This window comes from Salvelinus namaycush, chromosome 40, assembly GCF_016432855.1.
Source record: "Salvelinus namaycush isolate Seneca chromosome 40, SaNama_1.0, whole genome shotgun sequence".
Lineage (NCBI taxonomy): Eukaryota > Metazoa > Chordata > Actinopteri > Salmoniformes > Salmonidae > Salvelinus > Salvelinus namaycush.
This window is the reverse complement of record NC_052346.1, coordinates 12181949-12326127: the sequence shown is the minus strand read 5'-3', so window position 1 is coordinate 12326127 and position 144179 is coordinate 12181949. Positions and strand designations below refer to the sequence as shown.

Genomic DNA, 144179 nt, shown 5'->3' with positions numbered 1-144179 from the left:
AAAATGTCTAAATCCTGTTTTCACTTTGTCATTATGGGGTGTTGTGTGTTGATTGAACATTTGTAATTGAATCCATTTTAGAATAAGGCTGTAATGTAACGAAAAGTGGAAAAATTCCAGGGGTCTGTATAATTTCAGAATGCACTGTATAAACTATAATTATAAGCTGACCTAGAAACAGTGCTGGGACATTGGGGAATCAACATGGGAATACACATAATCATCACGTCCTGATGGTATGATATTGCTCTGTTCTACAAGAGAAACGAGGTAATTCTCTCTGAAACTACCCATCAACCTTTTTCATTTTTTTTATTTCACCTTTATTTAACCAGGTAGGCCTGTTGACAACAAGCTCTCATTTACAACTGCGACCTGGCCAAGATTAAGTAAAGCAGTGCGACAAAAACAACACAGAGTTACACATGGGATAAACAAACGTACAGTCAATAACACAATAGAAAGTCTATATACAGTGTGTGCAAATGTAGTAAGATTAGGGAGGTAAGGCAATAAATAGGCCATTGTGGCGAAATAATTACAATTTAGCAATTAAACACTGGAGTGATAGATGTGCAGAAGATGAATGTCCAAGTAGAGATACTGGGGTGCAAAGGAGCAAAAAATAAATAACAATATGAGGATGATGTAGTTGGGTGGGATATTTACAGATGGGCTGTGTACAGGTGCAATGATCTGTAAGCTGCTCTGACAGCTGATGCTTAAAGTTAGGGAGGGAGATATAAGACTCCACCTTTGAGAAATTACAGCAATATAACCCATAGAGTTCACTCTTTAGGTCAGGGGTGTCAAACTCATTCCACGGAGGGCCGAGTGTCTAAAGGTTTTTGTTTTTCCCTTTCAATTAAGACCTAGACAACCAGGTGAGGGGAGTTCCTTACTAATTAGTGACCTTAATTCATCAATCAAGTACAAGGGTGGAGCGAAAACCCGCAGACACTCGGCCCTCCGTGGAATGAGTTTGACACGTTTATCAAGTATGGAAAAGGGCAATAAGACATTATTCTAGTTTTAGTCTGTTCTTTGTCATGACATGTTGTAACAGATAAGCTTCAGTGTAAGTGACAGAAAGGTATGTGTGATTGAGGTGCCATTTGGCTTTGAGTAATCTCTGACATCAAATCTTTGTTTTACAAAGGCTTCTAATATGGTCATATAGCAGCTGTCCAGGCACAGAACTTATTTCTCTTGTCCACACAGTGTCCAGCAATCCTCATTTAAAATGTCCTGGTGGCGCATAAAGATGTCAACTCTATTTATGATGTCACCGGAGTTGAAGTGACAGACGGTTAACTTCAGCGAGGGAAGACATGTAAATCAACCAGCTTGAATGTGATGGAAAGACGATGCTGACCTTGGGAACAAACAGGTGCTTTTACAAAGACGTATCTAAGGAACTAGGATGTGTAACATATCTTCCATGTCAATTATCAAATTATATGTATAAATTCACTGTGATTACCATTAAGCCTTAAAGCTCTACATGTCCCCATCCTCATCTGTTAAAATGACATTTTGTCTTGGGGTCGAATAATAATCCCATAATCCTATTCACAACCTTATTGACCTTGCTTACCAGGAAACATTTACTATCTGGGATCCTTGGAACGTATCTACCCTAAACCTTTACCTTTACCTTTACCATAATCATTACCCTTACCTAACCCTAATCTTAACCATTTTAAATTTCAACTTCAATGGGGGGTAGGGACATCCCAAGGATTCCGGATAGCACTGACCCTCAGACAAGGAATGTTGGGCCCTGTTGGCTGACCTATAGCATCTGAACATCCCTGCACTACTTTCCACCCTCTCTCTTCTCCACTCTCACCTCATCTCCTCTTCCCCTTCTTACCTCCAGCACAAGCTCAGTCATCTGAAGCTGCTTCTGCCTGCCTTTGTGAGCCGGCTGCGGTTCATGGTAGAGTAGGCATAGCATGTCAAACCTCTTCAGAGCCTTCTTGTAGTTGCGTTCGTTGATGTGCAGAACGCGGTCCTTTCCGTCAAAGCTGGGGAACTCCAGTCCCTGCTCTGCAGAGCACAGGGAGGCCAGGTACAGACAGGGCAATAGGGACAGCCAGAGGAGCTGCATGCTTCTTAGAGGGAAATGCCCACTAATGGACAATGAGTAGGAACTGGAAGAAGCAGGGGAAACTATACAGAACTAGAACCCTTGAGCCTTCAATGGGTAGTAGCCAGTACTAGCAATCAATTTGCACCAGTTAAAGAAACAGAAAAAGAAGGTTTTGAAAATAACAAGCAAGAGAAGAATTGTTGTTTGTCCCAAAGTCTCCAGCTCCGGTTGTATTCTTTCCTTCACTCTCTCTCTCTCTCTTCCTCACTCTCTCTAGTTCTCTTTCGGCCTCTCTCTCTCTCTCTTTCCCTTCCTCGTTCTCTCTCTTTCCTTCACTCACTCTCTCTCTCTCTCTCTAGTTCTCTTTCTGCCTCTCTCTCTCTCTTTCCCTTCCTCTTCTCTCTCTTTCCTTCTCTCTCTCTCTTTCTCTTTCTTGCCTGCCTCACACTGTGGTTGAAACAATAAGTCCCCAAAAGTGAATCCGGGGAGTTTTGGCAGAGTGGAAAGCTCACAATAAAATAGCAAGTGACCCCCTCTCTATCGCACTTTCGGGGCCTTTTTATGAGGCCAGTTGTTTCTGGGCTTAAAATAACTGTTGGTCTGCAGAAAAGAGGACAGATAGATAGATAGGAGAACCCCAGGGGGTTTCCACTGTCTCTCTATCAGCGCCTGACATGATGAAACATCTCTCTAGCTGTCGGGGGAATAGCCAAGGAGTTGGGATGTGGGGCGGAGGAGAGAAGTGGATCTGGAGTGAGAGGGTTCACCATTCTTTTTTGGAATGAGTGTGTTTTCAGTAATGTGAAGTGCTGTTACAGCATGCATGTTATCCTTATACAGTAGAGTGTTTAAAGAATAATAGGTCTAAAGCCTGATCTACAACGTGAAGGAAATGTAATCATTGCCCTCACACAAGCCACTGTTTGTGCTAAGGAAGCCACAGTGTGTTTAGCTAACATTCCAATCCTTGTACTCTGTGTCATATGCCAAATGGCAAAGAGTGGAATGATATCTTAACAGACTGGTACCCAGACTAACAGCGTGTTACCATGGTGCAGATGAGCGTACTGAATACAGATTTGTTCATTGTGTAATGTAGCTCCAAGGCCGGGTAGAGAGGGCCAAAATACCACTTACAATGCCATCGAAGACATGAGAGAAAAGTTTACAAATGTATTATGTTTGTGTCCTATATTTGTCAGGGGGACTAACAGCATTGAACGAGGGTGTGTACATAACTGTGATTGAATGCGTTTTGTGTTTGATCAAATTCAAATCTAATGAGCAGCAGATTGAGGCCTCTTTACATTGAAACAAAAAGAAGCAATGTACAGAACCAACCTGGACTCAAAGCTACATGTAACATAGTAAAAGGAAATCTGTCTCCCGCCATTTAGTATGATATGTTATGTTTCCTATGGTTTGTATTAATTTGTGGATGTCCATCATCCATTTCGTATGATATGTTCCGAATTGCAATTTGTACAATATGTTCCGAATCCCAATTTGTAAGCTAGGTGGCTAGGAGTTACGGTTAGGAATTAAGGATAGGGTTAGGAGTTAGGTTAAAGTTAGGGTTAGCTAACATGATAAATAGTTGCAAAGTAGCCAACATGCTAAAGTTATCTGTGATGAGATTAGGCAAACTATTATAATTTTAGCAACCAGGAAATGGAGGAGCAATTTCTGCATAGTGCTTCTTCAAAGATGCACTATGCAGAAATCGCTCTGCCATTTCCTGGTTGCTAAAATTATAATTGTTCGCCTAATTTCAGTTTATGTAACAAAACAAGCAGTCATTGTGTAGAGAATCATTGCACCATCCAAATCATTGTGAAATATATTTCCAAAACCAAAAATATTGTATTTTCCGCTGTTTGAAACTGGTGTATAAAACCGAAAGTAAGAGATGCAAAAACAAAACTTAAGAAACTTTAGAAATAAGGCATAGAACAGATCTACCGCGTACTATACTTGCATAACTCACGTTTCTAGGTGAATTTTGGTTTTATGGTTTTATGTAACTATACCAAACATAGCATATCATACTAATTTGGGTGTCTCGGATTTACGTTTTCTATGTTAAATCTAGTCTATGAGACCAGGGTGACAGAACACACACAAAATGCGCAAATGGTCCCAATATTACGGGAAGATACGTCAATACCTGTAATCACGGTAAGTGTTTTCAGACCTAACTAGAGGCTGACCAAGCATCAGTCATTGCTAACTGTCTGAGGGAAGAAAATGAAGCTGCCGTGGCTCTTGATCCCTCTTCTAACTTTACAGTTTTGTGGAGTTGATTTCAGCGTGGCCGAATCAGGTAACAATAAAGATATGGAATATGTAACGTTACATTTGTGTAGGGCTGTGCTGGACTGAAATTGCATGACCGAATTAATCTCAGGAGTTCCCATTCATCCCAGCTAGCTATCCCAGTTAACGTTAGCTAACAAACTAAGTTAGCTAACGTAGCAAGTAGAAACAACTGGTTGCATGCGAAATAATAAATAAAAAAATCTTCATTTTTAGCAGAAATCTTAATACAATATTGGACAGAGTTTTCACAGAGTTTTCCCAAGGCACCCCTTTTTTAAAGAATATTAATTTGATTAACTGTGTGTGTGGCTCAAATTTGTTACTTTAGCTAAGGTTAGTTAATGTAATGCAACAGGTCTGTCACTTTCCCCCCCCCCACCTTTATTTAACCAGGTAGGCTAGTTGAGAACAAGTTCTCATTTGCAACTGCGACCTGGCCAAGATAAAGCATAGCTGTTCGACACATACAACAACACAGAGTTACACATGGAGTAAACAAACATACCGTTAATAATACAGTAGAAAAATGAAAACAAAAAGTCTATATACAGTGTGCAAATGAGTGCAAATGAGGTAAGATAAGGGAGTTAAGGCAATAAATAGGCCATGGTGGCGAAGCAATTACAATATAGCAATTAAACACTGGAATGGTAGATGTGCAGAAGATTAATGTGCAAGTAGAGATACTGGGGTGCAAAGGAGCAAGATAAATAAATACAGTATGGGGATGAGGTAGTTGGATGGGCTGTTTACAGATTGGCCATGTACAGGTGCAGTAATCTGTGAGCTTAAAGCTAGTGAGGGAGATATGAGTCTCCAGCTTCAGTGATTTTTGCATTTCGTTCCAGTCATTGTCAGCAGAGGACTGGAAGGAAAGGCGGCCAAAGGATGAATTGGCTTTGGGGGTGACCAGTGAGATATACCTGCTGGGGTGGGTGCTGCTATGGTGACCAGTGAGCTAAGATAAGGTGGGGCTTTACCTAGCAGAGACTTGTAGATGACCTGGAGCCAGTGGGTTTGGCGACGAGAGTGAAGCGAGGGCCAGCCAACGAGCGCGTACAGGTCGCAGTGGTGGATAGTATATGGGGCTTTGGTGACAAAACGGATGGCACTGTGATAAACTGCATCCAAATTGTATGAGTAGAGTGTTTGAGGCTATTTTATAAATGACATCGTCGAGGATCGGTAGGATGGTCAGTTTTACGAGGGTATGTTTGGCAGCATGAGTGAAGGATGCTTTGTTGCGAAATAGGAAGCCGATTCTAGATTTAATTTAGGATTGGAGATGGGCCGGGATATGGGCCTAGCATGGGCTAGCTCCAGGGTAATTGGTGCTAGCTTCGTTACTTGTAATAACGTTACTTGTAGTAATGTTAGTTCGGATTATCTGATGTTTACCCTAACCTTTCCCAGCCTGGTCTCATAGACTAGATGTAACATAGTAAATGTAAATCCAACATACTAAATTAGTAAAATACAGTATTTTACGTTTGGTGTGGTTACATAAGACAGAAGGTTACTCAAGGTAAAAACGAAAGGTCGGGTGTGCATATGACGCAAACGTAGAGGAACCCAAAGGTTGCGTGTTCGAATCTCATCATGGACAATTTTAGCTAATTAGCAACTTTGCAACTACTAGCTAACCCTAAATCTTAACCTTAACCCGAACCGCTAGCTAAAGTTAACCACCTAGCAAATGTTAGCCACAACAAATTGGAATACGTAACATATCATATGAATTGCAATTTGTAACATATCATACGAAATGGAGTTTTTAGATTTATGTACAGAATAATACGAAATGCTCTGAGACCAGGTTGCCTTTCCTGACCTCAGTCTCTTCTAAATACTAGTGTGCAGCTTATCCCATATTTACAACCCAAGGCAGTGTAAGTAGCCTTTGCCACAGGCTTTCAGTGTGTAAGCAATCATGCATACTGATCTGTATTTCAGTAGTCCAGGAAGTGCATGCTCTTTGCCTAACAAGCTCTGTTTTATTAGGTAATGGTGGCAGGTGGCAGATATACCTTGAAAAGATCACCAAAGCCACACAACAATACAAGCCTTGCAGCCCATACAACTGCAGTTGCCATCTCAGGTAATGCATGCAGGAGAACAGATGTTGCTCCCCATGAAAACAATATTGCTAAACAAAAGGGTTTCAGCTTTTTAACTTAAAGCCATTGGTTACCTTGTTAGAGCAGATCCTTCATTCTCTCTCCATTGTCCTCAATCCATCCAGTGTCTTGAATGATGACCTACGACCCTTCAGAGAGGGAGTGTCTGAGGAGCTCATGGCGAACATGCTTCGTCGTGGTGTGGGCACGCATTACCAAATCATTAATGGTAAACTGTATCGGGAACAGAACTGTATGTTCCCAGCCAGGTGAGGAAACAAAACATTACAATTAGTCTGTGTACACATCTGAGTTTGTGTGTGCAAGTGTTTCTCATCAAGCTTAGAAATCAGACCCTGGTTTTGTATGATAAATGTGGTCCATTAATTAGTTGTCGATCATTTAGTAACATGTATTATCTTTAGGCCTATATCAGTAGCGAGCTAGTTAATATGATACAGTCCTCATGTCTCTCTGCTTGGTTTAGGTGTAGTGTCATGTCTCACCTGCCTGTCTCTCTGGTTGGTTTAGGGGTAGTGTCATGTCTCACCCGCCTGTCTCTCTGATTGGTGTAGTGTCATGTCTCACCCGCCTGTCTCTCTGATTGGTGTAGTGTCATGTCTCACCCGCCTGTCTCTCTGATTGGTGTAGTGTCATGTCTCACCCGCCTGTCTCTCTGGTTGGTTTAGGGGTAGTGTCATGTCTCACCCGCCTGTCTCTCTGGTTGGTTTAGGGGTAGTGTCATGTCTCACCCGCCTGTCTCTCTGATTGGTGTAGTGTCATGTCTCACCCGCCTGTCTCTCTGGTTGGTTTAGGTGTAGTGGGGTGGAGCACTTCATCCTGCAGGTGATTGACAAGTTGCCAGACGTGGAGATGGTGGTGAACGTGCGGGACTACCCTCAGGTGCCAGGCTGGGTGCAGCCTATCCTGCCTGTCCTGTCTTTCAGTAAGGTCAGCTCTGCGACCATGCATGTCCTCATCACACACACACACACAACAGTGTTGCTTGTTTATGTTATTTAGAAATATGTTTTTACTTTTGTAAATTAGATATATTTGTTGTAAGTAGCATTTGTTAGTGTAAAATGAAAGTGTGTTGTGTGTATTTAGACTGCTGACTACCAGGACATCATGTATCCTGCCTGGATGTTTTGGGAGGGGGGCCCGGCGGTATGGCCCATATATCCCACTAGACTAGGATGATGGGACCTCATGAGGGACGACCTTAAAAAGTAGGTTTGACCAACTTATGGTACAAGGAAACATTTGTACTTTATTTATACTACCAGATCATTTTCTCTGTTATTCACAAACACTCTGTCTTCGATCGGCAGAACAGTGGCACAGGAAGAGGAAGGAGTCCAGAGGATTCTTCAGAGGCTCCAGGACTAGAGGCTAGTCCGGAGAGGCTCCAGACCCGGTGGATGCTGAGTACACCACGAACCAGGCCTGGAAGTCTGAGAAGGTCCGTCTGGAACTACCAATGCAAATGTCTGTGTGACAGTGGCTTTTTTATTTAAAGAGGCAAGTCAGTTAAGAACAAATTCTTATTTACAATGACGGCCTAGGAATCAAATCAAATCAAGTTTATTTTATATAGCCCTTCGTACATCAGCTAATATCTCGAAGTGCTGTACAGAAACCCAGCCTAAAACCCCAAACAGCAAGCAATGCAGGTGTAGAAGCACGGTGGCTAGGAAAAACTCCCTAGAAAGGCCAAAACCTAGGAAGAAACCTAGAGAGGAACCAGGCTATGAGGGGTGGCCAGTCCTCTTCTGGCTGTGCCGGGTGGAGATTATAACAGAACATGGCCAAGATGTTCAAAATGTTCATAAGTGACAAGCATGGTCAAATAATAATCAGGAATAAATGTCAGTTGGCTTTTCATAGCCGATCATTAAGAGTTGAAAACAGCAGGTCTGGGACAGGTAGGGGTTCCATAACCGCAGGCAGAACAGTTGAAACTGGAATAGCAGCAAGGTCAGGTGGACTGGGGACAGCAAGGAGTCATCATGCCCGGTAGTCCTGACGTATGGTCCTAAGGCTCAGGTCCTCCGAGAGAGAGAAAGAAAGAGAGAAGGAGAGAATTAGAGAGTGCCAAGATTTTCAAAATGTTCATAAATGACAAGCATGGTCAAATAATAATCAGGAATAAATGTCAGTTGGCTTTTCATAGCCGATCATTAAGAGTTGAAAGCAGCAGGTCTGGGACAGGTAGGGGTTCCATAACCGCAGGCAGAACAGTTGAAACTGGAACAGCAGCAAGGCCAGGTGGACTGGGGACAGCAAGGAGTCATCATGCCCGGTAGTCCTGACGTATGGTCCTAGGGCTCAGGTTCTCCGAGAGAGAGAAAGAAAGAGAGAAGGAGAGAATTAGAGAGAGCATACTTAAATTCACACAGGACACTGGATAAGACGGGAGAAGTACTCCAGATATAACCAACTGACCCTAGCCCCCCGACACATAAACTACTGCAGCATAAATATTGGAGGCTGAGACAGGAGGGGTCAGGAGACACTGTGGCCCCATCCGATGATACCCCCGGACAGGGCCAAACAGGAAGGATATAACCCCACCCACTTTGCCAAAGCACAGCCCCCGCACCACTAGAGGGATATCTTCAACCACCAACTTACAATCCTGAGACAAGGCCGAGTATAGCCCACAAAGATCTCCACCACAGCACAAACCAAGGGGGGGCGCCAACCCAGACAGGAAGATCACGTCAGTAACTCAACCCACTCAAGTGACGCACCCCTCCTAGGGACGGCATGAAAGAGCACCAGTAAGCCAGTGACTCAGCCCCTGTAATAGGGTTAGAGGCAGAGAATCCCAGTGGAGAGAGGGGAACCGGCCAGGCAGAGACAGCAAGGGCGGTTCGTTGCTCCAGAGCCTTTCCGTTCACCTTCACACTCCTGGGCCAGACTACACTCAATCATATGTCCTACTGAAGAGATAAGTCTTCAGTAAAGACTTAAAGGTTGAGACCGAGTCTGCATCTCTCACATGGGTAGGCAGACCGTTCCATAAAAATGGAGATCTATAGGAGAAAGCCCTGCCTCCAGCTGTTTGCTTAGAAATTCTAGGGACAATTAGGAGGCCTGCGTCTTGTGACTGTAGCGTACGTGTAGGTATGTACGGCAGGACCAACTCGGAAAGATAGGTAGGAGCAAGCCCATGTAACGCTTTATAGGTTAACAGTAAAACCTTGAAATCAGCCCTTGCCTTAACAGGAAGCCAGTGTAGGGAAGCTAGCACTGGAGTAATATGATCAAATTTCTTGGTTCTAGTCAGGATTCTAGCAGCCGTATTTAGCACTAACTGAAGTTTATTTAGTGCTTTATCCGGGTAGCCGGAAAGTAGAGCATTGCAGTAGTCTAACCTAGAAGTAACAAATGCATGGATAAATTTTTCTGCATCATTTTTGGACAGAAAATTTCTGATTTTTGCAATGTTACGTAGATGGAAAAAAGCTGTCCTTGAAACAGTCTTGATATGTTCGTCAAAAGAGAGATCAGGGTCAAGAGTAACGCCGAGGTCCTTTACAGTTTTATTTGAGACGACTTTACAACCATCAAGATTAATTGTCAGATTTAACAGAAGATCTCTTTGTTTCTTGGGACCTAGAACAAGCATCTCTGTTTTGTCCGAGTTTAAAAGTAGAAAGTGTTCAGCCATCCACTTCCTTATGTCTGAAACACAGGCTTCTAGCGAGGGCAATTTTGGGGCTTCACCATGTTTCATTGAAATGTACAGCTGTGTGTCATCCGCATAGCAGTGAAAGTTAACATTATGTTTTCGAATAACATCCCCAAGAGGTAAAATATATAGTGAAAACAATAGTGGTCCTAAAACGGAACCTTGAGGAACACCGAAATGTACAGTTGATTTGTCAGAGGACAAACCATTCACAGAGACAAACTGATATCTTTCCGACAGATAAGATCTAAACCAGGCCAGAACTTGTCCGTGTAGACCAATTTGGGTTTCCAGTCTCTCCAAAAGAATGTGGTGATCGATGGTGTCAAAGGCAGCACTAAGGTCTAGTAGCACGAGGACAGATGCAGAGCCTCGGTCTGATGCCATTAAAAGGTCATTTACCACCTTCACAAGTGCAGTCTCAGTGCTATGATGGGGTCTAAAACCAGACTGAAGCATTTCGTATACATTGTTTGTCTTCAGGAAGGCAGTGAGTTGCTGCGCAACAGCTTTTTCTAAAATTTTTGAGAGGAATGGAAGATTCGATATAGGCCGATTAGTTATTTATATTTTCCGGGTCAAGGTTTGGCTTTTTCAAGAGAGGCTTTATTACTGCCACTTTTAGTGAGTTTGGTACACATCCGGTGGATAGAGAGCCGTTTATTATGTTCAACATAGGAGGGCCAAGCACAGGAAGCAGCTCTTTCAGTAGTTTAGTTGGAATAGGGTCCAGTATGCAGCTTGAAGGTTTAGAGGCCATGATTATTTTCATCATTGTGTCAAGAGATATAGTACTAAAACACTTAAGTGTCTCTCCCGATCCCAGGCCCTGGCAGAGCTGTGCAGATCCAGGACAGCTAAGCCCTGGAGGAATACGCAGATTTAAAGAGGAGTCCGTAATTTGCTTTCTAATGATCATGATCTTTTCCTCAAAGAAGTTCATGAATTTATTACTGCTGAAGTGAAAGCCATCCTCTCTTGGGGAATGCTGCTTTTTAGTTAGCTTTGCAACAGTATCAAAAAGAAATTTTGGATTGTTCTTATTTTCCTCAATTAAGTAGGAAAAGTAGGATGATCGAGCAGCAGTGAGGGCTCTTCGATACTGCACGGTACTGTCTTTCCAAGCTAGTCGGAAGACTTCCAGTTTGGTGTGGCGCCATTTCCGTTCCAATTTTCTGGAAGCTTGCTTCAGAGCTTGGGTATTTTCTGTATACCAGGGAGCTAGTTTCTTATGACAAATGGTTTTCGTTTTTAGGGGTGCAACTGCATCTAGGGTATTGCGCAAGGTTAAATTGAGTTCCTCAGTTAGGTGGTTAACTGATTTTTGTCCTCTGACGTCCTTGGGTAGGCAGAAGGAGTCTGGAAGGGCATCAAGGAATTTTTGTGTTGTCTGAGAATTTATAGCACGACTTTTGATGCTCCTTGGTTGGGGTCTGAGCAGATTATTTGTTGCGATTGCAAACGTAATAAAATGGTGGTCCGATAGTCCATGATTATGAGGAAAAACATTAAGATCTACAACATTTATTCCATGGGACAAAACTAGGTCCAGAGTATGACTGTGGCAGTGAGTAGGTCCAGAGACATGTTGGACAAACCCCACTGAGTCGATGATGGCTCTGAAAGCCTTTTGGAGTGGGTCTGTGGACTTCTCCATATGAATATTAAAATCACCAAAAAATTAGAATATGATCTGCTATGACTACAAGGTCCGATAGGAACTCAGAGAGGAACGCTGTATATGGCCCAGGAGGCCTGTAAACAGTAGCTATAAAAAGTGATTGAGTAGGCTGCATAGATTTCATGACTAAAAGCTCAAAAGACGAAAACGTCATTTTTTTTTTTGTAAATTGAAATTTGCTATCGTAAATGTTAGCAACACCTCCGCCTTTGCGGGATGCACGGGGGATATGGTCACTAGTGTAACCAGGAGGTGAGGCCTCATTTAACACAGTAAATTCATCAGGCTTAAGCCATGTTTCAGTCAGGCCAATCACATCAAGATTATGATCAGTGATTAGTTCATTGACTATAACTGCCTTTTGAAGTGAGGGATCTAACATTAAGTAACCCTATTTTGAGATGTGAGGTATCACGATCTCTTTCAATAATGGCAGGAATGGAGGAGGTCTTTATCCTAATGAGATTGCTAAGGCGAACACCGCCATGTTTAGTTTTGCCCAACCTAGGTCGAGGCAGAGACAGTCTCAATGGGGATGGCTGAGCTGACTACACTGACTATGCTAGTGGCAGACTCCACTAAGCTGGCAGGTTGGCTAACAGCCTGCTGCCTGGCCTGCACCCTATTTCATTGTGGAGCTAGAGGAGTTAGAGCCCTGTCTATGTTGGTAGATAAGATGAGAGCACCCCTCCAGCTAGGATGGAGTCCGTCACTCCTCAGCAGGTCAGGCTTGGTCCTGTTAGTCGGTGAGTCCCAGAAAGAGGGCCAATTATCTACAAATTCTATCTTTTGGGAGGGGCAGAAAACAGTTTTCAACCAGCGATTGAGTTGTGAGACTCTGCTGTAGAGCTCGTCACTCCCCCTAACTGGGAGGGGGCCAGAGACAATTACTCGATGCCGACACATCTTTCTAGCTGATTTACACGCTGAAGCTATGTTGCGCTTGGTGACCTCTGACTGTTTCATCCTAACATCGTTGGTGCCGACGTGGATAACAATATCTCTATACTCTCTACACTCGCCAGTTTTAGCTTTAGCCAGCACCATCTTCAGATTAGCCTTAACGTCGGTAGCCCTGCCCCCTGGTAAACAGTGTATGATCGCTGGGTGATTCGTTTTAAGTCTAATACTGCGGGTAATGGAGTCGCCAATGACTATGCGGGGGGATTTATACTAACGTTACTATCTGTACTTACTGGTGGCACAGACGCTGTTTCATCCTTTCCTACACTGAAATTACCCTTGCCTAACGATTGCGTCTGAAGCTGGGCTTGCAGCACAGCTATCCTCGCCATAAGGCGATCGTTCTCCTGTATATTATGAGTACAGCGACTGCAATTAGAAGACATCATGTTAATGTTACTACTTAGCTTCGGCTGTTGAAAGTGCTGACGAACCATGTCCAGATAAAGCGTCCGGAGTGAAAAAGTTGAACAGGAACAGTGGGTAAACTGCCTTGTTCAGGAGCAGGACAACATTTTTTTTTTTTTTTACCTTGTCAGCTCAGGGATTCGATCTAGTAACCTTTCGGTTACTGGCCCAACGCTCTAACCACTAGGCTACCTGCCGCTTGAATGCACTGAGAGCAGTGCTATGTTTTACAACCGCAATATCAACAACTGTTCAATATCCTCTTCTTTTTTTCTTAGGACACACTAGGTAGACCACCAGCTCAGGAGATTCCCCTGGTGGAGCACTGTCAATACAAGTAACAACAAGATATTATGGTGGAATTGTATTGCGCTTAGTTTTGTCTATACAATGTTTTACATCAAGTGCATAGATGTGGCTTCACTCTCTGACACTCACTGGCATTTTCCAGGTCAGCCTGGATAAAATTAGACTAATAAAAAAAAAAAATGTTTTTAGCTTCAGAGATTTTTAGATTGACTGAGAACATGGCCCTGGTTTTCATGACTTGAGAGGGAAACTTCCGTTACCTGTTTCAAAGGTCAGTTAATCAACCCTGGTTATTTATCTTAAACCTTCAGCTATGGTATGAAACACTACAGGTGTGCATCGTCAACTTCAGTTACATTTGCACGTCAGGCCAGGGCTCCAAATCATTAACTCACCGTTGTGGCTCCATCTGTTACAGACTACCAGTTACCAAGGACAGGGTTCACTTTTTCCTTACCCTGTACATGTTGTGATTTCCACCACAATTCCTACCTCATCATCTGACCTCTAACCCCTCAGGTACCTGTTCAACTTCCGGGGCGTGGCGGCCAGCTTCCGCCTCAAGCACCTGTTCCTGTGTGGCTCTCTGGTCTTCCATGTAGGTGAGGAGTGGCTGGAGTTCTTCTATCCCCAGCTGCTGCCCTGGGTACACTACATCCATGTCAAACAGGACCTCTCTGACCTCAGGTGACCTGTCTGGCTTGGCTGTGTGTCATAACTGTTCACCTGTTCAACTGTCAACCTGCTCCATGGGTAGTGTAGTGGAATATGTGGTTTGTCTAATATCTGAATGTTCTCTGTTATATCTATAGCGATGTCCCCCTTTTCTGTCTTTCCAGGGAACTGCTACAGTTTGTGAAAGAAAACGATGACCTTGCTCAAGAGATTGCCGTTAGGTAACAAGCTGGGTTGTGAACTAGAAAGAATGGCTTTAGTTAATGTAACCAGTCTGTCTGCTTTCTCACAGCTTGTACAGCAGCATGCTAAATAATCAGGCTATTGATATTGTTGACTTATGTTAGTTGACCAACCTCTGCCTCCAGGGGTCAACGGTTCACCCTGGACCACCTGAGGATGGAGGATGTGTTCTGTTACTGGGAGAGACTCCTCACTGAGTTTGGTGGGCTGCTCAAGTACAAGCTCCAGAGGAGGACTAACTACAATCAGATCATCCACAAGCATAGGAGGACAGAACTGTGACCGAGCCGGGGGGGGGGGGGGGGGGGGGGGTCACTCTGTATGGACTATATGGAGATCCAGTCAATAGATAGCGGCAGATTGATAATGCTGGTCTTAGAATGAGGAATTGCTGGTCTTCACATTTAGGCTGTGGTCTCCCCATAGATTCTCCATATGGTTAGATGTAATGGAGTACCTTTTTAAAAGTATTGTGTTATAGAAGATTTAGGAGTTGAAAAACACTATAAGAAGAAAGTGGCTATTTGGGATTGAAATTACCATTGGGATTAGCACACAGAAAGAGTAGGATACTGTATATGTTGGTTCTGTGTTCAACTACTGTTTAGGGTATTATAATTACTTTCAAATATATTTGGAAGTAATTACTTGGATAATTCTTATTTGAAAAGACAAGTAGTTGAATATTGGAATGTATGTGGAAATACACTCACATGCATTTAGCCCAGGCATTAGAGTTTTTGTTGTTGAAATTAGTATTTGAAAGGGGGATACCTAGTCCGTTGTACAACTGAAATCTGTCTTCCGCATTTAACCCAACCCCTCTGAAAATACAGTACTTTAAAATAGTAGGCTATTTATAGGAAATTATTTGAAAATAATTTCAAATAATTCCAATAGAAGTAGTTGATACGGACCACATTATTTGAAAATACTTATTTTCTCTGTATTTAAATAACAAATGATCAAATACACATGGATTTTAACCCAGGCCTGGGTTACAATCGGCGACTTTATGCCTTGAAAGGAATTTAGGATTTAGGAAGAGCTTGATAGCAGAAATCAGTTGATGGCAAACGCTATCTCACCCCCACGCTGAAATTGTGTGAAAAATCAATGAAATTTGTTGTTTCTGGGAAATTACACCTAAAAGGCCATTTTCAATCTGCTTTCCCTTACTGCCCTCTAGTGTGTGACCGAAGCCCTGTATGCTGCTCAGGAGTTGATATTTACGTCTTCCAGTTTATTGCCAGTGGTCCATTCAACTACAAACGCAACCAAAACACTCCTCACCTCAGTGTTGCCTCTGTTTAAGAAGAACAATGCAATACCATTGCCATATACTGTAGAGATACGATGAAGCTTGAAACACGACATATTAAGCCGTAAATAACTACACTCAACACCAAGTGCCAATATAACATTATTCATTAATGTAGGTGCCATGTTGTCAAACACACTGTCATTACACTACTTTACTTGGACCTGCCTTGGAAAATATGAGTATAAGCCACAATGGTACCGAAATGTTGAATATGTTCTAGTATTCGCATTGTAGAATGTATGTGTTAGTTCTCTGATTCTACAGCTGTGGCACACACGTATGTAAGGTACTTTGCGCTGTGTATTGTCTTGACCAAAGAGTAAGAGGTACAATGCCAAAAAACTATGCTCAGCTTGTGGTCAAAACATATGACGTGATCTTCATGGTTAGAGTATGTTATGAACAGAGATTGTACTATCATGAGCAGGTGATTCACCTGCAAAATCAGTGGAATAGTTTTGGTTTGTCTGTTGGCCTTTTAATTAATAGTAATTGATGCTATTTTTGGCATGAAACACAATGACAATGTTGTGATATGATGCAATAACATTTTATATCGAATGTATCATTTTTACCTCTAATAAACCATTCAAATCTCAAGTAAATTCAGAATGGTCTCCCAATAATGTATGTTTGGTCCACCTGAAGGGGGTGCTCTCCAACTAGATCTCTTCAATTTACCAGCTAGCAGTTCAGCGGTGTGCAGGTGGGAAGCAGGTAGGAAATACAAGGACATTTCAGATTAAATAGGTAAACAATTTAACCGTTCAAACGTAGTCTGTGATATAACTATGCTTAACTACGTTAGACAAATAATAGACTGTGCTTCATAAAGCTCGGAACTGCTGAACAAGTTAGCTTACACAGCTAGCATGATGAAGCCCCCTTATCTCGCTGCTTCTACGCATGGAACAATATGCTTTGAGAACGTGAAGTTATGGTAAAGACATGTACCGTCTTTGGTAACCGTGCCACCTCACCTGCTCAATTTGAATGCAAACGTAACATTGTATCGATTGTCGTTCAGTCTGCTTCATACGATAGCTACATAACGTAAGTGGTCACCTTTACTTCGGCTTGGATGTTGTTGACCCATATGTCATAACTTCCAACCAGTGTAGACATTATTTGTTAAAGTTCCATAACAATAAATACCAACCCTGGAAATGTACAGTAGGTATTCTATTTTAGAATATTGCACACTCTACTTCATACAGTACATAATATGCATATATCAACAATGACTATGCAATGTCAGATGCGGTATTAAAACAGCTGTTGCACTGTGTATGTATTTTGTCCATTTGCTCTCTCTTCATCTGCCCAAAAGGCATTTATTTAGCAGAAGAATTAGCTGTAACATCCTAGCTCCTGGCCATGTGTTCTCAGATCCAGCTCCCATTGCTGGTGAAGCGTTCATGATGTATCCTCCTGAACGGCCCTGGGCGTCCCCAGCACCATGTCAGCAGGCAGCCTCAGCCCCCCAGAGCACCCTCTGCACCGGACCACTGCGGGGTCTCCAGCTAGCCATGCCCTCCCTGGGGCGCCTCCTCCCCAGGGTCCATGCAGCTGACAGTGTGACGCCTGTCCCGGTACGGATCCTCTGCCCAGCCTCGTGGGCAAGCCAGAGTTCCCAGACACTGGATGGGACCGCATCAAGGATCTCTTCGACAGGGAGTAATTTATGACCGTGACGCCTCTCTCCTATTGTTTGTGGCTTAGTCAAGTAAACCCATCACGATCAGGGAGCGCTCCCCATTGCTTACCTGTGCAGCGGATGAGTTTTCTAGCCTGCACTTAGTTTAGAAGGTTCCAGTTAGTTTAGAAGGTTCCAGTTAGTTTAGAAGGTTCCAGACTTCTAGTGTAGCATAAGCATCCTTGCCTTACTGGGCCTCAAAAATTGTCTGTTTGATTTTTAAAAGTTTGTTTATACACCCCTTCCCTGTGTTCCCAGTGAAATGCACAAGTATCCAGAGGAGCTCTCCAGCGTGGTCCAGAGGAGCTCTCCAGCGTGGTCCAGAGGAGCTCTCCAGCGTGGTGCAGAGGAGCTCTCCAGCGTGGTGCAGAGGAGCTCTCCAGCGTGGTCCAGAGGAGCTCTCCAGCGTGGTCCAGAGGAGCTCTCCAGCGTGGTCCAGAGGAGCTCTCCAGCGTGGTCCAGAGGAGCTCTCCAGCGTGGTCCAGAGGAGCTCTCCAGCGTGGTCCAGAGGAGCTCTCCAGCGTGGTCCAGAGGAGCTCTCCAGCGTGGTCCAGAGGAGCTCTCCAGCGTGGTCCAGAGGAGCTCTCCAGCGTGGTCCAGAGGAGCTCTCCAGCGTGGTCCAGAGGAGCTCTCCAGCGTGGTCCAGAGGAGCTCTCCAGCGTGGTCCAGAGGAGCTCTCCAGCGTGGTCCAGAGGAGCTCTCCAGCGTGGTCCAGAGGAGCTCTCCAGCGTGGTCCAGAGGAGCTCTCCAGCGTGGTCCAGAGGAGCTCTCCAGCGTGGTCCAGAGGAGCTCTCCAGCGTGGTGCAGAGGAGCTCTCCAGCGTGGTCCAGAGGAGCTCTCCAGCGTGGTCCAGAGGAGCTCTCCAGCGTGGTCCAGAGGAGCTCTCCAGCGTGGTCCAGAGGAGCTCTCCAGCGTGGTCCAGAGGAGCTCTCCAGCGTGGTCCAGAGGAGCTCTCCAGCGTGGTGCAGAGGAGCTCTCCAGCGTGGTCCAGAGGAGCTCTCCAGCGTGGTGCAGAGGAGCTCTCCAGCGTGGTCCAGAGGAGCTCTCCAGCGTGGTCCAGAGGAGCTCTCCAGCGTGGTGCAGAGGAGCTCTCCAGCGTGGTGCAGAGGAGCTCTCCAGCGTGGTCCAGAGGAGCTCTCCAGCGTGGTGCAGAGTACCTTAGCTGCCGCCTTGGCTGGCATGATCTACGGAGGGCTGCCCGCCGCCCGGCACGCCAGGGAGAGGTTCATCCAGCTCCACCAGTCTGAGATATACCACAGCCGGGTGGAAGCTGTGGTGAGTGTCTGCGGTTGTGAATTAACAGCAGGCCACTACATACATAAATGCAATACGATGTCAATGCTTTTGTATACGTTTTCCCAAGTGCAGCGAAAGCACATTGTGTCTGTCTAATTTGTATTTTATGTTTGTCTTGTGTTGATGGAGGCTCTGTTGTCGTTGTTCTCCCCCAGCGTTCTGCCCATAATGCAGCCAACCGGGGCTTTGTGCGGTACGGCTGGAGGTGGAGCTGGAGAGTAGCAGCCTTCGTCACATTATTCAAGTAAACAATGACTACATGACTATGGGACTCTTTCCTATGTGGCCACTATATTAGTTTGTTCTCCTTTGCTGATTGACATTGGTTGATTCTCTCGCTCTCTCTGTGTGTGTGTTTTCTGTCAGCACTGTGAGCACAGGCCTGTCTGTGTGCAGAGACTAGTATACCATCAGCCACTACGCAGCAGCAGGAGGTGATTTACTTCAAATGGAGAGAATGCCTCAATGTATTATACACACCCACACTTTTTCAATTACTTTACAGTAATAATTCATAAGCCATAGAGTACCAGTCATAAGTTTGGACACACCTACTCATTCAAGGGTTTTTCTTTATTTTTACTATTTTCTACATTGTAGAATAATAGTGAAGACAGCAAAACTATTAAATAAGACATATGGAATCATATAGTAACCAAAAAAGTGTTAAACAAATCAAAATATATTTTATATTTTGATATTCTTCAAAGTAGCCACCCTTTGTCTTGATGAAAGCTTTGCACACTCTTGTCATTCTCTCAACCACCTTCATGAGGAATGCTCTTGAAGGAGTTCCCACATATGCCGAGCACTTGTTGGCTGCTTTTCCTTCACTCTGTGGTCCAACTCATCCCAAACCATCTCAATTGGTTAGAGGTTGGGTGATTGTGGAGGCCAGGTCTTGGTCAAATAGCCCTTACACAGCATGGAGGTGTGTTGGATCATTGTCCTTTTGAAAAACAAATGATAGCCCCACTAAGCGCTAACCAGATGGGATAGTGTATCGCTGCAGAATGCTGTGGTAGCCATGCTGGTTATGTGTGCCGTGAATTCTAAATAAATCACCTGACAGTGTCACCAGCAAAGCACACCATCACACCTCCTCCATGCTTCATGGTGGGAACTACAAATGCGGCAATCATTTGTTCACCTACTCTGCTTCTCACAAAGACACGGCATTTGGAACCAAAAATCTCACATTTTCCACCAGTCTAATGTCTATTGCTTGTGTTTCTTGGCCCAAGCAAATCTCTTCTTGTTATTAGTGTCCTTTAGTAGTGGTTTCTTTGCAGAAATTTGACAATGAAGGCCTGATTCACGCAGTCTCCTCTGAACAGTTGATGTTGAGATGTGTCTGTTACTTAAACTCAGTGAAGCATTTATTTGGGCTGCGATTTCTGAGACTGGTAACTCTAATGAACTTATCCCCTGCAGCAGAGGTAACTCTGGGTCATCCTTTCCTGTAACGGTCCTCATGAGAGCCAGTTTCATCATAGCGCTTGATGTTTTTTGTTACTGCACTTGAAGAAACTTTCAAAGTTCTTGAAATTCTCAGATTGACTGACTTTCATGTCTTAAAGTAATGATGGACTGTCGTTTCTCTTTGCTTATTTGAGCTGTTCTTGACATAATATGGACTTGGTCTTTTACCAAATAGGGCTATCTTCTGTATACCACCCCTACCTTGTCACAACACAACTGATTTGGCTCAAACACACTAAGAAGGAAAGAAATTCCACAAATTAACTTAACAAGGCACACCTGTTAATTGAAATGCATTCCAGGTGACTACCTCATGAAGCTGGTTGAGAGAATGCCAAGAGTGTGCAAAGCTGTCATCAAGGCAAAGGGTGGCTATATTTTAATCAAAATATATTTTGATTTGTTTAACACTTTTTTGGTTACTACATGATTCCATATGTGTTATTTCATAGTTTCGATGTCTTCACTATTATTCTACAATGTAAACAATAGTAAAAATAAAGAAAAACCCTTGAATGAGTAGGTGTCAACTTTTGACTGGTAGTGTATACATTGCCGTCGGAAAGTATTCAGACCCCTTCACTTTTTCCACATTTTGTTACCTTACAGCCTTATTCTAAAATTGATTAAATTGTTTTTTTCCCTCATCAATCTACACACAATAACCCATAATGACAAAGCAAAACCAGAAATATCACATTTACGTATTCAGACCCTTTACTGAGTACTTTGTTGAAGCAATTACAGCTTTGAGTCTTCTTGGGTATGATGCTACAAGCTTGGCACACCTGTATTTGGGGAGTTCTGTCAGGTTGAATGGGGAACGTTGCTGCACAGCTATTTTCAGGTCTCTGCAGAGATGTTAGATCAGGTTCAAGTCCGGGCTCTGGCTGGGACATTGAGACTTGTCCCGAAGCCACTCCTGCGTTGTCTTCAAATCAAATTTTATTCGTCACATGCGCCGAATACAACAGGGGTAGGTAGACCTTACAGTGAAATGCTTACTTACAAGCACCTAACCAACAATGCAGTTTAAAAAAAATATGGTTAAGATAAGAAATAAAAGTAACAAATAATTAAAGAGCAGCAGTAAAATAACAATAGCGAGACATTGACTCTGTACCGGGTACCGGTAATATGTACATGTAGGTAGAGTTGTAACTATGCATAGATGATAACAACAGAGAGTAGCAGCGGTGTAAAGGTGGGGTGGTGGGTGGTGGGGGGGGTGCAATGCAAATAGTCTGGGTAGCCATTTGATTCAATGTTCGGGAGTCTTATGGCTTGGGGGTAGAAGCTGTTTAGAAACTTCTTGGACCTAGACTTGGCGCTCCGGTAGCAGAGAAAACAGTCTATGACTAGGGTGGCTGGAGTCTTTGACAATTTTTAGGGCCTTCCTCTGACACCGCCTGGTATAGAGGTCCTGCATGGCAGGAAGCTTGGCCCCAGTGATGTACTGGGCCGTTCGCACTACACTCTGTAGTCCCTTGCGGTCGGAGGCCGAGCACATGCCATAACAGGCAGTGATGCAACCAGTCTTGGCTGTGTGCTTAGGGTTGTAGTCCTGTTGGAATGTGAAACTTTGCCCCAGTCTGAGGTCCTGAGCGCTCTGGAGCAGGTTTTCATCAAGGATCTCTCTGTACTTTTCTCCATTCATCTTTCCTTCAAACCTGACTAGTCTCCCAGTCCCTGCCGCTGAAAAACATCCCCACAGCATGATGCTGCCACCACCATGCTTCACCATAGGGAGGGTGTCAGGTTTCCTCCAGAAGTGACGCTTGGCATTCAGGCCAAAGAGTTGAATCTTGGTTTCACCAGACCAGAGAATCTTGTGCCCTTTAGGTGCCTCCAAGCGGGCTGCATTTTACACTTCCGTCTGGCCAATCTACCATAAAGGCCTGATTGGTGGAGTGCTAGAGAAATGGTTGTCCTTCTGAAAGGTTCTCCCATCTCCACAGAGGAACTGTAGAGCTCTGTCAGAGTGACCTTCCCTTGATCACTTCCCTGACCAAGGCCATGCTCCTCCTATTGCTCAGCTCTAGGAAGAGCTCTAGGAGCAATTTAAGAATGATGGAGGCCACTGTGTTTTTAGGGAGCTTCAATGCTGCAGAAATGTTTTGGTACCCTTCCCCAGATCTGTACCTCGACACAATCCTGTCTAAGAGCTCTACGGACAATTCCTTCGACCTCATGGCTTGGTCTTTGCTCTGACATGCACTGTCAACTGTGGGACATTATATTGGCTGGTGTGTGCCTTTCCAAATCATGTCCAATCAATTGAATTAACTGCCTTGTTCAGGGGCAGAACGACAGATTTTTTATCTTGTCAGCTCGGGGATTCGATCTTGCAACCTTTCGGTTACTAGTCCAATGCTCTAACCACTAGGCTACTTGCCACCCCAAGTCCAATCAAGTTGTAGAAACATCTCAAGGATGATCAATGGAAACAGGATGCACCTGAGCTAAATTTTGATTCTCATAGCAAAGGGTCTGAATACTTATGTAAATAAGGTATTTCAGTTTTTTATTTTTAATACATTTGCAAAAAAATATATATTTTTGCTTTGTCATTATGGGGTATTGTGTGTAGATTGCTGAGGATTTTTATTTATTTAATCCACTTTAGGATAAGGCTGTAATGTAACAAAATGTGAAAAAAGTCAAGGGGTCTGAATACTTTCCGAAGGCACTGTATATGAGTCTTGTGATTTAGGAAAATGTAATTCCGAAAGTGTTTTAGTATAAATGGGTCCTAGTGAAATAATTGTTGATATATACTGTTAATTATGATATAATTTATTAGATAAGAAAACGCTGATAATGAATATACTTTTCCTACAGTGTCTTCAGAAAGTATTCATACCCCTTGAATTATTCTACATTTTGTTGTTACAGCCTGAATTCAAAATGGATTAAATATATTTTTTGTCACCCATCTACACACAATACCCCATAAGTGAAAACATGTTTTAAGATATTTCAGCAAATTTGTTGAAAAATGAAAAACATATCTAATTTACATAAGTATTCACACCCATTTGCTATGTCATTCCAAATTGAGCTCCGGTGCATACAGTTTCCTTTGATCATCCTTGAGATGTCGCTACAACTTGATTGGAGTCCACCTGTGGTCAATTCAATTGTTTGGACATGATTTAGAAAGAAACACACTTGTCTTGATAAAGTCCCACAGTTGACAGTGCATACATAACAGTAAATATTCGAGAGAGAATTGTGAGGCATATATCTGGGAAAGGGTATAAAACCATTTCTAGTGTTGAAATTTTCCAAGAGCACAGTGGTATCCATCATTGGGAAATCTGGGATTTATGGGAGAGTGGCCAGACGGTAGCCACTCTTGAGAAAAAGGCACATGACAGCACGCCTGGAGTTTGCAAAAAGGCACGTGAAAGACTCAGAGCATAAGGCAAAAGATTCTGTGGTCTGATGATTTGATCTGAATGGAAAGCGCTATGTCTGGAGAAAACCAGGCACAGCTCATCACCCATCTAACACCATCCCTACCGTAAAGCATGGTAGTGGTAGCATCATGCTATGGGGATGCTTTTCAGTGGCATGGACTGGGAGACTGGTAAGGACAGAGGGGACAATTAATGGAGACAAATACAGGCAAATCATTAATGACAACCTGCTTCATTGCAAACAACCATAGACTGGGGCAAAGATTTACGTTCCAACGGGACAATGACCCCAAGCATACAGCCAATGCAACGCTGGAATGGCTTCAGAACAAGACTGAAAGTCCTTGAGTGGCCCAGACTTGAATCCCATTGAAAATCTGTGGAAATACACCACCGCTCCCCATCTAACTTAAGAGGTTGAAAAAATCTGCAAGGAAGAATGGGAGAAAATTCCCAAATCCAGTTATGCAAAGCTGATAGACATACCCAAGATGACTCAAAGCTGTATCCCCACCAAAGGTGCTTCTACAAAGTATTGACTTGAGTGTGAATACTTATGTAAATGAGACATTTCTGTATTTCATTTTCAATACATTTGCTAATTTCTAAAAACATATTTTCACTTGTATTTAGATGGGTGAACATTTTTTCTTTTGAATTCAGCCTGTAACACAACAATGTAGAATAAGTCAAGGGTATGAATACTTTCTGAAGGCACTTGGTAAGTGTGATTTTGTAAATGTGTGAGTATGACATTCCTGCCTGTGTGGGTTTGAGCAGCTGTGACAGGAGGCCTCTTCAGGCTGAACCTGGGTCTGGGAGGACTGGTGGCAGTCACGGCCATAGGAGCAACCATGGGGTGAGATATGATATAAGGGTTTTCAGTGGCAAAATAACGGGCTGGTTTTGAACAAGGTGGTTACCTGGACTAATAGTGTTTACAGTGGAGAAGAGGTTTGAGGAGCAGTTTGAGGGAGCCAGATACTGCAGGGCAAGCCCGGACTATGGTAAAATATGAACTATGAAGCCTGAAGAATGTGAGAAGCAAGTCTCTGGCTGCCAGCTGCGCCCCCTCCCTGCAACCCCTCTGCTACCCAGCTGCCCCCCTCCCTCCCCCTAACCATGCACTGGGTGCCAGAGGGACTCATGTGCGTTGCAGAGGGTTGTGTTTTGGGCAGAAGAGCAGGGAGGGAGGCCAAGGCAGCAGCTGCCCCTCTATTTTTACCACCCCATTGTTACGCCAGCGTTTCATCTCCATCCAGCTCCCGCTATCTCTGCTGCACTAGTCCCTTCTGTCCTCTCCTCTTCACCTGTCTTCTCCCTCTTTTTCCTCTCCTGCCTCTCTTCCCCCTTTTGATTTGTATGTATATCTAATGTGTCAGTGAAGGTTTTTAGAGTAGTAATGGACTGGGTGTATGTGATCCAACATCCATGTTGCTGTGTCTCCAGAGCGAAGCAGAGTGCTGTCCATGTCTGCCTCAGTGCCCAGCCACCTGGACTGTGTGTTTGATGTGTGCAAACAGTCCCGGGAGCACCCACAGCCTCAGCCAGGTGCAACGTGGGGCGTGGGGGGATGAAAGCAGGCAGCTAATCAGATAACACATCACGCTCCAAATGTCTGCCCCTACCTCCCTCATAGTCCTGACACATGGACGAGGTGATAGGGGCGGGGTGGGTTACTAAGTGAGTGACAGCCACCACAGCTCTTCATGCTAAACTGAGTTTAGGGGGGTTGGAATGAGAGCTGTAGTTGATATCGGGTGAAATGCTCAGAGAGGCAGCAACATGGCGTCCATCTCTGAAGTTGGCCAAACTCTCTGTATGGTATAACAGTCTGAGAGTAAGTGACAGCCACAGTGACAGAATTTAATGTGATGCAGAACATTGACATGTTGGAATGAAGGTGATGTCAGCTCGGCTCGTGTCATCTCGTCAGGGTGCCGGCAGGAGCTCTGATCATCGCCATGCAGGGATTGGCTGGAGCTCTGATCATCGCCATGCAGGGATTGGCAGGAGAAACGGTCTGGGAGAGGAGGAGGAGGGAGCGCAGAGAGCTGTATGAACTAAAACTGGCAGAATGGTACATTCCATGGGCATCAAAACACACACACACAACACTTTTACTCCTAGTATTCACTCACTTTTTCCTACGCCCTCAAGGAGTGCCCGTTTGTAGTTGACGGATGACCTGACTGCTGATTTGAGCAGCAGTGGGCGGACCCAGGATGTAGACAAGGACATACAGAAGATCCAGGAGCTGCTCAGTTTACCACGGAACGAGTCCTTGGCCCAGGACTGACAGCAGCTGAAATACTCAGATACCAATCATAGCCATCCTCACAGACAGACAATGGTGGGTGGGACTTTCCTCACCCCTGAGGATATACTGGTTTCTGTTGATGTTGACTACTCTATTCTTTTTACTTCTGTTGAATGGAAAAGGGGCCCTACTTATTCGCTCAACAAAATATGTATTGATGCTGTATTATGATTTATACTGTAAATGTGATTGCTTTGTCGAACTTTTAAATGATTTCCAACATATTTCATATAAATGGCAATAATGACACAGTATCTTCAGGTCTGAAATTCACTGCATTAGTCATAACATTGTGTGCAAAGTACATGAGGCTGAGAGCCAGTGGGTCTGAAGTTGTGTTCACATTATTCAGAAGAACTTTGAGGAAAAGCACTACATTTTAGTCATTTAGCTAGACGCTCTTATCCAGAGCAACTTAGGGTTGTGTCTTGCTCAAGCGCACATCAACAGATTTTTCACTTAGTCAGCTCGGGATTCAAACCAGCGACCTTTTGGTTACTGTCCCAACGCTCTTAACCACTAGGCTACCTGCTGCCCAGTGTGTAGGTTAAGACACAATCACATTGCCATTATGTTCAGATAAATGAACAAGCAACCGACCGCTAGGCAATTCCACGGTAATGATGCCGAGATTTTTCAATTTAAAATGTATGGCAAACAAAAACCGATGATTGCAAAGTTAAACAAACCATAAAACTCTATGCACAAGGACGACTTAACAATTTCCATTGAACATTTTACAAAAACATTGGAAGAACAGTGCAAATACGACGTTTGTTAACAGAAGAATGGTTTGTGCTGTCCTTCTGTTACCAAACTTTGCATCTGCACTGTTCAAGTAAATGCATTTTTGTAAACATTTTAAACATTTAGAATTGAAAAATCGGGGGGTCTCAGCATTCTGTTAGCATGGAATTAACCTGCTTTATTCGTTCTTAATCACAGTGGGGGTGTGTGTCTAGAAACATACAAATTTAATTACAATCTGTGTGTCTGTGTGTTTCCATGTCTGTGATGTTGGCCCCTAGGCTTGTCAGCAGCAACTAGGTCAACCATAGCCTATGCCCCTGCTGTAAACAAGATGTGGCACAGTAACAGCTGGGGCTCGGAACAGGACTCAGACTGACAACATATAGCCACAGCTAACATTCTAATTCTACTTTAAAGGTTTGGTCAGTGACGATCGGTTACAGCTGTTTGCTTTATTGTGTCATTAAGTTATGATTTTTTTTATTTATTTAACTAGGCAAGTCAGTTAAGAACAAATTCTTATTTTCAATGACGGCATAGGAACAGTGGGTTAACTGCCTTGTTCAGGGGCAGAACGACAGATTTTTACCTTGTCAGCTCGGGGATTCGATCTTGCAACCTTTCGGTCACAAGTCCAACACTAACCACTACCTGCCGCCCCATCATCTGAATTAATTACATTTCATGTCCTATCAGAGGTAATCTCCTCAGATCAACAAGTGATGTAAGCATTATTATGCAAATTCGTTTTTGTTGAAATGCAACGCAATAGTGTCTCCTTTTGTTCCAGGGAGCTATTACTAAAGAAATGCATTCCTCTTCACCTCCCAGCTGAAGGCTAGCCTACAGTCCAATTTAAATAATTGGATTGGAATGGCATTAGGAATGTATGGAATTTATTTTCAGGGCACTGGGCAGCATGTTTTAGACAAAATGACAGGCTTTTAAAACATATTTTACCAAAACAATTCATGCTGCTGTACATTGCATATATTGTATAACATCTCTACGCCTACAGTGTGTATGTAAAGCTGTCAAAGCTAATGGGATCTCCGTATAGGGCAGGCCCACTATAACCGAAATAACATTGGAACGGTAGGTGTCTATAGAAAAGCAACCTCAGAGGTAACGTGAGAAAATGCGAATGAAAACCGACCAATTTTGTGCAGTTGAAAACCTCACCACTGTCAGTTCCTTGTCTCACTGCATCAATATTGACATCGCCATGTGCCCGCTAACATAACGTTGGGTTACGGAAGTAGCCTTGGTTCTCTGAGTAGTCTGTCGCCAAGCGATTTATGGGAACTCAATCACGCGATGTGTTTGAAATGCTTAATATCAAATGTTTAAGTGATAATGCCAGCTTCTAGGGCATTATCACTTTTTTTTACAACGGGTTACCAACGTATTGAAATAATGATCGACATATTTTAATTAAAAAAGTAATTTTGATACATGTATTAGTACTATTTCATCCTTCCACAAGATATAGTCCCGACACAAATCTAGGGTTGCTAGAGACGCGACCCAGTCGTTCGTTTTTTTTGTTCTGTATCTGTGGACGCGACCCAGTCGTTCTTCTAAATGCCATACTGACTGGCAACGTTCTTATTTATCCCTTGCAGGACACTGTTCAGACAAAATAAAGACAATCCATGATATTCATTTGAGCTGATTTAAATAAATTAAACCATACATTCACGTTGTTATCCACCACAGCTGACTTAAGTGATAATGCCCGGATAAAGGCCGGTGTTTGTTGGATATATTGGCACCGGTGTCTCCCTTGGGTCCAGATTATTCTTTATGGCCTCGTTATATGCGAGAGTGGCGTATCTGAGAGAGAGGATGCATTGTTATTATATTGTTTTCCAGTAGCCTAATTACGGGTGCAACTTAGAAATTACACAAACAGGTTATGAACAACATACCTTAGGCCGTTGGGCTTTAGTTGTCTGTTCCCCACTTTTCCTCTTCGACCCAGATGTAACGAGGTCGAACCACACTTTCTGGACCAGACCCCTTGGTGTTGCGGGATTCAGAGCCTGGGAGTTTTGGAGCTGGGCCATGTCCTTATCGGTGAAGGGAGGGTGGCTGTTTGTGATATATTTTCCTTGCCTTCTTAGCTGTTCGATGTTTCCCTGAAATACATGATTCGATGTGGTAAATTCAGTGTCCTGCACCAGCTGCGACCGATGGGTGGGTCATTTAGAAACCGGTTGAGCCCACTCCGGAGTGCCAGGTAGCTACTTATGCTGTACTGCTCCCCCTTCCCATTTCGTACATTTCCATAAAACTGTCGGAGAAGGATGTTAAATTCTTCCTTAGTGACCGTTTTGAAGTCAACAACTGTTTTATTCTCTGCTAGCCAGCCCTCGAAGCAACGCACAGCTCAGTTTGTATCTTAACTGTGTTTTTTTCCGTTGCGGCTTTTCTCTAGGTCATTCAATGCGGTATCCTTCAAATCTGCATGCCTGGGTATTATTGGCATCTATTTTTCCCATTCATCCATAGTCATGCCGCCGAAAAGATCAAAATAAATGTTCCACTCATCCATTTTAGTTTTTGCAACAAAGTATCGATTTAGCCAGCCAACTGAAAAAGTTGTGCATGTTGCTATGACAGCCAGCTCAATTTGCTGTCAGTGTCGTTCTGATACATTCATTTTATATGGGACGGTGGAGATCGCAATTCAACATTGAAACAATATTGAAAAGGTCAGAGAGACAGACAGCAAGTTTTATACAAGTCTCTGCTGTTAAAAACCAAATGCTGGTCTATAAAAGAAATGGGAGATGCTTTTTATAGTGGAGATCAAGTTTATACATTGCCTGGCTGGGCTGATGAGACAGTGGATTGTGCAGTGAGATGGAACAGAGTAAATAGGCATTTCAACGTCATAGATTTAGCCGGTGGTAACTTGTGAAATAGACAGCGACTGGAATGCGGTTTTAACCAATCAGCATTCAGGATTAGAACCAACCGTTGTACAGTCACTCCACACCCTTACTGTACCCACGTGACCTGTCATTATAAAAGGTGGCATGGCGTTACATACTGTCTATTACTGTACATAACCCCATGGAGGTGGCGGAACGACATGAAAGCTTAGCGACCTGTTACTCTACTCTGAGAACCAAGGTTACATCCGTAATGTTCTCTTTCGTTTTCGTAACATGTCACCAAACAACCTAGGGGAGAGGCTGTACCAAAGAGTTCTTTCTGACAACAGAGTGGGATAACCCCCCATTTAACTTAGTCCAGATGAGTCCCAGGGACGTCCTTGTATCCACACAGGATGCAGCAAAATATAATTACCCAACAGGGTAACACAGAATTTCACCTGTGATATACAACCTTATACACAAGCAAGCTGAAAGCTAGAACTTAAAACATGAGGCTTCAACTGGGTGCAACAGCACCAAGAGTGGAACGCCACTGTTTAGAACGTCCATCTCACTGATGGTTGATAAGTATGTACAAGGTTCACGGTATCGGTCACTTTTCTGGGTTAGGCTAGTGTGCCGTGTCCAGATTCACACTCCCCACTGATGTTGTGGACATAACATTGAGTGTGTACTACCTCATGAAAGTCATGGGTGTTTCCCAACTTGCATCAGCACAGATAGAGTCCAGGGAGGCCCCTCTGAACAGGGCCCATGAAGTGACCATACCCCTGGTGGAGCGTATAATTTTGACAATGCATTGGTAATCCAATGTACCAGTCTCTGCTTCAAAACAGTGCAACCTTTGGTGTTCTCCACATAACACACAAAAAACTGTTCCGGTTGACAAACAGTGCTTGTTGCAGCAAGATAGGCAGTCAATTCCCTAACTGGGCAAAGGGTATGCAACTCATGACTCTCTTGTGAGGAGTGGGGAGGCAGGTGAAATGCTGCTATGATTAAGGGCTGGTTAGCATGTGATGATGAAAGCACCTTAGGTAAGAATGCTAGATTTGACAGAAGCACTGCCTTTTAGAGCCATTTTCTGCTGAAGTGAGGCTGGAAGGATGGGTAGAAAGAGCATGTAATTATCCAAAACGCTTGGCTGAAACAATAGCCAATTGACTGAGAGCTCACATACACTATATATACAAAATGATGTGGACACCCTTTCAAATGAGTGGTTTCGGCTATTTCAACCACACCCGTTACTGACAGGTGTATAAGATCGAGCACAAAGCCGTGCGATCTCCATAGACAAACATTGGCAGTAGAATGGTCTTACTGAAGAGCTCAGTGACTTTCAACGTGGCATCATCATAGGATGCCCCTTTCCAACAAGTCAGTTTGTCAAATTTCTACCCTGCTAGAGCTGCCCCTGTCAACTGTAAGTGCTGTTATTGTGAAGTGGAAATGTCTAGAAGCAACAACGGCTCAGCCGCAAAGTGGTAGGCCACACAAGCTGACAGAACGGGACCGCCGAGTGCTGAAGTAAAAATCTGTCCTCGGTTGCAACACACTACCGAGTTCCAAACTGCCTCTGGAAGCAACATCAGCACAATAACTGTTGGTTGGGAGCTTCATGAAATGGGTTTCCATGGCTGAGCAGCCGCACACAAGTCTAAGATCCCCATGCGCAATGCTAAGCTTCGGCTGGAGTGGTGTAAAGCTCGCCGCCATTGGACTCTGGAGTGATGAATCACGCTTCACCATCTGGCAGTCCGACAGACGCATCTAGGTTTGGCGGATGCCAGGAGAACGCTACCTGCCCCAATGCATAGTGCCAACTGTAAAGTTTGGTGTTGGAGGAATAATGTTCTGGGGCTATTTTTCATGGTTCGGGCTAGGCCCTTTAGTTCCATTGAAGGGAAATCCTAACGTTACAGCATACAATGACATTCTAGATGATCCTGTGCTCCCAACTTTGTGGCAACAGTTTGGGAAAGGCCCTTTCCTGTTTCCTGTTTCTGCTTGACAATGCCCCCATGCACAAAGCGAGTTCCATACAGAAATGGTTTGTCAAGATTGGTTTGGAAGAACTTGACTGTCCTGCACAGAACCCTGACCTCAACCCCATTGACCTTTGGGATCAATTGGAACGCCGACTGCGAGCCAGGCCTAATCGTCCAACATCAGTGCCCGGCCTCACTAATGCTCTTGTGGCTGAATGGAAGCAAGTCCCCGCAGTAATGTTCCAACATCTAGTGGAAAGCCTTCCCATAAGAGTGGAGGCTGTTGTAGCAGCAAAGGGGGGACCAACTCCATTTTAATGCCCATGATTTTGGAATGAGATATTCAACCAGCAGGTGGCCACATACTTTTGGTCATGTAGTGTAGCTCAAGTGAAGACAGAGGCTCTAATGGTGGGCTCATAAGTGATCATAGGACAACATCTAACGCCCATGAGGGTATTAAAGGAGCGTTGGAGGGCCGTAGCCTGTGGGCACCTTTAATGAATTGTAATTCTAGAATGCCCCTGATGATGCACCTGCAATCTGGCCATGACCCATAAAGATGGCTGCCATATACACTTTTAATGTATACTGAACAAAAATATAAACGCAACATGCAAAAATTTCAACGATTTTACTGATTTCATATAAGGAAATCAGTCAATTACAAAACATTAATTAGGCACTAATCTATGGATTTCACATGACTGAGCAGGGGCTTTATTACAGACAGAAATACTCCTCAGTGTCATCAACCGCCCGGGTGGCTTGTCTCAGATGATCTTACAGATGAAGAAGCTGGCTGTAGAGGTCCTGGCTGGCATGGTTACATGTGGTTGTAAGGCCGGTTCAACATACTGCCAAATTCTCTAAAACGACGTTGGAGGCTGTTTATGGTAGATACATGAACATTCAATTCTCTGGCAACAGCTCTGGTGGACATTCCTGCAGTCAACATGCCAGTTGCGTGCGCCCTCAAAACTTGAGACATCTGTGGCATTGTGTTGTGTGACAAAACTGCACATTTAAGAGTGGTATTTTATTGTCCCCAGTACAAGGTATACCTGTGTAATGATCATGCTGTTTAATCAGCTTCTTGATGTGTCACACCTGTCAGGTGGATGGATTATCTTGGCAAAGGAGAAATGCTCACTAACAGGGATGCAAAAGAATTTGTGCACAAAATGTGAGAGAAACAAAGCTTTTTGTGCGTATGGAACATCTCTGGGAACTTTTATTTCTGCTCATGAGACATGGGACCAACACTTCAGTATAGATGGGGACTTCCCTGCAGACATAAGCTACTGGAGAAAAGTCAAATTACAGAACAAATTCCACTTTCCAGCAAAGAGGATGCCCTCTCTGCCTGAACTGTATCAATTACCAAGGAGGGCAACCCTGCAGCTACAAGGCAGTCACGTTCAGGGGCCACATCCACAACTTCAGTATGCTGGGTTAGGGTGCCAAAGCGTGTCGTTCGCTTGTGACAGGAGGTCCTTTCGAAGAGGGGAATCCCATGATTGGGAGGTTGTCAGCTGTACAAGGTCTGAAAACCAGTGATGCTGTGGCCAATGTGGATCAACAAGTAGAACTGACGTGCTCTCGAGACTGATCTTCCTCAAGACCTTGACGGAGCAAGGGAATTGTTGGAAACTCTTCTAGCAGCCGACTGTATCCGCCAGGCTGAAGGATAAGGGCCTCCACTAGAGAGAATGTATGCTGCCTTCTCCACACCCGGCAGGTGTATTGCTCTGAGGGATGTAAGGTGTCTGTTTGCCCAAAGCAGTAGCTCCATTACTACCTGCTGCAGTGCTATAGACCTCAGTCCGCCCTAGTGGTTGATGTGTGCAACCACGTTGTCCTATAGTACTGGGAGGAAGTGACGCAGTGCAAGGTGAACTGCATTGAGCTCCAGTACGTTGATGTGAGGTGTTGTCCATGGTGCTGACCATACACCATAGACCCCTGACTAGTTCAAGGCTGTTCCTCATCCCTGTAGGGAGGTGGCTGTTGTCAAAGTCACCCGGTTGTAAACTGTGGCTAGGAGAACTCCACTGGGAGTTTGAAGTGCTAGGCACCACCATTGTATTGTTCTCCAGCAACTCATTGAAATTGTCAGCTTTTTGTGCTAGTCTCTTCTGGGACATCAGCACTGTATTGGCCACATGTGGAGCAAGCCCAACGGTACACCATGGACTGCAGCAGCTAGGAGGCCTAGGAGCCTCTGACTCTCTAGCACTGTTTTCTCAGTTTGAATGTTGAAAGGCAATTTGGCAACGACACCACTCTTTCTGGAGAGAGTGTTGCTCACATGATTTGAGTGTACAGTGTCAAGCCGAGGGGCGAGTGAAATAACTGAAAACACAATTTTTCGAAGGCAAATCTCAGGTATTTTCTGTGTTCAGGTAGAATGGGGATATGAAAGTATGCGTCTTTCAGGTCCACTGTGGTGAACCAATAACCTGGTTTTACTGACTGAAGGATGGTTTTGATTAGCAGCATTTTGAAGGGAAGTGCTGAATGATTATGATTAAGACAACTTAGGTCCAGGATCAGACCGAGGCCTCTGCCCTTTTTTGGCACCAGAAAATAGATTTCGCTCTCTCCCACAGAGGAGGGGGGGGGGGGGGGGGGGGGGGGGGCTGCTGGATGATCGACCTTCACACTCTGTCGTAAATTACCAGAGAGGGAGACTCTCTCTCTCTCTACCCTTTAGTATCAACCAAAGGAATGCCCAAAACTCTAACGTCCAAAAAGTGAACACTGGAACAATATTTCTAACATCCGATTGTGTGGAATGATGAGAGATGGTCTATGGAAAACTAATGTCTATTTTGTGATGTCATTAAAAATGGTATAAAAATGGCAATGTCTTAACAATCCTATGTTAGGAATAGGACTGTGATTTTAGTTTTCTAATGAGATAATTGTTTTTCCTATAAGCTATGCACGTAACTAGCCACGCCCGAGTGAGCTCAGAGATCGTATCAGCATGACGGAACGTCCCCTTGGCCAGAGTGCATAAAGAGCCTTGGTGACTAAATCAACCTTTAGACCAGGAAAGGTGAGGAGGAGAGAGCTACATGTTTTGAAATGGTTGACGCTTTGAACCTCAACACGAGGTGAAGATATTAACTCACCTTCCTTCAGAGAGACTAAGAGCTGCAGCTCATGTCCATCGTGGTCCAAATCCTGAATGCCAACACGAGGAGGAAGAGAGGAGAAGCTCACCTCAGACAAATCACTGGTACAGTTGATTAGCTGTCTTAAGTCAGGTATCGAGAAAAGCGAATTTAAGTGAGGCTATCTTACTACGCTCATCATCAATGGGAATCATTTAAACTACAGACAATTTAGAAGAGGTACATTGTGACCTCTTGTGGACAATCAGAGCCTTACACCAACAGGAAATCCCACCACAACAATTTTTCGAGAAGGCTTGGTTCCGACTGAGATTAACCATGAACGAAGGAATTTCACACGTAAATACATTCATTATTTCTTATTCCAAGCGGGCGGTGGTTTGGGTGCAAGGTATATGATTAATGTGAGAATAGTTATAGAATGTGTCTCTTTTTCTCTGTCTCTCTTTTTCTCCATCTCTGTGTAATAAGCCATTATATTTTGTCAGTCCACTAGGGACCCTTGTCTCATGTAAGTGTGTATGTGTATTCTGTGTTATTATTTAGTTAGCTAGTAAATAAATGATTAAACCAATTTGTGTAGTACTGAATAATGTTCAAGGCTGGGATTCTTGCAGATCCAAGAAGGTTACAAATGTTCAGAATGAGAATTGATAAGAGGTTATGATTAATATGTTGACTGTTTTATGGATGTTATAGGTAAAGACCTTATAGAGTTTAATTCGGGAGATGGTAACTCTAAACAACTTCTTCCGTCGTGCCCCAAATCCTAATGAGTTAATTGTTACACAATTAATTGAAATCGGGTAATATTAAACATAGCTAGTGGATTAAATAAATAATCAGATTAATGAAGGTAAAGTCACGACACTTACGATTGGCCAACAACAAGCTACACGCGCCACTCTCGTGAAAAGCAAGAGCAGTAGCATAAATTATACAATTTCTCTGTCTCTCTCCATACTGCAGCATCGCGTTTGGATCTGTACAGGTCCTTCCGGACAACTCAGTTATAATTACACATACCCGAGACCCGTGACAATCACATCAGATTCGACCCAGACCCGTGACAATATATATATATAGAATTCTGGATCCGAACCCGCTCAGGTCCAGGATCTAGTCTCGGGTATTCGGGCACAGGTGGATTCGTGAAGACCTCTAGTCTGAACTGTGACGGAGAGATCAGGCAGAATAAGCGAAGCAAATGATTTGTCCATATGGTGGAAATGGTCTAAACTCTTTGCATCTGCACTATGAACTGTAGCTAAGCTGTACATAGGCTTGGCATGGCTAGGGTTCTGTCATTTGGCATGGTCAAAGTGCATTGGAGCTCACGCACAAAGTATTTGAACAACGGGATGGATGTCTCAGTCTTTTAAGAACTGAATTCATCAAACTTGGATGAGGATGCCATGGCAGTAGGTGTATGCTACACACTGAGGTTCCTCCTTACACACTCTCAAAGATTTCAGACAAGGATATTTTCTGGTCGACTGTCACTGCCAAGCCGGCAGGCTGGGACTGGTCGATGCTAGAGCTGTGGTTCATAGCATCATCATTAGAGTGCACGTAGTCTCTGTCATAATAGTGGGAAAGTGTCACCCGATTCAATAACCACGCTCCGTACTGAGGTTGGGTTTGGTACCGGCGGGGGAAAGCTGGCCATGATGTGCACGAGGGCAGACTCAATGGTTGCAATACGACTGTCCAGTGACTTAATCTCCTTGGCATCTCAGTGCATCGAGATTTGTGCCCAGGATGAGCGATGGCGTTTATTGGTTGGTGGTTCACGAGAGGAGTGAGTCGAGATTTCAATGTTCTCGGTTTTAATTTCTGACAGTGACTGTAAACATTGACGGTATTTAGTGTCTCAATCACATTACAGGAAGGAGTTCCCATAGGTAATTTGGCGACCCGTTACAAAAACGAAAGAGAACTGCTTGTAAAAATTAAAAACCTCTTAGGGATCGGATCTCGCTAGTGGGATCAAATTTGACAACATCCTGTGAAATTGGAGCGCTCCAAATTCAAATTACAAAATCGTAATATTAAACATTCATGAACATACAAGTGTCTTAAATAATTTAAAATGTTAACTTCTTGTTAATCCAAACGCTTTGTCAGATTTCAGAAGGCTTTACGGCAAAAGCATACCATGCGATTATTTGAGGACATCGCCATTGATTTCAGTAATCCACTCCTTCAACATGCATACAAAGGAATCCAAACATCTACCGGTAAACTTTGTCCAAACAAGTCAAACAATGTTTCTAATCAATCCTCAGGTACCCTAATATGTAAATAAATTATAATATTTCAGACGGAAAGAACGGTGTTCAATAGAAAAGGATAATAATGAATAGCGCGCCCTCATTCACGCATGCCAAAAGCCTACCTTTCCTGATGAGAACACCTTGGATAAACTACAACTACTTGTTAATTTTTCAAGAAACAAGCCTGAAACCCTGCATAAAGACTTGACATCTAGTGGAAGCCATAGGAACTGCAAGCTGGGAGCTATTTTCTGTATATCCCATAGGCTTGCATTGAAAAGGCCTGTGAAAAAAATTCTGGATGGATTTTCCTCAGGTTTTCACCTGTCAAATCAGTTATGTTATTCTCACAGACATCATTTTAACAGTTTTAGAAACTTCAGCGTGTTTTCTACCCAATGCTACTAATTATATGCATATCCTAACTTCTGGGCCTGAGTAACAGACAGTTTACTTTGGGCACCTCAGTCAGCTGGAAATTTAGGATACTGCCCCCTAGCCTTAAGTTAATTTTAAGGAAGTAATTTAGCCATTCATTGTACTCATTGCAATCTGTAGAGTTGTTATTTTCTCAAGTTTTCTTGTGACATTCCTGGATTACTCATTATATTAATAAAGTTTGATTAATCAACAAATACGATAGTCAGTTGAAAAAAGATTAAGGGTACAAGTCTATGTACATACTGTACACTGCTGTTGGCAAAATCACAAAATATCCCATCAAGCCAAGTGGGTAAAGCTTCCCGTTGTCACAGTTCCAAGACCATTCAGAAACACCCAGCTAACCCTACGCTAATAGCGCCGCTGCATCTCAAAACTCAACTTGGATCCGCGTTAAGTAGCAATGATATCCTTCTCCACCGTCGTCTTACGACAGATATCTCGAACCAGTCATGACTTCAATAAAACAATACATCATTTAAGTTGCTTTCCAGCGAATTTCTTAGTTACGTGTTTATATAACTAACAAAAGAGTTTTGAAGTTGAGGGTGCAGTATTTATGAAGATTCGCAATGAGGACGAAAACAAGCATAGTTCAGTTAGCCAGCTAGTTTAGCCTAGTAGCGGTGCGTGAGTAAAATCCCTTGGGAAGCCAATCCAGGGAAAAAAAACATAATTGTGTTGTTTGCTCTATAACCTGTTAGTTCATATGCCTTGCTACTGTGACATATAGCGTGATATATAGGCCTAAGGCGGAGACAATAAGACAGTGGCAGAAATACATTTAACCACACCTTTGTTTCATCACAAAAATGAGAGCAACAAAGCATATTACATGGAACAAACAGTTACATCAGTGGAGGCCGCTGAGGGGAAGACGGCTCGTAATAATGGCTGGAACAGAGTGATGGAATGGCATCAAACCATATGTTTGATGTATTCGATACCTTTACCCTATTCCGCTCCAGCCATTACCACAAGCCCGTCTTCCCAAATTAAGGTGGCACCAACCTCCTGTGAGTTACATGACCTACAGCATGATCAAGGAAGTTAATGTTTCCGTCATTTTCGGATCACTAAACAACTATTGATTTAGAACCACAGAGTTACCGCAAGTCGCAAAGAAAACAGGAGCTGCCTCCACTATTCCAGCACCGTTTCAACTTCAACATTTCAACATCATCAAATCATATATGCTTTGTCTAATACAGTGACAACCAAAAGATACCAAAAACAATTTAGTCTAATCAACGTAAGCTAAATATGATGTGATATAGAACTGTGGGCACCTTTAATGAATGTCTATAGAACTGATTACTGTGTGTGTGTGTGTGTGTGCGTGCAAGTAGAAAAAACATGACTCACCCTACTTGTAGCGAAACGCCAATGACATCCTTCATGTTGATGAAACGGTCAATGACTCTGTCATACAGTAGGCCTAAACACTTAGTTGTTGTTGTCCTAGGCTACCTGGCTAAAATGTTTGCTCGCTAGCCTAACTTACTCTCAAGGGCAACGATGCGCCAGGCCAGCTAGATTACATTAACCTACTACATCTAGCTACATATTTAACTTCCATCCTCTCAGGCCAGGGGCACAATGTATGAATTTATGTTTGGATCAGAATCGTCATTGTAATCATTGGCCAGTACGGAGATTTAAGTAAAACCAGCACAAATCCCTATCTCCATCAATGGCTAATTTAGGAACGAGACGATTTTAGCTAGCTAGCCACTGGAGAACAACGACACTACACAATGCAACAATTCAAGTTTCTGTAAATGATGTTTTGCTTTTGATATGATTGGTGTGAAGCCAAATCCAAACAGGCTTTTTTTTGGTATGCCAGGACCATTCACAGTTGAGCTCAACGCTGATTGCCTATTATTTTATTTGGTATCAAGGGAGGCCAAATGCTCGCTGGCTTTCCTTACATTCAATGCTATGGGCAGCAACAATGTCATACCCTTTTTGGCCAGACAGCATCAGATGGGCTACACATACTGAGACAGAGGGGATATATTTTGCTCACTCGGATGCTTTCTCCATTGAGATACAAGGAAAATTATGAAACACAGAGACAAAATAAATTATTTATATGTTTTTTGGGGGGGAAGCCTGGTTTCCTTGGCATCTATGAATAGTGAAGGCCGCTGAGGGTAGAACGGCTCATAATAATGGCTGGAACGGAACTAATGGAATGGCATCAAACACATGGAAACCATTTGTTTGATGTATTTGATACCATTCCACCTATTATGCTCCAGTCATTAACATGAGCCCGTTCTCTCCAATTAAGGTGCCACCAACCTCATGTGATGAATACCTGCCACTGGTTTAGCCAGGGAAACCTGTTCTTATTATACCTCGGTAGGAAAACCGGGGAAAACTAGCTCAGGCCATGTGCGTGTGTGTATGCCATCCCACCCATTCCGCTTCAGTCATTAACATGAGCAGTTCTCCCCAATTAAGGTGCCACCAACCTCATGTGATGAATACCTGCCACTGGTTTAGCCAGGGAAACCCGTTCTTACTATACCTCAGTGGGAAAACCAGCTCGGGCCACAAGACTAATTCAGGAGAACTTTTGTTTTATGGCCTTATATCAGGAGCTGGTGACGAAAGGTTTGATTAAACAATTCAGACTGAAACAAATAAATCAGATTACTTATTTATATGTAAGTATAGCAAATCAATATACAATCCCGAAATCAGCTGTAATTGTCAATAGTAAAACAAAGCTTAAAATGATATTTGAGTGAACTCTGAACCCTAAACACAGAAAATGAATGGTGAATTCGACTGGACACAGTAGACTCCTCCTCGTATTTATTTACACATTTTGGCGTGGTGTCATTGCACAATGGAACAACTGAAGAAAGATGTGAAATTTAATCCATCAACAACAGCCAATTTCTTTTCACGGGTGTTTTTCTGGTAAGTACTTGTTTACAGTTAACACTAGCTCGATCTTTTGAAAGTAGCCAGTTAGTAAGGTGGCTGGCTATTAAGGGTGCGTTCGTAAATTCGCTCTGGCTATCTACTCCGATTTCAGAGCACTCTTGTCTGAGTGTGCCAGAGTTCAGAATAACAGGAATTTACGAACGCTCAACACCCGTTGACTATGGCAGGTGTCAGTAAACGTAGGCCAAAAAAGCGTGATTAAATTGTTGCCAGCAGCACAGTCACCAATGATATGGGTAACATAAAAACAGCCTAATCAGCTCTGCTAGGGCGAGTAAAATGGTCAGCGGTCTCTTCTCATTTGGGTCTGGAAGTAGCTGTATTTGGGTCTGGAAGTAGCTGTATTTGGGTCTGGAAGTAGCTGTATTTGGGTCTGGAAGTAGCTGTATTTGGGTCTGGAAGTAGCTGTAATGTAGTGAACATTATGCCACAATCCAGTCCGTGTATTCATTCTGTGGGGTTCCAGTTCCATGTTTTACAGTAGCCAGACAGTAGGAGTGATATGCCATGTGAACTATAACGCCGGCATACTTAGGAGTAAAGTTAAACTAAAGTATACGAACGCCCGGACATCAGTTCTTCTAAACATAAGACATCTAAACAACTGTGGATGTTACATTTGGCGACGAGTGAAACGCACAAGAGGCGAATGCAATTTACAAGACGAACTACGTGCCTATGTGAGTAAACGCAGATAGCAACAACAGCCTAGTTAACATTGTACATTACAATACCATGATGTGCACACAGGACCGAGTTCAATCGGCTCGAGGTCGAAAAAATGGATCAACAGATTCAACAATTTTCTAGTGGCATTAGACATCGCGGATAACACACAGAAAAGGGCATTACTGTTACACTATGCAGGGTCGGATGTGTACGATATATTTGACACACTGCAAGATACCGGAGCAGCTGATGGCTATGACACAGCTGTAGTCAAGCTCAATGCATATTTCTGTCCAAAAGTCAACACAGAATATGAAACCTACGTTCAGGCATACAAGACAAAATGAAAACGAAACCTTGGATGCTTACCACACAAGATTGGGGCAATTAGCATACACATGCGAGTTTGCAAACGTTGATAAAGAAATCAAGTCACAGATAATACTAAGCTGCAGTTCTGCGCGCCTCCGCCGGATGGCGCTAAAGGATGGTTCAATGGCTTTCCAACAGCTACTTGATACAGGCAGGGCAGATGTCGGATAAACAAGCTGCAGGCATTGAGAATGCTCAATCAAAATCACAAAAATAACTCAGTGCGTGCTGTACAAAAGAAAAAATATAACAAAAGCCAGGGATATGAAAGTGACAAACGTCAAAACAGAACATGTAATAACTGTGGAGGAAAATTCCCACATGATGGAGGACAAACAAACTGCCCTGCAGGGGGGAAAAGATGTGAAGGATGTGGAAAGTTGAATCACTTTCCAAGAATGTTGTAGATCAAACCACAGAGTCCACTCCTCCATGCTGAAAAACTAACCCAATGGCGTCCGAAACGTAACATAAAGTGCAGTCACATGATGACAAGACACTAAAACAAAACACCTCACCAAGCTTGGATGATTATGTGTGTACACTACAGAAACCGTCGCAACCACACATCCAAGTTACCATTATGAACACAACTGTGGATGTTAATAGTGATTTGGGAGCACGTGTTAACATTGTTGATGAAAAAACAGGCTAAGGCAAATATCTTTGCTTATGGCTCACCCGAACCATTTCCACTGAGAGAAATTCACTTCACCAATCCGCTCCAAGACTAAGACGGTGGATACCACTTTCTATGTAATCAAAGGTGACTCTGGCTCACTACTTAGCTGTCAGACAGCAAAAGACATTGGACTTCTGAAAATAATCAACCCACTATCCACCCCAGCTGAACCAACTGATGGTTCATTTATAAGCCAGCTTACCAATGAATACCAGGACCTCTTCCAAGGTATAGGAAAACTGACTTTCAAGTGAAGCTGCACATTGATGACACAGTGCAACCAGCAGTACAACCACACAGGAGGATTCCTTTTCACGTGAGCGAAAAAGTTCAACAAGAGCTTGACACACTTAAAAGCCAAGAAGTTGGAAAAAATCAGCGGGCCAACGCCATGTATATCCCCAATAATGGTCACACCAAAACCCAAGACGCCTGATAAAGTTTGTCTGTGTCGACATGCGCCTTCCGAACACAGCAATTCAACGTGAACGACACATCACACCAACGGTTGACGACCTCATCCATGATCTGAATGGAGCAGTGGTGTTCTCCAAGCTAGATCTTAATGCTGGATACCACCAGCTTGAGTTACATCCAGACTCAAGGTACATCACAACCTTCACTACACATACTGGCCTATTGAGATACACCAGACTGAACTCTGGCATAAATTCAGCTGCCGAGGTGTTTCAAAATGCAATACAGCAAGTGCTGCAAGGCATTCCCAACGTGAGAAACGTGAGCGACGACATCCTCGTCTACGGTAGATCTCAAGATGAACACAATGCGAGTCTTAAAGCTGTGTTTCAGAGAATGCGAAAGATCTCACGCTGAACAAAGAAATGTGAATACAGCAAAACAACGAGTGTTTACAACCATGTTTTCTCAGAGAAATGCATTTCGGAGGATCCAAAGAAAATCAAAGCCATACAGAATCTGCCAGCACCTCAAAATGCCTCGGAAGTCCGCAGTCTACTGGGCATGATACAATACTGCTCACAGTTCATACCAGATTTTGCAACAGCCACACAGCCTCTTCATGAGCTCAGAAGAAAAGATCACACCTGGTCATGGGGACCACAGCACCAGTCTGCGATGGAAAAATTAAGAACCTGTCTGATGCAGCACACGACGACAGCCCACTTTGACCCAGCCAAGAGGTCGACACTGTTAGTTGGTTTAGGTGCCATACTAAGTCGGCACAACCCTACAAGTGATAAAGACGCACGTATCATTGAATATACCTGCAGAGCGCTCTGAGGTTGAACAGCGCTACTCACAAACCGAGAGAGAAGTTCTGCCGATCATCTGGGCATGCGAACACTTTCACTTGTATCTCTATGGAGCTCACTTCACAGACCATAAACCACTAGAGCTTATCACCACCCACACCCCCAGCATGACTTGAGCGATGGAGACTGAGACGACAACCATACAACTACACTGAAGTACAAAGCCGGTAAAGACAACCCTGCCGACTACATGTCAAGACATCCCATCGCAGGGGAAACCCCACAAAGAACCTCTCGCATGGCAGAGGAATATGTGAACTTTATCATTGACAACACAGTTCCCAAAGCGATGACTCTAGAAGAGGTGCAAGAAGAAAGAAAGAGACTCAGCTCTACAGAAGGTGATGCGCCTATTGTCCACAGGAACCTGGCAAGATTCACCATGTGACACACAAGATGCTGATTTACAAACATTAAAAGCACTATTTCGCATGAGACATGAACTAACTAATCAACGCACAAGCAAACGTCATCCTGAGAGGAACACGGCTCGTTCTTCCAATCTCTCTCCAAAAAAAAGCAATCAATCTAGTTCACACAGGACATCCTAGGTATTGTGAAAACAAAACACCTACTGAGAGAGGTGTGGTTTCCAGGCATAGATGACATTGTGGTAAAAAGCAATTCAGCACTGCATTCCATGTCAATCTGCCACTGTAGAAAATCATATGAAACCACTGTCTGTCGAAACTACCCAAAGGTCCATGGCTAGAAGTATCAGTCGATTTCTGCGGGCCTTTCCCATCGCGTGACTACCTACTTGTAGTTGCTGACGAATACTCAAGGTATCCGGAAGTTAAAATTGAAGTCCACTTCTGTCCTTCCCAAGCTTGACAAAGTTTTCTCCTCCTTTGGAGTACCTGAGATTGACGGGAGGTCCATTGTAAAAACAGACAATGGACAATCCTTCACAGATTTCAGCCACTACCTTGGATTTAAACATAGAAAGATGACACCTTACTGGCCGAGAGCTAAATCCGAAGCAAAATGCTTCATGAGAACACAAGAAAACTGTCACAGCCACAAACTCTGAAGGAAAACCTTGGAAACAAAATCTCTACAGTTTTCAGGGGAAACTACCGCGCAAACCCTCACGGAACTACTCCACAAACCCCAGCAGAGCTGATGTTTGGAAGAAAACTCTGCACTACACTTCCCACAATGCCTCACTTTGCACTAAACACCAAGCTACGTGACACTGATCAACGTGCAAAGCAACGCATGAGACTGCTGACTACAAGAACCGAGCATGACCCTCCACACTCAAACCAGGAGACACGGTACTCTGCCGTCATCAAATCAAAGGAAAACTCATGACTCCCTACGATCCTAAACCTTAAGTTGTGAGAATCAAAGGTTCGGTGATTTACAGTGATGCGTTCTGGATGTCTGTAAACCAGAAACTCATCATTCTTCAAAAAGCTCCCACCGTTAATACCTGTTGACTTCGACCCCGAGCTGTCGGAAGAAGACGACCTGAACACTTGTCCACAGGACGCTGAACAACCAGATCAAGACCCAGTTCCAAACCCTCGATACCCTATGAGAACCAATAGAAGACCTCCAAGATATCTATTTGAAGAGAAGTAATTAATCAAGTTCAAAAACGGTGAAATAGTTAACCTTAATGTTGTATCCCAAGTGAATTTTATACCGACCAGTAGTGATAACCTAAGTTTCTTTATTTTGAAATAAGGGAGGGATGTAATGTAGTGAACATTATGCCACAATCCAGTCCGTGTATTCATACTGTGGGGTTCCAGTTCCATGTTTTACAGTAGCCAGACAGTAGGAGTGATATGCCATGTGAACTATAACGCCGGCATACTTAGGAGTAAAGTTAACCTAAAGTATACGAACGCCCAGACATCAGTCCTTATAAACATAAGACATCTAAACAACTGTGGATGTTACAGTAGCTAGCTAGCTAGCTAGCCAGTTAACTTGGGTGCTTGACTGCCGATGTGAGGTCAGAACGCTCAGATGAACCCTAGGCCTCGTTCAAAGCGTCCAGTCTGCGCTCTGAAGGCTCCGAAAGCTAAACACTCTGAATTTACGAGTGCACTCTGGCATTCCAGATTGAATTTACGAACACAACCTATGCGTTCTATGGAAAATAATTAACAATGTGGAAGGTGTGTATGGAGCCAGATACCTGCCAAAAGGTTGAACGTACACTACCGTTCAAAAGTTTGGGGTCACTTAGAAATGTTTTAAAATAACATCAAATTGATCAGAAATATAGTGTAGACATTGTTAATGTTGTAAATGACTATTGTAGCTGGAAACATCAGATTTGTTAAAAAAAATTATAATAATGGAGTATCTACATAGACGTACAGAGGCACATTATCAGCAACCATCACTCCTGTGTTCCAATGGCACGTTGTGTTAGCTAATTCAAGTTTATCATTTTAAAAGGTTAATTGATCATTAGAAAACCATTTTGCAATTATGTTAGCACATTAAACTGTTGTTCTGATTTAAAGAAGCAATAAAACTGTCCTTTTAAACTAGTGGAGCATCAGCATTTGTGGGTTCGATTCCAGGCTCAAAATGGCCAGAAACTAATAACTTTCTTCTGAAACTCGTCAGTCTATTCTTGTTCTGAGAAATTAAGGCTATTCCATGAGAGAAAATGCCAAGAAACTGAAGATCTCGTACCCGCAAACACCAGTCTCAACATCAACAGTGAAGAGACGACTCCGGGATGCTGGCCTTCTAGGCAGAGTTCCTCTGTCCAGTGTCTGTGTTCTTTTGCCCATCTTAATCTTTTCTTTTTATTGGCCAGTTTGAGATCTTTGCAACTCTGCCTAGAAGGCCAGCATCCCGGAGTCGCCTCTTCACTGCTGACGTTGAGACTGGTGTTTTGTGGGTACTATTTAATGACGCTGACGTACAATAATCCCTTTCAGAGTTTTGGTTTCATCTCAACAACAAAAATAACGTACACCAAATGGCATGTGAGGAGTGCTACCCGAACAAGCATAACACAGTGTATGCATGTATGTATATCTATTTATTTTAGCAAAGTCATGGAAACTGGAAAGAGGTGTCCGGCTCGTTTTTCAAGTTAAGTCGCCATTGTCTATTACTCCTCAGTTGAGTTGACTTCACATTTGATAGCAAATGTAATGGATTTGTTTGCCAGAGCAAGTCTAGACCGCACAAGCTGTATTATGCCGACAACGGTGCAGTTTCAGTCAGCCAGGTGTATCTCTACAGCATGGGCATACCTCTGGGTGAAGTGGACATCCCCATGCATGCACCTTATCAAAATATGACTAATTCAGTACCATCCCGTTCTCGATGCTTTGCCTGAAATCATAACCAGTAGTACACATACCCAGTAGTGCTCTCCACTAGTATTGGCACCCCTGGTAAAAAAAAAAAATTGTTTATGCTCATAGTCTTTCATTCAAAACATTCACAAAAATCTAACCTTTTTAATTAAAATAAAAAATGAATTATCATAAAACATATTGTTTAATTCTCTTGTTTAATTAGGAGTTTTGGCAAGGAGAATGTCTTTGTTCTCCATAGGCTCTCTCCCTCCATACTGAGAGTTTCCACCAGGAATTTATGACCGTTGTAAAACCTGATGTGAGAGAGGGAGGGAGCCACGATATACACCCAAAAGAGTCACATCGTGACACATTGTTTTAACAGTGTTTAATCATGATTTCTGCTGACAGACTTGATAGGCTACATATGTTTTATTATTAAGTTATTGACTGTTCTAAGTTCCCTAGTGGCCAATTTTTCAAAGCTGAAAAAAAAAAAACTTGAGGCGACCCTCAGATAAACATATTTTTTGTGCCCTCTCGGATAAGTGATCATACCTTCTGTAAAATTTAAGAGTTAATGCGTTGATATATGCACATTATAGTAATTAATACCCATGAAATATGCTATTTCTTACCAATTGATAAAATGGGTTTTTCATGCTAGCATTCGTGCCTGCATGTCACAGTCACACAGTAGCAACAACTTGCTGATCTACAACAAAATAATATGCATTTTGTCTTATTTTACTGTTAAATTAACCTTGTATTGTTATACAGTGCCTTGGGAAGGTATTCAAATCCCTTGACTTTTTCCATATTTTGCTACGTTACAGCCTTATTCTGAAATTGATCAAATAAAACATTCCACAGCAATCTACACACAATACCCCATAATGAGAAAGTGAAAACAAGTTGAGTAATTTTGACTAATTTCTTAAAAATAAGACATCAATACCTTATTTACGTACAGTCGGAAGTTTACATACACCTTAGCCAAATACATTTAACCTTGGTTTTTCAGTTTTTTAAACTCAGTTTTTATTTTAGGTCAGTTAGGGTCACCACTTTTATTTTAAGAATGTGAAATGTCAAAATAATAGTTGCGAGTGATTTATTTCAGCTTTTATTTCTTTCATCACATTCCCAGTGGGTCAGAAGTTTACATGCACTCAATTAGTATTTGGTAGCATTGCTTTTAAATTGTTTAACTTCGGTCAAACGTTTTGGGTAGCCTTCCACAAGCTTCCCACAATAAGTTGGGTGAATTTTGGCCCATTCCTCCTGACAGAGCTGGTGTAACTGAGTCGGATTTGTAGGCCTCCTTGCTCGCACACGCTTTTTCAGTTCTGCCCACAAATGTTCTATAGGATTGCGGTCAGGGCTTTGTGATGGCCACTCCAATACTTTGACTTTGTTGTCCTTAAGCCATTTAGTCACAACTTTGGAAGTATGCTTGGGGTCATTGTCCATTTGGAAGACCCATTGGCGACCAAGCTTTAACTTCCTGACTGATGTCTTCAGATGTTGCGTCAATATATCCACATCATTTGCCTTCCTCATGAGGCCATCTATTTTGTGAAGTGCACCAGTCCCTCCTGCAGCAAAGCACCCCCACAACATGATGCTGCCACACCCGTGCTTCACGGTTGGGATGGTGTTCTTCGGCTTGCAAGCATCCGCCTTGCTACTCCAAACATAACGATGGTCATTATGGCCAAACAGTTCTATTTTTGTTTCATCAGACCAGAGGACATTTCTCCAAAAAGTACGATCTTTGTCCCCATGTGCAGTTGCAAACCGTAGTCTGGCTTTTTTATGGCGGTTTTGGAGCAGTGGCTTCTTCCTTGCTGAGCGGCCTTTCAGGTTATGTCGATATAGGACTCGTTTTACTGTGGATATAGATACCTTTGTACCCGTTTCCTCCAGTATCTTCACAGGGTCCTTTGCTTTTGTTCTGGGATTGATTTGCACTTTGCGCACCAAAGTACGTTCATCTCTAGGAGATACTACGCGTCTACTTCCTGAGCGGTATGAGAGCTGCGTGGTCCCATGGTGTTTATGCTTGCGTACTATTGTTTGTACAGATGAATGTGGTACCTTTAGGTGTTTTGGAAATTGCTCCAAAGGATGAAACAGACTTGTGGAGGTCTACAATTCTTTGAGTCTTGGCTGATTTCTTTTGATTTTCCCATGATGTCAAGCAAAGAGGCACTGAGTTTGAAGGTAGGCCTTGAAATACATCCACAGGTACACCTCCGATAGGCTAATTGACATCATTTGAGTCAATCAGAAGCTTCTAAAGCCATGACATCATTTTCTGGAGTTTTCCAAGCTGTTTAAAGGCACAGTCAACTTAGTGTAACTTCTGACCCACTGGAATTGTGATACAGTGACTTATAAGTGAAATAATCTGTCTGTAAATAATTGTTGGAAAAATGACTTGTCATGCACAAAGATTTCCTAACCGACTTGCCAAACCTATAGTTTGTTAACAAGAAATTTGTGGAGTGGTTGAAAAACAAGTGTTAATGACTCCAACCTAAGTGTAGGTAAACTTCCCACTTCAACTGTAAGTATTCAGACCCTTTGCAATGAGACTCGAAATTAACCTCCGGTGCATCCTGTTTCCATTGATCATCCTAGAGATGTTTCTACAACTTGGAGTCCACCTGTGGTAAATTCAATTGATTGGACATGATTTGGAAAGGAACAGACCTGTCTATATAAGGTCCCACAGTTGACCGTGCATGTCAGAGCAAAAACCAAGCCATGAGGTCGAAGCAATTGTCCGCAGAGCTCCGAGACAGAATTGTGTCGAGGCACAGATCTGGGAAAGGGTACCAAAACATTTCTGCAGCATTGAAGGTCCCCAAGAACACAGTGGCCTTCATCATTCTTAAATGGAAGAAGTTTAGAACCAACAAGACTCTTCCTAGAGCTGGCCGCCCGGCCAAAATGAGAAATCTGGGGAGAAGGGCCTTGGTCAGGGAGGTGACCAAGAACTCGAAGGTCACGCACCTAAAAACGCTCAGACCATGAGAAACGAGATTCTCTGGTCTGATGAAACCAAGATTGAACTCTTCGGCCTGATTGCCAAGCGTCACTTCTGGAGGCAACCTGGCACCATACCTATGGTGAAGCATTGTGGTGGCAGCATCATGCTGTGTGGTGTTTTTCAGCGGCAGGGATTGGGAGACTAGTCAGGATCCTTGATGAAAACCTTCTCAGGACCTCAGACTGGGGCCAACGTTCACCTTCCAACAGGAAAATTACCTTAAGTACACAGCCAAGACAACGCAGAAGTGGCTTTGGGACAAGTCTCTGAATGTCCTTGAGTGGCCTAGCCAGAGCCCGGACTTGAACTCGATTGAACATCTCTGGAGAGATCTGAAAATAGCTGTGCAGCAATGCTCCCCATCCAACCTGACAGAGCTTGAGAGGATCTGCAGAGAAGAATGGGAGAAACTCCCCAAATACAGGTGTGCCAAGCTTGTACCGTCATACCCAAGAAGGCTCAAGGCTGTAATTGCTGCCAAAGTGCCTAGAGCAAGTACTGCGTACAGGGTCTGAATACTTATGTAAATGTGATCCTTTTTAAATTTATTTTTATATATACATTAAAAAAACTTTTTGCTTTGTCATTATGGGTGCGTGTGTTTTGTAGATTTGGGGGGGGGTGTAATCAATTTTAGAATAATGCTGTAACAAAATGTGGGAAAAGTAAAGTGGTCTGAATACTTTCCAAAGGGGATACATTTTAAATTTGACGTTTTTACAAGTTTGGCTTGAAGGGTAGCATAGCACAAAAGCACTCCCTCTATGCAGAATGTAAATGGCTATAAATACATATGGTTCAACTGGCTTTAGATAGACAAGTTCAACTAACAAGAATAGCAGTACAGCAAATGTGAATCAGCTTTCAGATAATGAATTGAAAGTGGTGTGTGTTAGTCTTTGTGCATGGCTTCTTATTCACAGAGGGCCAGTGTGGGTACAGGGTTGTGTTCTAACCAAACAAAATCACACCTGATTCAACTAATCAGGTCTTGAGTTAAGTCTTTGATTAGTTGAATCAGGTGTGTGTACTGATTGGCAAGAACAAAAGCCTAAGTGTACATTCATATCTGTGGATACAATTGGACACCCCCCTGTTACGAGTGCTACTTTCATCATGATGAATAGTAATGATTAGTTTATTTGAATAACTTTAGGGGACATTTTATTTAAATGTCCGTTTGTAAGTTTTAGACATTTGGAAATGAATTATATAAGAGGTGGGCTTATTTGGAACACACATGGGCTGAAAGCGTACATTCAGTACCCATTAAGCTCAGTCTGGACTTTTCACATATTTTATCAAATATTTGTATCTCTTGTTAAAAAATGTTGTAAGTAAAGTCATAACTTGATCAGAGATTCATCTTACATTTTATCTCCACTTAATTTTTTTATTTGATTTCCCCCCCCCCCCCCCAAGAATGAGGGCAGTGTGTATTAGAAATTTCTAAACTTAGATTTTGGTGGGCTTATTAGGTACACTTACCATATCAACAATAGATTAATAAAACAAATACTAAAATATAGTTTTGGGGTGGAATTTTCCTTTAAGTGTCAGTGGTCTTTTTAAAGAGAATCTGGATATTCTCTGCTGTTACATGCCCATTTCAGGTATTAAAACCCCAAATATGGTTGTACTTGTATTACTCTTGTTTATATTTTTGTTGTCTTTTGAGTCTTGTAAACAATCAATGTAAAGCATCTATTACATTTGAGAGCAGTTACATTTCTCCAGCCACATCGTTCAGTTGAAGTGGCGGGGCTGGCCACAGACAATGCTGCCTGATTATCCATTCAATGCTGCCTGATTATCCATTCAATGCTGCCTGATTATCCATCCAGCGTTTTCCAGGGTTAGGAAACACCACAAAATCAGTAGAGCAAAGCAAGCAAACTGATCACAGGTCAGTCAAAGTTAAGCATCTATCCCATGTGTCATAAAGCACCACTAGAGTTCAGAGAGAATGTTGCACAGTGTTGATGCACAGTGTGATGAACTGCTTGTTTTGAGCAAGATAATGAACAAGGTAACAGTAGCTAGGTTTCCATTCAATTAGCGACAGATTTCCATGCAAATATTTAAAAAATCTGCAATAAACAAGTTGCACGTTTTAGACCAGAGATGTTTCCATCAAACTGACTTTTTGCGGATAAAAGGCTGTGCATGATTACGCATTGCACATCAAAATAACTTTTGCCATTTAAATTCCCATGTACTAAATGGGAGTTCAGTACATGGGTGCACGTTTTGGTTTTTGCCCTACCACTATACAGCAGATAAAAATAATTCAAGCTTGATGAGTTGGTTATTTCAATCAGCTGTGTAGTGGCAGGGCAAAAAACTAAACGTGTACCCAGGGAGGGCCCCAGGACCGAGTTTGGGAAACCCTGCTTTAACCAACAGCTCGCAGATGCAGTGTGGGTAGGCTACCTACATTATGAAATTATTATGGATAACAGCGATTTATTATTTGTCAAACGGCAGCCAAGCATCGATCATGTCGCCAGAATAAGACCCTCGATATTTATTGGAAAGGAGCATCAAACTCCTCATCTTGCAAATTCAGCACCCTGTGAAGTTCATCATAATTGATTTAATCTGTATCTTAAACTGCATGCTTTCCCAAGTCGTAGTGGGAGGACCACACAACATATCTCATGACTCCAAATGTACTACGATATTATGGTTATCTTATCAATATTTGCGCATAGAGGGTTTCCACTGCCATTTCTCGCATAATTCATTTTACCGACACAATAAGATCCCACCATGTCGAACAAACAAATTCTATTTTAAATTGTACCGGTGTGGTTTGTGGTACTGAGAAAGGGAAAAAGTACACAGTGTTCCTTGCATTTAGATGTAAAAACATTGTTCTTGCATGCATATTGATCATGCAACAGTTGCCACCTGTATCATACTAATTCCTTTATCAGTGACACTGCTGAGGGAGAGTGCCTGAGGTCATGTAAAGTTGGCTGACACAACTAAAACAAATGAGCTATTAGTTAACACTTGAACCCTGAATCAGTAATTCGTAATTAAGAAGCTTTATCTTTCAAGGTACATTTTAATTTGTTACTCTTCAACCAAGTTGTCGTAGGGCAGTGCAAACAAACCAGGCCCTCCTCCTACATGTATATCCTAATAAAATAAAAAATATAAAGCAGAACATTTAGTACAGTGCATTTTGACATTGGGGTTCATGGATTAAATGTTGCTCATACACATCCACTTCCTATTTTGTGTTCTCTTTCCTCAATGTGCATTGGTTAATTATTGCATTAGTTAATTGGTTATTGCACTGGCTAATTATTGCATTGGTTATTGCATTGGTTAATTAATACATTGGTTAATTAACCTGCTCTCTCTCTCCTTTTTCTTTATAAGTTGGGTAACCCCTTTATTCAGTATTGGAAATAAGCGGAGGCTAGAGGAAGATGACATGTACCATGTGCTTCCTGATGATGCTTCTCAGGTCCTGGGAGAGGAACTACAGAGGTATGACATACTGTGGCCCAGCTCTATTTTGCTCCCTAGGGCCTAGCCCTATCCCCTAGCCTAGCCCTAGCCCTGTCCCTAGGACATTGTCCTATCCCCTAGCCTAGCCCTTTCCCTAGGACATTGTCCTATCCCCTAGCCCTATCCCCTAGCCTAGCCCTGTCCCTAGGACATTGTCCTAGCCCTATCCCCTGGCCTAGCCCTTTCCCTAGGACATTGTCCTATCCCCTAGGACATTGCCCTATCCCCTAGCCCTTTCCTTAGGAAATTGCCCTATCCTCTAGCCTAGCCCTATCCCCTAGCCTAGCCCTATCCCCTAGCCTAGCCCTGTCCCTAGGACATTGCCCTATCCCCTAGCCTAGCCCTATCCCCTAGCCTAGCCCTGTCCCTAGGACATTGCCCTATCCCCTAGCCTAGCCCTATCCCCTAGCCTAGCCCTATCCCCTAGCCTAGCCCTATCCCCTAGCCTAGCCCTGTCCCTAGGACATTGCCCTATCCCCTAGCCTAGCCCTATCCCCTAGCCTAGCCCTGTCCCTAGGACATTGCCCTATCCCCTAGCCTAGCCCTTTCCTTAGGAAATTGCCCTATCCTCTAGCCTAGCCTAATTCCCTAGCCTAGCCCTTTCCCTAGGACATTGCCCTGGCCTAGCCCTATCCCCTAGCCCCTTCCCTAGGACATTGCCCTATCCCCTAGCCTAGCCCTATCCCCTAGCCTAGCCCTTTCCCTAGGACATTGCCCTGGCCTAGCCCTGTCCCCTAGCCTAGCCCTTTCCCTAGGACATTGCCCTTTCCCCTAGCCTAGCCCTATCCCCTAGCCTAGCCCTTTCCCTCTTCATTGTTTACATCCCTTATTGTATTTTTTGTTTTCAGAGCATTGAGAGAGAACTTTCCCTGGCTCTATTTGGAGTTTCATGCTAAACACTGAACTTAGCAGCATTGTGTATTTAGGTTCTGTTTTCTGATCATAGTCTAACAATGTGCTAATCTCTCCAGGCATTGGGATAAGGAGGTTCGAATGGCTGCCAAGGAGCTGCGGATGCCCAAACTCACCAAAGCCATTGTGAAGTGCTATGGGAAACCCTACGCAGTGCTGGGGATCTTTAGTTTCACTGTAGTATGTAGAAATATACGTTTTCCGGTTCTTGAACATAACATTTGACCTATGTACCTATAGTACATAGTAAGTGGGTTTTCTATTCATATATGTCAGCTTTTACAGTGTAAATAAGTGGATTTGAGTTCAGGTTGAAATCTCTCTACCTCTTCTCTTGTTCCTCCAATAGGAGGTGATTAAGGTGATCCAGCCAGTGTTCTTGGGAAAGCTGATCCAGTACTTTGAGAAGTACGATCCTGATGATATGAACGCGCTGTATGAGGCCTCAGCCTACGCTGCTGGTATCTCTCTGTCCACTGTCGCGCTGACCGTCCTCCAAATTCATTATTACTACCACGTCCTGAGGACCGGCATGAAGATACGAGTGGCCATGTGTCACATGATCTACAAGAAGGTCATTATACGCTACATACCTGCATACAGCATTATACAAACTAAAATCTTTAAGAACAATTTACTAGTAAATGTAATTTCCCCCATAGGCCCTGTGTCTCAGCAGTGCAGCGATGGGAAAAACAACCACAGGCCAAATAGTGAACCTGCTATCCAACGATGTCAACAAGTTTGATGAGGTAAAAGCAGGAAGTAAATGCGGTTACTTTGGATGAAATGGTTGAGCACATCATCTCCCTCAGTTCATTCCGTAGGTTTCTGAAGAGTATGGCTGTAGCTTATATGACAGAGGCCCCATATAACAATTGACCCTTTGTCAAATGTACAGGAATGGAATGCACCAATATCCGCAATGCCTTTGAGCCGTCTGTCATCCTGTCCTTGCAACTAAAGTACATAAGTTAAATCCACAGAGAGAACAAAGTCATGGATGAATGGAAAATGCAGATTGCTGCGTAGCACAAATGTTTACAATTATCCGATGCTAAACTCAAACCAGACTGAAGGTATATAACATGGGGAGCCCATGCAGCTTATGAAGACAAGCGTGGCCTGTTGGCCGCTGTAGTAGGTCATGAATCCAGCTCGAAGGCTCATTATCTGTGTTATGCTAAATGCAACTACATAGAAACATGTTACAGCTAAGTGAACCAAGGATCACTGGTCTTTGCAGGTGACCACCAATCTGCACTACCTCTGGATAGCACCTCTGCAGGCTGTGGTGGTTATCATACTCCTGTGGTATGAGATTGGCCCGTCGTGCCTGGCAGGCGTGGCTGTCCTTGTGTTCCTCCTGCCACTACAGACCATGTTTGGAAAGCTCTTCGGCTCCCTCAGGTGAATTACATGACATGGCTTGTACTTAGTGGGGTCTTCTTGAGAAAAGTTGACCTCGTCCTTATCTATAGGGGGCAATGTTTTTCAGTGAGTGGCTCCTATGCTTCATTGACTATGTCAGAGCTACCTTGTTCAATGGTAACCCATAGGTCAACCTATATGTTAAAATGATGTCCTTGTCTTAAACCCCTTTTCTGTTTTGACTAATGATTTACCTCTTAGAACATTCCAAGCACATGTGAAGAAAAGTTAGCTTCATATGTTGGCTGGCAATTGAACCGTGAGCTCTTGCTTGGGCAGTTGTTCACACAATCAACAAAACAAGTGCTGGAAGTAATAGCTTTGATTAGGCGTTATGAAACCCTAAAGCAATGCAGACTTCTCTGATTCTACGAAAGAGTTCTTAGTTGAATGCAATTGAAACATTGCCATCGACTCGTTAAACTCAGGAAACGTCAGTAGTTTCTGTTCACAAAGAGATATGACTGAAGTGACTGAGTGACCTCGTTTTCTTGCAGGAGTAAAACAGCTGCCTTGACTGACAATAGGATACGCACCATGAATGAAGTGGTGTCTGGAATCAGGATCATCAAAATGTATGCCTGGGAGAAGCCCTTCTCAGCACTGGTCAATGATGTCAGAAGGTAAAAACTAAGAAACGTCCTCTCACTGTCAACTGCGTTTATTTTCAGAAACCTTAACATGAGTAAATATTTGTATAAACATAACAAGATTCAACAACTGAGACATAAACTGAACAAGTTCCACAGACATGTGACTAACAGAAATTGAATAATGTCCCTGAACAAAGGGGGGGTCAAAATCAAAAGTAACAGTCAGTATCTGGTGTGGCCACCAGCTGCATTTAGTACTGCAGTGCATCTCCTCCTCATGGACTGCACCAGATTTGCCAGTTCTTGCTGTGAGATGTTACCCCACTCTTCTACCAAGGCACCTGCAAGTTCCTCGACATTTCTGGGGGGAATGGTCCTAGCCCTCACCCTCGGATCCAACAGGTCCCAGACGTGCTCAATGGGATTGAGATCCGGGCTCTTCGCTGGCCATGGCAGAACACTGACATTCCTGTCTTGCAGGAAATCACGCACAGAACAAGCAGTATGGCTGGTGGCATTGTCATGCTGGAGGGTCATGTCAGGATGAGCCTGCAGGAAGGGTACCACATGAGGGAGGAGGATGTCTTCCCTGTAACGCACAGCATTAAGATTGCCTGCAATGACAACAAGCTCAGTCCGATAATGCTGTGACACACCGCCCCAGACCATGACGGACCCTCCACCACCAAATCGATCCCGCGCCAGAGTACAGGCCTCGGTGTAATGCTCATTCCTTGGACGATAAACACCAATCCGACCATCACCCCAAAGTGAGAACCGTGACTTGTCAGTGAAGAGCACTTTTTGCCAGTCCTGTCTGGTCCAGCGACGGTGGGTTTGTACCCATAGGCGACGTTGTTGCCGGTGATGTCTGGTGAGGACCTGCCTTACAACAGGCCTACAAGCCCTCAGTCCAGCCTCTCTCAGCCTATTGCGGACAGTCTGAGCACTGATGGAGGGATTGTGTGTTCCTGGTGTAACTCGGGCAGTTGTTGTTGCCGTCCTGTACCTGTCCCGCAGGTGTGATGTTTGGATGTACCGATCCTGTTCAGGTGTTTCACGTGGTCTGCCACTGCGAGGACGATCAGCTGTCCGTCCGGTCTCCCTGTAGCGCTGTCTTAGGCGTCTCACAGCACAAACATTGCAATTTATTGCCCTGGCCACATCTGCAGTCATCACGCAGATGAGCAGGGACCCTGTTCATCTTTCTTTTGGTGTTTTTCAGAATCAGTTAAAAGGCCTCTTTAGTGTCCTAAGTTTTCATAACCGGGACCTTAATTGCCTACTGTCTGTAAGCTGTTAGTGTCTTAACGACCGTTCCACAGTTGCATGTTCATTAATTGTTTATGGTTCATTGAACAAGCATGGGAAACAGTGTTTAAACCCATTACAATGAAGATCTGTGAAGTTATGTAGCTTTTTACGAATGATCTTTTAAAGGCAGGGTCCTGAAAAAGGGACGTTCGTTTTTTTGCTGAGTTTACAATAGTAACATAAATTGTATATGTTTATTTCTATTATGGGGCGGCAGCGTAGCCTAGTGGTTAGAGCTTTGGGCTAGTAACTGAAAGGTTGCAAGTTCAAATCCCCGAGCTGGCATGGTACAAATCTGTTGTTCTGCCCCTGAACAAGGCAGTGTTCCTAGGCCGTCATTGAAAATAAGAATTTGTTCTTAACTGACTTGCCTAGTTAAATAAGGGTAAAACAAATAAAATATTAGCTGGATACACAAACGGTATGATAAACTAACGACCCTCAGCTAGATGGGATCAATCTCTTTAACGTTCTCATTCCTTGTACTGTCTCAGTCTATTTTGTCCTGATGGTGGTGCTGTGGAGCGATGGTGCATGAACCCTGCCATGGCTGCTTGCAGCTATATTTTTTATAATATCCCTTCTGGGTCAATTAAGATGTATTGATTTAAATTGAAAATAACTTTTGCAAGCTTGCAACTGTTGTTTTCAAAGGGGAATATCAAAAACCTGAAAATAAAAAGGTCATTCCACCAAATTAATACCTTTTGTGTAGTGTAACTTAGGCATTTTTGTGCACATGTTCAACTTAAAGGAGAAATCCATCAAAAACCACTCATTCCTTACATTTATAGTGTTAAATAACACTGTGAGAACAATATTTTTTGTGAACAAATGTTTCATTTTGGTGTTATAATAAGGTTGGTAGCAACATGGAAATCGGTTCCAGCTCAAGTCGACTACAAAATCCGCAATGCTCTCTCTCTATGGGCTGGCTAGCTACCTAGCTTTGTAGCCAAGTTAGCTACACACAATAATACCAAAGACAATATCAGCATGTAAAGTAGCTACTGTAGTTAGCTTTAAAATTGCCTAAACAAACTGCACTCTCAATTTAGGAGTCTACAATCTCACCATGTTCAAACTGCAGATCGATGTGCCTCACAGATTGGTCTAACATTCGCAATGACAGATATACTTTTGAGGAGATAGGAAACCTTACCCATGCACGTCACTGGGCCGCGCGGTGCATTCTGGGCGATTCTGGGACAAGGAGCGCTCTCCTTCAAGGACTGAATGAACTATACTATGATGGTCTCCACCTTGTTATGGTACTGGCTCCACTACTAGCTCCACTACTATACTATGATGGTCTCCACCTTGTTATTGTCCTAGCTCCACTACTAGTACCACTACTATACTATGATTGTCTCCACACCTGGTTATTGTACTGGCTCCACTACTAGCTCCACTACTATACTATGATGGTCTCCACCTTGTTATGGTACTGGCTCCACTACTAGCTCCACTACTATACTATGATGGTCTCCACCTTGTTATGGTACTGGCTCCACTACTAGCTCCACTACTATACTATGATGGTCTCCACCTTGTTATTGTCCTAGCTCCACTACTAGTACCACTACTATACTATGATGGTCTCCACACCTAGTTATTGTACTAGCTCCTCCAGGATGGCACATCAATGCGAGCTGTGGCAAGAAGGTTTGCTGTGTCTGTCAGCGTAGTGTCCAGAGCATGGAGGCGCTACCAGGAGACAGGCCTGGTAAATAATAAATAATAATCTTCAGAAATGACTTTGTCAAAGCAACAAAATAACTAGGGCCTTATAATGATGGTGAAAACTTGGAGAAATTTTTCGGGATTAACCAGTTAAATGTAATCTATATAATCCCCAAAAGTAATTATTTATCATGAGGGTCATAAACAATAACTAGTAATGTGTACTCAAAGAAAGGCTAAAATCATACCTTTCTGGTAAAAATAGTTATACATTGCTTAGGTGTAGACACTTGAGGACACAAGCTCAAGTACAGTGACATTTTTTAATTTTATTTCCTGTTTATTTCCTGTGTAACAAAACTGTATGAATATGGTTTGAAATGACTTACTTTCTAAATATAGCATAATAAAATGATAAAACGACTAATATTTCACGTTCCTTATGACTGTAAAATACTTTTCTGTATGTTTATTGTTGGAGAAAATGTTCATATTTTCTAAAGTTCGCTCTTGATCAAAACGTCTGCCCCCATCGCTGTGAACGTCTGAGCTCTAGCTTGGCTTCCTGAACTCATTAGGAACTCTCCTTTCATCTCATATTAATCTTGTCCATCTATGACAAAAACTTTTTTTTTAATTGATCTATTATTTCCCCATGATGAAACCACTCTCTCCTGCTGCGCTACGATGTAAGGTTTGCAGGCATGTGCTTTGTCCGTGATGTACAGTTGAAGTCGGAAGTTTACATACACCTTAGCCAAATACATTTGAAATACGTTTTTCACAATTCCTGACATTTAATCCTAGTAAAAATTCCCTATACTAGGTCAGGATCACCACTTTATTGTAAGAATGTGAAATGTCAGAATAATAGTAGAGAATTATTTTTTTCAGCTTTTATTTCTTTCATCACATTCCCATTGGGTCAGAAGTTTACATAGGCTCAAGTAGTATTTGGTAGCATTGCCTTTAAATTGTTTAACTTGGGTCAAACGTTTCAGGTAGCCTTCCACAAGCTTCCCACAATAAGTTGGGTGAATTTTGGCCCATTCCTCCTGACAGAGCAGGTGTAACTGAGTCAGGTTTTTAGGCCTCCTTGCTCACCTACGCTTTTTCAGTTCTGCCCACAAATTTTCTATAGGATTGAGGTCAGGGCGTTGTGATGGCCACTCCAATACCTTGACTTTGTTGTCCTTAAGCCATTTTGCCACAACTTTGGAAGTATGCGTGGGGTCATTGTCCATTTGGAAGACCCATTTGCGACCAAGCTTTAACTTCCTGACTGATTTCTTGAGATGTTGCTTCAATATATCCACATAATTTCCTCTCCTCATGATGCCATCTATTTTGTGAAGAGCACCAGTCCCTCCTGCAGCAAAGCACCCCCACAACATGATGCTGCCAGCCCTGTGCTTCACGGTTGGGATGGTGTTCTTCGGCTTGCAAGCCTCCCCCTTGTTCCTCCAAAAATAACAATGGTCATTATGGCCAAACAGTTCTATTTTTGTTTCATCAGACCAGAGGACATTACTCCAAAAAGTATGATCTTTGTCCCCATGTGCAGTTGCAAACCGTAGTCTGGCTTTTTTATAGCGGTTTTGGAGCAGTGGCTTCTTCCTTGCTGAGCGGCCTTTCAGGTCATGTCAATATAGGACTCGTTTCAATGTGGATATGGATACTTTTGTACCTGTTTTCTCCAGTACCTTCACAAGGTCCTTTGCTTTTGTTCTGGGATTGATTTGCACTTCTCGCACCAAAGTACGTTCATCTCTAGGAGACAGAACGCGTCTCCTTCCTGAGCGGTATGACGGCTGCGTGGTCCCATGGTCTTTATACTTGCATACTATTGTTTGTACAGATGAACGTGGTACCTTCAGGCGTTTGGAAATTGCTAACAAGGATGAACCAGACTTGTGGAGGTCTACAATTGCATTGGCTGTTTTCTTTTGATTGTCCCATGATGTCAAGCAAAGAGGCACTGAGCTAGAAATACATCCACAGGTACACCTCCAATTGACTCAGGCTAATTGACATTATTTATCAGAAGCTTCTAAAGCCATGACATCATTTTCTGGAGTTTTACAAGCTGTTTAAAGGCATAGTCAACTTAGTGTATGTAATAATAAATAAATAATTAAATGTGATACAGTGAAATAATCTGTCTGTAAACAATTATTGGACAAATTACTTGTCATGCACAAAGTAGATGTCCTAACCGACTTGCCAAATCTATAGTTTGTTAACTTCTCTAGGATAGGGGGCAGAATTTTCACGTTTGGATGAAAAGCATACCCAAATTCAACTGCCAGCTACTCATCCCCAGAAGATAAGATATGCATATTATTAGTAGATTTGGATAGAAAACTGTTTGAATCATGTCTGAGTATAACAGAACTTATTTAGCAGGCAAAACCCAGAGGACAGAATTTTTTTTGTTTTTGAAGTCACACTTTTCAATGAATTTTCATTGGGAATCCAGATTTCTAAGGGACCTTCTTGCAGTTCCTACCGCTTCCACTGGATGTCAACAGTCTTTAGAAGTTGGTTGAGGTTTTTCCTTTGTGTAATGAAAAAGTACGGCCATCTTGAACAAGGGTAACTTGAAGTGTACTGTTGGATAGAGGCGTGTGACCAGAAAGCTAGCTACAGTTTGTTTTCCTCCTGTATTGAACACAGATCATCCCGACTTCAATTTTATCGATTATTTACGTAAAAAAATACCTAAAGTTGTATTACAAAAGTAGTTTGAAATGTTTTGGCAAAGTTTACAGGTAACTTTTGAGATATTTTGTAGTCACATTGAGCAAGTTGGAACCAGTGTTTTTCTGGATCAAACGCGCCAAATAAATGGACATTTTGGATATATATAAGCGAAAATGTCAGTCGGAACCGGTACAATAACCACATCCTAAGAGGTTTTAAGTGGGTTAAATTCTTCCTAGAAGTCAGTGGGTGCACAGAGGGAGATGTCAAAATGCAGAATTCTGGCACGTCTTTCTTCTTATAATTTTTGGGGGATTAATTGAACTTTCCATGTGGTCTATACCGTCCGGCAAACAGACCAATAGGCTTCAAGACAGCTTCTACCTCCAAGCCATAAGAGTGCTAAATAGCCAGACTTGACTCAAAGGTGTGAATACTTATAGATATTTTTGTATTTTATTTTCAAAACATTTGTAAAAAAAAATCTAAAAATATGTTTTGACTTTGTCATTATGGGTTATTGTGTGTAGATGGGTGAGAAATAAAATCAATATAATCCATTTTGTATTCAGGCACAACAAACCAAATGTGGATTAAGTCAAGGTGTATGAATATAGTGTGTGCATGTCTGCATGTGCGATTTATTATGTTTGGCTGAGTGCCAGGCACCCCTAGCAGGGACTCGCAGAGGGAGCAAAGCCACATGCACTTCACCAGCTGCCAACAAACAGCTATCAGTTACATCACAGGTCTAGTCCCCTGATCCCTCTGAGACCTGGCTGTAGTCTTTCTGCTTCTCTTTGTTCTTTAACGGAATGGAAAGGTTTAACAGATGTGTAACAGAATGTTTTGTTTTATTGCATTGTTATTATTGAAAGACTTCTTTCATTCTTCCCTCAGGGAAGAGATCTCCAAGATCATGTCAAGCTCCTACCTGCGAGGTCTCAACATGGTCTCCTTCTTTGCGGCCAGTAAGATCATAGTCTTCATCACCTTCGCCGTCTACGTCCTCCTGGGGAACACCATCTCAGCCAGCCGGGTGTTTGTGGCAGTGTCTCTGTATGGTGCCATCAAGATCACAGTGACCCTCTTCTTCCCACAGGCCATCGAGAAAGTGTTCGAGACCATCATCAGTATCCGCAGGATCAAGGTACTCTATAGATCATCTGGCACAAAATGGCTGATGTGCCTCACCTAGGTGCAATGAGTTATTGTGGTTTAGTAAGGTTTGTTTGGCTGCATCATCTCTCTGTTGACCCACAGAATTTCCTTCTGTTGGATGAGATGGAGAGACCCAACATGAGATTTACCCTGGAGGAAAAGAAAGACGCCTCTGTTGAGATCAAGGACTTAATTTGCTACTGGGACAAGGTGAATATTCTGGTCAAATGTTGATATACAAAACAAGAATACGCCTGTCCTGTGTGGTAGTTTCATGTATTGCTATGAAATGTCATTTCTCTCTCTCTCTCTCCACAGAGTCAGGACGCTCCATCTCTCCAGAACCTGTCACTCACAGTGAAGTCGGAGCAGCTCGTTGCTGTCATTGGACCTGTGGGGTCTGGAAAGGTCAGAGGTCATACATAGTACACATACTTTTGTATATATAGTGAACACCCCTTCAAATTAGTTGATTTGGCTATTTTAGCCACACCCTTTGCTGATAGGTGTATAAGATCCAGCACACAGCCATGTAATCTCCATAGACAAACATTGGCAGTAGAATGGTCTTACTGAAGAGCTCTGTGGCACCGTCATAGGATGCCACCATTCCAACAAGTCAGTTCGTCAAATTTCTGCCCTGCTAGAGCTGCCCCTGGCAACTGTAAGTGCTGTTATTGTGTTTTGGAAACGTCTAGGAGCAACAATGGCTCAGCTGCGAAGTGGTTGGCCACACAAGCTCACAGAACGGGATAGGCGAGTGCTGAAGCGAGACGTGTAAAAAAAAAAAAAAAAAAAAAAGTCTGTCTTGGGTTGCAACACTCACTACCAAGTTCCAAACTGCCTCTGGAAGCAACGTCATCACAATAACTGTTCATCGGGAGCTTCATGAAATGGGTTTCCATGGCTGAGCAGCTGCACACAAGCCTAAAATCACCATGCGCAATGCCAAGTGTTGGCTGGAGTGGTGTAGTAAAGCTCGCCGCCATTGGACTCTGGAGCAGTGGAAACACACTTCCCCATCTGGCAGTCCGACAGACGAATCTGGGTTTGACGGATGCCAGGAGAACGCTACCTGTCCCAATGCATAACACTGCCCACGTGCACAAAGCGAGGTCCGTACAGAAATTGTTTGTCAAGATCGGTGTGGAAGAACTTGTCAAGCCTGTACAGAGCCCTGACCTCAACCCCATCGAACACCTTTGGGAGGAATTGGAACACCACTGTGAGCCAGGCCTAATCGCACAACATCACTAATGCTCTTGAGGCTGAATGGAAGCAAGTCCCCAACATCTAGTGGAAAGCCTTCACAGAAGAGTGGAGGCTGTTATAGCAGCAAAGGGGGGGACCAACTCCATATTAATACCCATGAATTTGGAATGAGGTGTTTGATGAGCAGGTGTCCGAATACTTTTGGTCATGTAGTGTGTGTGTGTGTGTGTATATATGGTAAAATATGTAGTAAGCCATATCAGCCAGCTCACATGTTTACCAGCCCATCTCCCACAGTCCTCTCTGCTCAGCGCCATCCTGGGGGAGCTGCCTCACGACAAAGGGGTGTTGAGGGTCAAAGGTCAGCTGACCTACGCCTCCCAGCAGCCCTGGGTGTTCCCTGGAACCATCCGCAGCAACATCCTGTTTGGCAAAGAGCTCCATCCTCAGAAGTATGAGAAGGTCCTGAGAGCCTGCGCCCTCAAGAGGGTAAGACACACTGAATGGAGTTCTCATGGTATTTAACGCTGGGAGCTTTGCAGTGGTTGTAATGCCTTTGTGTTCTGACTGTTAGCCCCTGTCGTCTCTGTTGTCCCTTCTGTGTTCAGGACATGGAGCTGCTGCCAGACGGCGACCTGACATTGATAGGGGACAGAGGAGCCACCCTCAGTGGGGGACAGAAAGCTAGAGTGAACCTGGCCCGGTAAGACCACAGCTCCACTTCAAACCAGAGTAGAAATGGTACATTCTATAGATGAATATCCTCCAGTCTCTATCTGAAAGCCTTGTTGTGTCTCAGGGCTGTGTACCAGGATGCTGATATCTACCTGCTGGACGACCCTCTAAGTGCTGTGGATGCTGAGGTCGGGAGACACCTGTTTGAACAGTGAGTGAACCACAGTTTCAGCTAAACAGGCTGTATTTTTTTAAACCTTTATTTTACCGGACTCGTCCCATTGAGATAAATAATTACTTTACAAGAGAGACAAAATAGCAGCTCAAAGTTTGACCCATTTAGAACATAAAACACAACGCACTACAGTTTAAAAATATGCATTTACACATTGAGCAGCAAGATGATTTGAGGAGGTGTGGTGCAACTATGAAATGATGACCTCTTCCTAAATATTTGGTGACATGATTCATTTTGCATATGGTTTCCTAGAAACAAAGGGTGGCTCAACTAACCCTTTGGCTCAACTTACCCCACTACCCTCTAGTACAACTGAACTACATTCTTCCCAGACTCCGATTAGATCTACTTACTGGCTGCTGCTTTAGGGCAGGAATGGGTTTTTGTATAGCATTTACAAGTTAATGGATGTTCAGGGTCATGTGGATTCTCTGACGTTAGAACAGGCCTTCACTAGCAGTGTGAAACTGCACTTAAACTGTCTGTCTCCATGTGTCTGTGTGTCCAGGTGTATCTGTGGTATTTTGAAGAACAAGCCCCGCATCCTGGTCACCCACCAGTTGCAGTACCTCCAAGCAGCCGACCAGATCCTCATCCTCAAGGAGGTGTGTTTCTGGCAGAATTTAACATTCTACACATACTTTGTAACCTACGTATGACCACAGGTGCATTTCTGCTTACCTTTTTACTTTGCTGAGCACATAACATGTCTGCTGTCAATCTTTATGAAAGGAATAGTTCACCCAAAGGCATATGCATTTACATATGAATACAGACTCCAGAAGTTGGGCAGGGTGTGACGTGTGTGTGTGTGTGTGTGTGTGTCAGGGTCACATGGTGGCGAGGGGGACATACTCCGAGCTGCAGCACTCTGGGGTTGATTTCACCTCCCTGCTGAAGAGGGACGAGGAGGAGGAGCCACAAACCAACAACAATCCCTCAGTGGTCAAACACGCCTTTTCCCAGAGCTCAATTTCCTCCTGGAATTCAGTGGTCTCCCACACCTCCTCCATGCACTCTGTTAAAGATGGAGCTGAACAGCTTCCGGTGGGTCCAAACCCCACCCACTTCCTTTCAAGCTCTTAGACACAGTCACAAGGAGGATTTTCATTCTGAAGTATCCCAGATTGCCCCTCCTTTAGTTAACAGGGTATTATGTCCATGTCTCCTCCCTGTCCAGACAGTAGCAGAGGAGAGCCGATCGGAAGGCAACATCGGCGCCACCCTCTACTTCAAGTACTTAAACGCAGGAGCCAGCATCCTGGTTATGCTGGGCACAGTCCTCCTCAGTCTCATCGCGGAGGTATTAACACATCCAAAATGTCAGGCAGTGAATAACCATATGTCACTATTCTACCGCCTAGCATCTACAGTAAATACAAGCATTTTGACTTCTGATAGATGCGTGCAAAATCAAACTCTGACCAGATTAAGGCATTGGAACCAATGACATTGCAATGATCTAACCAACTATAATATAATTTGTCACCCACAGGTAGCATACGTTCTTCAGGACTGGTGGCTGGCCTATTGGTAAGAAGCATCTATTGTTACAGTAGTACATTATTTGTTTCACAGTTCAGTTGGACCATAGCAATGTGAATGTTCAAATAACAACGCTGACTGTTTGATTGACAGGGCTGGAGAGCAGGAGAAACTCAATATTAACGGCACTGTGATTGTCCAAAATGGCCTCAACATCACTCAAGAATTGGACCTCAGTTTCTACATGGGTATTTATGCAGGTATACAGAAGAGCATTACTAAATATACTGTATATTTACTTCTCCCTTCAAAGAATGGGAATATTTTCCAAGTAAGTATGAGGTTGTCCCCTTACCTGGGAGGAAGCTTGGGAAAATCGTGTAATGACTGACAAGTCACCTTCTCTGTGTTCAGGTTTGACTCTGGCCTCGGTCATCTTTGGCTTTGCCAGGAGTCTGGTGATGTTCAATGTGCTGGTGAAAGCTGCTCAGTCTCTGCACAACCGCATGTTCAACTCTATCCTCCGGACACCTGTACGCTTCTTTGACATTAACCCAATTGGTGAGAAACCCCTCGCATCCAATAGAATCTGTTTGTGTTGTTTTTTCTTGTTGAGTACAATACAATTTCTTGTAATTGAGTCCTGACCTCAAAATGCTTTGAAACTGGTTGGGTGAGAGAACAGATGTCATTTCCACATCTATTTTTGATTTACATTTGGTTGGGTTGTCAACTAATGTGAATTCAACAAAAATAAATAAATGTCACTCCTTGTATTTAGGTTAAAAGTTGGGTGGAGAAAAAAAAACTAAATTCCCTTAAATTTGTTAGGAATTGAAAACTTGTCAAGTTGTGGAGAAATGCTAGATGCAAAATATAAGGCAAACAACTTCTATATTTAAAAGGTTTAATAGACAAACGTTCCTCTAAGAGGTTCGCTGCAAATCTCCCCTCCAGAGGAGAGGGCGGAACTAAATACTTGTGCCTTACCTGTTCGCTGTTTCACCCTTCCGTGTCTCGTGCCAAAGCATTAAATCAAGGCTGAGACCTTGGGGTTGAATAGATTATACATTTGAAATGTCTTAATTGCTTAGGACACCCATGGTCGATTTTTATGCCTCAGAGGGCCAGATACCAGTAACTAAGACCTGATTTACGGTGCCCTCTGGCCTTAGTGTACCTACAGTCGTGGCCAAAAGTTTTGAGAATGAGACAAATATAAATTTTCACAGTCTGCTGCCTCAGTGTCTTTTAGATATTTTTGTCAGATGTTACTATGTAATACTGAAGTATAATTACAAGCATTTCATAAGTGTCAAAGGCTTTTATTGACAATTACATGAAGTTGATGCAAAGAGTCAATATTTGCAGTGTTGACCCTTCTTTTTCAAAATCTCTGCAATCTGCCCTGGCATGCTGTCAATTAACTTCTGGACCACATCCTGACTGATGGCAGCCCATTCTTGCATAATCAATGCTTGGAGTTTGTCAGAATGTGGGTTTTTGTTTGTCCACAAGTTCTAATTGGAATAAGGTCTGGGGAATTTCCTGGCCATGGACCCAAAATATCAATGTTTTGTTCCCCGAGCCACTTAGTTATCACTTTTGCCTTATGGCAAGGTGCTCCATCATGCTGGAAAAGGCATTGTTCGTCACCAAACTGTTCCTGGATGGTTGGGAGAAGTTGTTCTCGGAGGATGTGTTGGTACCATTCGTTTATTCATGGCTGTGTTCTCAGGCAAAATTGTGAGTGAGCCCACTCCCTTGGCTGAGAAGCAACCCCACACATGAATGGTCTCAGGATGCTTTACTGTTGGCATGACACAGGACTGATGGTAGTGCTCACCTTGTCTTCTCCGGACAAGCTTTTTTCCGGATGCCCCAAACAATCGGAAAGGGGATTCATCAGAGAAAATGACTTTACCCCAGTCCTCAGCAGGCCAATCCCTATACTTTTTGCAGAATATCAGTCTGTCCCTGATGTTTTTCCTGGAGAGAAGTGGCTTCTTTGCTGCCCTTCTTGACACCAGGCCATCCTCCAAAAGTCTTCGCCTCACTGTGCGTGCAGATGCACTCACACCTGCCTGCTGCCATTCCTGAGCAAGCTCTGTACTGGTGGTGCCCCAATCCCGCAGCTGAATCAACTTTAGGAGACGGTCCTGGCGCTTGCTGGACTTTCTTGGGTGCCCTGAAGCCTTCTTCACAACAATTGAACCACTCTCCTTGAAGTTCTTGATGATCCGATAAATGGTTGATTTAGGTGCAATCTTACTGGCAGCAATATCCTTGCCTGTGAAGCCCTTTTTGTGCAAAGCAATGATGACGGCACGTGTTTCCTTGCAGATAACCATGGATGACAGAGGAAGAACAATGATTCCAAGCACCACCCTCCTTTTGAAGCTTCCGGTCTGTTATTCGAACTCAATCAGCATAACAGAGTGATCTCAAGCCTTGTCCTCGTCAACACTCACACCTGTGCTAACGACAGAATCACTGACATGTCAGCTGGTCCTTTTGTGGCAGGGCTGAAATGCAGTGGAAATGTTTTTTGGGGATTCAGTTCATTTGCATAGCAAAAACTAACTTTGCAATTCATCTGATCACTCTTCATAACATTCTGGAGTATATGCAAATTGCCATCATACAAACTGAGGCAGCAGACTGAATTTGTCATTCTCAACTTTTGGCCACGACTGTAGAGGCCAAATTCCAATAGGGAATAGTCATCCAAAAATAGCATTCTTAGCAGGTGATGACTTTTTAAAAATCCAATAATTTTCCCACATTGAGTAAATGTCATCACATTGAATTTTTTTTGTTGAAATGACGTGGCAAACAATGTTGATTTAACCAGTTTTTGCCCAGTGGATTACTTTCTCCTGTTCTGTCACAGGAAGAATTCTCAACAGGTTCTCCAAGGACATCAGCCAGCTGGATTCCATGTTACCTAATACCTTTGTTGACTTCAGTCAGGTAAGTGACTTTATTGCCCTAGAGGGGAACATCTATGTATTTTGTCAGGAGGATATAGATTTCTCAATCCATTATCTTTATTACATAAATCTTTTCTTCTCTTCATGTCTCCTGGGCGTATCCGATCTTGCCACAGTCGATCCTGCAGAATATCGGCGTAGTTGTGGTGGCAGCCTCCGTTATGCCCTGGATCCTCATTCCTGTGGTTCCTCTTCTCATTATATTCCTGTTCCTGAGACGCTACTTCCTGCAGACGTCACGGGACGTCAAACGCCTGGAGTCCACCAGTGAGTGACAGGACTGACTGGGACAGGGGAGGCAAGGGACAAATGATAATTGTACATTTTCTCTTAATGTGTACAATTTCCTTTTGTGTCTGCAGGCGTGTGTGAGTTGATGCATTTCCTGTGTTCTGCAGCTCGGAGTCCTGTCTTCTCCCACCTGTCCTCGTCCCTCCAAGGTCTGTGGACGATCCGAGCTTTCAGAGCCGAGGAGAGATTCCAAAACACCTTTGACGCTCATCAGGATCTGCACTCAGAGTCCTGGTTCCTGTTCCTGGTCACCTCTCGATGGTTCGCTCTCCGACTGGATGGAATCTGCGCAGCCTTTGTCACTGTCACTGCCTTCGGCTGCCTCTTCCTCAGAGATGGTAAGAGGATAAATTATTATGGCTTCATTACACAAGCTGTTACACAATGGTAGAAATCAATGTTGGTTGCATATGACATAAAACAAATTGAATGAGGTTGGATAATCTTTCTGATCAAAGTCTTTGGCTCATTGCCTGTTCCCTAGCAACAACTTGTATTACACTTGGGGCCAAACAGTTATCCAAGCTACACTACCAGTCAGAAGTTTTAGAACACCTACTCATTCAAGGGTTTTTCTTTATTTTTACTATTATCTACTTTGTAGAATAATAGTGAAGACATCAAATAACATATGGAATCATGTAGTAAGCAAAAAAGCGTTAAACAAATCAAAATATTTTATTTGAGATTCTTCAAATAGCCACCCTTTGCCTTGATGACAGCTTTGCACACTCTTGGCATTCTCTCAACCGGCTTCATGAGGTATTCACCTGGAATGCATTTCAATTAACAGGTGTGCATTCTTAGGTTAATTTGTGTAATTTCTTTCCTTAATGCGTTTTAGCCAATCAGTTGTGTTGTGACAAGGTAGGGGTGGTATACAGAAGATAGCCCTATTTGGTAAAAGACCAAGTCCATATTATGTCAAGAACTGCTCCAAAAAAGCAAAGAGAAACGACAGTCCATCATGACTTTAAGACATGATGGTCAGTCAATATGGAAAATTAAGAACTTTGAAAGTTTTTTCAAGTGCCGTCGCAAAATCCATCAAGTGCTAGGATGAAACTGACTCTCATGCGGACCGCCACAGAAAAGGAAGACCCAAAGTTACCTCTGCTGTAGAGGATAAGTTCAGTTGAGTTACCAGCCTCAAATTGCAGCCCAAATAAATGCTTCAGAATTCAAGTAACACAGATCTCAACATCAACTGTTCAGTGTGAATCAGGACGTCATGGTCGAATTGCTGCAAAGAAACCACTATTAAAAGGACACCAATAATAAGAAGAGACTTGCTTGGGCCAAGAAACACGAGTAATGGACATTAGACCGGTGGAAATTTGTCCTTTGATCTGTAGTCCAAATTGGATATTTTTGGTTCCAACCGCCGTGTCTTTGTGGAATGCGGTGTGGGTGAACGGATGATCTCTGCATGTGTATTTCCCACCGTAGCATGGAGGAGGAGGTATGATGGTGTTGGGGTGCTTTGCTGGTGACACTTATTTATTTAGAATTCAAGGCAACTTAACCAGCATGGCTACCACAGCATTCTGCAGCGATCCGCCATCCCATCTGGTTTGGGCTTAATGGGACTATCATTTGTTTTCAACAAGACAATGACCCAACACCTCTAGGCTGTGTAAGGGCTATTTGACCAAGAAGGAGAGGGATGGAGTGCTGCATCAGATGAACTGGCCTCCACAATCCCCCGATCGCAACCAAATTGAGATGGTTTGGATAAGTCGGGACGCAGAGTGAAGGAAAAGCAGCCAACAAGTGTTCAGCATATGTTGGGAAAACATTCCAGGTGAAGCTGGTTGAGAGAATATCAAGAGTGTGCAAAGCTGTCATCAAGGCAAAGGGTGGCTATTTGAAGAATCTCAAATATAAAATATATTTTGATTTGTGTAACACTTTTTTTGGTTACTACATGATTCCATGTGTTATTTCATAGTTTGTCTTCACCTTCATTCCAAAGAAAAAACCCTTGAATGAGTAGGTGTCCTAAAACTTTTGGCCGCTAGTGTGTCAAGAAACATAATAAGAATGTTCAATAAAATCTAATCAAAATCACATTTTATTTGTCACATGCTTCATATAAAAACAGGTGTAGACTAACAGTGAAATGCTTACTTACAGGCCCTTCCCAACAATGCAGAAAAAGAAAATAGAGAAATAATAGAAAAGTAATAATAAATAACTTGGTCTATGTGCAGGGGTATGAGGTAGATATGTACATATACAGTGCATTCGGAAAATATTCAGACACGTTCACTTTACGTTACAGCCTTATTCTAAAATGGATGAAATATTTTTTTAAATACATTTTTGCAAATGTATTAAATTTAAAACATACCTTACATAAGTATTCAGACCCTTTGCTATTAGACTCGAATTGACCTCCGGTGCATCCTGTTTTCATTGATCATCCTTGATGTTTCTACAACTTGATTGGAGTCCACCTGTGGTAAATTCAATTGATTGGACATGATTTGGAAAGGCACACACCTGTTTATACGTCGGAAGTTTACATTAAATACACCTTAGCCAAATACATTTAAAACTCAGTTTTTCACAAATCCTGACATTTAATCCTAGTAAAGATTCCCTGTCTTAGGTCAGTTAGGATCACCACTTTATTTTAAGAATGTGAAATGTCAGAATAATAGGAGTGATTTATTTCAGATTTTTATTTCTTTCATCACATTCCCAGTGGATCAGAAGTTCACATATACTCAATTAGTATTTGGTAGCATTGCCTTTAAATTGCTTAAATTGGGTCAAATGTTTTGGGTAGCCTTCCACAAGCTTCCCACAATAAGTTAGGTGAATTTTGGCCCATTACTCCTGACAGAGCTGGTGTAACTGAGTCAGGTTTGTAGTCATCCTCGCTCGCACATGCTTTTCCAGTTCTGCCCACAGATTTTCTATGGGATTGAGGTCAGGGATTTGTGATGACCACTCCAATACCTTGACTTTGTTGTCCTTAAGCCATTTTGCCACAACTTTGGAAGTATGCTTGGGGTCATCGTCCATTTGGAAGACCCATTTGCGACCAAGCTTTAACTTCCTGACAGATGTCTTGAGATGTTGCTTCAATATATCAACATAAGCCTCATGACGCCATCTATTTTGTGAAGTGCACAAGTCCCTCCTGCAGCAAAGCACCCCCACAACATGATGCCACAACATGATGCTGCCACCCCCGTGCTTCACAGTTGGGAGGGTGTTCTTCGGCTTGCAAGCCTCCCCCTTTTTCCTCCAAACATAACGATGGTCATTATGGCCAAACAGTTCTATTTTTGTTTCATCAGACCAGAGGACATTTCTCCAAAAAGTACGATCTTATTCCCCATGTGCAGTTGCAAACTGTAGTCTGGCTTTTTTATGGCGGTTTTGGAGCAGTGACTTCTTCCTTGCTAAGCAGCCTTTCAGGTTATGTCGATATAGGACTTGTTTTACTGTGGATATAGATACTTTTACCTGTTTCCTCCAGCATCTTCACAAGGTCCTTTGCTGTTGCTCTGGGATTGATTTGCACTTTTCGCACCAAAGTACGTTCATCTCTAGGAGACAGAACACGTCTCCTTTCTGAGCGGTATGACGGCTGCGTGGTCCCATGGTGTTTATACTTGCGTACTATTGTTTGTACAGATGAACGTGGTACCTTCAGGTGTTTGGAAATTGCTCCCAAGGATGAACCAGACTTGTGGAGGTTTACAAATTTTTTTCTGAGGTCTTGGTTGATTTCTTTTGATTTTCCCATGATGTCAAGCAAAGAGTCACTGAGTGTGAAGGTAGGCCTTGAAATAGGTACACCTCCAATTGACTCAAATTATGTCAATTAGGCTATCAGAAGCTTCTAAAGCCATGACATCATTTTCTGGAATTTTCCAAGCTGTTTAAAGGCACATAAATAGTGTATTTAAACCTCTGGCACACTGGAATTGTGATACAGTGCATTTATAAATGAAATAATCTGTCCGTAAACAATTGTTGGAAAAATGACTCAGACCATGATAAAACCAAGATTGAACTGTTGGACTTAAGGAAACTAGGCACCGCTCATCACTTGGCCAATACCATTGCTACGGTGAAGCATGATGGTGGCAGCATCATGCTGTGGAGATGTTTTTCAGCGGCAGGGACTGGAAGACTAGTCAGGATCGAGGGAAAGATAAATGGAGCAAAGTACAGAGATCCTTGATGAAAACCTGCTCCAGAGCGCTCAGGAAAGTCCTTGAGTGGCCCAGCCAAAGCCTGGACTTGAACCCGATCAAACGACCTGAAAATAGCTGTGCAGCCACGCTTCCCATCCAACATGACAGAGTTTGAGAGGATCTGCAGAGAATGGGAGAAACTCCCTAAATACAGGTGTGCCACGCTTCTAGCGTCATACCCAATAAGATTTGAGGCTGTAATCGCTGCCAAAGATACTTCAACAAAGTACTGGGTAAATGGTCTGAATACTTATGTAAATGTCATATTTCAGTTTTTTCATTAACAAATATTTCTAAACTGTTTTTGCTTTGTCATTATGGGGTATTGTGTTGAGGATTTAAAAAAAAATCTATTTTAGAATAAGGCTGGTATGTAATTGGTACATTTTTTTTTTAAGTGAAGGGATCTGAATACTTTCCAAAAGGCACTGTAACTAGGAATAAAGTTTACAGTGCATTCAGCATATGAGTGTGCAAAGGATAGATAATACATACAATGCTGCTACTGTTTGAGTCAAAAGAGTTATTGCAAAAAGGTTCAATGCAGATAGTCCGGGTAGCTATTTAACTAAATACTTAGCACTCTAATGGCTTTGGGTGGAAGCTGTTCAGGGGCCTGTTGGTTCCAGACTTGGTGCATCAGTAGTGCTTGTCGTGCGATAGAGAGAAGTCTTTGACACGGGTTGCTGGAGTCTTTGACAATTTTTAGGCCCTTCCTCTGATACTGCCTGGCATAGAGGTTCTGGGTGGCAGGGAGCTCGGCACTGGGCCTTACGCACTACACTCTGTAGCGCCTTGCAGTCGGATGCCAAGTAGCTGCCAGACCAAGTGGTGATGCAGTCAGTGAAGATGCTCTCAAATGGTACAGTTGTAGAACTTTTTAGCCTCCTGAGGACGACCAGGCGTTTTCATGCCCTCTTCACGACTGTGTTGGTGTGTGTGGATCATGATAGATCCTTAATGATGTGGACACAGAGGAACTTCAAGCTCTCGACCCGCTCCACTACAGCCCTGTCGATGGGGGCGTGCTCAGCCCTCCGTTTCCTGTAGTCTATGATCAGGTCCTTTTGTCTTGCTGATGTTGAGGGAGAGGAGGTTGTTCTGGCACCACACTGCCAGGTCTCTGACCTCCTCCCAATAGGCTGTCTCATCGTTGTCGGTGATCAGGCTTAGCGCCATCGTGTTGTCAACTTAATGATGGTGCTGGAGTCGTGTGCGGCCACACAGTCATGTGTGAACGGAGTACAGGAGGGGACTAAGCACGCACCCCTGAGGGGCCCCTGTGTTGGATGTGTTGTTGCCTACCCTCACCACCTGGGGGCGGCCTGTCAAGAAGTCCAGGTTCCAGTTAGAGGGAGGTGTTCAGTACCAGGGTCCTTAACTTATTGATGAGCTTGGAGGGGATGATGGTGTTGATCGCTGAGCTGTAGTCAATGAACAGCATTCTCACATAGGTGTTCCTCTTGTCCAGGTGGGAAAGGGCAGTGCGGAGTGCAATAGAGATTGAGTCATCTGTGGCTCTGTTGGAATGGTATGCAAATGAGTTGGGTCTGGGATGATGGTGTTGATGTGAGCCATGAGCAGCCTTTTAAAGCATTTAAGGCTACAGATGCGAGTGCTACGGGCCATAGTCATTTAGACAGGGTACCTTGGTGTTCTTGGGCACAGGGATTATGGTGGTCTGCTTGAAATGTAGGTATTACAAACTAGATCAGTTGTAGTTGAAAATATCAGTGAAGACACTTGCCAGCTCGTCAGCGCATGCTCAGAGTACATGTCCTGGTAATCCGTCTGGCCCTGCGGCCTTGTGAATATTAACCTGTTTCAAGTTCTTACTCGCATCGGCTACGGAGAGCGTGATCAGTCTGGAACAGCTGGTGCTCTCGTGCATGATTCAGTGTTGCTTGCCTTGAAGGCATTTAGATCGTCTGGTAGGCTTGCGTCACCGGGCAGCTCGCAGCTGGGTTTCCCTTTGTAATCAGTGATCGTTTGCAAGCCCTGCCACATCCGACCAGTGCCAGAGGATTCGATCTTAGTGCTGCATTGACGGCTCGACGGAGGTTGTTGCGGGATTTCTTATAAGTGTACGGCTTAGTGTCCGGCTCCATGAAGGGACAGCTCTAGCCTTTAGCTCAATGCAGATGTTGCCTGTAATCCATGGCTTCTGGTTGTTGACATGCTGTGTAGCCAATGAATTGAGTAAATGTTCTAATCAGGGCTGGAGGCGGGAGCTGTGGGTTTGGTGTTGTCCTACGCCGTCACCCTTCTTGGGAACTTCCAATGGACCATTCGTCAGAGTGCGGAGATGGAGAACATGGTAAGATCACATCAAAGTCCTAACTCTGGTATTGTCACTCCCCCAGCACCACAGGCCCTTTTACAGTATCTGAAAGATTTTACCTGGGAATGAATTTCCACAGGGAAAATAATCAAACACAGAGATCTGCGCCAGTGACCTGTAGAAATAAGATTCATTAGAATCAAAAGGGTTTTAGTTGCATCCTGTCATTCAGGAATCTTCAGCTGAAAAGGCTCACTTAAGAATGTAGCGTGTGGATTATTGAAGTTCTGTAAAGTTTTATAATTTAGTGCTGAGAAGCCATACTAGCATTAGACCAAGGTTAACCACGTTCCCGGTCTCAGAGTAGGCTGGTAAATCAGCTTAGAACCAGGTTTGTTTGATTGACATGGTTATTTATTTACCGTCCTCAGATGACGTCAGTGGAGAGGGTGGTGGAGTACACAGAGCTGGAGAGTGAAGCACCCTGGGAAACCCAGAAGCGTCCTCCTCCTGAGTGGCCGAGCCAAGGCCTCATCACCTTTGACCGGGTCAGCTTCTCCTACAGCTCAGACGGACCTGTGGTCCTGAAGGACATGAAGGCCATGTTCAGGCCCAAAGAGAAGGTTGGCATCGTGGGCAGGACAGGTGCGGGGAAAAGCTCCCTGGTATCGGCGCTCTTCCGCCTGGCAGAGCCAGAGGGCAGGATCTACATTGACGGAGTTCTGACCTCCGAGATCGGCCTTCATGACCTGCGCCAGAAGATGTCCATCATACCTCAGGTAGCTACTGTTGGTGGGTCTTCTGTGGCTGCTCTGTCCCTTAGTCCTTCTGAATGTAGTAAAGGAAAGGCTCCTAGTTCAGATATGGCTCTGTTAGAGCTTATTACATTTTTCTGTTTCTGCAGGACCCGGTACTTTTCACCGGCACCATGAGGAAGAACCTGGACCATTTTAGCCAGCACACAGACGAAGACCTGTGGAACGCTCTCCAAGAGGTACTGCTCCTCAGACTCCTATTGATACAGTAACGGGACATACTCTCACATATTGACATACAGGTTAATGTGTGTTTTTGGTGGCATTGAGCAGGGTCTTACTCCAGTAACTGTTTCCTCTCCAGGTCCAGCTGAAGTCTGTGGTGGAGGAGCTGCCCAATAAGATGGAGACGGTTCTGGCCGAGTCGGGCTCCAACTTCAGTGTGGGTCAGAGGCAGCTGGTCTGTCTGGCCCGAGCCGTCCTGAGGAAGAACCGCATCCTCATCATCGACGAGGCCACGGCCAACGTGGACCCCAGGTACAGAGCTGCCTCTCACACACACAGTCTGTCCTTTAGAGCTGATGTGCTTTGAGTGGGAGGCCTCTAGTAGTCAATGAAAGCGTGATTGTTTCTTTATCTTGGTTGAGTCTTTCCTGAACTGTTTGTCTGTCTGTGTCCGTAGAACAGACGAACTGATCCAGAAGACGATACGAGACAAGTTCAGGGAGTGCACCGTGCTCACCATCGCCCACCGCCTCAACACCATCATAGACAGCGACCGCATTCTGGTGAGAGCTCTTCCCATCAAATAGATGTATATCTGTCACACGCGCACACACCTCATCAGTCATGTATATATGAGATAAAAAACGAGACTGAGCAGGGTGAGATGCACTTTTATTCACTTTAAATTTCAGGTTGATCTGAGATCGTATCCTATGTTTGTTTAGTGAAATGAGTTTACCCTGTTTACACTTCTCTGAAGGTGCTGAGTAATTCAGCCAGTGCAGAGTGAAGTAGGGTTACTCTATTGTAAACAGCGCTAGATCAGTGGTTCCCAAACTATGGGGAGCGCCCGAGGGGTAGGTAGGGGGGTCCCCCCATCCCAAAAAATTGTTAAGGAACGGTCTGAATTTAAACTTAATCCTGGAAGTTGTAATAGTAAAATGCACAAGGTGCAATTTCGAAATTGAGTAGTGCATCAGCAGTTGTCCTCATCGAGACAGTCATTGCAGACCTTAGAGCTATTTATAACTTGTCATAAATGTCCAGATCATCTAGGCCATGTCAGCTAAAGTTTTTTAGCCTATTGAGTCCCATGGCAAAATGTATAGAATTGCAGTAAATACGCTAAATAAGAGGGTATGAACAGGGCACTTTCCCATAGAAAGACGGAGGGCACGGGATGTTCCACAATGCTGGAAGGGGGGCCTGAGTGAAAGTTTGGGAACCCCATAATTTCACTACAGACCAGTTTAGCCAGGTTGACTTACTGGCTTTTGACCCTGCCTTCAGGTGCTAGGTGCTGGTATGATCCAGGAGTTTGACGAGCCGTACGTCCTTCTTCAGAACCAGGAGAGTGCCCTCTACAGGATAGTCCAGCAGACGGGCAAGGCTGAGGCAGCTGCCCTGCTTGAATCAGCCAAACAGGTGAGCACTGACACTGCATCCCAACCCAGCACACACGTCCTCTCAACCTAACTTGATTTCTTTACCAATTCACAATATTTTCATTCAGGCGTATATGAACAACGGCAACAGCCATGGTCCAAAAATGGCCAACGGAGTGGTGGTGGTCTTTGAGACGGTTGTGTGACGGTGCAGAAAGAGATCTGCCCAATCACACAAGATATTTTCCAGAGCTGATGGGTCAAAAGACCAATTAGTGAAAAGGAAAAAAAACGAAATGCTATTTTTATGGTAAGATGTTTGCATGCAAAATCAGGAAAGATTTATGGAACTGACTTAAATTATTTTTTATTTAAATAAGGAAGCAAAAATGTATTTCCTTATTGACACTTTGCTGATGTGTGTTGCAACAATGGAAGTAGCATTGCATTTTCATACTTTGTGCCTCAATCTTTCACTATTTGAACTGCTGCTACTCCTATTGATTTATCTTACTGCACAGGGCACTATCCTGACATGCTGCACTGTCTCTGCAATCACTTTACTGGGCAATGGAACTAATTGGCGTGTGTATTCATATACTATACGTGCAACGGAAAATTACACTTCACCATTGTACGCACATGAAAAGACATGCTGTCATTAAGCTATAAGGGATTTATGAGAATTTCTTGACCAAAGTGAGTAACCCATGTATGTCTCACGCTGTTTGCATGAGTGATGGTTATAAGGACAGTCTAGATCATTTAAAAGCAGAAATACCTACCCATCAATGTGAAAATGTATTGAACTACAAACGTATCCCCTAATGAGGCAGTATGGAGAGACCTTAGATTTAAAAAAATTACATTTTGATTCCATTGGTTTTTAAATGTTTTTGTAGTGTATGTAATTGTTTTCCCAAAGGCATTCTTATTTTTATGTACCTATAGCAACAGTACCTCATTTTTACAAGTTTCAGATATTGATTTTCCTTACATAGAAGTTTGTACTAATTAAATTTCACAATATTATTGTACAAACTTAAGTCTTGTCTCTTATGTTACATCTTCAATGCAAACATGTAGTTGCTTTTCTTTGAGTTTGTTAATACTATCAGCATTGACTAAAGAAAAAGGGACAAATGATAGCTCCTCAATTTGACACCATCTTTTCCTAGGATGGTTTTGTAAGCCTCTTTCCACAATTTCACTTTACCCTCTTCAAACACACTTACAGTATTTCATTATCCACATTTCCAGATAAACACAGGTTTATGAAGAATTTAAATGCACAATTGTGACTTTTGCAGTGAAAAGACTCATAACTCATGATTATCTAAAGGAGAACCTTGCGAGATGTGGGTAGGATGCATTATATAAAGGCCAAGTAGGCTGCGTTTAGACAGGCAGCCTAATTCTGATATTTTTCCCACTAATTGGTCTTTTGAACAAACAGATATTCTTCAGACCTGAAAAAAATATCCAAATTGGGCTGCCTTTGTAAACGCAGCAGTTTTCCTTATCCAATCTTGTTCTGAGGACAAATGTGAATGGTTGGTTGGATGAAAGCTCAATGGGCAGAGATTGCAAGAGGTGAGAGCCAAATAAAGAACAGCCTTTTAGGGAGGCAGGTTGGAGGTGGATGGAGGGCGTTAAACACGGGTTGTGACAGGCTAGGTTGCCAGTTCGAATCTGGACTGTGCCTTTCAACCTTACCCAACATTCCTCACATTTCTAATCTACGTGACTATGGGACTGAACAGCTTTAAATATGTGAAACAACCAGTGTGGTGGCCTCCCCCTGATGGCACTGTGAAATACAGTAGAAGTTGGAAGTTTGCATACACTTAGGTTGGAGTCATTAACTCGTTTTTCAACCACTCCACAAATGTCTTGTTAACAAACTATAGTTTTGGCAAGTCGGTTAGGACATTACTTTGTGCAAGACAAGTAATTTTTCCAACAATTGCTTACAGACAGATTATTTAACTTATAAATGCACTGTATCACAATTCCAGTGTGCCAGAGGTTTACATACATACATTGACTGTGCCTTTAAACAGCTTGGAAAATTCCAGAAAATGATGTCATAGCTTTAGAAGCTTCTGATAGGCTAATTGACATCATTTAAGTCAATTGGAGGTGTACCTGTGGATGTATTTCAAGGCCTACCTTCAAACTCAGTGCCTCTTTGCTTGACATCATGGGAAAAATCTAAAGAAATCAGCCAAGACCTCAAAAAAAAAAATTGTAGACCTCCACAAGTCTGGTTCATCCTTGGGAGCAATTTCCAAACGCCTGACGGTACCAGGTTCATCTGTACAAACAATAGTACGCAAGTATAAAGACCATGGGACCACGCAGCCGTCATACCGCTCAGGAAGGAGACGTGTTCTGTCTCCTAGAGATGAACGTACTTTGGTGTGAGAAGTGCAAATCAATCCCAGAACAAAAGCAAAGGACCTTGTGAAGATGCTGGAGGAAACGGGTACACAAGTATCTATATCCACAGTAAAACGAGTCCTATATTGACATAACCTGAAAGGCTGCTCAGCAAGGAAGAAGCCACTGCTCCAAAACTGCCATAAAAAAACTGCACATTGGGACAAAGATCGTACTTTTTGGAGAAATGTCATCTGGTCTGATGAAACAAAAATAGAACCGTTTGGGCATAATGACCATCGTTACATTTGGAGGAAAAAGGGAGAGCCTTGCAAGCCGAAGAACACCATCCAAACCATGAAGCACGGGTGTGGCAGCATCATGTTGTGGGGGTGCTTTGCTGCTGGAGGGACTGGTGCACTTCACAAAATAGATGGCATCATAATTATGTTGATATATTGAAGCAACATCTCAAGAAATCAGTCAGGAAGTTAAAGCTTGGTCGCAAATGGGTCTTCCAAATGGACGATGACCCCAAGCATACTTCCAAAGTTGTGGCAAAATGGCTTAAGGACAACAAAGTCAATGTATTGGAGTGGCCATCACAAAGCCCTGACCTCAATCCTATAGAAAATCTGTGGGCAGAACTGAAGAAGCGTGTGCGAGCAAGGAGGCCTACAAATCCGACTCAGTTACACCAGCTCTGTCAGGAGGAATGGGCCAAAATTCACCCAACTTATTGTGGGAAGCTTGTGGAAGGCTACACGAAATGTTTGGCCCAAGTGAAACAATTAAGGCAATGTTACCAAATACTAATTGAATGTATGTAAACTTCTGACCCACTGGGAATGTGATGAAAGAAATAAAAGCTGAAAGAAATAATTCTCTACTATTACTCTGACATTTCACATTCTTAAAATAAAATGGTGATCCTAACTGACCTAAGACAGGGAATTGTTACTAGGATTAAATGTCAGGAATTGTGGAAAAACTGAGTTTAAATGTGTTTGGCTAAGGTGTATGTAAACTTCTGACTTCAACTGTAGGTACAGGGATAGGTACCAGAAGGTCACAGGTTCTAATCTTGTTGATGCCAGAGGTTTGAATCTGTGTGGTTTGTTTTCTAACCTTACCCCAACCACTATTCCTGAACTTAAACAATCACCTTTGTTTCTGCCCTCGACAGAACATCTAATAAGGAAAACCACATGTATAAATCCTGTGACTTTCACCACGTCAACGAGATGATTTTACAAATGTTGATTAGGGGCTTTATTCCATCTGTATGGCGGAAGTTCCACGCTATAGCGCAAATGAAATGCAATATTCGCGTAGACTGTATTCAAGGTAAACGCCACGGCAGCTTAATCAGAAATAACCTTTGCATTTCAATCAAGCTATAATGGGGGATCTTCTGCACTACAGATTGAATCAATTAGAAATGTGAGTTATATTCATTTGAAGTAAACTCATCCGACAAGACCTGAGGATCAATGCTGAATATAAACAGGCACAGTCAATTCTATCGATTACAAGTGAGAAAAGCTCCTGTATACGCCATTTCAAGTCCCAGTGCAGTCAAACGTGACTTTCCTAGGTTAGGTTGCCAGTTCGAATCTGGCGTGCGACTTGTTTTTCAATATTCCTCACTAATCACATTTCTAATCTACATGACTAACCATTTCTTAACCCAGTGCAGTCATGTGATTTTCCTGTTTTATAAAACGTTTCCACACTGAGGTTGGAGTAATACTGAAATTATGAAGCCCTTGTAGTGTAAGAGCTGTTTGAAAACGCAGGCTGAAATTTCAGACAATTTTGGCCTTCCATGGTGACGTCACCATGCGGTAAATTAGTTCGACCAATAAGAGTGTTCCAAACCTATCTGCCAATAAGCCAATTGTCAGTTTCCCCCCTCACTCAGGCCACTCCCAGACAGTATCAGCACAATGTTTGCCTGAGAAATTGCCCTTTGACAAAATATTTAGTGGGATTCATATTCAAACTACCTGAGTATTGAGTTTCAGAAGACATTCGCAAGCCCTATTTGATGCAGTGACTACAGTAAATACTGCATTTGGAGCAGCTGGTGCAAATAAGTTGTAAATGAATAGACATCACTGGTGTACAAAGTGTCACATTTTACATGATTGATTTGGTATGGCTAAATAACTTATGTTTTTACATTGACTACACATTACTACATTTTTAATAAATATGAATTATACAAAGATGATTAATCTAAAACTGCTGCTAAAAAATGAAGGCACTAAACTACAAGACGTAGTTTATACTTTCAACCAGACAATAGGCCATGTAAATGAATCTAAGGAAAGAGACCTCTAATTTTGGCCCTTGTAAATTGTGTACACAAGTCTGGCAAAAATATTTATCAGTCAAGTCACGATTATACAATCAATTGTCATGTGTCTCGATGGTTATTCCTTTAAAATCGATTGGTTACTGCATGTTTGTTTGATAAATAAAAAAGCGACGTTTAACATTTAGTGTTTCCCCACCACGTACCCCATCCCAACTTTCTTAGCTTTAGGAAAAATCCCTACAACTGCATAAGTGGATTTGACTCAACTCAGCCTATGACACACTGGACCAAACCGTTCCACCTCTTTGCAGCTTCCTGTCCAAATGGAGTTTCCGACATGGAGTTTTTGCAGGGTGATAAGGCACTGTTGATCTCTGTAGACTGGAGAATACCATGGGACTGCAGTACCAGCCAACTCAGAGGAGCAATACTCCATGCTTTAAAACAATAGTCAAAGTCTCCTCCAGGCTGTTACAGGGCCGTCTCAAAGATGACCAAGTTGCCGTCCGCTCCGACCCCTCCATTGGTCGTACTGGGACGACTCCGGCTGTTGTATGCCTGAATCAAGACGAGACAACCGGTGTTAGTGTATGCCAACCCTAAAAAAGCCAGAGGTATGTGGTGGACGCACAAGAACACAACTCCCACACATCTGTGTGGTAGCATGTCACTTTGAACAGAGTGGGAGAGTAAAGTGGACATGCTCTGTTGAGTCAGTGTGTACTTACCTGTTTAGCTGACTGCAGGAGGGCAACGGCCTCTTGCCTGCCTGTCTGCTGGACCATCTTGAAGAAGATACCGTCGTGGTTCTGAAGTAGGGTGTAGGGCTCGTCGTATGCATGGATCTGACCCGCGTCTAGAACCTGGGAACAGAATGAAGTTATAGTAAGTAATTTATGGTCTATCATTAGGGATACAAAAAGGACCTGACAAGCCCTTGGACACACGTTCAAAAGTTTGGGGTCACTTAGAGATGTTCTTGAAAGAAAAGCAAAAAAATGTTGGTCCATTTTAAAATACCAAATTGATCAGAAATACAGTGTAGACATTGTTAATGACTATTGTAGCTGGAAACTGCAGATTTTTAATGGAATATCTACATAGGTGTACAGAGGCCCATTATCAGCAAACATCACTCCTGTGTCGTGTTAGCTAATCCAAGTTTATCATTTCAAAAGGCTTGTTTATCATTAGAAAACCCTTTTGCAATTATGTTAACACATCTGAAAACTGTTGTGCTGATTTTAAAGAAGCAATAACTGGCCTTTAGACCAGTTGAGTATCTGGATCATCAGCATTTGTGGGTTCGATTCGGCTTAAAATAGCCAGAAACAAAGTACTTTCTTCTGAAACTTGTCAGTCTATTCTTGTTCTGAGAAATGAAGGCTATTCCATGCGAGAAATTGCCAAGAAACTGAAGATCTCAGCGCAAACTGGGTCTAACCAGAATAGAAAGAGTGGGAGGCCCCGATGAACAATTGAGCAAGAGGATAAGTACATTAGAGTATCTAGTTTGAGAAACATCTTAATCTTTTCTTTTTATTGGCCAGTCTGAGAGAGGGCTTTTTCTTTGCATCTCTGCCTAGAAGGCCAGCATCCCGGAGTCGCCTCTTCACGTTGAGACTGGTGTTTTGCGGGTACTATTTAATGAAGCTGCCAGTTGAGGACTTGTGACGCGTCTGTTTCTCAAACTAGACACTAATGTACTTGTCCTCTTGCTCAGTTGTGCACCGGGGCCTCCCACTATTCGGGTTAGAGCCAGTTTGCGCTATTCTGTGAAGGGAGTAGTACACAGCTTTGTATGAGATCTTCAGTTTCTTGGCAATTTCTCGCATGGAATAACCTATCAACTTTCTCAGAACAAGAATAGACTGACGAGTTTCAGAAGAAAGTACTTTTGTTTCTGACCATTTTGAGCCTGTAATCAAATGCTGATGCTCCAGATACTCAACTAGTCTAAAGAAGGCCAGTTTTATTGCTTCTTTAAATCAGGACAACAGTTTTCAGCTGTCCTAACAATTGCAAAAGGGTTTTCTAATGATCAATTAACCGTTTAAAATTATAAACTTGGATTAGCTAACACAACGTGCCATTGGAACACAGGAGTGATGGTTGATCATTGTGTAACTGGAGAGCTCTCACCAGAATGCGGTCGCTGTCTATGATGGTGTTGAGGCGGTGGGCGATGGTGAGCACGGTGCACTCCCTGAATTTGTCTCGTATCGTCTTCTGGATCAACTCATCTGTTCTACAGAGCCAGGACACAGACAACACACTCAGCTGGGAGGAAGAGAAACACACACACTTTCCTCTACTACTAGATACCTCCCAGTCTTATGTTGCATTCATAACCAAGTGGGAAGGTGGTAATTACCAGTTGGATGCTTTCAACTAATTGAGAAAAGACGAGTGGCTAATTGACAACAGGCTGCATCAAACTAAAATTACAGCTATCATGCCTGTGAACAAGTGTTCGAAAACCATATTAGTAAATTGCTTTATTTTTTTTTTTAAGTATGATTTTACTGTTTCATTTACCTGTCAAAAATGTTATCGAATTTCCTTAGTAGGTGAGGTCAGCATGTGAGAAAAGTCAGAACTCAGGGATGATAGACGAGTTTCCCCACTAGTAATTACTAGTTGGAGGGGCCTTCAAGTGGATTTTCCCAGTCATAAGTGGTAAATACCCCCTTCCCACTTGGTTATGAATGGAGCATATTAGCTGCCTCTGCTGCTCAGCTCTAAAGGACAGACAGGAGGTCCTCCATGGCAACACGTGTGTATGAGAGAGGCAGCTCTGTACCTGGGGTCCACGTTGGCCGTGGCCTCGTCGATGATGAGGATGCGGTTCTTCCTCAGGATGGCTCGGGCCAGACAGACCAGCTGCCTCTGACCCACACTGAAGTTGGAGCCCGACTCGGCCAGAACCGTCTCCATCTTATTGGGCAGCTCCTCCACCACAGACTTCAGCTGGACCTGGAGAGGAAACAGTTACTGGAGTAAGACCCTGATCAATGCCACCAAAAACACACATTAACCTGTATGTCAATATGTGAGAGTATGTCCCGTTACTGTATCAATAGGAGTCTGAGGAGCAGTACCTCTTGGAGAGCGTTCCACAGGTCTTCGTCTGTGTGCTGGCTAAAAGGGTCCAGGTTCTTCCTCATGGTGCCGGTGAAAAGTACCGGGTCCTGCAGAAACAGAAAAATGTAATAAGCTCTAACAGAGCCATATCTGAACTAGGAGCCTTTCCTTTACTACATTCAGAAGGACTAAGGGACAGAGCAGCCACAGAAGACCCACCAACAGTAGCTACCTGAGGTATGATGGACATCTTCTGGCGCAGGTCATGAAGGCCGATCTCGGAGGTCAGAACTCCGTCAATGTAGATCCTGCCCTCTGGCTCTGCCAGGCGGAAGAGCGCCGATACCAGGGAGCTTTTCCCCGCACCTGTCCTGCCCACGATGCCAACCTTCTCTTTGGGCCTGAACATGGCCTTCATGTCCTTCAGGACCACAGGTCCGTCTGAGCTGTAGGAGAAGCTGACCCGGTCAAAGGTGATGAGGCCTTGGCTCGGCCACTCAGGAGGAGGACGCTTCTGGGTTTCCCAGGGTGCTTCACTCTCCAGCTCTGTGTACTCCACCACCCTCTCCACTGATGTCATCTGAGGACGGTGAATTAACCATGTCAGTCAAACAAACCTGGCTTTTGTACTAGCATGGCGTCTCTAAGCAGCCCAGTACGAGCTCACTACCATCCAGGAAGGCAGGCCCAGATTCCAGCAACCCAAGCCATAGACTGTCCTCTCTGCTTCCGCACAGTAAGTGGTACCAGTGCATCAAGTCTGACACCAACAGGTTCCTGAACAGCTTCTATCCCCAAGCCACAAGACTGCTAAATAGCTAACAAAATGGCTACACGAATTATCAGAGTTGACCCTTGTATTTAATTTTGTCTCTATGCTCACTCACAGGACTCTACACACTGACTCATTTCATTAGCACACACACACACACACACATCATATTAGCTGCTGCTCCTCTGTTTATCATACATCCTGATGCATAGTTACCCCACCCCTATCACTCCAGTATCCCTGCACATTGTAAATATGGTACTGGAACTGACTGACCCCAAATATAGCTTACTCACTTCACATGCTCTTCTTATTTCTATTTCTCATGTGATTTTGTTCTGTTATTTTTAGTGCTGCATTGTTGGGTTTAGAGCTGGCAAGAAAAGGCATTTCACTGTACTTGTGCAGTACATTTAAACTTGAAACTAAAAGCATTATAGAGAGCTGCATTAAGAAGCTTCAGAAAACCCTCAGGCTGGATTCCTGAAAGATGTTATGGACGAACATTCCATCCTGGCATTAAAACCAGCATGAGCAAGATGAAAGGCCAAATAGACCAGGAGGCAGTTTCAGAGTGACCACTAATAGTTCTGAGAACTGGGTTACACATCTCAATCAACATACTTCCAGATGAAGTTGTCTGGTGGGTTTGTAAAGCATGTAGCATCTCTGAAGAAGGGGTTGATTGTAATTACAGGTGTTCCTCTACATATCTGGTTGTCTCACCATGTTCTCCACCTCAGCACTCTGCCGTACCCCCCACTGGAACATCCCCATGAGAGTCACAGCGTAGGACAACGCCAGGCCTACAGATCCAGCCTCCACCTCTAACAAGGCCAGAGGAGAAACAAACAGGACACTGGTTAGACCCAATGCTCAATCAATCATTGCTATTCTAGGTCTGGTCTGGCAACAAGCTGGAGTTTTCATAACCTCCTTCAGCCCAAGTGTACAGTCTTGACCAAAAGTTTTGAAAATGACATATACATTTTCACAAAGTCTTCTGCCTCAGTTTGCGTGATGGCAATTTGCATATACTCCAGAATGTTATGAAGAGTGATCAGATGAATTGCAAAGTCCCTCTTTGCCATGCAAATTAACTGAATCCCTCCCCAAAATTCCACTGCATTTCAGCCCTGCCACAAAAGGACCAGCTGACATGTCAGTGATTCTCTCATTAACACAGGTGTGAGTGTTGACGAGGACAAGGCTTGAGATCACCCTGTCATGCTGATTTGAGTTCGAATAACAGACGGGAAGCTTCAAAAGGAGGGTGGTGCTTGGAATCATTGTTCTTCCTCTGTCAACCATGGTTACCTGCAAGGAAACACGTGCCGTCATCATTGCTTTGCACAAAAAGGGCTTCACAGGCAAGGATATTGCTGCAAGTAAGATTGCACCTAAATCAACCATTTATCAGATCATCAAGATCTTCAAGGAGAGCGGTTCAATTGTTGTGCAGAAGGCTTCAGGGCACCCAAGAAAGTCCAGCTGGTGCCAGGACCGCCTCCTAAAGTTGATTCAGCTGTGGGATCGGGGCACCACCAGTACAGAGCTTGCTCAGGAATGGCAGCAGGCAGGTGAGAGTGCATCTGCACGCACAGTGAGGCAAAGACTTTTGGAGGATGGCCTGGTGTCAAGAAGGGCAGCAAAGAAGCCACTTCTCTCCAGGAAAAACATCAGGGACAGACTGATATTCTGCAAAAGGTACAGGGATTGGACTGCTGAGGACTGGGGTAGTCATTTTCTCTGATGAATCCCCTTTCCGATTGTTTGGGGCATCCGGAAAAAAGCTTTCCGGAGAAGACAAGGTGAGCGCTACCATCAGTCCTGTGTCATGCCAACAGTAAAGCATCCTGAGACCATTCATGTGTGGGGTTGCTTCTCAGCCAAGGGAGTGGGCTCACTCACAATTTTGCCTGAACACAGCCGTGAATAAAGAATGGTACCAACACATCCTCCGTGAGCAACTTCTCCCAACCATCCAGGAACAGTTTGGTGATGAACAATGCCGTTTACAGCATGATGGAGCACCTTGCCATAAGGCAAAAGTGATAACTAAGTGACTCGGGGAACAAAATATCGATATTTTGGGTCCATGGCCAGGAAACCCCCCAGACCTTAATCCCATTTAGAACTTGTGGTCAATCCTCAAGAGGCAGGTGGACAAACAAAAACCCACAAATTCTGACAAACTCCAAGCATTGATTATGCAAGAATGGGCTGCCATCAGTCAGGATGTGGTCCAGAAGTTAATGGACAGCATGCCAGGGCGGATTGCAGAGGTCTTGAAAAAGAAGGGTCAACACTGCAAATATTGACTCTTTGCATCAACTTCATGTAATTGTCAATAAAAGCCTTTAACACTTAAGTATTCCATAGTAACATCTGACAAAAATATCTAAAGACACTGAAGCAGCAAACTTTGTGGAAACTAATATGTGTCATTCTCAAAACTTATGGCCACGACTGTACTCTGTAATTGTGTTGGCTCTGTGTGCCGTTGTCCCTTACGGTCTCGGAGCAGAAGGCAGCCGAAGGCGGTGATGGTGACGAAGACGGCACACATGCCATCCAGGCGGATGGCGAACCAGCGAGAGGTGACCAGGAACAGGAACCAGGATTCTGAGAGACACTGATTCAGTTATATTCCTATAGAACGGACCGCACAGAGTGGAGACTGGGTAGAATGTACACATGTTATTAAATATCATTCTCCATCAATGTACTTAGACCCATTGGAGACAAACAAAGCGGAAGTAAGGCAGCATTGAAAGGACAATCACCTGAGTGCAGATCCTGATAAGCGTCAAAGGTATTTTGGAATCGCTCCTCGGCTCTGAAGGCTCGAATCGTCCACAGACCTTGGAGGGACGAGGACAGGTGGGAAAAGACTGGACTCCGAGCTGCAGAGAGACACATGGTTACTGATTACTGTCCATGTGCACGCACACTATTAAGCAAAAAAGGCCACTGGCACTCACTGGTGGATTCCAGGCGCTTGACATCTCGTGACGTCTGCAGGAAGTAGCGTCTCAGGAACAGGAAGACGATGATAAGAGGAGCCAATGGGATGAGGATCCAGGGGATGACGGAGGCCGCTACAGCAACCACACCGATGATCTGCAGGAATATCTACTCAGGAAAACAGGCCCAAAGGGAACAGGTTAACTGGTGATCGAATAGTAAATACCTTGTGAAGATGACCGGCCAAAATGTGTCGTGGCTCACCTGAATGAAGTCCACAAAGGTCCAAGGTAAGGCCGCGTCCAGTTGGCCAATGTCCTTAGAGAAGCGGTTGAGGACTCTTCCTGGGACACAGAAGACAAGACCAGGAATTTAAAGACTTTTTGTTGTCGACAGATATTAATGTTTGACCTTAAGCAAACAATGTAGCGTCTCTCAACACAGAAAATCGTTCCAGTTTGCGCATTGGCTTATGGCTCACCAATTGGGTTAATGTCAAAGAAGCGTACAGGTGTCCGGAGGATAGAGTTGAACATGCGGTTGTGCAGAGACTGAGCAGCTTTCACCAGCACATTGAACATCACCAGACTCCTGGCAAAGCCAAAGATGAGAGTTGCTCCAGTCAAACCTGAAAACACAGATTTTCCATTTTAGGACGTTACATTTTGAAGCACACATTTTGTAAACAGACAGACACACAAACGTTATGGAGGAAGAAAGAGCCTGCATGACACTATTCTAGGAGTAGCAAAACAACTCCCCGAGTAGGGTTTCCACGGTGTCTCACCTGCGTAAATGCCGAGGTAGAAATCCAGGTTCAGCTGTTCCGTGACGTTGACACCATGTTGGACGGTCACAGTGCCGTTAACGTTGAGCTTCTCCTGCTCTCCTGCCCTGTCAATCACAGAGGAGACAGAGCTAAAGCAGAGAGCCAGTCCCAACACAGCATGTTAAAAGGGTAACATGACAGTTGCATGACTGGAAATGAACAGTAAAATTAAAACGTCTTACCAATAGGCCAACCACCAGTCCTGCAGAATATATGCTGCCTGCACACAAAAACATATGTTAGTAGACCTATATCATTTAATGAAGTCATCAGATTGAGTTTCTTCCACACTACTAGCGCTGCGTTTGACCATGTAGTTGTACTGGGGTTATGATGTCATTACCTGAGCTAGGAACTGGAGTAATACAACTCCTATCAACACCAGGATGTTGGCTCCTGCCTTCAGGTACTTGACATAGAGGCCGACGCCGATGCTCCCCTCTGAGCGGCTCTCCTCGACTACTGTCTGGACAGGCTCTGCCTGCATTACACACAAACACCATATGATTTATTGGGGGTTATTCATTAAAGGCACTGCAAATAAAATAACATTACGTTGCACAGATATCATGTTAAGTGAGTCATTCTGTACACTCTGTGTAGGAGAAACTCTGTAGAGGTTCAAGCACGAGGGAAGTTGAGAACTTACACAACCCCTGTGTTAAGGAATCTGAGCATGTCAACAAGATACAAATTCACTTGTTTTTTTTTTTAAAGGAAAGTACAACATGTACTTTGCTGTGGCTTGCATAGCTTCTACTAAAATTACAAGGCAACAGTAAACACTGTCCCCCACGAATGATGCAGTGCCCCCCCCCCCCATCTTGGGCCAAATAAGTGTAATTGTGTAAATGCCGGATTTCTATGGCAAGACATCATTCACCTAAGTCTCAAAATCGGGTCAGTGCTGTCTGAGATATGACGTGTGACGGACTTTGCTGTCTGGCAAACTTCTACTAAAGTTTGTACGCACTGCCTTGTGGACAAAAAGAGCAAGCACAGGTAACTTTTTCTTCACTCACTGCTTTGCTACAAAATATCAGGGGCAGAGTGAAAATGCTCCTAGTGACTATCTAAGGACTGGACCGGAAGTGGGCGGGACCCACCAAAAGCTGTTCAGTTCCATCTTTAACAGAGCGTATGGAGGAGGTGTGGGAGACCTCTGCATTCTGCGAGAGGGTGCGTCTGCATGGCGAGCGGCTTTCAGTCTCCGACCCTGGGGCTTGTGGCCCCTCCTCTTCCCTCTTCAGGAGGGAGGTGAAGTCGACCCCAGAGCGCTGGAGTTCGCTGTACGTCCCCCTTGCCACCATGTGACCCTGAAACAGACACACGAAAGTCACACCCCACAACATCTGGAGTTTGTATGTAATGTATAAGTCTGTCTGCATTTATATAGGTGTTCCTACGTGTGTTTACACCAACTTTGTTTACAGTGTAACCCATGGTAACACGTAACCACCCCCGCTTGCAGTGCAGGTCCTGCATTAACTTAAGCACAAGGTAGTGCATATGTGCTCCTATGTAGTCTTAAAGTGTGTGTGGAATGTTGAACACACCTCCTTGAGGACGAGGATCTGGTTGGCTGCTTGGAGGTACTGCAACTGGTGGGTGACCAGGATGCGGGGCTTATTCTTCAGAATACCACAGATACACCTGGACACACATGGAAATAAACACCGAGACAGACCCATGGAGACAGAGGATCAGTCTGAGATGACAGCAAACCTGCCAACTCTGTCCAACTTTTTAGAGTACCAGATGCGCGCCGGCAAATTGGAGATTGGCCCTGTTTGAGAGGTGACAATCACTAGGGCCAGCTCACAAGTATTGGCTTTTTAGACATGGCTCCTAAACAATAAAAGCTAAATCATTTTGAAAAAATGTAAAATATGATCGCATCGACACAGATCAAACTGGCTACACAAAGCTTCAGTAGGCTACCACAAAGGGAACCTGAACGCTGTTCTCTAGAAGAGTCCGCTGTTTCAGCCGAGGTAAAGGTGCCTATTGGATTCCTTGGCAGCGCATACATCATTTCAGATTTTCAAAATTGATAAAATCTCAAATCTAGTGCAAAGCATTTTAGAAGCATTTCCTCTATAGCTAATACCAGACACTCACTCATTCTTCATCGCACAGTCTTCTAAACTCCCGACTCCATTTAATGCCAAGATGTTTATCTTGATTTTTGATCATTACAGTCTATCAGGTTGTGTGATCCTCGTAATGTTACGTGGAAAATACAACTAATGAGACGCAGTATTAAATGTATATCACACTCGCCCGACCAGTTATTTTTCGTATTTGCATTTCATTTCTTTCACTAGCAAATGCGAGTGAACTGCTGACACTTTAGAGCCCACTGAATGTCCAGCTTATGTTTGCTAACGTCAACTTGAAAAAATGCGTTTACCTTTCCACAACACACGGAGTCAAAGGGATTTGTCCATGTGTACGTACAGCTGACAGTCGGCAAACTCAGCATCACATCAAACAGGAGGGGCAGACGCGGGGCAGCTACGTCCAATAATGATGTATTAAATTGCCATATCTGTTAACTCCACACATGTCTGTGTGTTGCAGCTCGAGAATCGGGATGATTTACTCAGTGGATGTATTTATTAAAATCAATTCAGGCCCTATTCATTTCTGCATACTTTTAACTCAATCTCGTACATGGACAGAATTGCATAGTTGGTAGGTAAAATGTGTGCATGTTGGCAGGTCTGTGACAGCATCCACACCAAAAACACAGATTTACACTTACAATGCTATTGAAACCTATTATAGCTTTTTGTGCAGCCCACCCCTCATCACTGCCCTGCTGGTTCCATTATGAACACTTTCCAGGGGACCATGTCATGTGACAGGAAGAGGTAGAGTACGGCTCTGTTGCCATTGTGTGCTTGACAGTGGCAGCAGCACCACTCCTTTTCCTGCCTTCCTACCCTCACTGGTCCCCACCGGGCCCCTCTGCTGTGATCAGAGGCTTGGGCTGCTTTGATGGAGACCTCAGGGAGGTTGGAATAGAACGCTCCAGACTTTCTGCTACCCTGCCAGATAAATAACCAGCCACCAACAAAGGACTGGGGGACAGGAGCAGGAACAGAATCCTTCATAACGCCCCAGAACAATAGTGTTAGTACCGTACATATTCCAGTTTATGCTTCAGTAAGTCAGTAGTTCTTCCACTGTATTACATACTTCAGTAAGAGAGGAACACATTGCTGTATGCTTTGCTCATGATGTTTGAGCTAATGTCCTTGCTTAGCCAATGTTACCGTAGCACATCTTGTTTAGACTTGGTGAGCTACCCTGTGGCAATCCCCGTGACCCCTTATAAAGGACAAGGAGAGTGAGGATTACGGTGCTGCAAAATGAAGTCAATTCTACATCTATTCCACATTGGTTCAACATCATTTCATTGAAATGACGTGGACACAACTTGGATTCAACCAGTGTGTGCCCAGTCGGTTCGTGTGTTCTATCGTTTTGCTCTTTTACAGTCATGTTGAGACGGTGTACTGAGAGCAAAGTTCTAGCAGTGTATTATTGTATTGCGTCACTATTCAGTTGTGTATAAAAAAATAAAAACTGTTTAGCTGAAACTGTGGTTCACTCACTGTTCAAACAGGTGTCTCCCGACCTCAGCATCCACAGCACTTAGAGGGTCGTCCAGCAGGTAGATATCAGCATCCTGGTACACAGCCCTGAGACACAACAAGGCTTTCAGATAGAGACTGGAGGATATTCATCTATAGAATTTCTCATTTCTACTCTGGTTTGAAGTGGAGCTGTGGGTTTACCGGGCCAGGTTCACTCTAGCTTTCTGTCCCCCACTGAGGGTGGCTCCTCTGTCCCCTATCAATGTCAGGTCGCCGTCTGGCAGCAGCTCCATGTCCTGAACACAGAAGGGACAACAAAGACGACAGGAGTTAATAGGACCCACAATCCCTCAAACAGGAGGACCATAATGACTATGTGCAGGACATGATCTTCCACACACAGAGGGAATGCAGTTTGTACACAGTGAAAGAGGACAGTGTTAGTGTTACAGAGTGCACGGCTGGGGAAGTGACATTCACTACAGATCACTGTGTCTTTGAAGTGTTCTCCATGGCAAGTGAATGTGTGGCTGAAAGTCCAGTCCTCTGATCAAAGAGGAAGTGTGTTTGTAGAGCAGATGTCCGTTTCATGGGATGTGGTTGTGAGCGTGAATCTAGTCTCACATTGTGTTCAATAGGGCAGAGGGGACAGAGCATGAATCTAGTCTCACATTGTGTTCAATAGGGCAGAGGGGACAGAGAGTGTGTATGTGTTCATGAACGAGTGTTGACAGCTCTGATGGAAGGCGTACCACCTAGAGCCCAAGGTGTTGGTTCTCTTTGCAGTCAAAGTTCAAGAGATCCAACGGTCTCAATGGAGCTTCAATCCTTGCATTTAGCAATCTCCCAGCGTTAAATACCATGAGAACTCCATCCAGTGTGTCTTACCCTCTTGAGGGCGCAGGCTCTCAGGACCTTCTCATACTTCTGAGGATGGAGCTCTTTGCCAAACAGGATGTTGCTGCGGATGGTTCCAGGGAACACCCAGGGCTGCTGGGAGGCATAGGTCAGCTGACCTTTGACCTTCAACACCCCTTTGTCGTGAGGCAACTCCCCCAGGATGGCGCTGAGCAGAGAGGACTGTGGGAAATTTGAAGGGGGAACAGGTGAGCTTGATAAGAACATACACTGAGTGTACAAAACACTAGGAACACCTTCCCAATATTGAGTTGCGCACCCCCCCCTTTTGCCCTCAGAATAGCCTCAAAATCGTCAGGGCATGGACTCTACATGGTGTCGAAAGCGTTACACAGAGATGCAGGTCCATGTGGACTCCAATGCTTCCCACATTTGTGTCAAGTTGGCTGGATGTTCTTTGGGTGGTGGATCCTTCTTGATACACACAGGAAAACTGTTGAACGTGAAAAACCCTACAGCATTGCAGTTCTTGACACACTCAAACCAGTCGCCTGGCACCTACTACCATACCCCATTCAAAGGCACTTAAATCTTTTGTCTTGCCCATTCACCCTCAATGGCACCATGTCTCAAGGTTTAAAAATCCTTATTTAACCTGTCCCCTCACCTTCGTCTACACTGATTAACTTCTTGTCAATAGGGGGGCGCTGCTTTCACTTTGGGAAAAATCGTGCCCAATTTAAACGGCCTCGTACTCTGTTCTAGATCATACAATATGCATATTATTATTACTATTGGATAGAAAACACTCTGAAGTTTCTAAAACTGTTTGAATTATATCTGTGAGTAAAACAACTCATTTGGCAGCAAACTTCCATACAGGAAGTGAAAAATCTGAAAACGAGGCTCTGTTTCAGGGCCTGCCTATTCAACTGGCTTTTATTTATCGATATGTATGTACTTCATACGCCTTCCACTAGATGTCAACAGGCAGTGGAAGGTGGAATGGGGTGTCTAGCTTGATCTGAGGCCGAATAAGAGCTTTTGGAGTGACAGGTCCGGTATTTTCTTTGTCTTCGACGGCGCGCGGGGGAGCTCGACATTGTCTTCTGAAAAGCATTCGGTTTACACAGCGAATATCTCCGGCTCTGATTTTATTTGATACATATGAGAAAAACATCAAAGTAGGTTTTTTCAACCGAGTTTTATCAGTTTATTCAACGTTTAATGGGACTTTTGGAATTTTCCGTTCTTTGTGCCAAGAGAGGATGGGAATGTTCGCGCCACAATGCTAGCCAAGGTTGCTAATTCGACCGAAGAAACGGACATTCTAAAACCAAACAACGATTTATTCTGGAAATAGGACTCCTTGTACAACATTCTGATGGAAGCTCAGCAAAAGTAAGAAAACATTTGATGTTATTTCGTATTTCTGTGTAATATGTTGATGCCTATTCTCCGCCGTGTTGGTGAGCACTGTCTCACAATAACCCAAGCTGTATGTTGTGATAAAGTTATTTTAAAAAATTAACACAGCGGTTGCATTAAGAACCAGTGTATCTTTCATTTGCCATATAACAAGTATTTTTATGTAAAGTTTATGATGAGTTCTTTGGTCAAATTAGGTGTGTCCAAAATATCTCCGGACATTCTGGGGAAATGTTGCTACGTATTCAGAAAGTATAACCACGATTTGCAGCTCTAAATATGCAAATTTTCGAACAAAACATAAATGTATTGTATAACATGATGTTATAAGACTGTCATCTGATGAAGTTGTCCAAAGGTTAGTGATTAATCTATTAATCTATCTATTGCTGGTTTTTGCGAAAGCTACCTTTGCGGTGAATAAATGCTTTTGTGTGTTTGGCTATTGTGGTAAGCTAATATAATTCTATATTGTGTTTTTGCTGTAAAACACTTTTTTAAAAATCGGAAATATTGGCTGGATTCACCTTTCATTTGCTGTACACCATGTATTTTTCATAAATGTTTTATGATGAGTATTTATGTATTTCACGTTGCTCTCTGTAATTATTCTGGCTGCTTTGGTGCTATTTTTGATGGTGGCTGCAATGTAAAATGATTTATACCTCATATGCACATTTTCGAACAAAACATAAATGTATTGTATAACATGTTATAAGACTGTCATCTGATGAAGTTGTGTCTTGGTTAGTGGCTAATTTTATCTCTATTTTGTCGGTTTTGTGAAAGCTACCTATGCGGTGGATGTTAACTCGAAATGACACAACGACAAGGTTCCAGTTTAACAAAGTTTACTCTACTATATGAACACACTACAAGGTAGCCATTACACTCAAGGCTAGGTCCAACAACGACTAGACTTCCTGCGCATGCGCACTCTTGACTGAGTGATAGCCCCGTAATAACAGAAATATAGGGATACTTAAAACATGAACTTAACAGTGGAAACATGGTGAAAATATGCGGTTGTGTGTTTGGCTATTGTGGTTAGCTAATAGAAATACATAGTGTTTTCGCTGTAAAACATTTAAAAAAAATCGGAAATGATGGCTGGATTCACAAGATGTTAATCTTTCATTTGCTGTATTGGACTTGTGTGCTGTATTGGACTTGTGATTTCATGAAAATTATATGATATCCCTGTCCCGCTAGGCTATGCTAGTCAGCTTTTTTGATGAGGAGGATCCCGGGTCCGGGAGGGTGATGAAGTAGAGGTTAAATTGGATTTAACAAGTGACATCAGTAAGGTATCATAGCATTGACCTGGTCAGTCTCATGGAAAGAGCAGGTATTCATAATGTTTTGTACACTCAGTGTACACAAAGAAAGGCACTATGTCACAGTCAGAGGAGAAAACCTCAATGTTTACAAATCCTGCAATACCCGTTTCTGATTCACACGGTAGAAAAATAAATATTCCAGTTGCCTTGCTGTCCTCATACAGTGATGTAATAGGCTGGCACACCAAGAAACATGACCTCTGACCTTTCCAGCCCCCACAGGTCCAATGACAGCGACAAGCTGCTCTGACTTTACTGTGAGTGACAGGTTCTGAAGAGACGGGGCGTCCTGACTCTGTAAAGAGTGAGAGAGGGGACATTTCAGGTTAGACTTTATTATAAGAGTTGTAATACAGTGAGAGGTTAGCATGTCTTGGGGGTATGATAACTTTCTCACTCATCATTATTCACAAATCATTCAGGACTATCCATAATCATGGTAGCAGCCACATTAATGTAGAAGTGTTTAGAAACATTATAGTCTTATTTACAATAAGCGACATTTAACATTTAATTTCTATTGGGCACAAAATAATCTGAAACAACCAAAACAAACAGCAAATGCATCCAACACGTTTTTAGTCACAAGCTTGATGTAATCAGTGTGTGCTAGGAATATGGGACCAAATACTAAACTGTTGACTACTTTAATACACAAGTGAATTTGTCCTAATACTTTTGGTCCCCTAAAATGGGAGGACATTGTACAAAAAGGTGCTGCAATTTCTAAACGGTTCACCCTATATGGATGAAAATACAGTCAAATTAAAGCTGAGTCTGCACCTTAACCTCCATAGTAATATTTCAAATCTGGAGTGTGTATACAGTGAGCTCAAAGTGTTGGAGTAGAGACAAAACAACAAAATTGCCTCTGTCCCAATACTTTGAGCTCACTGTATACACACACACACAACAAGTAGCATCAAGCTGTAATAAAGGTGTGTGAGATAGCAGTAAACAGCACTGAAGCTGTATTTAGGAGTCTGGATGGCAGCGGTTGAACATTCACCATGTCCCAGTAGCAAATCAGGTCCTGGATCTCCACATTGGGCTCTTGCTTCTCCTCCTGGAGGAATCCATGTTCGCTTTTCACAATCTCATCCAACAGGAGAAAAGTCTGAGAGTGGAAACAAGAGAGAACCAGTGATATACAGCCATGTCTCATCATGTTAACAAAACCACCGCGTCGAGACGGATCCCAGGCTTTGTTTACAATCGTGTTGGATCGAGATGACACATTTAACAACTTGAAGATCTTGATAGCAATGATGCCTGTTACGTCCCTGGCTTTGAACAATCAGATGACGTACAGTAATGAAAAGCCTGGCTGTGGCTCAGATAAGTCCCATGATGATTTTACAGTCACTGATCATAAAGATGATAATGTGACAGGATTACATAATGAGTCTTGGGAGTTCAGCCAGAGCTGGGACTTGTGTTTCACATTGGCATCCAGGCAACTGTCAGGACAGCACATCTAAAATTAACTAAAAAGGAACCCAGCGCAGAGACGACACCTGCACTGTCAGAAGCCAACACGTGCAGAAGACGAGCCTTGCACAACCTCAGGAGAGTTCTGGTATTGTATGGTTCACACAGAGATAATACTTACATATGTCAGAGATAATGCATACAGTAATGCACAATAACCAGAACAACTTGCTGGATTAAAACCACCCAAGAAAGAATGTGATTCACATCAGCGCTTAGCTGCTTTACGTCTTCATTTCACATGGTTTCTTTTTAACGAGGGACAATGCGTCATAGCATCTCTACCTTGGATTAACTACAGATGCTGTGTGCTTCCCAGTAACTTTACCATATGATACCACAAATAAATACTGAAACTCCTTAAAATGGTTGCAGTCTCAGAAGCTCACATGTATTTTGTACCTTGATCCTGCGGACGCTGATGCGCGTCTCAGACAGTTTCTCTATGGCCGAGGGGAAGAAGAGGGTGACGGTGAGGCGGACGGCACTGTACAAAGACACGGCCACAAACACCCGGCTGGCTGAGATGGTGTTCCCCAGGAGGACATAGACGGTGAAGGTGATGAAGACGATGATCTTACTGGCCGCAAAGAAGGAGGCCATGTTGAGGCCTCGCAGGTAGGAGCTCGACATGATCTTGGAGATCTCTTTCCTGGGGGAAGAATGGAAGAGAAGCGTTCCGTAACAAAAACAAACCCAGGAAGCATTTCAATAAATATAAGACCACAGAGAAACAAGTCTGCATATAAATATGCCTGAGGATGCTACATGATTGACATGAAAACCAGGAAGACGACACACTGATAACATGGCTTTGATGACTGTTGGTTTATCTGGCCACTTTTCTTAGCCCTGCGAGTATGTGTTAATATTCAACTGGGGAGGAGCAGGGGTTGTCCTGTTGCATGGGGAGAGGTTGTTGCTATCCAGAATTCAAACAGTGCCGATGTGCACCACAGATTCACTCAGTGACATTATGAACCACTGCACGAGGAATCCTTATGTAGCCCTTTATAAAATTGCTCAGATTGACTATTTTTATCACTGGGATGAACCATGGGCACCTTGTTCTCCTTATACTAACAGCCAGGTAACAGATTTAGACAGCCTTATGACTGGATAGTAGCAGCAGGTCCATGTCACAGCTCTGAGGTGGAGAAGCTGTGATAGAGCTTGTCGACACCTGTTAACATGCCAGTGGCTTTGTGTCAGCTCTGTGATCCGTTGTCCATTTTAGGACATCATCGTAGTATCCACGGAGTGTACAAAACATGAAGGTCACCTTAGTATTGCGTTGCACCCCACTTTTGCCCTCAGAGGAGCCTCAATTCGTTAGGTGGTGGACCATTCTTGACACACACAGGAAACTGTTCAGTGTGAAACTCAGCAGCGTTGCAGTTCTTGACACAAACCGGTGTGCATAGCACCTACTAGCTGTACGATATTTAGCTTCATTTAACTTCAAGCGTAACTTGATCACCTCTCTTGCACTGGACAACAGTCGTCACGAAAGCTTCCGTTAACTCTGTGTGCTCTTTGTAAACAAACATACCATGATTGGCTCAATCAGCTGCTTTGGGGAAGGGCTTCATAATGAGAAAAACAAACAGGCGAAATGAAGAACACCATCTGCTTTATCTATTAACCTAGTGCACAAGATAACTGCAGGTATTTATTTATAAAACATATACATACACTCAGTGTCCAGTTTATTAGGTACACCACCCCAACAGTAATTCACATGGCTGTGGCTTGCTATATAAAGCAGGCAGACAGGCATGCAGTTACTGTTCGATTGAACGTTAGAATGGGCAAAGCGAGTGACCTAAGAGACTAAGCATGGTATGATCGTCGGTGCCAAGCGGGCCGCTTCCAGTATCTCAGCAACGGCAGTGACTAAGATTACACAGAATGGTGCGACAAACAAAAAACATCCAGTCAGCGGTAGTCCTGTATGCTAAAAAAGCTAATGGATGAGCTCGAAGGAGAATGGCAAGAATCAGGCAGCCACAAACAGGCAAAGAACGGCGCAGTACAACACTGGTGTGCAGAACGGCAACTCGGAACACACAACTCCTCAGTCCTTGCAACAGATGACCACACCGGGGTTCCACTCCTATCAGCTAAAAACAAGAAGATGCGGCTCCAATGGGCACGCCATCACCAACGCTGGATAATTGAGGAGTGGAAAAACATTGCCTGGTCCAACGGTAGAGTCAGGATTTGGCGTAAGCAGCATTAGTCCATGGCCCCATCCTGCCTGGTGTCAATAGTACAGGCTGGTGGCGGTGTTGTAATGGTGTGGGGGAATGTTTTCCTGGCTCACGCTAGGTCCATTGATACTAATTGAGCAAAGTTTCTAATCTCTGAAAAATTCAGACCGTTCTGGAGGAAAAGGTGGGTCCAACCCGGTACTAGATGGGTGTACCTAATAAATTGGCCACTGACTATATATTGACAGTATTGAAAATCATACCGTGGGTATTTCAAAATACCCCAGTATACCACCCATGCCTAATGAAAAGGGTTAATCACTAGGATTTCAGTCGATTTGACTGACAACTGTATGTTTGTATAACTTATACATTTGTGTCAGTGTTACTTTGGCACAAAGTACTAGATACGCTTATCTAGACAATGCATTGAGTCTATCTAAAATGTCTGGACAAACCCTCAGGAGACAGACATGAATGTAGTTAGTGTGTTTGACAATTTCCTTAAACATCGTTACAACATCACAAGAAGCGATTGTTGGTGTCGATTCCTCATCACAGAAAAATAAGAGGAAGGTATTTGGTTAAAACACATCATGGGACCGTCACTCGCGTCAGCAATCCTAACAGGATAACCAGCTGAATTGAATCATGGGTGATGGCAGAATTCTTGAAATAACATATTTCACAATCTGTAATGGGCTTTGGACAATAGCGCTTGTTAAGTAAGCATTATTACAGTAACACTATCTACAAATCTAACACTATCTCAATATTGAGTTTGTTCTGTGCAGTGGGATCAGTTCAAAATCTTCAATGTTATACTTTTTTTTACCTTCTGACATCATTGACCAGTGCTGAGAAGGGCTTCTCCCAGGCATACATTTTGATGATCCTGATTCCAGACACCACTTCATTCATGGTGCGTATCCTATTGTCAGTCAAGGCAGCTGTTTTACTCCTGCAAGAAAACGAGGTCACTCAGTCACTTCAGTCATATCTCTTTGTGAATAGAAACTACTGATGTTTCCTGAGTTTAGTTCTGAGCAATTTTTAAGACTGTAAAAACACCAGCTCCAAGTGATTTTATTTTTGGAAATCTGTTCCAAAGTATTCCCACGCATAATAAGAGCTACATTTGTATACAATCATATGTAAGTAAGGTTTGAAATTACTATGATTTAGTCAAATGTTATATCTGTTTGGGCTTATTGCGGTCAATTTGCAGTCTACAAATTATTTGTAATCGTGTTCAAGCCCCCTGACCATCTGCTCAATAAAAAGATCTCACAGCTAAATCTAGTTGACAATCCCTGCATTAGGTTCAAAAAATAAAAGACCACTATATATTTCTTAGACAAACCTGATTTATTGACAAGACAGCCAATACGGTCCGCGCGAGGGTTACCTTCTCATGCGGTCCGCGCGAGGGTTACCGTCTCATGCGGTCCGCGCGAGGGTTACCGTCTCATGCGGTCCGCGCGAGGGTTACCGTCTCATGCGGTCCGCGCTAGAAGCAGGCCAAAGATCAGTTTACAAAGCCATTGGTATGTTCATTGGGTTTGGTATTGGGCGAGAAAAGGAGGAAGGCACTCACTGAACTCCCTGCTTGTTCTGAAAAATCTTAAGCTCAAACTCCTATCTACATTGTGTGTTACCTGAACTTGGAGAAGAGCCTTCCGAACATGGTCTGCGTTGGCATGAGGATGACGAGGACAGCCATGCCTGCGAGGCATGATGGGCCAATCTCCACCCACAGCAGCCCCAGGACGGCCGCTGCCTGGAGAGGCCCCACCCACAGGAAGTGCAGAAAAATAGTCACCTGTAACCAAGGAGGAGGGGGGGGGGGGGGGGAGGGGGGGGGGGGGGGGGGGGGGAAATCATGTGTTGGAACTCATAGGGTGATAGTATTTCTAAACGACAACAGGATTTTGGGAGATTATTGTACATCAGTTGTCTCAAATTCCCACCAGTGACTTACGGGCCTGATGTGGCCCACAAGCCATGAGTTCTAGACCTCTGTGTTACATCTACAACATGGCTGCTTCATCTACACTGTAGTTTGATGCTACAGTCACTGAATCGGACTGTGTACGTTCCGTTCAGCCATGTTCTAAACAGTCATCTGTAGCAGCATCTTTCCTTGACTTTGAATCATTGACCACAACATGCATCAGAACAGTAGGGCAATGTTTCCCCAACCGTGGTCCTTGAGTACCCCTAACAGTACACGCTTTCATTGTAGCCCTTGACAAACGCACCTCATTCAACTCATTGAGGGCTTGATTAGTTGACCAGTTGAATCAGGTGTGCTTGTCCATGGTTACAATAACAATGTGTACACTGGAGTAACAACTCAAATGTTAATTTGTCTGCCAGGTGCCCGGAGAAGCCTGTGACTGACCTTTATCAGAATGCACAGTACTGTACTTCAGTCTGTCACCAAGAAACAGATCCCTTTAGATGCCAAAATAGGTTAAGTTTTCACCCCAGGTGTCAGCACACTGATCAAAATTAAACTCGGGTGTTAACCTACATGGTGCCAGTCAAAGTAACAACTCAGTCAGCCTTGTGCGACTTATGCAACCTTCCAGGGTTGAAGTAACAGAGCTGATATTGGATTAGGTCTGTCTACACAGTAGATCAAAAGTACAGGTTCATTTTCAACTGCTTTTTTCTGCTGTTGCTATTAGACCAAGTCAGCAATATACAAAGTGATGAAAAAATATATATATTACCCTTATGTATTACAGGGTTCATACCTCATCAAACTTGTTGACATCGTTGGATAGCAGGTTTACTATTTGGCCTGTGGTTGTTTTTCCCATCGCTGCACTGCTGAGACACAGGGCCTGGGGTGACACAGACATTACCAAGTTAATTATTGCAAACTCAATAAATAACACCAGTGATTTGTCACTGTCACAATACAAAGAAAATACCTACACGTCAGTTTGGAAAGGCTGTCATACCCTAGAGCAGTGTTTCCCAGCCCTCTCCTCAGAGACCACTAGTCGCTTCACATTTTTGTTGTAGACCTAAACTGGCACACCTGATTAAATTACTCTATCAATCATCAACCCCTTGACTAATTGAATCAGGTGTGCAAGTTTAGGACGACAACAAAAATGTGAAACGTATGTTGGTCCCTGAGGAGAGGGTTGGGAAATACTGCCCTAGAGCAGGGGTGTCAAACTCATTCCAAGGATGGCCAAGTATCTGCGGGTTTGCGAGTATCTGCGAGCGAGAACCCGCAGATACTCTGCCCTCTGTGGAATGAGGGCCCCCACTCGGCTGACTAAAGGATGAGCCTCTCTCTCTCTCTCTCTCTCTTCCCCCAAGAGAGAGAGAGAGAGAGAGGCTCATCCTTTAGTCAGCCGAGTTCAAGTTCAGAAACGACCTTGAAAAAAAAACGGGTGTAGGCATGTGTCTCTTATAAAGACCTTCTTGTAGATCATGTGACACATGGCTACTCGCATCTTCATGCCGGTCCTCTGGACGTGGTAGAAGTAGAGGTGATGCGTGACGGCCAGGATCAGGGTGGACAGACAGACACCAGCAGCGTAGCCAAAGGCCTCATACAGTGCGTCCATATTATCAGGATCGTACTTCTCAAAGTACTGGATCAGCTTTCCCAAGAACACTGGCTGGATCACCTTAATCACCTCCTATTGGAGGAACAAGAGAAGAGGTAGAGAATACAACAGAGGATATGAGGTGAATCTACAGCTTGATATATAAACATATATCATTGAAATTCCCTAGCAGGGCTGAGTACCGATAAGTCTTCAACAAGTTGTGGTTTTTTTCTACATACCTCAATAAGAGTAAAGATCCCCAGCACTGCGTAGGGTTTCCAATAGCACTTGATGAGGACTTTGGTGAGTTTGGGAGGCCTGAGATCTTTAGCAGCCTTCTGCACCTCATGGTCCCAGTGCCTGAGGAAAGACGGCTTTCCGTTTACTATGGGAGAATCGCAATTGAAATGACTTGATTTCTCACGTCCTCTCCAATGAGTTTTGAGAAGGAGGCGAGGACTGACAACGCAAGAAGTCCCTATAGGTACCTGGATGTTCAATTCTGCATTGCATCATGTGGTGATACAATTGCACTTAAAAATGGACAATCTAGGATTGGTACAGCCATTTATTTACATTTAAATTAGTGACATAGATCACACATGGAACACCTTTAAATAGTTCTGAAGTAACTATTAAAATATATCGAGGTCATTTTCCCTGCAAAAACAAGGAGTTTTTATTATTCAAACCACCTGTGGGTCAGATTGGACCCCCTCCAATGTTTGACACCCATGTTTCGATAAAGACAACAGATTGGTCAGCCTAACCACATTTAACAGACGTAGGATATTTTAGTTAAATTTGTGTACCTCCATTTAGTATGATATGCTACGTTGCGAATGGAATAATGGTCCGGTTACTTAAGACAGAAACAAAAGTTGGGTGGTTGGCCAGGGAGAATGGGTCCGTCCAGCAACTCAAAGGTTGCATGTTTTAGTCGCGTCGGGGACAACTGTAGCATTTTAGCTAACCGTTCCCCTAACCTCTACTTTGCAGGTATGGAGAATTTAAGTTAATACTCCTAACCTGCTGCTTTAGCCGCTAACGTTAGCCACAAATGCTAATGACGCAACAAGAAGCCTGGCCTCAGAGCAAGACGTATAATACTATACATCCTCCAAGATGCTTGATACATTCAGTCATCCAATTTGTATGATGTGGTACGACCGTTATTCCATTTGTAAGGTAACATATCATACTAAATGGAGGGATACAAATGTACATTCCAAATCTACAAATTGCCCTGAGTCCAGGTTGGATAGGTGAATCTAGACAACTTTATTTTCTAATATTTCTCATTTTTTCATTTACATGCTTCCTTTGATTGAGCTATTTCATAATCGTCCTTGAAAGCAGGCAGGACAGGCAGCCTGTAAAATATTAACAATGACATGTTAAATGCAGCAACTCCTTTCCATCTATTTATCAAAGGGTAAACAGCCAACAGAATATGGCTGTCATGATATGCTTGGGGTATAGTAGTGGGAGGATAAACATCCTCAGGTGGGCGATAAGCAACTGGTTCGAAGACCATTCTGCTATTAACGTTCTATTTGGCCTTAATTAACCACAATTCAACAGGCCACTTCTGACTTAGTTCAGATATATATGTTTGCCATACCTCTGTAGTTCCTCTCCCAGACTCTCAGATCCATCCTCCGGAAGCACTTTGTACATGTCATCTTCCTCTAGCCTCCGTTTGTATCCAATGCGGAACAAAGGATTTAGCCAGCTAATGAAAAAGGGAATAGAAGAGGTAGAGATGAAGAGAAGAGTTCAATACATGTAGTGTTACATTGAGGATGAGCAGGGCAATGCATGCACTAGACCAGGGGTTCACAAACTCGGTCCTGGCCCCCGGGTGCACGCCCCCCCCCCCCCCCCCCCAGCACTACACATCTGATTCAAATAATAAAATCTTGATGATGAGTTAGTTATTTGAATCACTGTGTAGTGCTAGTGAAAATAAAAAAAATAAAAAAATAACTTGCACTCAGGGAGGCCCCCGGACCAAGTTTGGGAAACCTTGCAGTAGACCAGTGCTTCCTAACCTTTTTCACCCATGCCCCCCTTTCATCTAGGGCTAGGAATTACCAGTATCCTCACGATATTATCCCAATACTTAAGTGCCGATATTATATGTATTGTGATTCTATACTGTGATTTTATTGCGACTCGATGTTCCAAACATATTGCTCACCATATGTCTGCTGCAGAGGGACAAGAGAGCTATGAGAAAACGAGTTTTGATCCGTCATAGAAATAAAAGTGCTGAAATGAATTGGCTCCCTACTTAGAAAGATGGAGAACAAGCTATGAAGGAAAAATACTGGAGATTTGGTACAGCAAACTAGCAAAACAATATTGGTATAGTCAAAACAATACATCATCAAAAATAATATCCCAATATGTAGCTATCAATTTTTTCCCCGATGACTATTTTCATAATTGGTGAACATCACCTGGACATTTCTGACAAGTTATAAATAGCTCTAAGGTCTGCAAAGACAAGAGGACAACTGCTGATTCACTACCCAATTTCGAAATTTCACCTTGTGCATTCTACTATTACAACTTTCAAGAGTAAGTTGAACGCCTGACTGAGTTTATAAAAATAAAAGTTTATTCTTCATCTCCCACTACCTCTCCAAGCCCTCAGCAGTAGACAATCTACTCTATTTGTGACATAAGCCTACTGGTAGCATGTCTTTGTAAAAAGCATTTATTGCAAATGCTTGAGTAGCCAACTGTGTGCACTGTGCATGTAAAATGTACTAATTGTCAGCAAATGCCTTAGCAAAAAAACGATTTTGCTCAAAACATGTGTTTTACCCATTTGTACATTACTGTATTTATACGTGGGGCTGGGGTATTGTTTTTCAACAGGAAATGTCAAAAAATTGCTGGAGTCCGTCTTTAATGTAGATATAAAGCACAGCTTGTCTCATTCAAGTCAAAACGAGGCATCCATCCTTTCCCTTCTCGCAGAGGTTGACATCGGAGTGTATCCGAGACAAATGAGATGGCGATTAATAGCCTAGTTTGCGCAAACAATATTCTTGATATACTTAATCCAAGAATCAACCGGAAATTGCGATTTCACCGTGGGGAAAACCATCGAATTACATGGGTAAAACGAACTTTGTGTTAAACCATACTAATGATTTGAGTTATAAGTGTTTATTATGACGTTATACCTAATTTAATTAAACAGCTAATCGTTTAACCCCTCAAACTAAAATTAACCGAATACGTTTCGAATAGCCTAACGATACCACTTTCAGTAAACACTATAACGACTAGCTCAACTTTATTTCAATAACCCGGCGGCGAAGGTTGTTGACTTACCAGAAGAACACCTGGGAGAAAAGATTAGCTGTTGCCGATGGATTTGTCTTCGCATCTTTTTTTACCGGTTCCATATTTCCCTGCTGGCATTATTCAAAGGCTTGGCCAACTTCCTCGCGTGCAGTGCGACAAAGTCTGCTACCTCCACTCTTCAAAACGGTTACTTTATTTCCTGTGGTGTAACTTGGTTGCACGCACATGGTACTGGGTTAGGTTACAAGACAGACAGCCAAGAGAATTATGTCAAGCCAATCACTGATCTCGAGTCGGAATTGTGCTGTGGCACGCTACGCGCTAGCTAGCGCCAAACTGGGTCGTCACTAGTTACCAGTCATAATCCCCGCCTTTTTCTAAAATGTATCTTCTTAAAATGTGTTTTTAACCTAACCCTAATATTAACCCCACTGCTAACCTAACCTTAAATTAACACCAAAAAGCAAATTTTGGTTTTCATGAATTTTTACGAAAGTTCATTTTGACTTTGTGGCTGTGGTAACTAGTGGAAACCAGAGAGAGCGGTGGAAATATAGTAATTGGTGGCAATCAATAGCATCGGTCTCATTCGGTAATGTCCAAAATGTAAATACATAGTACTGCATGCTACATCCTTTCTAGGAGTAGAGCCAAGTTGACTCTAAGGGCAACTTCTACCTGGAGCTAACTTCGAGTTCATGAACCACCTGGTACACTTGAAGAATGTTCATGTTCGTTGAGAACAGGTTCAATATTTGGCACTTAAGTGCCTATTTTGTGCCAAATAAAATAACACGGTTGACCTTAACGGGGGTTGACGATTTATTTTTAAGTCAGCCATAAATCCCTTTGTGACAGGGGAAATGGAAGGTCATTGTGTGAAACGGAGTGGCAATTGAATGCAAGCTTCACAAATTTGTGTTCATTGCATCGACCTGCTCAGTTTTCTACCACAAAAACAGTAGAACCAGCTCACCTGCTTTTACTCTACGATTTGACAATTAGATGTTCAATGTTTCATTTGAATAAAAAAAGTAATAGTTTCACCATATTAAAACGAGAGTTCAGTTCCAGTAACAGGGTTGACCTTAAAGTGACAGGCAGACGTCAATCACTAATCACATGAAATAAATAGTAATCTTCAGAAATGACTTTGTCAAAGCAACAAAATAACTAGGGCTTTATAATGATGGTGAAAACTTGGAGACATTTTGGGATTATGTGGGTTAAAATCTTCCTAGAAGTGACAAAGGGTTGACATAGGCTGAATATTGGCACTTCAGCAAGCCTGTATTCATATAAAAAAAATCTGGTTTATTGAATTCTTCATGTGTTCTATATTAAATGGCAGTTCATTTAATATAACATTCTTTTAAAATTCAATATTGGTGCCTAATTTCTACTTATAATATCAAAGAAAAGGCACTCTTTTTGTGGAACAACCCTCTAACAAATTTAAATGAGAGCTACAGTCTTGATAGTTTGAGCACATCAACATCAAACATATCACTGTGTAAATGTGTGAAACCCAATATAACAGTTATGTACCATACCTGTTTGTTTTTTGGTTACAAACAAATAATAAAACTAAAACAATAGGGTTCCTGCATCTTCGGTGCTAAGAACACTAAATAGGTGTGACGCAAAACTAACTGTAAACCTGACTGTGTGTTCATGTTCCTGAATCCCGGCTAACAAAAACGTATCCTTAGAACATACGTAGCCTATCAGGTTCCAGGGATGTGATCTGGTTTCTCTCTCTAGCAGAATGGGTAGTAAACAGTAACACCATAACAACCATCTGTTATATATTAGAGCTGTGGCAAATATGTACTCAATGAGGGGGTAACCTTCAAGCAATTCATTTTAACCACATGTAGCCACACAGAGAGCAACAACTTTTCAATATGCTCAAAACCTTTCCGCATGCACATACACTATTCCTGACTCAAAGCATTTTTGAATGTAATTTTCAACAGTAAAAGCTACTGTAGACCTGCTGTAAGGCTCACTGAGCATCGCTCTCTCTCGCCTCTCTCTGTATAGCCACATATATACCTGGCGCTAACATGCGTCCTTTGTCCTGATCTTGTCCACATTCTGATTGTGCCCATATTTTCAGAAATGTGTCTACACATTGTGTTCGCATTGTGACCAGATTTCCTGGTCCCTCCCTGTATGCAAATGATTTAACAGCTACTCTTTCAAAATAATATATGTTTATTTATTTTCAGACACATATTGATGCCATAAGTCAATGGTCCCACTGAGCACACACTGGTTGAATCAACGTTGTTTCCACTTCATTTCAATGAAATTACGTTGAACCAACATAGAATAGACGTGGGTGCTACCTTTCAATGATTTTAGAAGGTGCAATAATAATGTTTTAAATGGTTTCACTGTCCATATCTGTATAGACCTGTAAGATATCCGGACGCAATGCGTGTCAGGAAGATTGACTACTTCCAGAGGTGGTCAGGAAGATCGAATCACAATCAGATCACAATGCATCTTTTAATCCTTTTAACCTGTTTGAAAATGTGGACAGATCAGGACAAAGGATTAATGTTAGAACCAGGTATAAATGGGGCTTCTCTCTCTGCTACCTTATAAAGATAAATCAATGAAAGAGCGGATTGCAGGTGACAGATGCACTATTACACACTCCAGGTGGGTCATTCTTCAGATAAAGGACCTGGTGAGAGATACCCCCCTCCCCCTTCCCCCCTCATTCCTATCCTCCATCCCTGATCTGCCCTTTCACCACAGACAAAGGAGTGGCTCGTGAGCTTTTGAGGAAGCAGACAAGTCGTGTCCTAACTCTTTCTCTTGCTTTCGCTTTCTCTCAATTCAATTCAAAGAGCTTTATTGGCATGGGGAACATGTTTACATTGCCAAAGCAAGTGGAATAGACAATAAACAAAAAGAGAAATAAAGAAGGGAAATAAACAATCATAAATTATCAGTAAACATTACACTCACAAAAGTTTTAAAATAATATAGACATTTCAAATGTTATATTATTGTCTATGTTTTAACAATGTTAAAATAGTTGAAGTATGAAAGGCGAAAATAAATAAACAGATAAATACTGGTTGTATTTACAGTGGTGTTTGTTCTCCACTGGTTGCCCTTTTCTTGTGGCAACAAGTCACATATCTTGCTGCTGTGGTGGTATACTGTGGAATTCACATAATCACACAATTATTTGTGTTTCTGTGTAATCTGAGGGAAATATAGAGAATTATTGTGTCTCAAATCAAATTTTATTAGTCACATGCGTCAACTACAACAGGTGTAGTAGACCTTACAGTGAAATGCTTACTTACGAGCCCCTAACCAACAATGCAGTTAAAAAAAAATACGGATAAGAATAATAAATAAAAGTAACAAGTAATTAAAGAGCAGCAGTAAAATAACAACAGCAAGACTATATACAGGGGGCTACTGGTACAGAGTCAATATGCATGGGAACCGGTTAGTTGAGGTAATATGTACATGAAGGTAGAGTTATTAAAGTGACTATGCATAGATGATAACAACAGAGAGTAAAAAAGGGGGCAATGCAAATAGTCTGGGTAGCCATTTGATTAGGTGTTCAGGAGTCTTATTGCTTGGGGGTAGAAGCTGTTTAGAAGCCTCTTGGACCTAGACTTGGCGGTCCGGTACTGTTTGCTGTGCGGTAGCAGAGAGAACAGTCTATGACTATGGTGGCTGGAGTCTTTGACAATCATAGTGAAGGCGTAGGTTCAGGTTTTATGGTTTTATGGGTCTCTTTGTTTTTGGTTGGACAGGTTGGTTGGATAGGTTCCTCAGTTCCTTTCTTAGGTTTTTGCATTCTTCATCAAAGCATTTGTCATTGTAGTTAATTTTCTTAGGTTGTCTGGTTGAAATGTTTAGATTTGATAGTATATTTGACCTCTCAGCCTCCCTATTTAGACTTTCTACTACCAAGTTTACACCTTGGCTATTGCAGCAAAATGTTTTGTCCCCCCTTTTTCTCCTAATATCAATTACGATCTTGTCTCATCACTGCAACTTCCCAACGGGCTCACGAGAGGCGAAGGTCGAGTCATGCGTCCCCCGAAACATGACCTGCCAAAAAACACCCACCCGCTTAGCACCAATGTGTACGAGGAAACACTGTTCAACTGACGATCAGTCAGCCTGCAGGTGCCCGGCCCGCCACAAGGAGTCACTAGAGTGAGATGAGCCAAGTAAAGCCTCCCCGGCCAAAACCCTCCTCTAACCCGGACAACGCTGGGCCAATTGTGCGCTGCCCTATGGGACTCCAACTCACGGCCGGTTGTGACACAGCCTGGGATCGAACCCAGGTTTGTAGAGATGCCTCAAGCACTGCGATGCAGTGCCTTAGACCGCTGCGCCACTCGGGAGGCCACATTTTTTTGCAATTTACAAATAAAGAATATTAATAATTACAAAAATAAAAAGCATTAGTGTTTAGTGAGTCCGTCAGATCAAAGGCAATAGAGATGACCAGGGATTTTCTCTTAATAAGTGTGTGAATTGGACCCTTTTCCTGTCCTGCTAAGCATTCAAAATGTAACAAACTTTTGGGTATCAGGGAAAATGTACGGAGTAAGAAGTACATAATTTTATTTAGGAATCTAGTGAAGTAAAAATTGTCCAAAATATATATAGTAAGGTACAAATAACCCCAAAAACGACTTAAGTAAAAATACTTTAAAGTACTACTTAAGTACTTTACCACCACCGCCATGAAGTTGTCTGAAAGGAATTTAATTTGTTGTTGGCTAATTGTTTTCTGTGTCAGGTATGCGCACATGGCTGTAAGGGAGTCAGGTGCAGGAGAGCAGATATTGGGTAGCCAACGGAGCCTTTTATTTAGGCGAACCAAAACCACACGGCAAAGTGAACACGAAATAACAATACGGGTTAACATAACCCAGCACAACAGACTAACGTGCGCATAACATGAAACAGAATAAACAATACCACACAAAGACATGGGGGAAACAGAGGGTTAAATACACAACACATAATGAGGGAAATGAGAACCAGGTGTGTGGGAAGACAAGACAAGACAAATGAAAAATGGATCGGCGATGGCTAGAAGACCGGCGACGTCGACCGCCGAGCATCGCCCGAACAAGGAGAGGCATCGACTTCGGCAGAAGTCGTGACATTCTGGTAGATTTCCACACTATTTTCCTTCCGTCTATAGCATTTCTTAATAGTATGCAGTTTCTTCGGCTTTGATACCTCATGATTGAGTATTGCTCTGTTCAAGAAGACTGTGATTTTGCTATGATCTGATAGAGGTGTCAGTGGTCTGACTGTGAACTCTCTGAGATACTCTGGGTTGAGGTCCGTTATAAACTAGTCTACAGTACTGCTGCCAAGGCATGAGCTGTAGGTGTACCTATTGTGAGATTCCCCTCGAAGCCTACCTTTGACTATGTACAGACCCAGTGTGCGACAGAACTGCAGGAGTTGTGACCCGTTTTTGTTGGTTGTTTTGTCATAGTTGTGTCTAGGGAGGATATTGTGGGAGGAATGCTGTTTTACTGGAATAATGAGTGAAGGTGACACTTGTGACTGGTGACTTGCAGGCCCTGAAGTCCCCCGTGAAGACTCAATCACATTTTTTATGACATTGTTTGGATGGCTGACCATTTGTGGGCTAACACAGGGGTCAAACACACCTTATCTGTGGTTTTCTCCAGGACGGGATGTTCCCATGCAATTCCTGGGGTCACTGATGCCAGAAGAGCAATGAAATAGACAAAATTAATGTTACTGTGTGAATGAAATTGTCATGTTTGCATTGTTTCATGAGTTTATAAAGAGCTATGACTTATTGTATATTTAATTGTACTGCAAGTGCTAAGGATTTATTGTTACAGGGAAGCTGTATTCTTTTGTTTGTTGGACGGGGATAGTTCAAAGAGGAGTGACACAGAGGTGCGCTCCTATCATTTAAATTGATTAGATAAGAATCTGGGTGTGTTGTTCCTGTCTTTTGTTTTTACGAGTAAAGTGCAAAGAAATGCTAATTCAGGTTGGGGGTGAGTTTCCGCTTGAATTTGGTTAAAAGGGCATTGAATTCTCTCATACTTTGAGAACATTCACTGTCTTCTTGGTAAGCAACTCCAGTGTGGATTTTGCCTTGTGTTTTAGGTTATTGTCCTGCTGAAAAGAGAATTCATCACCCAGTGTCTGGTAGAAAGCAGACTGAACCAGGTTTTCCTCTAGGATTTTGTCTGTGCTTAGCTCCATTTATTTGTTATCCTGAAAAACTCCCCAGTCCTTAACAATTACAAGCATACCCATAACATGATGCAGCCACCACTATGCTTGAACATATGAAGAGTGGTAATGTGTTGTATTGGATTCAAAGGACGTTGGTGGCACCTTAATTGGGGAGGACGGGCTCCTGGTAATGGCTGGAGCGGAATAATAAGAATGGTATCAAATGCATTTAACACATGGTTTCCATGTGTTTGATGCCATTTCATTTCCTCCGTTCCAGCCATTATTATGAGCTGTCCCTCAGCAGCATCCACTGGTTGGATTTGCCCCAAACACAACACTGTCTTGAGGACAAAAAGTTTATTGCCCAAATTTTTTACAGTATTACTTTAGTGCCTTGTTGCAAACAGGATGCATGTTTTGGAATATTTGTATTTTGTACAGGCTTCCTTCCTTTCCCTCTGTCATTTAGGTTAATATTGTGGAGTAACTACAATGTTGTTGATCCAGCCTCAGTTTCATCCTTACACAGCCATTCAACTCTGTAACTATTTTAAAGTCACAATTGGCCTCATGGGGAAATCAAGGAGCGGTTTCCTTTCTCTCCGGCAACTGAGTTAGGAAGGACGCCTGAATATTTGTAGTGACTGGGTGTATTGATACACCATCCAAAATGTAATTAATAACTTCACCATGCTCAAAGGGATATTCAATGTATGCTTTTTTTACCCATCTACCAATAGGTGCTCTTTGCGAGGCATTGGAAAACCTCCCTGGTCTTTGTGGTTGAATCTGTGTTTGAAAGTCCATGCAACTGATTATGTGACTTGTTAAGCACATTTTTACTCCTGAACTTATTTAGGCTTGCCATAACAGAGGTTGAATCAAAACCTTTGAGCTTTTCATTTGTCATTAATTTGTTAAATGAATTTAATCCATTTTAAATATAGGCTGTAATACAACAAAATGTGGAAAAAGGGGTGTGAATACTTTCTCAAGGCACTGTTGGTAGCACACAGGAGGACATTTTTCTCTGTTGAGATTTCCTTATTTATTTCTAACCAGATGTAAAATGTTTTTATTATTTAATTGAGTGGGTTAGGTCTGCTCTATACCAAATTAGCATACCCCCTGAGTCTCTTCCCTGTTTCACACCAGGTCATTTGGTGGATGGGACTACCAGCTCTCTGTAACCTAGATGGAAACAAGTGGGTCCATCTCCTCTGTACCATGTTTCTTGTAGGAGGACAATGTCTGTATTTCCCGATTTCTTTGGTGAAGTCTGGGTTCCTGCTCTTTAGTCCAATGGCAGATCTTGTATATTCCAGGATGAAATAGTCAAAGCTTTGTGTTACACAGTGTCCAGTGTTGTTATTTGCGTGGTTTAGGCTCGGACCACTAGGTGTGAGCTGAGCATCTGGTGCATGCCTCTTAGGCTGCAGGATGTGGCTTGGGCGGGTGTATTAGTGAGGGTTGGGCCTGTTGCTCTGCTTACAGCCTTTCGCTCTCTCTTTCTCTCTAACTTTCTCATTCTCTTCAATACAGCAAAGAACAGAGATAACACCCTCTGGGTGTGGTGCATTTGCTGAAACTTAAAACAGTCATGCTATCTTGCTGTAGCTTTTCAGCTCCTGTCTGGGGCCAGAGCTCAGGGAGAACAGCCAACAAGGGATTACACTGTTGCCCTGCTCAACCAACTCAGTAAAATTCATCAAGAAAGGATCAACGCTATTCCCTTATTGAAACCTTGTGATACGATTAATCTTCTACATCAGTGTTGTTAGAGCCGATTTGGACATATTTGTATGAAAGACAGAACATACAGAGCTCCATGTACATTTGTGTAAATATTAATGTATATGATAAAATATTAGGTACGTACCTTTATGATTTATATTTACCTGATTGAGATATATTCGTTTGTTGTTAGTGTAACTTAGTTTTTATAGGACCTCTATACCAGGCGGTGTCAGAGGAAGGCCCTAAAAATTGTCATAGACTCCAGCCACCATAGTCATAGATTGTTCTCTCTACTACCACACGGCAAGCGGTACCGGAGCGCCAAGTCTAGGTTCAAGAGGCTTCTAAACAGCTTCTACCCTCAAGCCATAAGACTCCTGAACATCTAGTCAAATGGCTACCCAGACTTTTTGCATTGTCCACCACACCACTGCCACTCTCTGTTGTCATCTATGCATAGTCACTTTAATAACTACCTACATTTACATACTACCTCATCTAACCGGTATATATTGTTATTTTTTTACTACTGCTCTTTAATTACTTGTTAGTTTTCTCTTATTCTTATCCATATTTTTTTTTAAACTGCACTGTTGGTTAGGGGCTCGTAAGTAAGCATTTTACTGTAAGGTCTACATCTATTGTATTTGGCACGTATGACTAATACAATTTGATTTGAAGTGGCACTCTCTCAACTGTAGAATCACACTATTAAAAAACATATTATTTTGACCTTAGTTTTTATTTGACACTTTTCTGAATGAAGCTGAACCTCGTGCTGGTTTCCCAGCCACAGATTAAGCTTACTAAAAATTGTTTTAAAATAAAGTGGAAAATCTAAGAATATTCTTTGTCTTAATGCTTGGTCTGTGTCTGGGAAAATAACCCTACATGACCTTTTACATGAAAGTCAGTCACCAGGTGAAGAACCATGCCTCTGAGATGCCATTCTGTGTTCATATGAGAAGGGTGACATATTGTTGTCCTGTCTAAGTCTCTGGCAACACACCCAGATGACTTAAATACTGTTATTGTTTTTTTTTAATGGGCCGCACACCACATCCTCACCTTGTTTATAGAGGGTCACATGGTCAACACAGCCGTCCGTAATAGTTTAGTGTAAATGGTTTTCTTGAGACGGATTCACTCCTTACAGGTTCAACTCACATTTACATTTCAGATGTCATTTATTATCCTACTTGACTGGCTCTAGTTACTGACAAAGAGGGAAATTAGCCCACAATAGTGACTGTTCAGAGGAGCTAGTAACTCTCAAAACAGAAACTTCAGGGTGGCCCAGCCCTCGAAATGACTCCTAACAACTGTACTCAAGAGGTTTTATTTTAGGGAGGCATGTTTCCTAGCGGTTACAGAGGTGAGCCAGCAACTGGAAAGTTGCAAGTTTGAATTCTGGGTCTGACAGTAAAAATCTTGTGGGAAGGGAGCTGGGAAGGTTACTTGTATCAACGTCATTGCCTCCTGTTGTGCCCTTGAGCAAGGCACTTAACCCCCCACATCAACTGCTCCAGTGTGGCAGCCCCCTGCTCCAATCTCTTTCAGAGGGGTTGGGATAAGATCTTATCTTAATGGTCTTTCTCAGGAATTCTGCCTTCTCTGCATTGCTCTCATCCACCCACATACCTCTGGGAAATAGAGGTGTTGTGTTCACATTCTGTAGGTCTGGTCATCTGATTGGATGTTCACTTTTAAAGTATGCTATTGGCCAACAACTCAAACAGGTCATATGGTTATAAAAGGGAATCAGATTCCTTGTATGTTTCTCTATCTCTCGGTGAAAATGTATGCACTCACTACTGTACGTCGCTCTGGATAAGAGGGTCTGCCAAACGACAAAAATAAATAAACGTTTTGCTATAGCTACTGTCATGGAGTTTTAAATTTAACCAGGTAAGTCAGTTAAGAACAAACCCAGATGACGCTGGGACAATTGTGCGCCACCCAATCACAGCCAGATGTGATGCAGCCTGGATTCGAACGAGGGACTGCAGTGAAACCTCTTGCACTGAGATTCAGTGCCTTAGACCCCTGCACCACTCAAAGATGAGGACCAAGAGCAAGTGAGGTGATGTAGTGTCCACAACTAAAGAATCATTGTGGAATCTGAAAAGACACATATCCCAAAAGCATGATGGTGTATTTACTAAGTGCACATGCTAAAAGAAAGGAACGAAGTGGGTAGCTAATGAAGAAGGCCCACACACTGTTAAAGAGAGGAACGAAGTGGGGTAGCTAATGAAGAAGGCCCACACACTGTTAAATAGAGGCACGAAGTGGGTAGCTAATGAAGAAGGCCCACACACTGTTAAATAGAGGAACGAAGTGGGTAGCTAATGAAGAAGGCCCACACACTGTTAAATAGAGGAACGAAGTGGGTAGCTAATGAAGAAGGCCCACACACTGTTAAAGAGAGGAACGAAGTGGGTAGCTAATGAAGAAGGCCCACACACTGTTAAAGAGAGGAACGAAGTGGGGTAGGTAATGAAGAAGGCCCACACACTGTTAAATAGAGGCACGAAGTGGGTAGCTAATGAAGAAGGCCCACACACTGTTAAAGAGAGGAACGAAGTGGGGTAGCTAATGAAGAAGGCCCACACACTGTTAAATAGAGGAACGAAGTGGGTAGCTAATGAAGAAGGCCCACACACTGTTAAAGAGAGGAACGAAGTGGGGTAGCTAATGAAGAAGGCCCACACACTGTTAAAGAGAGGAACGAAGTGGGGTAGCTAATGAAGAAGGCCCACACACTGTTAAAGAGAGGAACGAAGTGGGGTAGCTAATGAAGAAGGCCCACACACTGTTAAAGAGAGGAACGAAGTGGGGTAGCTAATGAAGAAGGCCCACACACTGTTAAAGAGAGGAACGAAGTGGGTAGCTAATGAAGAAGGCCCACACACTGTTAAATAGAGGAACGAAGTGGGTAGCTAATGAAGAAGGCCCACACACTGTTAAAGAGAGGAACGAAGTGGGGTAGCTAATGAAGAAGGCCCACACACTGTTAAATAGAGGCACGAAGTGGGTAGCTAATGAAGAAGGCCCACACACTGTTAAATAGAGGAACGAAGTGGGTAGCTAATGAAGAAGGCCCACACACTGTTAAATAGAGGAACGAAGTGGGTAGCTAATGAAGAAGGCCCACACACTGTTAAAGAGAGGAACGAAGTGGGTAGCTAATGAAGAAGGCCCACACACTGTTAAAGAGAGGAACGAAGTGGGGTAGGTAATGAAGAAGGCCCACACACTGTTAAATAGAGGCACGAAGTGGGTAGCTAATGAAGAAGGCCCACACACTGTTAAAGAGAGGAACGAAGTGGGTAGCTAATGAAGAAGGCCCACACACTGTTAAAGAGAGGAACGAAGTGGGTAGCTAATGAAGAAGGCCCACACACTGTTAAAGAGAGGAACGAAGTGGGGTAGCTAATGAAGAAGGCCCACACACTGTTAAAGAGAGGAACGAAGTGGGGTAGCTAATGAAGAAGGCCCACACACTGTTAAATAGAGGAACGAAGTGGGTAGCTAATGAAGAAGGCCCACACACTGTTAAAGAGAGGAACGAAGTGGGGTAGCTAATGAAGAAGGCCCACACACTGTTAAAGAGAGGAACGAAGTGGGGTAGCTAATGAAGAAGGCCCACACACTGTTAAAGAGAGGAACGAAGTGGGGTAGCTAATGAAGAAGGCCCACACACTGTTAAAGAGAGGAACGAAGTGGGGTAGCTAATGAAGAAGGCCCACACACTGTTAAAGAGAGGAACGAAGTGGGTAGCTAATGAAGAAGGCCCACACACTGTTAAATAGAGGAACGAAGTGGGTAGCTAATGAAGAAGGCCCACACACTGTTAAAGAGAGGAACGAAGTGGGGTAGCTAATGAAGAAGGCCCACACACTGTTAAATAGAGGCACGAAGTGGGTAGCTAATGAAGAAGGCCCACACACTGTTAAAGAGAGGAACGAAGTGGGTAGCTAATGAAGAAGGCCCACACACTGTTAAAGAGAGGAACGAAGTGGGTAGCTAATGAAGAAGGCCCACACACTGTTAAAGAGAGGAACGAAGTGGGGTAGCTAATGAAGAAGGCCCACACACTGTTAAATAGAGGAACGAAGTGGGTAGCTAATGAAGAAGGCCCACACACTGTTAAATAGAGGAACGAAGTGGGGTAGCTAATGAAGAAGGCCCACACACTGTTAAATAGAGGAACGAAGTGGGTAGCTAATGAAAAAGGCCCACACACTGTTAAAGAGAGGAACGAAGTGGGGTAGCTAATGAAGAAGGCCCACACACTGTTAAAGAGAGGAACGAAGTGGGGTAGCTAATGAAGAAGGCCCACACACTGTTAAAGAGAGGAACGAAGTGGGGTAGCTAATGAAGAAGGCCCACACACTGTTAAATAGAGGCACGAAGTGGGTAGCTAATGAAGAAGGCCCACACACTGTTAAAGAGAGGAACGAAGTGGGTAGCTAATGAAGAAGGCCCACACACTGTTAAAGAGAGGAACGAAGTGGGTAGCTAATGAAGAAGGCCCACACACTGTTAAAGAGAGGAACGAAGTGGGTAGCTAATGAAGAAGGCCCACACACTGTTAAATAGAGGAACGAAGTGGGTAGCTAATGAAGAAGGCCCACACACTGTTAAAGAGAGGAACGAAGTGGGTAGCTAATGAAGAAGGCCCACACACTGTTAAATAGAGGCACGAAGTGGGTAGCTAATTAAGAAGGCCCACACACTGTTAAAGAGAGGAACGAAGTGGGTAGCTAATGAAGAAGGCCCACACACTGTTAAATAGAGGAACGAAGTGGGTAGCTAATGAAGAAGGCCCACACACTGTTAAAGAGAGGAACGAAGTGGGTAGCTAATGAAGAAGGCCCACACACTGTTAAATAGAGGAACGAAGTGGGTAGCTAATGAAGAAGGCCCACACACTGTTAAATAGAGGAACGAAGTGGGTAGCTAATGAAGAAGGCCCACACACTGTTAAAGAGAGGAACGAAGTGGGGTAGCTAATGAAGAAGGCCCACACACTGTTAAATAGAGGCACGAAGTGGGTAGCTAATGAAGAAGGCCCACACACTGTTAAAGAGAGGAACGAAGTGGGTAGCTAATGAAGGCCCACACACTGTTAAATAGAGGAACGAAGTGGGTAGCTAATGAAGAAGGCCCACACACTGTTAAAGAGAGGAACGAAGTGGGTAGCTAATGAAGAAGGCCCACACACTGTTAAAGAGAGGAACGAAGTGGGGTAGCTAATGAAGAAGGCCCACACACTGTTAAATAGAGGCACGAAGTGGGGTAGCTAATGAAGAAGGCCCACACACTGTTAAAGAGAGGAACGAAGTGGGTAGCTAATGAAGAAGGCCCACACACTGTTAAAGAGAGGAACGAAGTGGGTAGCTAATGAAGAAGGCCCACACACTGTTAAATAGAGGCACGAAGTGGGGTAGCTAATGAAGAAGGCCCACACACTGTTAAAGAGAGGAACGAAGTGGGTAGCTAATGAAGAAGGCCCACACACTGTTAAATAGAGGCACGAAGTGGGGTAGCTAATGAAGAAGGCCCACACACTGTTAAAGAGAGGCACGAAGTGGGTAGCTAATGAAGATGGCCCACACACTGTTAAATAGAGGCACGAAGTGGGTAGCTAATGAAGAAGGCCCACACACTGTTAAAGAGAGGAACGAAGTGGGTAGCTAATGAAGAAGGCCCACACACTGTTAAAGAGAGGCACGAAGTGGGTAGCTAATGAAGAAGGCCCACACACTGTTAAAGAGAGGAACGAAGTGGGTAGCTAATGAAGAAGGCCCACACACTGTTAAAGAGAGGAACGAAGTGGGTAGCTAATGAAGAAGGCCCACACACTGTTAAATAGAGGCACGAAGTGGGTAGCTAATGAAGAAGGCCCACACACTGTTAAATAGAGGAACGAAGTGGGTAGCTAATGAAGAAGGCCCACACACTGTTAAAGAGAGGAACGAAGTGGGTAGCTAATGAAGATGGCCCACACACTGTTAAATAGAGGCACGAAGTGGGTAGCTAATGAAGAAGGCCCACACACTGTTAAAGAGAGGAACGAAGTGGGTAGCTAATGAAGAAGGCCCACACACTGTTAAAGAGAGGAACGAAGTGGGTAGCTAATGAAGAAGGCCCACACACTGTTAAAGAGAGGAACGAAGTGGGTAGCTAATGAAGAAGGCCCACACACTGTTAAAGAGAGGAACGAAGTGGGTAGCTAATGAAGAAGGCCCACACACTGTTAAAGAGAGGAACGAAGTGGGTAGCTAATGAAGAAGGCCCACACACTGTTAAAGAGAGGCACGAAGTGGGTAGCTAATGAAGAAGGCCCACACACTGTTAAAGAGAGGAACGAAGTGGGTAGCTAATGAAGAAGGCCCACACACTGTTAAAGAGAGGCACGAAGTGGGTAGCTAATGAAGAAGGCCCACACACTGTTAAATAGAGGAACGAAGTGGGTAGCTAATGAAGAAGGCCCACACACTGTTAAAGAGAGGAACGAAGTGGGTAGCTAATGAAGAAGGCCCACACACTGTTAAATAGAGGCACGAAGTGGGGTAGCTAATGAAGAAGGCCCACACACTGTTAAATAGAGGAACGAAGTGGGGTAGCTAATGAAGAAGGCCCACACACTGTTAAATAGAGGAACGAAGTGGGTAGCTAATGAAGAAGGCCCACACACTGTTAAAGCCTCCAATTCACCGCTTTCACAATGTTTTGATCCGAAACGGATCTTTATCAGGTCAAACAAAATGCTCACATCCCAAAATATGCACATTTCACCTCACATTACCATTGCGGACATGACGCATGGTGGGTGAAAAAACAATGTGTATCTCTAATAATGTAAATTTAACCTTTTTAACTAGGCAAGTCAGTTAAGAACAAATTCTTACTTACAATGACAGCCTACAATGAGATTGGTACATGTAGTTGTTCCAGAAAATATATTTACAAAATGACTAAGTAGGTGACCTGGGGGAAAAAAAAACTACAAACACACAATAAAAAAAAAAAAAGATATATTATTATTATTATAAAAATAATAATCCCTCTCTCAAAAAACAACCACACATGGCACACATCTCTTTTAACAGGGAAATCATAATGAGTAAATTGGACACACCTGAGTGTTGTTAATGTCTCTAGGGCGGTCTCTGCCGCCCTCTGGTGACAGGTGGAACTATGACAGAAGGCATGACAAATCAAAGTGACATATTCATGTAAGAAATGGTCTGATATCAAAGAAATGGTCCCGCACACCTGAAATGGTCTGATACCTCTAGGAGACATGGTACACAAACGGTGAATCCAATACAATTCTCTTCTCAATAATAGATGATCACCCCTGTGTTAAACGAGGAGGACTGTAGCTCGAACACCAGAGAACACTGAGTGAGGAACCCCTTGCATCCTCCCTGGTGGCCGTCACACCGCTCGGGGGCTGAGATCTTGGGTTCCCGGTGCAGGTTCCCTGGAGGAGCTACGGCGACGCCTGTAGCCCTGGGCGATGAAACTTGGACATTGTCTCCTCCTGGGTTGAGGTTGGACTGTAGTTGGAGGGAGTCGGTAAGTGCCCGGAGGGTCTCTGATATTTGGGAGAGTTGTTCTTACTGGCGCCCCATCGGTACTCCTTGGTGGGTTACAACATTCTTGATCTGGGTGATCTCTGCTGGGTCCATGTTTGGGCAGAAGCTTGCTGTGACGTGGTAAGGTTGGACCCAGGTGCAGAGAAGAGACCAGATAAGGAATCAGTGGTTAAGGATAAACATAATACTTTATTGAGAAATGGAAGCCACAGGATAACAGTACACTTGAAAAACCAGTCACTCTGTGAACTACAAATCCTGCATATGCGACTGTATTGGCTAATGGGGAGGTTCTTTTTTAGGGGTGTAGGGTGGAAGCTGTCTCAGAGTAACAGGGAATTCCTGTCCGTCGGCTTCCTGTATAGATCCGTGCTAACCCCCCCCCCCCCCCCCTCTTAATCAAAATGTCAAGAAAACTTGTTTCATGCGCATCAAAGGCTAGCGTGAATTTAAAATGTTGACTGCTTGTATTGATGAAGGAGTGGAATCGATGAAGTTCCTCTGCTGTTCCCTGGAGTTGAAGAAATACGTTATCAATGAAGCGTTTCCAGAGTCTGATATGACGCAATAATGAATTGTTAGGACTGAAAATCACATTCTTCTCAAACAACCCCACATGCAGATTGGAATAATTCAGTGCCATTTTACTACCCATAGCAGTTCCCTTCTGTTGAATGACCATGTCATTGTCAAACATGAAAACGTTCTTAGAACAATCTCAGCAAGTTCAACAGTATGGTTAGTGCTAGGGAGTGTGCCAGTGGGTCGTTGACTAAGACAGTGTGCCATGGATTCTAGGCCTCTCTGGAGGGGGATATTAGTATACAGTGATTCAACATCAAAGCAAGACATAAGCGTCTCCCCATTGATATTGTGGGCTGTCTTAAGGGTGTTAATCATGTCCATAGAATCGTGTACATCTGCAGAGTGACACAACACTTGGATTTAGAAAGGGATCCACTAAAGAAGAAATATTTTCAGTCAAGGAACCAATGGAGGCCACAATAGGTCTCCCTGGTGGCTTATCCAATCTTTTGTGGATTTTTGGTAAGGCATGAATAACGCTCCTGATTAGATCTACTTTCATGAATTCGCATTATTTTTGCATAATGTCTCGACTTTCCACAAGAGACTTCAGCTTGCAGTGAATCTCCTCTTTGAACAGTGGTGTGGGGTCACATGACAATTTCTGATAGAAAGTTGTGTGGTTCAATTGTGTCACGGTCGTTTGTAGAATTAACGGACCAAGGCGCAGCGTGCATAGAGTACCACATGTTTAATAAAGAAACTCACCAAAACAATACAGAAAAAAAAGTGAAGTCAAATGCAGTGCACACTTGCAACTACACACAAACAAACATAAACAATATCCCATAACCCACAGGTGGAAAAAATGCTACTTAAGTATGATCCCCAATTAGAGACAACGATAGCCAGCTGCCTCTAATTGGGAATCATACACAAACCCCAACATAGAAAAAACAACCTAGAACCCCACATAGAAAATATAAACCTGACCTACTCCACCATAGAAAATAAAGGCTCTCTATGGTCAGGACATGACAAATTGTCCCCAGATCTCATTGACATCACGGTTTAACAACACCACAGCTAATTAAGTGTGTCATTGTAGCAAAGTATTTCTAAACAAAAAATCGGATCTCTTAAAACTTTCCTTAATTTTTCTTCTATCTATACAATAGGCCATAGTTGATTTTGGATCAATAGGCCTGGCATATTCCAACTTTCAAGGAGTTTTCCATTTTGCTTGGGCTATTTTGCCTAAAAACCTTTAGGCCTACCTATAGAAGAAGAAAAAAACTCTGCATTCCTGCTCAGACTGGCAAGAGTGGCCAAAAGGGTGTTTAGCATCCCCAGTGGCTCTGCAAGCATGGTGAGAAGATATTCTCCGCTGCTGGCCTGCTCTCCAGGCACCATTGCATGAGCCTGAAGCCACAGACTCTGGCCAAACTGGTGTATCTAAATATCAATTCAAAGGCACTTTAGACTGAGTCTAATAGTGTGTCGCACTCGCAAATGCTTCACAAAGTATTTCTTTGTAGGCTATAGCCTTGAAATAATTGAAATAATATAGCCTAAATAATTCATTTCCGTTCCTTCTTAGGGTCCCTGTCTGTCTCCTGACCTATTTACAGTGTTTATATGCTGTTTAATATGACATCTATTTGAAATGATGAGCACTTCTTACAGGCCAAACAGCTGTGGGGGCAGGGAGAGAACACAGCACCTCCTTGTCAAAAGAGACAGAAAGACACTGTGGTGTGCATCGTGCCAGTCAGCACACTCAGGCACACACACACACACACACACACACACACACACACACACACACACACACACACACACACACACACACACACACACACACACACAGATAATCTACCCATAACCTGTGCCTTTGCACCCACTATTTAAGGGTCAGAAAGTGTGACCTCAATGGAAATTCACTGACCTTTGTAATGTCTACAACACAGTATACTAATGGTAGGAAAATGAAGTGGCATTCTGTCAACCGTAGAATCACTCTATTAAAAAACAGATTATCTTGTTATCTTATTATCTCGCACACCACATCCTCCCCTTGTTTATAGAGGTGCACATGGTCAATGTATCACCCTCTGTAATAGTTTATTGTAAATGGTTTTCTTGAGAGACGGACTCACTCTTCACAGGTTTTACTCACATCTACATTTCAGGTTTCTTTTTCTTTTTTGTTTGACTGGCTCTAATTACTGACACAGAGGGAAATTAGTCCACAATAGTGACTGTTCAGAGGAAAATGCAGTGCCTTTAATTGAACTGCCCCAACAACATTTCTCCTATTTACTGAGTCAACTTAACAATTGCCGTTCAGGAGTGCAATAGCAGTGGGATGAGTCATTCAAACAGGTTGCTGGAAGTTGTAATGAGTGCGCTGAGAGTCGGGAAGCAAATTCAGGGAGTGTTTTAATAAATGAAACAATAAACACGTAACACAAACAACGCACCGACATGAAACAGAGTCAATAACATCTGAGGAAAGAACCAAGGGGAGTGACAGATGTAGGGAAGATAATCAAGGACGTGATGGAGTCCAGGTGAGTGTCATGAGGCGCTGGTGCGCTTGACGATGGTGACAGGTGTGCGGGATAATCAGCAGCCTGATGACCTAGAGGCTGGAGGGGGAGTATACGGGACAGTAGCCCCTCCCCGACGCGCGGCTCCAGGCGCAGGACGCCATCAAAGGGAACGAACCCGGGGATCAGGAGCGGACCGGTCACCCCTGCTGAGGAACATGTCACGCCAGCTGAAGCACGGGAACCTGTCGAGTCAGCTGTGGTGCGGGAACCTGACAGATCGGTTGAGGCAGGGGAGCCTGGCGATCCGGCTGAGGCATGAGATCCTGACGAGCCGGTGGAAGCAGGGGAGCCTGGCGATCCGGTGGAGGTATGTGATCCGGTATGTTTGGCAGCAGGAGTGAAGGAGGCTCTGTTGCGAAATAGGAAGCTAATTCTAGATTTAATTTTGGATTGGAGATGCTTAATGTGAGTCTGGAAGGAGAGTTTACAGTCTAACCAGACACCTAGGTATTTGTAGTTGTCCACATATTCTAGGTCAGAACTGTCCAGAGTAGTGATGCTGGTCGGGCGGGCGCGTGTGGACAACAATCGGTTGAAGAGCATGCATTTAGTTTTACTAGTATTTAAAAGCAGTTGGAGTCCACGGAAGGAGTGTTGTATGGCATTGAAGCTCGTTTGGAGGTTTGTTAACACAGTGTCCAAGGAAGGGCCAGATGTATACAGAATGGTGTCGTCTGCGTAGAGGTGGATCAGAGAATCACCAGCAGCAAGAGCGACATCGTTGATATATACAGAGAAAAGAGTCGGCCCGAGAATTGAACCCTGTGGTACCCCCATAGAGACTGCCAGAGGTCCGGACAACAGGCCCTCCGATTTGACACACTGAACTCTATCTGAGAAGTAATTGGTGAACCAGGCGAGACAGTCATTTGAGAAGCCAAGGCTATTGAGTCTGACGATAATAATGCAGTGATTGACAGAGTCGAAAGCCTTGGCCAGGTCGATGAAGATGGCTGCACAGTACCGTCTTTTATCGATGGCGGTTATGATATCGTTTAGGACCTTGAGCATGGCTGAGGTAGCACCCATGACCAGCTCGGAAACCAGATTGCATAGTGGAGAAGGTACGGTGGGATTCAAAATGGTCGGTGATCTATTTATTAACTTGGCTTTCGAAGATTTTAGAAAGGCAGGGCAGGATGGATATATGTCTATAACAGTTTGGGTATAGAGTGTCTCCCCCTATGAAGAAAGGGTGGCAGCGTAGCCTAGTGGTTAGAGCATTGGACTAGTAACTGAAAGGTTGCAAGATCAAATCCCTGAACTGACAAGGTACAACTCTGCCGTTCTGCCCCTGAACAGGCAGTTAACCCACTGTTCCTAGGCCATTAAAAATAAGGATTTCTTCTTAACTGACTTGCCTAGTTAAATAAATAAAAAGAGGGGGATGACCGTGGCAGCTTTCCAATCTTTGGGGATCTCAGACGATATGAAAGAGAGGTTGAACAGGCTAATAATAGGGGTTGCAAAAAATTTCGGCAGATAATTTTAGAAAGAGAGAGTCCAGATTGTCTAGCCCAGCTGATTTGTAGTGATCCAGATTTTGCAGCTCTTTCAGAACATCAGCTGTCTGGATTTGGGTGAAGAAGAAGCAGGGGGGGGGGACCAGGGCAAGTTGCTGCAGGGGGTGCTGAGCTGTTGGCCTGGGCCTGGGTAGGGGTAGCCAGGTGGCCAGCCATAGAAAAATGCTTATTTAAATGATTGATTATCGTAGATTTAACAGTGGTGACTACTCTTAACAGAGTTTTTGGAAAATGTGGTCACATAAAAAAACGGAGGGAGATTTTACCGTCATTTTGTTACCAAACTTTACATCTGCACTGTTCTTCGAGCAAATGTGTTTTTGTAAAATTTGATGTGGAAATTGTTCAAAGTAGTCCTTGTGCATTAGACTGAGTCTCAGTCATTCTGTTACAGTGGAATTGCCCAGTAGCTATTCATTCAGGTCCCTAGAATAGATACTTTGGTCTTTAATGTAAAACTGGACTTACAGTTTCTGGTCAATATGTAACCAGCCACAGGAAGACACATCCACAATAACAGGAAACTAAGGACAATATGTGTGATCTCTCTCTCTCTCGACCTCCCTCCTTCAACCTCCCTCCTTCAACCTCCCTCAGCCAAACACCCCCTATCCACAGGAATTACCATTTCTGCAGCAAAAATAAACAAACATGACAAAACATGTTGGCATTTGCTGAAATTTCTACTTCTACGTCATTTTCAATATACAGAAACAACCTCTACTTTCCTTCCATCTGCACTGATGTGAAGGAAATTGCCCATGGCTTTCACCAATCCTGTGTTTGTTTGATCTGGATATTTTCAGATAAAACAAAGAGATGGCTCATCATGGCTCAGTACACCCTCATGTGGTTGCATGAATATTTTATATTTTCTCTCCACTGGGTGGGGCTATGAGTCAACAGATAGGCCTACCGAACACCAGATAACTGCGACATTTATAACACATGTATGAAACATTTATAGCAGGACATTTTATAATCAAATCAATGAATTGTATAATTTCAACTAGCATAATTGTAAAGAAACTATGTGACACTAACCTTTGCAACGAGTGAACAACGGTCTTCCTCTGTCTATCTATATGCTGAACAGTCGCTTATTGTCAATTTTCTGTCATACACATGCCAGTGTCTTAGCGCTGTTTCCTGTCCACCAACAAACATTTCAAATCCTTTCAATTAGCTTACTGATCCACTCACTGACCCCCCTCCTATCACTCAAATCACTACTGTGGAGTGATGTGTGTGTGTGTGTGTGTTAGCGTGGCTGGGTGGATGGGTATGTGTGTGTGAAAGAGAGAGAGCATGTGTGTGTGTGTGTGTTTGATTCACTGTGTGTGTGTCAGTGTGTGTGTCTCTGTGTGTGTATGTGTGTGCGTGTGTCTCAGTGTATATGTGTGTGTGCGTGTGTGTGTGTGTCAGTGAGTGATGTGTATCCTTGGGATTGGTCCACAGGTAGAGGTGCAGAGTCTTGAACACAGAGCCCTCCCTGTTGAGCATAAACCAGGCTACGACATCTTAACCACTGACACACTTCACCTCCTAACCATTCATCCTGGACTTCCTCTCTGCTCTGCTCTCCATCCACTATCCTCCACAGACATACAGTCTCATCTGCCACAATTGCTGTTTACCAGCTTACCTGACCCAGCTCTACAACAGACAGGACAGGACTATCTGAGGAGGATGAGCAACATGGCCACGGAGATCGTTGCCTTCATCCTGAACATATCTGGGTGGATCCTGGTCTGCTCCACGTTGCCTACTGACTACTGGAAGGTGTCCTCCGTGGATGGGACGGTCATCACCACGGCGACCTTCTGGTCCAACCTGTGGAAGACCTGCGTCACGGATTCTACAGGAGTGTCCAACTGTAAAGATTTCCCCTCCATGCTGGCTCTGGACGGTCAGTTCAAACTTTAGCTGGTTGCTATTTTAGCTGTGATGTTGTATTGTCATTGTAATTGTATGCGATTATGTGTATTTTTGTGTTTGCGTATGTGTTTGTGTGTGTGCATGCGTGTGTCTGTGATTATAATGGATATATATATATATATATGTGTGTGTGTGTGTGTGTGTATGTGTGTGTGTGTGTGTGTGCGTGTGTGTGCGTGTGTGATTTCTTTGACCTAATCACAGATGTGTTACATCCTGAGCATCCGTCTCCTGGGATGAATGGCTGGCTCTGAAAAAAGTGGTATTTGGAATTTGATAACCCTATTGGTTTGTTGGCTTAAGCCCAAGAGCCTCTAAAACATACACTACCAGAGGCCAGAGCAGCATTTGAACCGGGTGTTCAAGCTGCCATTTGAGGATACAATGCTTTTAAAGTGGCAATGAGAGGAAAACTGAGAAAGTCAGAGCACTTTTACAAGTGTGAGATAACTCTGTGTTTGTCTCTTTATCTCTCTCTCCCTCACACCCACACACATCCACACATCCCCACACACACACACCCACCCACCCAGTGTATATCCAGGTGTGTCGAGGCCTGATGATTGCGTCTGTGTGCCTGGGGTTCTTTGGAGCCACCCTGGCCCTGATTGGAATGAAGTGTACCAGGATCGGAGGCTCAGAGAGCACCAAGGCCAGACTAACAGGCCTCTCAGGCCTTCACTTCATACTCAATGGTGAATATTCATTATATTGTGTGCTTGTTGAACTACTCCTTGCTATTTAGACCAGAGCTGAGTCCTCTCCGTTTTCTCTGCAGGGCTTTGCTCCTTGACTGCATACTCCCTGTACGCACACAGGATCACATCAGAGTTCTTTGACCCACTCTTTTTTGCTCAAAAGTAAGTGTTCAGCTTAACTGTGCTACTTAATGTCCTACTGTACTGCATGTTGACAAATGAAATGCAGTGAGTACATGTATTTACTAACTGGTCACTGGCTTTACTGGCTATGCCCGTCCTCTCGTGGCCAGGTTTGAACTGGGCGCAGCGCTCTTCATTGGCTGGGCTGGCTCTGTGCTCTGCATTTCAGGAGGACTCATATTCTGCCTCTCCTTGTCAGAGGGCTCCAGGCAAGTTTGTACAATTAATTAAATGATGATCAATTACAGAAAATGATTACTTCGATAGACGTGTTTCCCCCCCCTCCCATTTACTCAGTGTGTTATGTAATCTGTAAGTACTGTACATTTCTCAACATCATGTTGACTGAGACACAGAAATTGAAAGTAATCCATAATAGAGTAGACGGATCGTAAAGCTTGTCATTCAGTAAGTCAATGAAGCAGTTTAATATGAACTGTAATTAAGTTGTTTAAGTACTGGCATATCCAGGGATCACTGTCAACATCTTGTCTCATAGTGATAACAGTATAAAGACATGCACTGTATGTTGATGACTGAATATTTTCTTTGTGTATAGTATCAACGTATTTATGTGAAAGTCACCTTGGCTAGCGGGCCTAGGGAACTAGTGTATGGGGTGGGATGAATTGGCCTAGATCCGGAGACTTCTGTCTCCTGAACTAGAACTGTTTTTACCATGGAAATGGAATGAGGACACTGTATATCTCAAAGGAGTAACCCTTAGTGTTTTCCTCTAGTCGAGCAGAGTACTCCTACAGTGGTGCTACGTCTATGGTAACCAAGCGTCACAAACCCGGCAAGTCTGCCAACAGTTTCTACAAATCGCCAGTTCCCACAGACCCCCGAGACCCAGCAGAACACTCAAGGCAGTTTGGAAAGAATGCCTATGTGTGACAACGGACGGACCACTGGCATTGGCATATGGTCATATGAGGTGACCGTGGACTATTTGACCCTTGGGTTAAGCTTGTTGAGGTCACCTTTTCATACCTCTTCAACCAGAACCCCAATTCCTTATTGAGACGGATTCCTGTGTGATTACATTACCTAAGGGTGTGATGCATGCTCCCTGCTTTTATTTTCCTTAATATGGCACTTCGTTCCAATGCACTGTTCATAGAACATCATTTTTTATATGCCAAAGGAGACTCCTTCCTGTCCCTGTGCCTCTGCTGTATACCTGACGACTTGAGCGATGTCACCCCCTGTGGCACAAAGAATGCTGGGGGAAATAACCCTTGAAATCAGCAAGAGGAAATAGACAAGCTGTTGGCTCCTCTCTAAAACCACATTAGGTAATAGGCCTCTTCTGTCAACGGGCGATAAACTAAATAAATCAGATAAGCTTGTTTTCTTCACAGGGCAGGAAATTCGGTTGGCTAGGATCACACTATGAGCTCCTGGGTCACCTTGAAGGGACAAACGAACTGGTGCTCTTCCAAATCCATTGTTGTTCATTAGATATGCCTCAAGAACAAATATCAGGAATATGTGTCCGTTTGAGGTCATCTAAAAACATTACTCAGTTGGTTAATTCCTGTACATCTCCCAATATGTTGTAATCAGTGGCAATGTCAATAAATGTTAGTTTTTTTTGCATACAAGAAGGAATTCAGTGATAATTTTCTCTGAATGATCTGTTGAAAGAACATTAATTCAGTATAAAGGAAAGGGGGATTGAATAAGTGGACTTTTTAATTGGGGGATTTAACACTTTGACATGGACCTCTGTATGAGTGTCTCATGACAATTACCTCCGGAACTCAACTGTGGAGCCAGTGCCTGTCTGCCGTATGCTGTCACTCTTTAGCAGACCACAAGTGAAGCCTAGATGAAGAAAGAGTCAATAAAGAACATTGTGTGCTCTCAAGAACTGTCAAGTTCTTGTATTTTTGCAATATACCTCACACTGAAAGATGGCCCCCTACCAGCCACCACGGACAGAAAGGGGCTTCCGTTGTCTCGACTGATCACAGAGTTACCAATCAACAAGTCCTGCCCCAGTTGATCTTTGTTCAGACTCGGATATGGGAATCGGAAGTTTCCTCCACCGCCTGCCATCTATCTCCACCTTCTGATCAATTGAAACCTTAACCCTGTTACGTGAATCCTCTTGGCCCTCTGAGCCGGGGGACTCTCACCAGCTGGCATGGAGCTACAGCTGGCAGCCGCCCCATGCTCCCTGCTCCAGTCCTGTGTATCCGTAAACACGTGTCAGGTGTCCCGCAGCTCTGGTTGGTCAGAGGACCTACTCTGACTACACTACTAAGTTAGGATGATAGCCAGACATCTAGACAAAATCAATAATGGTGAGTGATTTCACATTTTGATGTCCATATTTTTCAGAATGAATCCAGAGATGAATGCACCATTTAAAAAAATATACAGTTTTATTGCATGCAATAAGTCTAAGATTCCTCATTTGTATGGATTGAAGCATCAGAAGGGCCACATGATTCACAAGCATCCATAATTCATGTCTATATTGTTACATCAGATTCTACATTCAAACATGAAGGCCACCAGCAGAATCCTTGCCCCAAAAAGCAGTTTATTTATGCCAAATTTACAGCTATTTGTTTGTGCCAGAAAATCCATTATGGACAATTATACTACTTTTAAACATGCAAAAGAATCAAGTACTTTTCCGTACAAAATACACAAGTTGAGTGTGATTTGGACTGTGGTTGAAGTACGGTTTGGTTGCATTTCAACAAGACACCACCAGGGAGCAGTATATCTATACTTTATTAAGAGGACGATAGAATCAAACTATTGACAGATAGAAATTCAAACAATGTTCTGTGCATGCATCTTTGGATGGAATCTTACTTAACATTTCTTAAATTATCATGGTAGGTTATTATGCAGCAGGTATTTGTGCTTAATAACCCATAATTAACGTGAGGCCCTGCCAGCGAACACAACCCCTCTTTTGTTCTTTCTCCATTATTAGCCCATCATTAATGAAAAGCATGAATTACCACCATATAGGTCCATGCATCACAACAGTGGGTCCATTCCAATGTCCCATCTACTTTGCCAATAACTTTGCCAATAAGCCGAGGGACTCGGTACAAAGAAGACCCTTCTCATCTTCACTCACCACAAGAAAATCCATCACTCCCCATGCAACTAATACCATCAGAGAGAGCCGTGGATTTAAGCATAATTATATGAGGTCAAAGACGTTATGTTTTAATTATATAAGTGAAGCAGGCAGCACACCTAGCTAATAACCTACCGCAGCCCGAGGCAATGTCAACGGACAATGGAGGCGCTTCAACAGACTCTGAAGTTGTAATTCCTCAGGTAATGAGTTCTTATTGAACTAGTTAAGGTCAGACCAGCACTGTATTTAAAATAATAATAATCTTGAGATGAGGTCAAGTTTTGCCATAGCCTTTGGGCCATACTAGGTCATGTTTATGTCCTTCGAATACATTTGATCAGAATTAGTCAAATAATTCAAAACCCAAGGAATCAGCTTGGGACATAGAGATGGAGGTTTTTGAAACGTGAGATAAATGCTTAGGTCAACATTTTTAGCACCCAAACAAGGTCCTGGGAACCTGAGCAGCAACAGACCCATATCCACCCTCATGCAGTATGGGAAAAGTGACAACCAGGTAGAGCGACAAAATGACTGTCTCATTAGTCATACCTGCTACCAAGCTGTATGACTGGGATGAGCAGGTTTCTTCTCTATCACAGCACAGTACAGCACAGCACAGCAGGAGACTCAGGCTCCACTGGATGGTGGCTCCACCAAGGGGACACACCATTGTATAGACGAGAGAAAAAGGAATCGCCAATAAGTCAGATCTTGAGAAAAGAAACGCAACAGAGACGGTCATAATAAGATAACTTGAGGGTTATCTAGATATAGAGCATATAGACTGACTCCACACACCAGAGTATCAGGATGAAAATCCGCGTGATGCAGATCTGGGGCTTCCTGATGACAGTGCTGGGCTGGATCTTTGTGGCATGCACCATGGCCATGGAGGGCTGGAAGATCACGTCCATCGGGGGCATGGGCGGCTCGGCTGTCATCAAGGTGGCCTGGTACTGGTCTAACCTGTGGAAGGCCTGCTTCACCGACTCCACTTCTGTCACCAACTGCCAAGACTTCCCTGTGCTCTGGTCCGTGGACAGTAAGTACCGTAGAGACATGCATAATATATAGTGTTCTAATTCTATTTCTGTGGTGGGTATGAAGTTGTATGTAAACAAGAGGGACACATCTGAAGACAGCCTGTTATTAAGTTAATTTACCCCCCAAAAATAGGTTTAAAACGAATTATGTTAATATGTGACTATTACTGCACTCTATCTTTTAAGCAAACTTCTGTGAGTTTAGACTGTTTCAGTATAGTGACATTGGTTATTCCACTGAAGTTATAAAGCCTACTGTAGTGTAAAATGTGACCTTGCGTTCGGTTGTGTTCTAATCAACCAGACCACATCCAGATTGTGAGGGGCCTGCTGATGGGTGCTCTGTCTGTGGGGATGCTGGGGTTCGTACTCAGTCTCATTGGGATGGAGTGCACCTTCCTCGGGGGCAAGGACAAGGCAAAGCACAGGAAGCTCTTCACTGGAGGAGTCTGTCACATCATCAGTGGTAAACATGGTCTTTCAGTTCACTTCTTCCTCTGTGAAAGCAACCTGGTAGATGCACACTGTAGCAGATTGAGAGTAGCTGACTGACTCACTTTGTCTTGTGCAGGCTTTCTGGCTGCGTCAGGATATGCTGTCTACGCAAAATACGTCTCCGGGGAATACTTCAACCCCTATTTTGACGGATTAAAGTGAGTTGACTTGGATGCAGGTTTTTCCATTCAGTTACAAGATAATATTGATTCTCTCTCTCTCTCTCTCTCTCTCTCTCTCTCTCTCTCTCTCTCTCTCTCTCTCTCTCTCTCTCTCTCTCTCTCTCTCTCTCTCTCTCTCTCTCTCTCTCTCTCTCTCTCTCTCTCTCTCTCTCTCTCTCTCTCTCTCTCTCTCTCTCTCTCTCTCTCTCTCTCTCTCTCTCTCTCTCTCACACTCTCACACTCTCACACACAGGTTTGACCTGGGGACTCCTCTGTTTCTTGGCTGGGTGGGATCAGCTTTCCATATGACAGGGGGTTGGTTCTACTTGGCCTCTGTGTGCAAACTGCTCTGTGAGGACGAGAGGTGAGTACAAGCATAGCCAGCCTCACCATGGAATAGTTATTAATTTATTAATAACACACTTGTCATTGATTTGTTCTTTCTCATTTTGTATGTTATCTCTCCCAGCAAAACTCTAGTCATCCCTGAACTTCCCGAGGTTGAGAGCGACCAGGCCAAGTCCACCACAGTACAGTCCCCAGTATCCCAGATCACCTCAAAGATCAAGGTTTCATCTGCATCTAAGATTTCTTCAAAATCTGCACGCTCAGATGTGTCTGCCATCTCCTCAAGGTCTGGTCAGTCCGGTCGCGCGTCCAATTCAGAGCGGTCTGGACGGTCCTCGAACTCCGGGCAGTCCTCGAAATTTGGCGGTGGGTCTTTGACGTCTGGTCGTCCATCGAGGTCGAGGTCTCATGGGTCAGTGCACTCTGAGGTGAGCAGTGGCAGCAGTAGTACAGTGTCCTCTTTATCCAGTGGGTCAAGAAGGAGCGAGAGAGAACCGTTTATCAAAAACTCCTACTTATGACCTGGTTCTGTTCATTGTATGTGTGATATTGACTGGATCGAACTGAAGTAACAATTGTATATACTGTATATGATGATTAGGGCGGTCAGAGTTATCCGTTAACTCAAGTTAACTTTTTTGAATTTTAGTGAACTAATGTTTTTGAATCGCGATTAATCACATTGTCTGAAAGCTTTCAAAATACAGTGAAACTTCCAAAATACATAATTTATACAGCTAAAAACAACAATTCGATGTCAAAACAAGTTGACAATGAGGTTCAATTAAGTGTGCTTTGTCAATTTACCTGATTTGCTAACTGTTACTTAGGACAACTCAATTTGAGCAAATTCTGAATTTGCAATGAATCACAACAAATCCTTTTGATTAACTCAATTAAATGTTTGAATCGTTTGACAGCCCAATAATGATCCAATTGTGATTCTGTATGTGGGGGAAAGTCTCTGTATCTAATGGCCTGTTTCCTGGGAGTGTTTCATTATCATCAAATGAACTGCTTCATCACATTTATTGTTTCATGTATTGCTATTGATAATGTCATTAAAGCAGGGCTGTTCTGCCTTTCATCAAGTTCTGTCTGACTCCGTGTTGTGTTGTTCTCCCTTTTCAAATGATTCAACTGTAGTCTAATCAAAATCAAGATATTTTAAGATATAGAAATAATCACCAACTCTTTTAGATGTTACTTTCCTAATATTGTCAGCAGTCGTATCTGCCCAAGCAGTCAGGGAGGTTGCCTGTAAACAGTCTCTGTTTTTGGTGTTGCCACTCAATTCTGCACGGACACCGTTTCTTATTTAAACCAAGAGTGATATTCCGCACAGCTGACAGACCGATGCTCCAATCTTGTGCTCTTCTAAGTGAATATGAAATCATTTTTAATGGATGCATTTTTGTGAATTCCGTGACTAGATTGGATGAAATCAGTAACTTTGTAATAGCTCCAGTAACTTACCCTCGGTAGTCCCTGTGAGCGATCCTCTCCACCTGTCCAGACAGAGGAATGTGGAGGAGGTTGGTTCAGATCCTGGGCCTCGAGGTGTCCATGCTGGACTGGGTGTTTGTGGCCTGCACCCTGGCTATCGACTACTGGAGGGTGGCCCAGGTCGGGCGCCACGGTGGGTCCTCAATTGTCAGTGTGACCTGGTTCTGGTCCAACCTGTGGAAGCACTGCTCTGAGGACTCCACCACTGTAGTCAACTGTGTGGACTTCTGTGGATGGTGAAACGTGGTTTGAGTACTAGAATCTCTCGTCTCGTATCTGGTATCTCTGTGTGGAATAATCAGGAGTCTTAAGGGTGCAGTGTCTGCTAATATGAATTTTTCTCTAAATTGAACTTAATTAATTAAAGCATATTGGCAGGTTAACACAGCTATGATACATAGTGACTAATACAACAATACATGATAGTTGCGATATATTTTATTTGGCTAAGCTAGGTTCGATTCAACTTACGTTGGAGGAAACCAGAGAACCAATGACAAACTGCTATTAACAGCTGCCTCTCTCAGGACACATACAAATCACCTTAACTTAGAGGGTTTAAAGTTCTTCATCCCGACTGTGAACTGTTTTTTCTTCTTTGTTGTTGGTTCCTGATCACACAATAAACAAGTCAATGACACAGTAGAAAAAAGAAAGTCTATACACAGTGTGTGCAAAAGGCATGAGGAGGTAGGCAATAAATAGGCCATAGGAGCGAATAATTACAATTTAGCAGATTAACACTGGAGTGATAAATGAGCAGATGATGATGTGCAAGTAGAGATACTGGTGTGCAAAAGAGCAGAAAAATAAATAAAATAAAAACAGTATGGGGATGAGGTAGGTAGATTGGGTGGGCTATTTACAGATGGACTATGTACAGCTGCAGCGATCAGTTAGTGCTCAGATAGTTGATGTTTAAAGTTGGTGAGGGAAATAAAAGTCTCCAACTTCAGCGATTTTTGCAATTTGTTCCAGTCACTGGCAGCAGAGAACTGGAAGGAAAGGCGGCCAAATGAGGTGTTGGCTTTGGGGATGATCAGTGAGATATACTGATAGGGAAGATGTTGGAATAACAAACTGTATGGGAATGCCAAGCTGTTTTTTGTCTACATTTTCCCTACTCAGGTATGATATTGGATCTGCTCTTTGGCTTGGCCTAGTGGGAGGCTTCCTCATTATATTAGGACCCATTCTGTTCTCTGCCACTATATTCACAGTAGCCCATTCAAAAGGGTTAAATGTACAGTACAGTATAAGCGACAATAAGCATACATGCCTAATTTACAAACACCACATAAGCATGCTTCTCTAAGTATTGCCTTACCTCTCTAATCTTACTACATTTGCACACACTGTATATAGATTTTTCTATTGTGTTATTGACTGTTCGTTTGTTTATCCCATGTGTTATCCCATCGCTGTGTTGTTGTTTTTGATTTAACTGCTATGCTTTATCTTGGCCAGGTCGTAGTTGTAAATGAGAACTTGTTCTCAACTGCCTACCTGGTTAAATAAAGGTGAAATAAAATTAAAATAAATAAATTAATGGTGTATTTTCAGTTATCAGTCTACAATGCGATTTGCATAAACGTTGAGTGCATGTTTTCTGAATATATCTTAATTCGCTTAATATCATTTCTCTAGCAGGGTGGAATTGGCCCCTTCCTCCAGATTTCCCATGGTGCCCCTCACCAGAGAATTCTCAACTGGAGAAAACAGCCAATCCAAACAGTCCCAGGAGCCAAAGGGATCCAACAAGACCCACGTCTACAGTGACTGGTTGTGATTGTGTGGCATGTGCACGTTGCACTGGGAATTAAGTGTTTTTGTATGTAACTGTTCCATGTGTATTAGCATGTTTTTCCATTTTAAAATGCTATTTTAATTCTTGTGGCAAAACAAATTGTCCAATAAAGATCTACTTTGGGATACTGTCCTCAGCTCTACTCTATAGGCTATATTACATAGATCATTATCAATTTGTCCAGAGAATATTGACATGAATCATGTATCTTGTGACCTTAGCTGGGAGGGAGCAGTTCATCCACTGTTATGTGAGATAAAGGGCTATGAGAGAGAGACCTAGTCAAACCCCCATATGAGGGGAGGGAGAGCGGGAAACAGTTTCACCACTCCTAATCCCTTACACTATCTCCCCCTGGATCGTGGGAAAAGACGTTTGCTTACTGAGCAAAACCATGTGAGATAAGCCAAATGTCCACAATGCTGGTTTGACTGGGTGACATAACAATGCAAGTGCCTGGCTGCACCTTGACTTCCACAGAACGAAGATCCCTGAGCAACTTCACTCCAGCTTTGTTCACTACACCCATCTCTCTGGTAAATCCTCTTCGTAAACGTAGCTTTTTTTTCGGAACCACTGCCAAGCTCAAGGAGAGCATCCTCCTTATCACCATCATCATGAAGCACAGGACGGTGATGATGTACATGGAGATAGGCTGCTTTGTGTCGTGTCTGTCTGGCTGGATTCTGGTGAGCTCCACCCTGGCTATAGAGTACTGGACCTGGTCTGAAGTGGGCAGCGTGGTGCTCACCACTGGCAACTACTTCTCTAACCTCTGGAAGGACTGTGTCTCAGACTCCACTGGGGTGTCCGACTGCAAAGAGTACCCCTCCATGCTGGGACTACCAGGTATGTTCTGGTCAGCTTGTCACAACTTCCATGGATGTGTGATTCTGTCCTAATATGGACACCGTACATCTCATGATACATGATGGGATAGTGACGCTTACAACTTGGAGGGTTATCTCGATCTTCAGTGCAGTTCGGTGCAGTTGATTGTCATTCAGCAGATGCTCTTATACAGTATTACATTAAAGGCAGATAATGGGGCAGAGCAGAAGTATGAATATAATGATCAACATTTTGCAGACGGAACTAGCGATACCATAGAGTGGAATCCACAAACTCCAATTTACACTGACTGTACAAAACATTAAAAACACCTGCTCTTTCCATGACAGACTGACCAGGTGAATCCAGGTGAAAGCTATGATCCCTTATTGATGTCACTTGCTAAATCCACTTCAATCGGTGTAGAGGAGAAAGCTTAAAGAATGATTTTTAAGCCTTGAGACAATTAAAACATCGATTGTGTATGTGTGTCATTCAGAGGGTGAATGGGCAAGACAAAAGCCTTAAATTCCCTTTGACAGGGTATGGTAGTAGGTGCCAGGTGCACCAGTTTGTGTCAAGAACTGCAATGCTGCTGGCTTTTTCACACTCAACAGCTTCCTGTGTGCATCAAGAATGGTCCACCACCCAAAGGAAATCTAGCCAACTTGACACAATTTTGGGAAGCATTGGAGTGGACATGGGCCAGCATCCCTGTGGAAGGCTTTTGACACATATCTTCTTTCAGATTTCAGTCATTTAACAGACACTCTTATCCAGAGCAACTTAGTGCATACATTTTCATACTGGTCCTCCATGTGAATTGAACACACAACCCTGGCTTTGCAAGTGCCATGCTCTAACAATTGAGCCACACGGGACTTGTAGTACATTGTAGAGTCCATACTCTGATGAATTGTAGCTGTTCTGAGGGCAAAAGGGGGTTGGTACAACTCAATATTAGGAAGCTGTTCCTAATGTTTCGTATATTCAGTGTATAATACATAACTGTAGTCCTGTACTTTGGCTTCCTGTTTAACTGAGTGTTCTACTCTCTGCATCAGTGTTCCTTCACTCAGTAAGGGCTCTGTCCATCTGTTCTGTCATCCTTGGGTTCTTCGCTGGAGTCCTCACACTGATAGGTATGAAGTGCACCAAGATTGGAGGGTCAGAGCTCGCCAACGCACGGGTCACCTTCGCCGGGGGAATCACCTATCTGGCGTCTGGTAAGATATGTTTATGGAGTACCTGATTAGTAACCAAAGTGGCCCAGCGGTCCCGAGTGGGGCAGCGGTCTAAGGCACTGCATCTCAGTGCTAGAGGTGTCACTACAGAGCCTGGTTCGATTCCAGGCTGTATCACAAGTGGCTGTGATTGGGAGTCCTATAGGGCAGTGCACAATTGGCCCACTGTCGTCTGGGTTAGGCCGTCACTGTAAATAAGAATTAGTTCTTAACTGACTTAGTTAAATATGATAATAATAGCTGTTTTCCTCCTAGGATTTGCTGGCCTGATCGTGTACTCCTGGTGGGGTAACAAAGTAAGATCTGAGTTTGTGGATCCCAATTTCAAGGCACAGAAGTGAGTGAATTTCTCTCAATGAGACTGCTGGAACACACTAGAACAACATTGGTTTCAAGTAGTTAAGTATACAGTATATGCTTTCTAATTCTTTCTCTTCAGATTTGAAATCGGAGCAGCGGTTTTTATTGGCTGGGGAGGCTCGATCTTGCTCATCACCGGTGGTTTCGTACTCAGCTTCTTCTCTGGAAAGGAGGGCCTACGCTCAACGTAATACATTCCACAAAATTCCTGCTTCACTCAAAAGACAATAGTTGGCATCAGAGGAATATATTTTGTGTCGCATATGTTCATCTCAGTTCTCTTGCTCCGTCTTCCAGATCAAAGAAAAGGCCCCGCAGACCTAACTCCTATGCCACAGCTCGGACCAGACGCACATACATGATGCCAAACTCTTCCAGAGTGACTCCAATGCCACAATTGGTCCAAGGGAGCAGAGGTGGCAGAAAGATCAGGACAACAAGAACCACTGGGACATTTAGCAGGGACGATTTTGTTTGAGCTGCAGTAGCTCCTGTACCGCAGGAAATACACTGCTTCATATCATTGGTCGTTAGTTACCATGAAAACATTGTGAGAACTGAATCAATTTGATAACTGTCTCGCCACCTACACCTTGTAGATAGATAACTTATGTATGAATGTTTTACTAACATATAACTGTGTTCCTTTTGTGAACTGAATTGACATCAAGGAAAGGGATGAATGTTTTCATTTGATTAAAAAAAAAAAAAGTTTATTGCTAGCATGTATAAATATTTTAGATACAAAAACACATTTTATTTTCTTTCATAGGACACACAAATGTCTTACAAATGCCATGTAAATTGTTTTGACACAAATCATACAAGTACCTCACATGGAGTGCAATATCACATTTCATAAAACCTCTAAGTTGACAATTCACTATAGCTAATATATAATCTGTATATGAAATAAAAACACTGAAAACCGCCACAAGGCAGATGGCTACCACTGTCATAGGTGTATGTCTCTAGAGATCCACTGTGTTCCGAGCAGAGGATCTCTTCGTTAAGTCTCTTTTATATGCAACTGTAATTCTAAC

General features: G+C 43.3%; 8 protein-coding genes, 1 long non-coding RNA gene and 1 pseudogene across 9 annotated transcripts in view; 7 read left to right on the top strand and 3 right to left on the bottom strand.

Moving 5' to 3' along the window:
* LOC120033736 (calsequestrin-2-like) overlaps positions 1–2113 on the bottom strand; it is a 10348-nt gene extending 8235 nt beyond the window's left edge. The window contains exon 1 of the mRNA XM_038980186.1: positions 1877–2113. Within this exon, the coding sequence (XP_038836114.1) occupies positions 1877–2113 (237 nt within the window). The remainder of the gene's footprint in view (positions 1–1876) is intronic.
* A 4066-nt stretch (positions 2114–6179) lies between these two features.
* LOC120033227 lies at positions 6180–14792 on the top strand (annotated as a pseudogene).
* A 1718-nt stretch (positions 14793–16510) lies between these two features.
* Positions 16511–19070, top strand: LOC120033746. The gene is made up of 4 exons (XM_038980198.1): positions 16511–16551; positions 17224–17511; positions 17789–18805; positions 18982–19070. Exons 2-3 carry the CDS (start codon positions 17253–17255, stop codon positions 18775–18777), a joined length of 1248 nt encoding a protein of 415 aa, XP_038836126.1. The 5' UTR covers positions 16511–16551; positions 17224–17252; the 3' UTR covers positions 18778–18805; positions 18982–19070.
* Positions 19071–24100: 5030 nt separating this feature from the next.
* On the top strand, positions 24101–26304 carry LOC120033747. Its single transcript, XR_005473989.1, has 2 exons — positions 24101–24589; positions 25667–26304. It is a non-coding gene; the product is annotated as an uncharacterized LOC120033747 (long non-coding RNA).
* A 16396-nt stretch (positions 26305–42700) lies between these two features.
* LOC120033225 (multidrug resistance-associated protein 4-like) lies at positions 42701–79992 on the top strand. The gene is made up of 29 exons (XM_038979507.1): positions 42701–42849; positions 53272–53382; positions 54375–54495; positions 54665–54889; positions 54978–55067; positions 55562–55725; positions 56244–56369; positions 62940–63189; positions 63303–63410; positions 63519–63608; positions 64710–64901; positions 65021–65115; positions 65212–65298; positions 65834–65930; positions 66154–66372; positions 66506–66628; positions 66821–66858; positions 66964–67070; positions 67225–67371; positions 69704–69783; positions 69920–70070; positions 70202–70432; positions 76528–76628; positions 77024–77371; positions 77497–77586; positions 77712–77884; positions 78030–78135; positions 78863–78997; positions 79086–79992. Exons 1-29 carry the CDS (start codon positions 42701–42703, stop codon positions 79161–79163), a joined length of 4032 nt encoding a protein of 1343 aa, XP_038835435.1. The 3' UTR covers positions 79164–79992.
* Positions 79993–82344: 2352 nt separating this feature from the next.
* LOC120033739 (multidrug resistance-associated protein 4-like) lies at positions 82345–109322 on the bottom strand. The gene is made up of 30 exons (XM_038980190.1): positions 109179–109322; positions 107452–107562; positions 106067–106187; positions 105693–105917; positions 105012–105101; positions 103908–104071; positions 103085–103210; positions 100439–100688; positions 99555–99662; positions 98751–98840; positions 95808–95999; positions 95121–95215; positions 94938–95024; positions 92871–92967; positions 92421–92630; positions 91658–91795; positions 91497–91534; positions 91273–91379; positions 90967–91113; positions 90750–90829; positions 90503–90653; positions 90305–90424; positions 90033–90143; positions 88245–88345; positions 86979–87326; positions 86764–86853; positions 86466–86638; positions 85805–85910; positions 84391–84525; positions 82345–84220 (listed from the first exon to the last, which is right to left on the bottom strand). Exons 1-30 carry the CDS (start codon positions 109250–109252, stop codon positions 84134–84136), a joined length of 3972 nt encoding a protein of 1323 aa, XP_038836118.1. The 5' UTR covers positions 109253–109322; the 3' UTR covers positions 82345–84133.
* Positions 109323–131093: 21771 nt separating this feature from the next.
* LOC120033748 (claudin-10-like) lies at positions 131094–132973 on the top strand. The gene is made up of 5 exons (XM_038980200.1): positions 131094–131313; positions 131876–132037; positions 132121–132202; positions 132334–132440; positions 132972–132973. Coding segments are annotated over exons 1-5 (573 nt in total).
* Positions 132974–136151: 3178 nt separating this feature from the next.
* LOC120033401 (claudin-10-like) lies at positions 136152–137909 on the top strand. Its single transcript, XM_038979744.1, has 5 exons — positions 136152–136383; positions 136689–136850; positions 136956–137037; positions 137294–137404; positions 137510–137909. The coding sequence occupies exons 1-5, from the start codon at positions 136152–136154 to the stop codon at positions 137907–137909; spliced, it is 987 nt and encodes a 328-aa protein (XP_038835672.1).
* Positions 137910–141204: 3295 nt separating this feature from the next.
* LOC120033732 (claudin-10-like) lies at positions 141205–143881 on the top strand. Its single transcript, XM_038980178.1, has 5 exons — positions 141205–141550; positions 142597–142758; positions 143032–143113; positions 143216–143323; positions 143434–143881. Exons 1-5 carry the CDS (start codon positions 141319–141321, stop codon positions 143612–143614), a joined length of 765 nt encoding a protein of 254 aa, XP_038836106.1. The 5' UTR covers positions 141205–141318; the 3' UTR covers positions 143615–143881.
* Positions 143862–144179, bottom strand: part of LOC120033731 (zinc finger protein Dzip1-like) — a 12345-nt gene continuing 12027 nt past the window's right edge. Inside the window, exon 18 of the mRNA XM_038980177.1 lies at positions 143862–144179. This exon is cut by the window's right edge and continues 188 nt beyond it. The gene's annotated coding sequence lies outside the window, so the exon portion shown is untranslated.

Coding starts and splice junctions, on each gene's coding strand:
- LOC120033746 (XM_038980198.1), top strand. CDS start 17,253: ATGATGTATCCTCCTGAACGGCCCTGGGCGTCCCCAGCACCATGTCAG. Junction 17,512..17,788: donor AAGGATCTCTTCGACAGGGA/GTAATTTATGAC, acceptor CTGTGTTCCCAG/TGAAATGCACAAGTATCCAG.
- LOC120033225 (XM_038979507.1), top strand. CDS start 42,701: ATGCGCCTTCCGAACACAGCAATTCAACGTGAACGACACATCACACCA. Junction 53,383..54,374: donor CTGGGAGAGGAACTACAGAG/GTATGACATACT, acceptor TAATCTCTCCAG/GCATTGGGATAAGGAGGTTC. Junction 77,372..77,496: donor AGATGTCCATCATACCTCAG/GTAGCTACTGTT, acceptor CTGTTTCTGCAG/GACCCGGTACTTTTCACCGG.
- LOC120033739 (XM_038980190.1), bottom strand. CDS start 109,252: ATGGAACCGGTAAAAAAAGATGCGAAGACAAATCCATCGGCAACAGCT. Junction 100,689..103,084: donor CTGGTCAATGATGTCAGAAG/GTAAAAAAAAGT, acceptor TTCTTCCCCCAG/GAAAGAGATCTCCAAGATCA. Junction 86,854..86,978: donor AGATGTCCATCATACCTCAG/GTAGCTACTGTT, acceptor CTGTTTCTGCAG/GACCCGGTACTTTTCACCGG.
- LOC120033748 (XM_038980200.1), top strand. CDS start 131,094: ATGAGCAACATGGCCACGGAGATCGTTGCCTTCATCCTGAACATATCT. Junction 132,038..132,120: donor CCTTCACTTCATACTCAATG/GTGAATATTCAT, acceptor TTTTCTCTGCAG/GGCTTTGCTCCTTGACTGCA. Junction 132,203..132,333: donor CCACTCTTTTTTGCTCAAAA/GTAAGTGTTCAG, acceptor TCTCGTGGCCAG/GTTTGAACTGGGCGCAGCGC.
- LOC120033401 (XM_038979744.1), top strand. CDS start 136,152: ATGAAAATCCGCGTGATGCAGATCTGGGGCTTCCTGATGACAGTGCTG. Junction 136,384..136,688: donor TGTGCTCTGGTCCGTGGACA/GTAAGTACCGTA, acceptor CTAATCAACCAG/ACCACATCCAGATTGTGAGG. Junction 136,851..136,955: donor AGTCTGTCACATCATCAGTG/GTAAACATGGTC, acceptor TGTCTTGTGCAG/GCTTTCTGGCTGCGTCAGGA.
- LOC120033732 (XM_038980178.1), top strand. CDS start 141,319: ATGAAGCACAGGACGGTGATGATGTACATGGAGATAGGCTGCTTTGTG. Junction 141,551..142,596: donor CTCCATGCTGGGACTACCAG/GTATGTTCTGGT, acceptor TCTCTGCATCAG/TGTTCCTTCACTCAGTAAGG. Junction 143,324..143,433: donor AAGGAGGGCCTACGCTCAAC/GTAATACATTCC, acceptor TCCGTCTTCCAG/ATCAAAGAAAAGGCCCCGCA.